The sequence below is a fragment of the Micropterus salmoides genome, unplaced genomic scaffold, assembly GCF_014851395.1.
Source record: "Micropterus salmoides isolate LMB-PRFRI ecotype aquatic unplaced genomic scaffold, ASM1485139v1 Ms_hic_scaffold_12, whole genome shotgun sequence".
Lineage (NCBI taxonomy): Eukaryota > Metazoa > Chordata > Actinopteri > Centrarchiformes > Centrarchidae > Micropterus > Micropterus salmoides.
In genome coordinates this window covers 16,475,564-16,619,742 of record NW_024040263.1, presented here as the reverse complement: position 1 = coordinate 16,619,742, position 144,179 = coordinate 16,475,564, and the positions used below count along the sequence as shown (strand labels likewise).

Genomic DNA, 144,179 nt, shown 5'->3' with positions numbered 1-144,179 from the left:
TGCTCCCTAGCCAAAGCATTCAGAATCGGTTTTCCTGTTTGGACTTATTGATTTAGCGAATTGAAAACCTGTTTCTGAACTTATTTCTAAAACAAGACAAAGGAAAGTAAACTGCCCTTTTGCCTTACCTGTTCTGCCTATTCATCCCACTTTTGCTTTCACACATTTATCAGATTTATTCAGCGCAAGCCTATCAGTTTCAAGACAAATGCAACATCAAACTTAGAATAAAACTTCAGTATTTAGTCAATTCTTTAGACTGGGCATCCTACACTGGAAAACACTGAAGTCATCTGCAGACACATTTTCAGTTATGTATCCTGTAGATGATCTAAATGATCTGAAAACCAAACTCAAAAAGTTGCATCTTCAAAACTAATTTATTTCAGGTTTAAAAGTAAAATATACCATTTCCAATACATAACCTCTCCTGCATTACAGTTAGGGAATGTTTGCTTCATGATAAAACAGAGAAAAGGATTCAAATCAAGTCTTAAAGAACGTTTTGATAGTGCCGTGTTGATGTTGTGCATAATTATCTCCACAGAACATCCACTGATACTGAAACACAAATTATGAAAATGGTGGGGCTAATTGCCTTTTTACACTGTCTCTCAATTTTTTTCCCCTTCTGTTTTCTCTTCAGTTTGAGCGGCTGGATCGCCGGCCGTCTCTTCTGGACAAAGCTTCTTGGTAGGATCCATCACAGCAGGTGGAGGCATGTTCAGACACTTCACCTGAGCACTGAACTCCTCCATCTCCTTCTGCTCCAACTGTCTCCTCCTGCTGAACAGGTACAAATGCAGCCACTTCCCTGATTCTACATCAGAACTCATCAGTATGCAATCATGACAGGATGTACGGATGAAGGTTGTGGTAATGTTGCCATCTTCAAAGGTGAAGCTGCTGCCTTCTAGGGAGATGTTGTGGGATGCATAGCGGCACTTGTTATCTAAACGCATGCTGAGACTGAAGGAGATGTTAGTGTCAGCAATGTGGCTGGAGAAGTTTACAGTAGCACTGTCTCTTTGTTTGAATCGCTCCAGGTATGACAGATTACTCATGCTGCCCACAATTAAAGCCCATCTGCCCTCCAAATGATGAGGATCAAGTTGATCCAAAGGCCGGACCAAGTCTTCACAGGCTAGAGGTGCTGAATGGCTCAGAGACATCAAGCAGATGAGAACAATAGCACATGCAGGAAACATATCTCTGTATGTTGAAATCATGATCTACTGGCTATTGTAATGTTTGCAGGCAGTGGGATCAGTTCTCAGTTGCACATGAAGTATCTATGTTATGTAGCTGGTTTTCTGGTTTTATAGTTCTTTCAGAAACCTGCAGTTTCACAATCCTGAAAATACCAGAGAGCACAGTCCTTTTTTTTTTACCTGTAGTTTCTGTGATTGTGAAATTAATGAATTTTGAATACTATTGATCGTTTACACGTGAAGTTTACTCACTGGCTCTCATACATGTTGTAATGTTGTGGGTTCACGGTGTTAATCAAACGCAACTAGACCACTGTTTTGGTGGATTTAATTCTTCTAGATTTAAGTTCTGAAAATAGTCAGTGTTTGAGCAGGAATGAAAGTGGTTTAATAAACTGCATATGAAAATGATAACTGCTGTTGATTGATTTGTGAAGATATTGAGGAACACCCTAGGAATATGCAACTTCAAACATGGAAACAAACAATGAGGTAGCTATGGGGACCCTCTTCTGGAGCCAGGCCTGGAAGAGGACCATGCTGGTGAGCATCGTCTGGCTGTGCCTAACATGCATGGAGCCTGTTGGGCTCAGTCTGCAGGTGTAAAATGGAACTGCCGGCCTTATGGCTAACCACCTGCAAGGTTGTAAAGGTTGGGTGCAGCGCCAGTTGAAGAGCAGGCAAACACAAGGACCTTGGAGTGCTGAACCCAGGCTGAGAAGACTGGCTCTCCAGATGTGGATACTCACCTCTCCGGTGGGGAAGGAGCTGGAGTTGATGTGGGAAGGGCACAACTATATATAGCTGGGTACCACTCCTGGTACTGTGGCTTTTCCTTAATTGCCCAGGGTGAAAGGTGCCGGTTGGGCGTGGGGACCAATTGTGTAACCTTGCAGGGATTATGGGAGTTCACCTATTCAATCAACATGTAAGTTGTGGACTTGGAGAAGGCTGACTGTGTCCCCCAGGGCATCTTATGGGGGTATTGTGGGATCATGACTAGCATGTTTTCTGTGGGCTTTGGCTCTGCCAGGGTTGTAGATTGCCAACTATTGTCATTGCGATTTTCATGGAGAGGAACTCCAGGCGATGTGGAAAGTGTCCGATATTGTGGCCTCAGGATTGCATCTCTGCTTACAACATGTGTCTGCTGTCTTCCTCAGAATGTGACCTCCAGTCCGCACTGGGATGATTTGTGGAGTGTGAAGCAGCAGTGATGAGGGTTAGAGTGCCACGTGGACTGTCAATCAACAGCTGCTTTCACACAGAGATTCCTCAATAAACACAGAAAACAATGTTCGCCAATATTCTGCACTCGCTCATTCAAACTGAACAAAATATTGTGGCATAATCCGGCTTCCCGGGTTAGACCGTGAAAAAAAATTGACTGTGACTTGTAACACAACAGTGTTGAAACGCCACACCTCTTCCGGCATGCCGGCTGTGCCTTTTCACACAGACAGCGTCCAGGCAATCTTACTACCAACATTCCCGGCTCAGAGGCAGATCAAATCGGAGCACCCTTTCCGGCTCCGTCCCTTTTATACAGCGCAGTGAGCCGGCATATAGGCGTAATCATCACAGAAAATAAGGCTGTGTGAAAGCACCTAATTTTGCTCTCCATCATGCTCTTCTCTCCTTGTTCCTCTGCTACTTTTTGGTTTCCTGCCACCTCTTGATCTTCCCTGTCTCTGATTGGGCCGACTAGGGGAGAAATAACTGTTGTCTGAGTGCACACAGTCAATATTATGTAGCTGCAGTATCGGAGGCTGCAGCTTCAGGACCCCCACCATCCTGGGACTGCAGTTCTAGGACCGTAGTTCTTTTGTGACAGCATCATCTATTGGAGTGGTGGTGGTAATGTACAGCAACACGAAGGAGGTTAACTCTGTCTGCCAGCCCGTCGGCTGTGAGGCTGATGTGCGCAGCTGTAGGGTTAACCGGTCGACATGCATATAATCAATAACTTAAGTTTAGACACACACTCGGTGATGGTTAGGGTAAGGGTAATTGGCTTCGGGGGACTGTCAAGAGTAGCATAAATAGCTAGCCAGCCAACTAGCTGGCAGTATCAAAGTAAACAAGGGTCCTAGAAATGTAATTTATATAAATTATCTGATTCTGAAAAATTACAAAATATGTATCCTGTGCTTGCCAATTATTTTGATGTCTCTGCCCCTCCTCCCCACAATGAAATATCAAATTCAGCCCATTCACTATAACTAATAGAAATAGTATCACTGCAGTTTGTTATTGTGTAAATTACATACATTTTCTACATATTTATCAGTTGTGTCTAAAGATAGTCACACAATGGAGCAGACACACACAGACAGGAGAGAATCTCCTCCCTGCGGATCATCACACAAGGCGCTTTCATAGTTATAAAGCTAAGCTCTACGTGCGATTAGTAAAGAACAGGGGAGCCGAAATCACAGAGTAGCCTGGCTAAGGGGGAGGGGAGGAAGTGAAATGCTGCCTCTATTTGTTTGGAGCACATGTACAAGAATTACACATTGTACCTTTAAGGTTTCTCCAAAAATTCTGTTATTTCACAATCACAGTGGGATCGACGAGTGGAGAAGGGACATTGCCCTCTGGCATCGACAGTGTTGCAAAACTGGAGGATTCTAGTCCAAGTATTTGGGCACAAGAAAGTAAACAGATGATTCTAGTTCAGGGAAGTCCTTAATTCTCAGAGCGGTGTCTCACACAGCTCAATGTGAAGGAATACAATTTTTTTTCAAATCAGGAAAGCAAATTTGATCTGACAAGTTGAAAGTGAAAATTAATTCAAGCATTTGAAGCAGGGACATACTTACAAACAAATTAGTTGCAATATGCCTAAATAAACTTTTGTCCTAAGAATGAGATAAGTTCTCTAAAATACCATAAGCAAATGAGCGTGTGCAGATTGCATTCTCAGACAACCTACTGGTAATGGTGGTTTTATACAATCACAATCACTAATTTCACAAACTTATTATTAAATATTAAAATATTAAATCCCTCTCTGTCCAGCAGTTGTCCCCAGCTTTTCACACTATCACCCAGTCACCTGGTCATCAGCTGCCTGCACATCAGCTCCATCCATCCATCCATCCATCCATCTTCATCCGCTTATCTGGGATCGGGTCGCGGGCACGGTGCTCCCTAGCCAAAGTATTCAGAATCAGTTTTCCTTGTTGATTTAGCTAATTGAAAACCTGTTTCTGAAATTTTTTCTGAACCAAGACAAAGTAAAGTAAACTGCCTTTTTGCCTAACTGTTCTGCCTATTCATCCCACTTTTGCTTTCACACATTCTCAGATTTATTCAGCGCAAGCTTATCAGTTTCAAGACAAATGCAACATCAAACTTAGAATAAAACTTCAGTATTTAGTCAATTCTTTAGACTGGGCATCCTACACTGGAAAACACTGAAGTCATCTGCAGACACATTTTCAGTTATGTATCCTGTAGATGATCTAAATGATCTGAAAACCAAACTCAAAAAGTTGCATCTTCAAAACTAATTTATTTCAGGTTTAAAAGTAAATGATACCATTTCCAATACATAACCTCTCCTGCATTACATTTAGGGTATGTCTGCTTATTGACAAAACAGAGAAAAGGATTCAAATCAAGTCTTAAAGAACGTTTTGATAGTGCTGTGTTGATGTTGTGAATAATTATCTCCACAGAACATCCACTGATACTGAAATAAAAATTATGAAAATGATGGGGCTAATTGCCTTTTTACACTGTCTCTCAATTTTTTTGTCCCTCTGTTTTCTCTTCAGTTTGAGCTGCTGGATCGCCGGCTGTCTCTTCTGGACAAAGCTCCTTGGTAGGATCCATCACAGCAGGTGGAGGCATGTTCAGACACTTCACCTGAGCGCTGAACTCCTCCATCTCCTTCTGCTCCAACTGTCTCCTCCTGCTGAACAGGTACAAATGCAGCCGCTTCCCCGACTCCACGTTCATGCGCATCAGCATGCAGTCATGGCAAGATGTACGGACGAAGTCTGCGCTGATGTTGCTTTTAGGCGTCCCATCATAGGTGAAGCTGCTGCCTTCCAGGGAGATGTTGTAGGAACTGTACAGGCACTTGTTATCTAAACGGATGCTGCGAGTGTAGGAAATGTTGGTGTCACTGGTGTTGCTGGAGAAGTTTATAGTGGCACTGTCTCTTTGTTTGAAACGCTCCAGGTATGGTAGATGGCTCAGACTGCCTGCAACCAAAGCCCATCTTCCCTCCAAATGACCAAGATTCAGTTGATCCAAAGGCCGGACCAAGTGCTCACATGCCAGAGGAGCTGAGTGGCTCACAGACATCAGGCAGAGAATGGTTGCAAATAAGGTAAACATGTCTCTGGATGTCTATTGTCTTGCTGTTGGGATTTTGTCTCAGTTGCTCTGCCGTGTCTAAGTGAAAATGTGTCCAGTAAAGAGGCGTTGAAGGTTTTATAGTTGTTTCAGAAGCCTCCAGTTTCACAATATTGAAAATACCACAACAGATAGTCCCTTATCCACCTGTGGATTTTGTGATTGTGAAATGAAATAAAATTTTGAGTTTACTGTGGAGTTTTATTTGTTGGCTCTCTCTTACCTGTGGCAACGTTGTGGGTACACTGGGAGAAAACCATGAAATGCATTGCTTTGCCCTTTTACTTGTCCTGGATTAAATTTTGTGAAATTAGTACCTGTGTTTGAATACTAGTAGTTGAATAAACTGAATTAATATTAACTATAGGTGATGTGTGTATGCTAGCTGCACACTTTTTCTTATGGTATTTTAGTGAACTAATCGCAGTCTTAGGATTAAAAACAATATTTTGTTAGGCATATTGCAACTAATTTGTTGTATATAACTGCTTCAAACTGAATAAAATTTGAATTGATGACTTGTCAGCTCAAATTTACTTTCCTGATTTGAAATTATTTTTTCTTTCTTCACATTGAGCCGTCTGAGAAAGTGCTCTGAGAATGAAGGACTTCCTTGAATGAGAATCATCTATATAATAAAATAATACAAATGTTTATATTGTACATGCATAGAGGCAGTGGTAGCAATGTTTACTCTCTGTTGTACTGCATGCCCAAATACTTAGTTGGATCAGAAACCCATTTTGCAACACTGTTGATGCCAGAGGACAGAGTCCACCTGTCGATTATGTGATTGTGAAAGTTATAAAGTCCAATTTAATTATAGATAAAAGATGTACACATAATCTGAAACATATTTTTGTATATTTTTGTTGTGTGTGTGTGTTTGTGTTAACAAGCAAAACAAGAGATAAACACCATGAGACAGATGGAGGACAAGATAATTTGCTGTTGTCTCCCTAAACAATAAGGGCTAGGCTATGCAACTTAGTGTATATCCATATACAAATACACATGGACATACATGTTAGTATGAACACTGTACACTGTACATATATACCCACACCATTAAGAAAAGGTATATAATTAAAAAGTTTAAATACCCCCACCACTTCAGACTAAATTTCCAAAATCCAAAGTTTTCTTTGTTCTGAATTAATAATTTCCAACCATAAAAATAACCATTGTCTCTGAGACAACAAATGAAGGCTCTTCCTGCAAACAGCAAGCTGCTTTCTTTGCCCAGTCTCAGACTGGTAAGCAGTGGTGGAAGAAGTACTCAGATCATTCAGTAATTCCAGTACAACAGTGTCAACATTATCTGTTACAGGTAAAAGTTCTCCATTCAAAATCCTTTTACTGTTTTACCTGGTCAAGGTGGACCTAGTTTTAACTACTTTATATACAGTTTAGTCCAGTGAATAACAAGGTTAGGGTCAGGTCCCCAAGCAGTCACAAGATAAATTTGAGGAGTCATGATATGATTTATGGGGCAATGAGGAAAAACAACCATGTTGTTAAACGCCCAGGTGAAAAAGAAATATACTTAAGTTGTACTTTTTCTTGATGCACTTATCACAGTTTAATTGTACTATACTAAGTGTATATTAAATTTATTATTTTGGAACAACTTAAAGTATGTTAAGTATTCTTTTAGAAATACTTAAACTCAACTTTAAAAAAATTGCAATATATTTTAACATACTTAATTGTGTTAAAATGGAACAACTTGAACCTGGCAAGCTTTGTCTCCACACTGCCCTCCCCCATCTTCTTCATGCCCTCCTTGAACACTCTGATGGCTCGCTCAGCACAGCCATTGGAGGACGGGTGGTACGGTGCGGTTGTCACATGCTGTATGCCGTTCATATTAAGGAAGTCTTCAAACTCAGCACTGACCAGACTCGGCCCATTGTCACTGACAAGGATGGCAGGGATCCCGTGGGTGGCAAAAATACTCTTCAGCTTCTCCACAGTGGTTGCTGATGTTACAGACTGCATTGGGTGAGCCTCTATCCACTTAGAATAGGCATCAATAACTATGAGGAACATCTTCCCCTGCACAGGCCCGCAAAAATCCACATGTAGACGCATCCAGGGGCCACTCCCATGGATGTAGCGGTGCAGCTGCTGGGGTGGCTTGATGGGACTGACGTGCATGACATTTGCGCACTGCTGATTCCAAATCTGCATCCATGTTCAGCCACCAAATGTAGCTGCGAGCCAGTGCTTTCATCCTTGAGACCCCAGGATGTGCTTCATGCAGCTCCTTAATCATAGTCTTTCTGCCTGGTGGTGGTATTATCACCCTGCTCCCCCACAGGATACACCACTCCTTAACACTCAGCTTATGTTGTCGCCGCAGGTAAGGTTGCATGTCTGAGGCGGTGCACTCCAAGGGCCATGAGCCCTGCACCAGCCACTAGTGCACTCTAGACAGGTCCAGTCCCGGATCTGTTTCACTTGTAGTGGTGTGCCATTCATATACTTCATGAGCATCACCACTTCTCCCTCCCGTGATGCGGTGGTGGGCTGAGTTGGTAACGGGAGTTTGCTCAGTGCGTCTGCATTCCCATGTTTTGAGCCCTCATGGAAACCAATGTGTACTCATAAGCTGCCATGATCAATGCCCATCTTTGCATCTTTGCTGCAGCAAGGTGAGGGATGCCCTTGCCCAGGAGGCCCAATAGCGGTTTTTGATCTGTCTCAATGGTGCAGTGTTTACCAAACAATTACTGGTGGAATTTATTGATACTAAAAATGATGGCCAGTGACTCCTTCTCGAGCTGGGAATAGCCCCTTTCTGCTGGCAACAGTGACCTTGACATGTATCCAATTGGTCTGTCTGTGCCATCCGGATAACGATGGGACAACACCGCTCCAATGCCGTAAGATGATTCATCACATGAGAGAGAGAGTGCCTTTGTTTTGTCAAAATGGACCAACAGTTGTTCAGACTGCAGGCACTGTTTTGCTGCCCCATCTCCATGGAACTAGTTTTCTCAAGAGCTCGTGAAGCGGCTCCAGCACACTTGCAATAGCCTTGACTTTGTCAGCCACTGGATGAATCCCTTTGTGGTTGATTCTGTAACCCAGGTATACTACCTCGGACTCCATAAAGACGCATTTGTCTCTCCTCAGACACAGGCCTGTCGCTGAGAGCCTCTCTACCACCAAACCTAGGTTCTGCAAATGACTGGCATTATCGTTCCCGGTCACCAGGATGTCGTCTTATGACCATTTGGGGGAGTCCTTGCAGGAGGTTGTCCATGGTGCGCCGGAATATCCCTGGAGCTGATGACACACTGTAAGGTAGTCTAGTGTACTGAAAAAGGCCACGATGTGTGTTGATGGTGGTGAACTTTTTGGATCCTTCATCCAGTGGTAGCTGCTGATAGGCCTGTGACATGTCCAATTTTGTGAATTTCTGCCCACCCCCCAGCACAGCCAACAAATCCTCTGTTTTTGGAATGGGGTAATTATCCAGTTTAGACACTGGATAATAACATTCACATTACAACACACACATTAGCTAAAAAATAAAATGTCATGCAGCAAATTGCTGGTTCATGCATGATAGAGTGATTGCTGTGTGTGCAGACGCCTGCTGCACGCGCGAGTTTGTGTTCCAATTCCATTAATTGCTGTGATCTTAATGAATGTTAAATTATTTTTGTACCCCTGCACAATGAAATGTTGTTTGTCTTTATATGTTGTATGTATATGCTGACGTTCTCAATAAAGTCAATAAAAAATTTTTTTTTTTAAATTATTGCTGTGATCCGCCTGTGCACGCGCAACTTTCTGTTTAAATTCAAATTCTTTTGATGTGTGACGCTGTGCTTTGATGTGAATCAATACACATGATGTCCGTCCTGACTATATAAAGTGTGCTGGTAACTAAATTAAACATTCAGTTTTCACTCTTGACAAGGGACTTCCAGACCACAGTCAGAAACCATAGCAAGGTAGACATTACTGAAAACATTAAGCAAGATACAGTTTCCACGACAATTACTTACTCTACACTTTACGTTAAGTTTCAAACAAATGGAAGAAAAGCAGAGCTTTGTGAACAGAACATACCAAAATGGACCAAACTGGATTCCAGATGGACAACACTATCACACTTCTTCTGCCCATCGTAATAAAACATTTTCAAAGAATGTCTGTAGCACAGTGGAACATGTTAGCCGAAGGGACTTTGGACTCAGGCACACAAGCTACACTGGCTGATATGACACTCCCTATAGCCATCCTGAGAAATATGCCAGTGTTTCAGGAGCACGTGCACAGGTGTGCATGTCAGGCTGCTTTGAGTACAGTTTTGGAATACTTCAATGCTCCCTGGTAGCATTGCTAGTGCTTTTCAAGTCCCACAGGACAAATGTGAGAGTGCAGAAAAGTTGACAACTCTAATTGAGGGAAGAGTGAATTTTCACAGCCCTGTTGTATCTCAGGTCTTCAGCAGCAGTGTCCCGCCATTAGAGCCTGACCTTTTTGTCCCTAGCTTCATCTCCAACACATCATCATCATGGCAGACAAACAACACAGAGTATGCTCCACACAAAAGCTCTGAATCTCCAGAACAGATCCTGGAAATAGAGGAACCAGAGAGATGTGAACTGCCACAGACTGTAAAATCCGAGATCTCCATCCCCTCAGTGATTGAAGCTGTGACTGACATCCTTGCCAAAAGACACCAGACATTACAGACGAGGCTGAAAATACTGTCCTGTCTTCTAGCACCTCTCAGGAAGCTCCTAATGTAGCATCTGAAATTGTCAAAGCTATATTTGATGACCTGTATTCTCATGACTTGGGAGATGTAGCTAGCAGCGGTGAGAAAAGATGCTCACCAAGACCTCATTTTAATATGGGGTTAATATTTCATAAAGTGAGAGACTTTCTTGTCTCACAGGCTGCACCTTCAGAAGATACCGCCAATGCTGACCAAGCAGTTCGCAAATTTTTTCAAGTTTGCTAAAAAACAGTTTGACAAAATGATGAACGAGCTGAAGCCAACACACGCAGACTTCCTTGTGAGACCCAACACAGATTCTATGTCCTATCAGCCTAAACCCATGGAAGAGGATGACTTTGAAGAATCTATCGATGGCATTTTACCAAGAACTGTTCCTTATTCCCTTTGGCCCAGACGTGCATCTAGTGATCCAACCAGCAACTCGACATTGATCAGCATGAGAGAACAGCAGTTTTCTCAACTACATTTTGAGACCATCAAACATGAAGTTGACAGTTTAATAAATTCAACCTATCAGAGAAAGCTGCAGCAAAATCCAACAAAACACTGGAAGACATCAAATCCAGTGGGGTGATCAGGAAGTTTTCAAATAGCTGACTGATAAAAAATACGGTAATCTGATGGCTGGCCAGACATATAAGATTCCCACGGTCCCAGGGGTGAGAAGTGCCTCTGCCTCTGTCAGGACGAAGGCATATGCCATCACAGTAGACACAGAAGAAAAGTTCTTGCAGCAGCTGCTGCTCTGGATGGAGATGGAGCCATCAAACAAAGAAAGTCACAGCGAGGAAGTGGCAGGTGCATTAACTGACATCAAAGACCTAATAACAACAGTGCTGATCCCACCACCAGAAAATGCCATTATCAGGCTGGAGTGCCCTAAAGCCAGCAACAGACAGACTTCAAAAATATCATCAATTAATGATGCTGAAGTATCTGCATCTGTCTGCATGGATTTTGAAAAAAAAAAACCCCAACATCAGTATCTCAGAAAATTAGAATACTGTGAAAAGGTTCTATTTTGAAGACACCTGGTGCCACACTCTAATCAGCTAATTAACTCAAAACACCTGCAAAGGCCTTCAAATGGTCTCTCAGTCTAGTTCTGTAGGCTACACAATCATGGGGAAGACTGCTGACTTGACAGCTGTCCAAAAGACGACCATTGACACCTTGCACAAGGAGGGCAAGACACAAAAGGTCATTGCTAAAGAGGCTGGCTGTTCACAGAGCTCTGTGTCCAAACACATTAATAGAGAGGCGAAGGGAAGGAAAAGATGTGGTAGAAAAAAGTGTACAAGAAATAGGGATAACCGCACCCTGGAGAGGATTGTGAAACAAAACCCATTCAAAAATGTGGGGGAGATTCACAGAGAGTGGACTGCAGCTGGAGTCGGTGCTTCAAGAACCACCACGCACAGACATATGCAAGACATGGCTTTCAGCTGTTGCATTCCTTGTGTCAAGCCACTCTTGAACAAGACGCAGCGTCAGAAGCGTCTCACCTGGGCTAAAGACAAAAAGGACTGGACTGCTGCTGAGTGGTCCAAAGTTATGTTCTCTGATGAAAGTAAATTTTGCATTTCCTTTGGAAATCAAGGTCCCAGAGTCTGGAGGAAGAGAGGAGAGGAACAGAATCCACGTTGCTTAAAGTCCAGTGTAAAGTTTCCACAGTCAGTGATGGTTTGGGGTGCCATGTCATCTGCTGGTGTTGCTCCACTGTGTTCTCTGAGGTCCAAGGTCAACGCAGCCATCTACCAGAAGGTTTTAGAGCACCTCATGCTTCCTGCTGCTGACCAACTTTATGGAGATGCAGATTTCATTTTCCAACAGGACTTGGCACCTGCGCACAGTGCCAAAGCTACCAGTACCTGGTTTAAGGACCATGGTATCCCTGTTCTTAATTGGCCAGCAAACTCTCCTGACCTTAACCCTATAGAAAATCTATGGGGTATTGTGAAGAGGAAGATGCGATATGCCAGACCCAACAATGCAGAAGAGCTGAAGGCCACTATCAGATCAACCTGGGCTCTCCTAACACCTGAGCAGTGCCACAGACTGATAGACTCCATGCCACGCCGCATTGCTGCAGTAATTCGGGCAAAAGGAGCCCCAACTAAGTATTGAGTGCTGTACATGCTCATACTTTTCAGTTGGCCAACATTTCTAAAAATCCATTTTTTGTATTGGTCTTAACATTTTAATTTTTGGAGATACTGAATTTGGGATTTTTATTAGTTGTCAGTTTTAATCATCACAATTAAATTAAACATTTGAAATATCAGTCTGTGTGTAATGAATGAATATAATATCCAAGTTTCACTTTTTGAATGGAATTACTGAAATAAATCAACTTTTTGATGATATTCTAATTATATGACCAGCACCTGTACTCCAGTGCTTTACGATAATCAGGTGTCACACTCAGAAGGTGGGGATATGGCCGCAGTGTCAAATGATTACTCTTCTTCTACATCAGAGTATATGACCAGCAAACTCATCACTGACCTGCTCATGACGCTTGTCACAAAGGCTCCTTTGAAAACCAAAAGGTCCGTGCAGATGGCAGACATCAACGCCATCATCAAGCGTCTGTCAGACAAGGTAGTGGATGAGATCAATATCACTGGCCCTGTTGTTCGAAAAACCAAGAACTGCATGACAAAAATCAACAAAGCTATGATTAAAGACCTTGACCAGGAGTTTGGCTCTCCAAAAACAATACTGGAGGCTGCAATAACATCAAACAGTACATCTTTTGATGATGCTGTTGTGAAGTATCTGAAAATCCATATAAATGCCCTCCTCAATTCACCCCCAAAGAAGTCCGCAGTTGGCAGGTTCTTTTCAGCAGTGGGAAAAGCTGCAAGCACAACCTTCATGTGGTTGTCCAGTAGCTTAAACCTCACCTGTGTCACTCTGACCTGACCTGTCAACAGACCTTTCTCATAGCGGCCATTTTGACGTACAGCAGCAGTTCTGTTCTGTTTCTGATGGCAGATGGCACCTTAGCCTCTGCCTCAGTGTGTGAATGGGGTAAATGTGATGTAGTGTAAAAGTGCTTTTAGTGGTGGTTGTCCGCTGTGAGAAACGTTCAGTGCCGCATGTCAGCTCAGTGTTCAACACTGTGGCCTAGCAGCAAAAATCAGGGTTGGATTCCCAGCCTTGATCTTTGCGGTATGGAGTTTCTATACTCCCCGTGTTGGCATGGGTTTTCTGTGGTTGCTGCAGTTTCCTCCCACATTTCAAAAAAAAAAAAAAAAACATAAAATCAACAAAATAAATAATTTAAAAAAAATCTAAAATAATGTTTGATTTTGGTCGTGTTTTCTACTGCTATCAGATTGGTTGAATCTGAATTTTTTTGCATTGAGTGCATGTGTAATTTTCAGCTCAATACAACAAAATGAGCTTCACAATAGAACAGTTTTTCTCAAACGTTTTCATTTCAAAGACCCCTAAACTGCCACAAATTAGACCACGGATCCCCATTTTGATAAGATTTTCCCCCATCTGAAAGGATTTTTGATTTTAGATGTTTTATTACAGAAATTGTATAAGTCCCAAACAGTCAAACATTCTGTCATTGGGTTTTTTATGGATGGAATAATAGTGAAAATAAATATAACTTTAATTATCGTCCCCAGTCTCATCTATTGTTACGACTACAATTAGGCCCATGAAAGCGGCTTGACTGTCTCTTTAGATAAAACGTTTTTATTCTTCCTGTGCACCTAAATGCAATCAGAGTCCGAAGATGTTCTCACTTACACATGAAACACGCATTGATGTCGGCATACAGCATTACTATCCTAACGTTTTGAACATGCAGCATTATTTAACTAATCTCTTCTCCCTTACAGGACGTGGCGACGCAACTCAGACAGCTGCAGGACGAGCTGCTGAGGTTAAAGAATAGGATGAACTACCTGCTTCCAGCAGCAGACACTTTGCCCAACTTCGCTCTGGAGTCTCAAGACATCTAAATCATCTTTGCCATTTTCATTTGTCAGATTGTAATTCACACTTGCTTTTTAGTGTATGGATTGCTTTCTTATTTTCTTTGTGTGTGCTTTTGTGTGCAAGGGCCAGTGTTTTATTCCAGCTATCCTCTAACTAGCAGACACAAGAGGCAGGACAGATATTTTTTGGGGAAGCCTATCTGGCAACCACCTGTGAGCCCAAGGACTGTTATTCAGGTAGGAACTACAAACACAAAACAGATTGCCCTATGATCATAGCTGATATTGGTTTACTGTCTATTCTTTTTTATACATACAACATCCTAAACTCTCTGTTTCAATCTATCTTTCCTCAGGTACACTCCCCCCTGGTCCTGGAAGCTGCTGGGTCTTTGAAGGTGGGCATGGACATTTAGACATCGCCCTGTCCCACCCAGTCGCCAAAAAAACAAAGGTGTCTTCAACTTTGTGAAGCTGAAAGTCGACAGCAACTGGGGCCATCCTGACCACTAGTGTCTGTACTTCTTCAGGGTCCATGGGAAGCTTGCAGGCTGAAGACTGAAATAAAGGAGAAGACAGAAGACCACCATCTGGGTGCAGAGCAGTGAATAAGTATATAAAGAGAGGTGAGTATATGTGAAGGGGAATCAGACCCCACACGTCTAAAATATTAACAAATGTTTTTTGTTCATTTTTATGGGTGGGAAACCAGTAAGGTGTGATGCACTCCTACCGGTTGGGTGGGGCACCTGTGCAGAGGTGGTGAACCTTGGTAACAGTGAACTCTCTTCTCTGCCAGGTGAAAATAAGCTGAAGGAGGCTCCATGTGGATCAGAGGAGATACGTGGCTGTCTACACCGCAAATTTTCTGTCCAATTTCTGCAACACAAGCCGTAATCTCCTCTACATGTGCCCAGATGTTTTCAGTCTGATTCACTGTCACTGTGGACTGCACGAGATAGACTGGTGTTCAGTTCTGGCTCTGATTCTCTCTCTGTGTAGTTTGTGTATTCTCTCCGTGTATGTGTGGGTTTTCTCCGGGCTCCAGTTTCATCCCACACTACAAAGACATGCAGATTAGGTTAATTGGATGTATGCATTATTTAAACAATAAAGACTTTTTTATTTACTACATGTTTTTAATAATGTTTCTGCTTGTTTTGTTATTTATTTGAAATCCTTAATATATATAAAACATCATAATAACATCATTCCTCCATCTTACAAAAGCACACCAGGGTGGAAAAAGAAATATCTGTAATATAATATATCTGTATCTGTAATGTAATATATGTAAGAGACAGTAGTAGCCTAATGCGTTATTTAAGGTTAATGCGTCACAGCAAAAAGCAATACATGACTGTAATTGCGTTACATTTATAACGCATTACTCCCATCACTGGTTCTAAGGCAGAAGAAACTTTCTTTCTAGATTACCAAGCCATTAAGATTCTAGTTAACTAACATCAGCTAATAAATATCAGAAAATTACTATTAAAGTTATAAATCCATGTGTTAGCAAGCATTAGCTAATGCACACCGGCTATCCATCTAGGAAAAGTATTTTCAAATCCAAAGTGAGTTCAACGTTAGTTTGGCTACACAAATGTGTTGTCTCGCTAAAAATAATCAACTCACCACAAAGGAGGATGTTTTCCGGTGTTCTGACGATATATGCTGCCTTGTCGAAAAATGCTACCGCAGCGCAAATCGATAGCAGAGTCTATCGAGTCACTCTGCCCTATCAAAAAATACTACCTTATGTGTTTCCTTTTCTAATCCCATAAAGTTATAACTCTCACATTATTATGACATCTTCTGTTTTTGATTATATTATAACATCATTTCAGGGGTAGCGTATTCTGACTAATATCCCCTACAAATAATGCTCCCACTACAGAATCATTTTATATTGCACCACTACTCACTCCATGTGTACTGTAAGGAGAGGGGGAACATGTTGAAATACTGTCTTAATTATGGCATCTTTATTTAAGATATCAGGGGTAGCGTATTCTGATAGACCAATAATGATTATTTTCGATATTGCTGACGATCAGCCACTGTCTCGACGCATGCCCAACAAGCAAGGTTGCACAGATTTATGGCTGTGGAAACAGACCACTAAGTAGCACATCTCAATAGGTAACATAAATCGACAGAACACCGGCAGCATCTGCATCTGTCCTCTCCTGCTAAGTTAGCGCTTGGCAGGCACATCTCTCTTCACATTTAAGTTGTGCGTGGGAGCTGGCCAGATATTCTTCTCTTCTGTGCTTCTTTTTTTATTATGTATATGGTGTCCACCTTTGCTATGTACCAGTCGGGAAAGTAAAACAAAGTAAACCTGGGAAACAACATGATTTTCTGGCCAAAATTAGCTACCCTCTCAACACTACGTTACACAGTAACCTGACCGTGAGATACTTTCATGTAGCGGCATTTCACGCAGTATGATTAGGGCGCCTTTGAGAACCTTGATTCTGATTGGTCAAATTGAATGCACTGTGCTAGTGGGCTGGGCCAGAGGGCAGACTTCGCCCCTGTGTACACATGTGTTTACTGTTTACAAACAGTGTAACTACATTATGATTTAAAGTATGCTTATTACTTTACAGTTTGTTTGTTATGTTAAGGACGTGTACTGCTACCATCTTGGCCAGGTCACCCAGGGGTCTCTGATCTCAACTGGCAATTTACCTGGTTAAATACAATTTTAATAAAAAAAGAGAATAAAAGAAAAAAGTGTAAGCTATATAAGAGATACTATGCTTTTGAAAAATATACTAAAACGGTATAAAAATGTTTTAAAAATCAGGCACAAAATATTTGGCAATTACATAAATATTTTAAATATATTGTAGTACATTGTAGCATAATTGGCATGAATATATTTTTAACCCACTACAAGTTTAATTGTTTAACAATATACTTGCACAAAGTAAACCTAAATAGTATTTACTTAGAGTGGTCCAAATATATTTTTTATAAATAGACTTACATGTGAAAAATATGCTTATATTTAAGCATATTCATTAAAAGTTTAATTAAGCATTTATTTATTACCAATTTATTCAAAATATACTTTTGTATATGTATGTTAAAACTCAAGGGAATATATCTTTAATACACCTGTAGTAAGAAGTATGAATGTACTGTAAGCACACTATGTAAATTTCTTGTACATTTTCAATGCCTTTAAGAGCACTTCTTTTCGACCTGGGCGATTCTGATGAGTTCTGTTTCACAAATCATTTTCTGGATTTTTCCCTAATCTGAAATATTGGATAATTGGAGTTATTAAAATAAAACCATCTGAGACTTTGAGACCGGAAATCTCACTTTGGTGGAACTGCTAAGAACTCAGACATCTGAAATGTGATAAAGGGTCTGAACTACATGATGAACTACATTTGTTGTAAAGGGTCAAAAGTCAGAAAGATAAGGAACAACTTTAAAGCTTTACAAATGTGTTGTTTTTCATTAACTTATCACATTGACTGTAAATAAAGACATGATTTTGAAAAATGTTAATCTGAAACATGCATACATACTATAATTCTCACTGGGTCAACATACGGTATTAACTACTTGTGAACTCTCAGAAAGCATGGTATGGAAGTATAGATGAAGAGGTCAGGTGATTGAAGTGATTGATAGTTTTATCCTTGAAATTGTTTATTTGGTGACTAAAGTGTGTTTTTCTGAAAACCTGAAACATGATACTGTAAGCTAAATACAGTAGCAAGCTTACTTGTATTGTAGTTGATATAGTAAAATTATAGTTTAGTAAAATTATAGCCTTTCACTGTTGTGTAATCAGCACTCTAATATATTAGCACAGTGCTCCCTAGCCAAAGCATTCAGAATTGTTTTTCCTGTTTGGACTTGATTTAGCTAATTGATAACCTGTTTCTGAACTTATTTCTAAACCAAGACAAAGTAAAGTAAACTGCCTTTTTGCCTTACCTGTTCTGCCTATTCATCCCACTTTTGCTTTCACACATTTCTCAGATTTATTCAGCGCAAGCTTATCAGTTTCAAGAAAATGCAACATCAAACTTAGAATGGAATCAATCCTCAATCAATAAAACTTCAGTATTGAGTCAATATGTTAGATTGGGCAGGCCAAGTTCAAATCTTGGCCAACTTACACTGGAAAGCACTGAAGTCAACGGTAGACACATTTTCAGTTATGTGTCCTATAGAAAACCAAACTCAAAAAGTTGTATCTTCAAAACTAATTTATTTCAGGTTTAAAAGTAAATGACACCATTTCCAATACATAACCTCTCCTGCATTACATTTAGGGTATGTCTGCTTATTGACAAAACAGAGAAAAGGATTCAAATCAAGTCTTAAAGAACGTTTTGATAGTGCCGTGTTGATGTTGTGCATAATTATCTCCACAGAACATCCACTGATACTGAAATACAAATTATGAAAATGATGGGGCTAATTGCCTTTTTACACTGTCTCTCAATTTTTTTCCCCTTCTGTTTTCTCTTCAGTTTGAGCTGCTGGATCGCCGGCTGTCTCTTCTGGACAAAGCTCCTTGGTAGGATCCATCACAGCAGGTGGAGGCATATTCAGACACTTCACCTGAGCGCTGAACTCCTCCATCTCCTTCTGCTCCAACTGTCTCCTCCTGCTGAACAGGTACAAATGCAGCCGCTTCCCCGACTCCACGTTCATGCGCATCAGCATGCAGTCATGGCAAGATGTACGGACGAAGTCTGCGCTGATGTTGCTTTTAGGCGTCCCATCATAGGTGAAACTGCTGCCTTCCAGGGAGATGTTGTAGGAACTGTACAGGCACTTGTTATCTAAACGGATGCTGCGAGTGTAGGAAATGTTGGTGTCACTGGTGTTGCTGGAGAAGTTTATAGTGGCACTGTCTCTTTGTTTGAAACGCTCCAGATATGGTAGATGGCTCAGACTGCCTGCAACCAAAGCCCATCTTCCCTCCAAATGACCAAGATTCAGTTGATCCAAAGGCCGGACCAAGTGCTCACATGCCAGAGGAGCTGAGTGGCTCACAGACATCAGGCAGAGAATGGTTGCAAATAAGGTAAACATGTCTCTGGATGTCTATTGTCTTGCTGTTGGGATTTTGTCTCAGTTGCTCTGCCGTGTCTAAGTGAAAATGTGTCCAGTAAAGAGGCGTTGAAGGTTTTATAGTTGTTTCAGAAGCCTCCAGTTTCACAATATTGAAAATACCACAACAGATAGTCCCTCATCCACCTGTGGATTTTGTGATTGCGAAATTAAATAATATTATGAGTACTGTCTGTAACTATTGATTGTTTACTGCGGACTTTTACTTGTTGGCTCTCTCTTTTTTTTCTTCATGTTGAGCTGTCTGAGAAAGTGCTCTGAGAATGAAGGACTTCCCTGAATGAGTATATGAATATAGTAATGAATATATTAAAATAACAAAAACGTTTATATTGTTCATGCATAGAGGCAGTGGTATTGATTTTTACTCTTTGTTGTACCGCAGGACCAAATACTTAATATGATCAGCAACTTCCCATTTGCAACACTGTTGATTCCAGAGTCCACCTGTCGATTTTGTGATTGTGAAATGACAGAATGTTTTGAGAAACCACAACAAAATCTGTGAAGATTCTCAGTCATCCAGTTCATAGTACTCAGACCCTTCACCCACGTAATTCCAGTACAACAGTGTCAACAATATCTGTTACAGGTAAAGGTTCTCCATTCAAAATACTACTTTAACTTTAACTACTTTATATACAGTTTAGTCCAGTGAATAACAAGGTTAGGGTCAGGTCCCCAAACAGTCACAAGATAAATTTGAGGAGTCATGATATGATTTATGGGGCAATGAGGAAAAACAAGCTATGTAATATTATTATAATTATTATATTATTGTTATACAAAGTGATTCACAAATCATTTTCTGGATTTTTCCCTAATCTGAAATATTGGATAATTTGAATTATTAAAATAAAACCATCTGAGAAGTTGAGATGGGAAATCTCACTTTGGTGGAACTGCTAAGAACTCAGACATCTGAAATGTGACAAAGGGTCTGAACTACATGATGTTTTGTTTTAAAGGGTCAAAAGTCAACAATATTAGGAACAAATGTAAGACATTCACGACTACAACAAAAGCATGTCTTCCTTCCAGATGACCACGATCCAGTTGATCCAAAGGCTGGACCAAGTCCTCACATGCCAGGGAAGCTGAATGGCTCACAGACATCAGACAGAAAATGGTTGCAAATACAGTGAACACTTCTCTGTATGTCTATTGTCTTGTTGTTGGGACATTTATATCATGTCTCAGTTACACTGTGAAAAGGCTTTGCAGGTTTCACAGTTGTTTCAGGAACCTCCAGTTTCACAATATTGAAAATACCAGAGTGATAGTCCCATACCCACCTGTGGATTTTGTGATTTTAAACTAAAATTAAATTTTAAGTACTGGGCTACTTAGTGTTTACACTGGATTTTTACCGGTCTCTCTCACCTATGGTAATGTTGTAGGTTCACTGACAAGTCACATAGTCAGTGGAAGCATTCATCTTGGGAGCCGCTCTAGCTGCCAGGATGACAGCAGGTCCTCACATCTCTAAAAACATCTGTGCAAATGTTTTATATTGTTTTTTTAATCATCTACTTAGTATAGTAAGTATTGAAAAGAAGTGACTAATTATATTTTCATAAATAACTTTATTATTTCACATCAATTTAAAGGAAAACCCATAGCATCGACTTTGCAGAGAAGCAAATGGCTTTCTATTGTGTAATCCACCGTATAATTTATTTGAGGATAAACACGTTTTTAAACTAACACTACACTCGAGTGTTTACCAAAGTAAGTATAACTGAACAAGCAGTTGATAAACTTTTCAACTTTGAAACTAATTAAACACTGCCAACATATCCATCTACTTATGTCTACCTATATATTAAACTAATCTATCCTCGACTTTTCGTTCTTGTTTATTTTGTAATGTTTCATCTTGATCAACTGGAACAGCAAGAATTTATGAAATTGCACATTTAGGTGAGGAAAATTTACCATCTGCGTAAAAGAAATCACAGACACTGTATATGGCCACATTTGTTTTATTCAAACTTTGATCACATTTTTTGAACCAACGCGTGCTAAGTGGCGGGGGAGGACTGGACAAAGCCCTGCGGTAGGATCCATCACGAAATGCACAGGCATGTTCAGACACTCCACCTGAGTGATGAACTCCGTCAACTCCTTCTGGTCCACCTCCCTCCTTTTGCTGAAAAGCAACAACTCCTCTGTCTTAGAATTGGGAAAGTCCCGGGAAAAGCTGAACACCGCACAGTCTTCACAGGATGTTTGGTAGAAGGTTCCACTTAAGTTAAAGACCTGTCCAACCTTATAGGTACTGCCTTCTAGTGTAATGTTCTCGGTAAAATAGTAGCACACGTCACCAAAACGATTAGCTTGGGTGTAGGTTGAGTTGCGGAAATCAATACTTATGCTGGTGCTTGGTTCAGAAGCTTCACCTTCAATGATTTTCAGGCTTTCTGCAACCAAAGCCCATCTGCCCTCGAAATGAAGGGGATCCACTTGATCCAAAGGCTTGACCACATCTTTACAGTCCAGAGGACCTGAATGGCTCACAGATATCAAGCAGAGGAGGGCGATGGCGCGAATAGCAAACATGTCTTTGTATGTTGAAATCATCAGCCTGTACAACTACACTTAGTTCCACTGCGGTGTCTGTGTGAAAGTGGTGCTAGTGTAGCGGCTTTTATAGTTGCATCAGAAAGTCCAGTTTCACAATACTGAGAGAGCAGAGTCCACCGGGGTTCTCTGTGATGGTCCAATTCATTTCAAGAGGTCATATTATACTTTTTGGCTTTTCCCTCTCTTTTATAGCGTCATAAACCTCTTTTGTGCATGTAATAGGTTTTCAAAGTGAAAAAGGCCAAAGTCCGCTAGTCCGACATGCCCTCAAAAAAGACTTGGAAAAACACACTGAGCTGCAGTGCACAGTTACAAGACGTCCACCTGCTGCCTCTCCACTCCCTTCCAAACATTAGCTACCCTCCAGGCAATCAAATGGACATAACGTTATTACTGTGATGTAGAGACAGTGCACAGTTAAAACTTTATGGATGAAAGATAAATTTGTTACAGATTAATAACTCACCACTCTGAAACTCTTTCTCCAGTCTATTTTGCTAAGCTGATAAGGGGAACATTTACAGCTGAACCAAACCGTACTGCCTGCCAGTTCCGTTCTACACATACGCAAAAATGGGTCTGTCAGTCAAAGAAAGTTACCGCAAATCTGCCTATTCAAAATGATCCAACTAAATCGTTCAAATCAAGATGACAAAATGTGGCCCGGTTCGAACCCTGGAGCGGTTCGTTTGCAGTGAGAACACAGCCGGACCATGAACTGGAACAAATTATGTGTTGCCTATGGCAACCGACGCCAAAAGATTGCTTTTCAACAGCTTCGACAGCGTATTTTGCTAATTTGTCGCGATATGTTGTTGTGGTTGTATTATGTAGGCCTAGGCTTACTGCTGTCGGAGTTTTTTTTAACTTCGTGCAGCACTGCTCGACGGAGGATTCACAACCTCTCTTTCATTTTATCAGTGCCAAGTCCACCCGCGATTCATTTTGTGTTACTGTCGTCATGGAGATGTCCCCCAATGGAATGCGCGATCTGCACACATGAGGTAGTGACGTAATGGCGTAAGGAAAGCCCTGGAAGGGTGTGCGATTTTACAACAGTGCGGTGTGAACCAAGCGGCAACCTCCGGCTCTCACTTCCGATACCAGTGCGGAAGGATCTGAAACTGCAATTCATCGAGTGGCCACTTGAGGCTGGCTGCAGGGAATCGAGCCGAAGGGAGTCAATCTCTATTGACCCGAAGGAGAGTTTCAAGATGGCGGAGTGAGTGGCAACATTTTGGCAGGCTCCGATTAAAATTACTTAATTAGTCCTTGAAATGTGATTAACCAATGCAATAACCCTCGATTTCAAGGCTGCTCGAGGAAGTGTCAGTACTGCAGTGACAAAAGCAGGATACCAAAACATTTTGGGATCTTGTTGCTTGTTCTTTTTGCAACAATGTCGGACCACAACTACAACTTGGAGATGCTCCACGAGGCATGTGATGATATTGACATCGATGAAGAATTAGGGGCGGTCGGTCTCTCCGCCAAGGAAGCCAAAATTAACAAAGACCATACACCAATTAAAGAGCCAAATCCCAAAAAACAGAAATACAGAAGTGGAATTGAGGACAGGAACACAGGCGCTGCAATTCTTCAAGCAGTACAAGCTCTGACCCGAAAAATGGACGAACAGACTGAACTTTTGAAAAGCTTTGACAGACGTATTGAAGCAAACACAACTGCGACAAATAAAAACCGGGAAGACATCGGCACGCTCCAGGAAAGAATCGACGACCTTCAGAGAAATAATAACCTCCTTAAAGAAGCATGTGCTGAGCAAACCCGATACAAAAGAAGGTGGAACCTGAGGGTTATTGGTCTCCCAGAAAAGGACGGAGAGGACACGAGAGAAGTCATCCTCGGGATACTCACAAGAGTTGTCCCAATGTCTGTGGAGCGGCTGCGAGACACAGTTGACACTGTTCACCGGCTGGGAAGAAGAGGGGACGGCGTTACCTCAAATGTCACGCCGAGAGCGATCATAATTCAGTTTGGGATGAGAACAGTGCGGGATGAAGTTTGGAAGAAGTCGAAAGATGCAAAGGTGTGTAAGGACATGCACATACGTTTCAAGGAGGACTTCTCGAAGGAAGACCGGGAGACGCGTACGAAATTGTGGCCATTAGTTCAAGAAGCCAGAAAAAGAGGTAAAAGAGCATTCTTGAAAGAGGGATTCGCCCTGATTGATAACCGAAAAGTAGTCCCTGAATAAATAATTTCACTGTTCTGTTTCATGTGACTGAACGGACGTGTTGATCAGCTGACCACAACAGGGTTGATAGGGAGAAAATCCCTTGTTAATTGTTAGTTGTTGCTTATTTCTACAAGGTTTTATCACCTGTCACCTTTCTTGGTAGGCTACTATCAGTAGCTATTTTAGTTATTATAAATAAGGAAAATAGGGGGAAAAGTAAGGTAATGTTGTTGTTTTTTTAAATGGACCATTGCTATACCTTTTTCATCCAAACCAATCCTTTTACAGTGTTTAAGGGGTTATTTGCACTAATTATAAAGGTTAAGGACTAAGTTACTCATTCCTGCTCATCGTTACACTCTCTATTGGTGCATTGGTTAAAGGTTTTAGGTACTTTTCTATATAAATGTTGTCCTTTATATCTTTAAATACTAGGGGGTTGAAAGATAACGTAAAGCGTAAAGCTATTTTTCTTTTCTGTAAGGAACAAAGGGCTAACTGTGTTTTTTTGCAAGAAACTCATTCAGGTGAGGCAGACACAAAATTTTGGAAAGTGCAATGGGGAGACTATTTTTTTCAGTCATGGAACATCACATTCGGCGGGAGTTATGATTTTATTAAATAGATTCCCTGGGAGGATTACTGACCATAAAGGCGACCCTAATGGTTATTGGCTAATGGTCACCGTAGAAATTAATAGTATAAACTACATTTTAATATGTGTATATGGATACAACAGGAAACCTCAGAACAAAAATCTCTTCTCATCCTTAGGTAAAAGCCTAGAGGACTGGAAAATGCTCTATTCAACTGATAAAGTAATAATTAAATAATTGGGGGGGGATTTTAACCTGGCTCCTGATCTTTGGTTGGACCGGGAACCATCAAGGAGACTATTCCACACATTTGATGAAACAATAATTGAACTGACTACAAGGGCTAATCTAATTGACTATTGGAGAATGAAAAACCCAAATAAAAAGCAATTTACCTGGTTCAATGCATCCAACAATGGCCAGTGCTCAAGACTAGACTATTGGCTAATTTCAAACAATTTGGTTAATGAAGTAGATAGATGTGAAATCTCAGCATGCCCTTAACAGATCATTGTATAATATCATTGACCCTCTCTATGGGGGGAACAAGACTAATATAAACCCCATATGGAAATTCAATAATAGCCTATTGGAAGATACAGAGTTTTGTAAGGAGGTCAAACAGTTGATTAAGGAAGTAAACGAACTGGATATGTCTTTTGTGAGCAAATGGGAATGGCTCAAATTTAAAGTGAAGCAAAAAGCAATTAGGACAAGTAAGCAATCATCTAAACTCAAAAAGATAAGACAAAGAGACATCATTAGTAACATTAACAAACTGTGTTGTAAAGTTAATCTATCAGTGGAAAAACAAACCGAACTAAAACACCTTCAATCCCAACTTGACATTATATATGGAGAAAGCCAGGGGGGCATTTATTCGTTCAAGGGCCCGCTGGATGGAAGAAGGGGAAAAAAACTCCACCTATTTCTTCAGTTTGGAAAAACAAAGACAGACCAAAGAAAATTCAGAAACTTATTATCAATGACGTTATTATCGACAACCAAGACGAAGTAGATGAGAAAATCAAAGCCTTTTACAGTAATCTCTATAAACCCCATTTTTCTCCAGAAGATTGTTGGTTTTTACTAGAAGAAATCCGATGCTTCCAAAAGAAAATGGATGATAACTTTAAACAACTAATGGAAGAAGAACTAAGAATTGATGAATTAGATAAAGCTGTTCAACAGATGTCTAAAGGAAAGTCACCTGGAATAGATGGGATAACTGTAGAATTTTTGACTTTCTTCTGGAATGATATCAGGGAACTGCTGCACAATGCCTTCGTAAATTGCATATCAAATGGAAGTCTTTCTCCTACTATGAAACATGGTCTCATTACTCCCAATACCCAAGCCTAATAAAGATAACCTTTTACTGGACAATTGGAGACCAATTACCTTATTATATAATGATTATAAACTATTGGCACTTGTTTATGCTAATCGGCTGAATGAGGGATTGTCACATATAATTGATGAGTGTCAATCAGCCTTCATAAGGGGTCGAAACATACATAACCACACTAGGTTGTTACTTGACATGCTTGATTATCGAGACCATATTGACTCTGAAGCCTTTGTTTTATTTCTTGACTTTTACAAGGCATTCGACACTATCGAACATGCCTTTCTATTTGAAGTGCTACATTTTTTAGGTTTTGGAAACAACTTTTGTAATATTATTAAGTTGTTATATAATGGCATATATAGCTCTGTGTCTTTAAATCCTGGTATAACCCCTAGATTCGAGGTACTACGTGGCATCAGACAAGGATGCCCGATCTCTCCAAAATTATTTATTTTAGCCACCCAATTATTTATCATGCTCATAAATAACAATCCCGCTCTGCATGGTATTTCAGTCTTAGATAAGGAATTTAAAATTAGTCAATTTGCGGATGACACAGTAATCTTTTTAAGGAATAAATCTATGGTGCATATTGCTCTCAGTATGGTCTCGATATTCTCTAAAGCTTCAGGACTTTCTCTTAATATTCAAAAATGTGAGCTATTTCCCATTCATTCATCTGAAGATTCCAGCATTGCTTCAATAAAGGTTAAGACTGAAGTAAAATATTTAGGAATAGTCTTATCCAAAAATGCTATTAGGAGGGAAGATATAAATTTTTCTGACCGTTTAATCGATGAAAAAGGCGCTGGGTCGTTGGTTAACCAGAGACCTCACTATCTTTGGTAGAGTTATGCTATCTAAAACAATTGGCATTTCCAGTGTAATTTACCCTTGTCACTCCCTATATGTATCTTCTAATAATGTTAAAAAATCAATTCAATTATTTTCCAATTCCTTTGGAAAAATAAAACTCATTATATTAGGAAATCACAGCTTGTCAAAGAGTATGAAAAAGGTGGTATCAAAGCCTTGGACTTTGAAGCAACGTTTGGGACCCTTAAGATTAATTGGTTGAAAACATATTTATCACAACCAGACTCTATGTGGTTTCACATACCCAGATCTTTATTTAAAAAAATAGCTGGGCTTGATTTTTTCTTACAATGTGATTTTGAGGTGACCAAGATTCCTGTTAAACTTTCACAATTCCACAAACAACTTCTTCAGTACTGGAAAATGATATTTACTCACAATTCTTCTCCCCATGGTTCCACCCTATGGAATAACAGGGTCATTACAATTAATAGGAAATCATTATTTAAGACTGATTGGTATGAGAAGGGCATTGTGTTTGTTGATGACATATTAGACGATAATGGTAAGTTTTTAGAGCATACTGCTTTTCTGAACAAATATACTCTAAACTGCACTCAGAAAGAATATAAAAAGATATGTAAAGCAATACCACTACCATTACTACAGCTAATCCAAAACACATTACTGTATGCAAGAATAAGACCGCTACCAACCTTACCCAATCTTGTAATTAATGAATGTCACATACATGATAAAAAATGTAATAACAAACATATTTGTACTTTTTTTAAATCCAAGCTTTTTTCTGATTATGACAGAGGGCTGTGTGTACAGGTTCCAAATATGGATACCTTATCCATAGATAAACCACATTTCAAATTCATCAAATGGCCCATTTCCCCTAAAATCAAAGAAACTCATTTTAAAATAATTTACAAAATCTATCCGGTTGCAGACTTTCTTAAAAAAAGGTTCAAATTTGAAGTAGATCCCTGTATATTTTGTGAGGCTGCTGAGGAGACTCTGGAACACATGTTCTTTTCCTGTCCCTTGTCCAAAACCTTTTGGTCTGATTTACATAATTGGCTGTCACTTAAGATTGATAATATTCCATCTTTTAATTTGTCACACATCCTCTTTTATATGGACAATGTAGATCCGCCTTTGTCTGATCTGGTGAATATGATTGTTCTCATGGGTAAATATCATATCCATTGTAGTAAGTGGAAATCTTCTAAGCCTTCTTTTTTGTGGTTCATAAATAATTTTAAGTTGTTCTTTTCATCACTGAAGAATGTTAAATCTAGTATAATTGCAAGAAAGATGTATAGAGATATATCCAAGCAATTACTGTTCTAACAATCTCCCCATATTGCTGCACCGAAATGAGACCTTATTTTGTTTTCTATAGCCTTTTCATTAACTGGTACCCCCATTCTCCTTTCTGTTTATTTATTTTCATTTATTTCCTGTGATTTGTACCAAGTGATCTAATTTTTTTTGTTCCCCATACGAGAGTGTTGTATGTTAATGTGTTATAACAATAAAAACAATAAAAAAATAAAATAAAAAAAAATCTCTATTGACCCCCATGTTAAAAAGCCCAACTTTACTGCAGAATAAAACATGTTTACAGCCTGGTTCAAAAAATGGTTTTAGTGCATATCGCTAGGTTTGCCCTTCGTGACAACTGTGAGGGGAGTGAATTTTTTTATAACTCTCCTGTTTAAATTATATTAAGCCTTAAAGTGCATTATTAGGGGCGTGGCCGCTTTGATTGACAGGCGCCATTAGCCGCTGCCACTGCTAGCACTCGGTCCGCCGCCTGTTAGCCTCACTCAGCTACACGGAGCTCTGAGGCTCAGCCTGTTGGGAGTCTTTTGGACATTTCTACATGCAGACACCGGATGAATAATGGCAGGCTGTGCAGTTCATTGGAGAGAGAACCTCCAGGAAATCCATGTTCTACTTGGTGAGTGAAATTCCTGTATTTTATTTATGTGTTAACATTTAACAGGTATCGCTGTCGGCATATAGCTTGTTAGCTTAACGTTAGCTCGTTACGCTAATTAGCCATTAGTGTAAGCAACATTAAGTAAGTTAGTTGTTCTAACCGCAGCTTTTAATGAGTCAAAAACAAGTCAGCAAGAAGGGAGAAGCCAAAATGCATTAGATTAACCTTAGTGTTAGACATTAGGGTGATAATTATGGAACATCCAAAGTGACAGAACTGAATGAAAGAATAAATAAATGGCTAACGTTTTACAAGATATACAGCTTCCATCATGTAACTGAGGACTCTACCGCTAGCTTATTACGTTTATTACGTGTTACGGTGACGTCCAAATAAACGACTCGTAACCGCTCGTAACCAACGGTATGTAAATTGATTTGCTTGAAATTGTTTGTTTGAGCTGTAACGTTAAGTAAACTTAAGGTAATTAATAACTGATTCATAGTTAACATTAATAATAATAATAATTATTATTATTAATTAACTTTAGTGTTGCAAAATAACGTTAACATTACCACATTTATATATTAAAAAGCATTTAAAACCTTGTGAAGTATAATGTCAATAACAGATATGAGTTATTTTAATATTTTCCGGTGTCTTACCTTGACTGTAGCTGGTAATGTCGGTAAACTGGTAACAACCAGCCGCAGGTTCCAACCTCCACCGTACAGCACCGCAGAGTAGCATGTAGCATTAGCTCCTTAGCATGTGCTAACTCGGTCATGTCGAGCTAGGCGGGAGTGGTTTCAGCAACACGTCACCTCAGCTCCACCTACGACCCGCCTCTTTGCCCATTTTTGGTTATCCGGGAGTGATGTGCAGTGACGCGCTTCCAAGATGGCGCTGGCCAGCTCCGCCAATTTTGTGCTTCAAAACGGCTCTTCAGAAACCAATGGGTGACGTCACAGACGCTACGTCCATTTTTATATACAGTCTATGGTGTGAACACAAGTGACGTATTAAACTGATTCGGAACAAAACAAATCGATCCAGGTGTGACAACACCTTAACATTCACAGACTGGTGGAACAGCCACCACGGGCAATTTGGGGTTCAGTATCTTGCCCAAGGACACGTGGACATGCAGCCTAGAAGAGCCAGGGATTGAACCGACGACCTTCCGATTAATGGGCAACCTACGCTACCTCCTGAGCCACAGCTGTAACCTATAATAATAATGACAACAATCTAACAAAGTAGCAACACAAAGGAGCTCCTAGCAGATGGGGTTAGGCGGTCGACATGCTGACTTAAGTTTAGGCACACACCCCTGTGATGGTTAGGGTAAGGCTAAGGGGCTTTTGGGAAGCTGTCATAGCTACTAGCGCTTCGGTCTAGCCAGGGCATCTCGTACAGACGCGCTCGGGGGGTGTCTCATACAGACGCTGAAGGGTACTTTTTGCATCGAATAACGCTTTGCCAGCCTTTCTGAAAGCATCAGTATTTGACACCCTGAGATGAGAACAGACAACACCACACGGGTAATTATGAAGGCACATTTGTGGTACCCTTTGACAGACATGACCACTTTTGCGCATGTGCAGAAAGGGATCCGGCAGGCAGCATGGATTTGGTACCTGCAGTTTACTGGCTCCATAGCTAAAACGGAGCGTTCATGAAATTGTATAAAGAATTGAAAATAAATGCTTTGCCTTACACACATTTTACTTCACTGACCACTTCATAGACCTTTCATTTGGAAAAGTGTCATTGCGTTTAAAAGCCTGCTAATAAGAAAAAAAAAAAACACCAGTATCCGCCTCCTGTCTAGTTTAGAGAGGTCCTAGCTCCCCATGTGAAGCTTCTCTGAAATACCATTGTTGATGGGCCGGACCTCCTGGGAACAATTACAGGGCTCATTTCTGCAGCCCTTTCCCCAAGGACTCAGGCACTGATGTGGCAGTAGCCACTGAACTACCGCAAAAACTGTTTGTGTCAATGTTGGGGCCTTCAGGAAAGCTTTGACAAGCTCCATGTACTTGCATAAGTGGAGGACTTTTCAAGACTTGTTGCAAGGGACACCAAGTACATTATCTCATAAGCTCAGCCCCTGTGATCCTGCTCCTGTTAAGAGACGAAGGTATCCATGCAGCTTTACCACAACTAAAGCTGCATGGATAGAGAAATAGCAGCTGTCTGAGAGGGACTACATACTCTCACTCCAATTCTCTTAAGTGTGCTGGGATGGAATATGACAGACAGCTATCCTAAACTAGTCGTCTCTAAATCTAGGAATAAGAGAAAGAAATAACATTATGAAACAAATGGTTAAACATTACCCAATGTGTTTCTTTTGCATGAAGCAATGTTAATGTTTTGGGAAAATCCACTGTTTGAAGAACAGAAATACTGGATGAACATCAAGTCCATGAAGCAATGTATCACAAATGTCAGTTTAATCATTAAACCATCTATCAATCATTTCAAAGCTGACATCTCAGTTCCACATGTTTCTGTATACAGTATATACATCCTTGCACAAAGCTATGTCTGGAGGTCTGGAGCCTCTCATCAAAAGCACATCTGGTATTAAAAATACAAAATTCACACTTTCAAGTATTCCAAAAATAATTTCACTTTTAAAACTGACAACAGCCCACAAAATATTCAGTGGAACACGCTGTTGCTTATAAATTAGTCTGAGTATTGTCAAAACCTGCATTACAGAGTGAATAAAAATGTTCAGGCTCTATACTTGGATTAAAGATATCTCTAATTAAAGACCAAAATCAATAAAATAATTCAGCATTAAATGTATTAAATTAGAACAATATCCTCTCTGAATCTCTTAAGATCTTTGGACTTTTCCAAGTAATCTGATATTTAGATTATGAAAATTACCCAATGAATTATACATGTAGATGCAAGTGTAAAACAATCAATATTTAGTCTGTTTTTGCTTTACTGCATCTAATATGTTGTTTTTAATGATCCTATACAGAAGTTCATCTGCTAACCAGGAAAGAATTAAATCAAACTCAGTCTAAAAAAAAAAAAAAAAAAAAAAAAATTCTAAAATCATATTTTGGTCCACGTTGTGTGAAGAGAATTTAAAAATTGTAGTGCTGGGTAGAAAGCTCATCAAGGCACTTAAGTCCTGTCTATACCTCACAGGTTAGTAGAGGAAAAGGGGAGTAGCCTGTGGACATTCTGATTTGAAAAAGGATTGGTGCATAAAACAAAGACGGGGGAAGGAGTGCGTTATGAATTGAACAGCAGAGGGAGAGAGGAAAATTAATGTACGGAGAGGGATTTTACATGATAGAGCAGCACTGGCAGGTTTTGCGTTTGGGTGCCTCGGTTTCCTCTTCCTGGGTAGCCTTGGTCGGGCTGTATGTCTCTGTGCTTGCTGGGCTGTTAGCTGCTGGTGGCTCTGCATGGGTCTCAGGTGCTTTGGTCTGTGACAGAAGGGGTTCCTGCTCCCCCTGCCCTGCCTCTGTTCTCTGGTTCTCCTGGGGATCAGCCAGGGGCACGTCCTCAAACTGGTCAAGCAGAGTGGCAGGGTCCTGGGCTAATACTGCCTCAGTTCCCCTTGGTGTTGTTGTAGCTTCACCCTCAGCACCTAGCTTGGGGTTGAGAGTGGAGGGTTGCACCTCAGAATAGACTGGCAGAGCCACTGTAGAGCCTTCTAGGGCATTAGGTGGGGACCGCACCTGTCCAGAGGTTGGATCTTCTGATCGTCTGCCTTGTCCTTCAGCTTCTGTCTCTCCATCTCTGTTATCATTTGTCTTTATGCCACCCTGCATGTCTCCATCTCCAGTTTCTGGCTGTGCCTCTGCAGCGGACTCAGTTGCCTCACTATTCTCTGGTTGCATTAAAGTCTCTAATCCTGCTTCTGTTTTTACTACCTCTTCCACAGGCTCCACTTCCTCTTTGCCTGCTTCTGGATTCAGCGGAGGGGTTTCCTCTAACTGCATAGTCTCCTGCTGATCTTCCCGGGGTGTGAGATCCTCAGGTACATCATCCCCTTCATCTGTGATAATCACACATTGTGCTCTGATCACCAGAGTGCCTTCTTCTTCCTCCTCATTAATGTTGACATTTGGAACTTGCCCAGGCTGTGCTTCAGAAACACCCAGGTTCAACGCCGGTTCCAACTTTATGCTTACAACACCTTCAGAGGATACAACTGATCCATTGGGGGCGGACTGATTAATTTGCACTGAAGCATTATGATTGGTGTCTATCTCTATGTCTCCTCCACCATTGGTTAGGACAGCTGCAGATTTATCCAGTAGTGGGTTTTGGTTTATCTTCACTTTATCTTCAAGTGTTCCTGAAGGAATAACCACCAAATACATATCACTGTCAGTATCTGTGCAATTCCATCAATTCGAACAGTTAGTGCTATAATTGAAAGTTAATTTGCAATCAATATGCCACATTGTCATTAACAATTATATCAGCTTTTATTGTAGTTAGTCGACATGTTACTTGATTGCAATTAGACATTGCTTTTGCTACCTAAGTTATGTATTATAATGCACTTAAAAAGTTATGACATCTATGAATCTTGATGCATTGCACAGAAAGGTAATTCACCTCTGCTCTAATATAAAAGAAAGAGAGTGGCAGATAAACATACTAGATGCAGATTCAGATTATGTAGTCTGAAGTTATAGACCTTGGATGATTTAAATACAAACAGATGGGTCAATTTCATTTTCAGAACTCTCCTATCTACTTCAACAGCTTCAGTAGCATCCCCCGCTGACACATCTATGTACCCGCTGCCCTTTAAAAATGCAAGTTATGCACTTGAGTGTCTATTAGCATAAATATATATGCAAAACCTTATTCAGCATGCATAAATATTCATCACAGCATGTATGAACTTTTTGTGAAGTATAGGTATGCTTTTGCCACTCCTTCCTTTATAATGAAAATATATTAAGATCAGTATATACTGTACGTACAATGCATACAGACAAGTCATGATCTTTAAGGGGTTGGGGTAAGATGGTGATGAGATAAGAATTAACAAAAGGAAGAATGGACAGAAAATAAGATGTTTTCAGGTTCAAGGTGATGAGAGAGATGCCAATATCAATAAGGCTATAGGCATGATTTAATGTGTGCAGGATTTCTTTCTGTATATTTGAGGTCCTGCATGAGCTTTATGAGAATGTTATTGTGTATTTCTGTGTGCATTTTATGACACACGAGTCATCTCTATACCCACCCAATGCTGCTGCATTGTCTTCTCCGTTTTGCAGAACGGCTTGGATTATTTCTGTTGAAGAAAATATTTGTATTTACTGCAACAGTAGCAGGTAAGATTGTTTTGTTGACATGTAGTTTAGAAATCATGAATTACTATACAACAGAGTACTAATTTATCAGAAATTTACACCATTAAGTATACTCTACCTTTAAATTTAAATATTCAAACAAATATATGAGGTCCACACTGAAGACTTAAAATGTGGCTTGCTTGGATAACTTATCTTGTAATAAAAACTGATGCACCAGTACAACACTAGAAAACAAGAAAATCCTCACTAAAAACGTGCTTCTTCTCTATAGATAATATAGTTAAGTTCTTTTCATTGCACACAGACAGAAAAATGGAAAGGAGCCCAAAAATTAAACAAATAAAATCTAATCAATTTGCACTGTGCTGTAATTAATTAAGAGTAGCATTAAAGGCACAACATTGGCAGCAGCTAACAGGTGTTAACAGCAGAAAGAAAAGCAGTGTGTCTACACACATTTTAGGGCTGCATGATATTGGAAAAAACTCATTATATCTATGTTAATATATACTATAAACTGCAATATTTTTCTTTTCTGCAATTTACACTCACCTAAAGGATTATTAGGAACACCATACTAATACTGTGTTTGACCCCCTTTCGCCTTCAGAACTGCCTTAATTCTACGTGGCATTGATTCAACAAGGTGCTGAAAGCATTCTTTAGAAATGTTGGCCCATATTGATAGGATAGTATCTTGCAGTTGATGGAGATTTGTGGGATGCACACCAGGGCACGAAGCTCCCGTTCCACCACACCCCAAAGATGCTCTATTGGGTTGAAATCTGGTGACTGTGGGGGCCATTTTAGTACAGTGAACTCATTGTCATGTTCAAGAAACCAATTTGAAATGATTCGAGCTTTGTGACATGGTGCATTATCCTGCTGGAAGTAGCCATCAGAGGATGGGTACATGGTGGCCATAAAGGGATGGACATGGTCAGAAACAATGCTCAGGTAGGCCGTGGCATTTAAACGATGCCCAATTGGCACTAAAGGGCCTAAAGTGTGCCAAGAAAACATCCCCCACACCATTACACCACCACCACCAGCCTGCACAGTGCTAACAAGGCATGATGGATCCATGTTCTCATTCTGTTTACGCCAAATTCTGATTCTACCATCTGAATATCTCAACAGAAATCGAGACTCATCAGACCAGGCAACATTTTTCCAGTCTTCAACTGTACAATTTTGGTGAGCTCCTCAAGGTTGTGCGTGTTGTGGCTTCACAAATGCAAGGTTGATGAAATGAAAGGTTATTTCAGTCAAAGTTGCTCTTCTATCAGCTTGAATCAGTCGGCCCATTCTCCTCTGACCTCTAGCATCAACAAGGCATTTTCTGCCACAGGACTGCCGCATACTGGATGTTTTTCCCTTTTCACACCATTCTTTGTAAACCCTAGAAATGGTTGTGTGTGAAAATCCCAGTAACTGAGCAGATTGTGAAATACTCAGTGGGCCCGTCTGGCACCAACAACCATGCCACGCTCAAAATTGCTTAAATCACCTTTCTTTCCCATTCTGACATTCAGTTTGGAGTTCAGGAGATTGTCTTGACCAGGACCACACCCCTAAATGCATTGAAGCAACTGCCATGTGATTGGTTGATTAGATAATTGCATTATTGAGAAATGTTCCTAATAGGTGTTCCTAATAATCCTTTAGGTAGTGTATATTGCGATATGAAAAATACAGGAAATTTCACCAGATGACTTTAAGTGCTCTATTTGAAAATAATTAAGCATCCTATAATTATTGGGGTGATCTTTTAGGGAAATACATAGAAAATAAAAAAAATAAACTGAAAATTGTCTTTTTAGTCTGAAGACTCTTTTGAGTGCAAACCATCCTGTCTCAAAAAAAATAAATAAAAGAGCAGCTATACACCAGCCCCCTGATGACAAAAGTTGCTTTTCTTATTGCAACAACCCTTAAATTGGAGTAAATTAATCTCTTGTAGATTAGCCATATAATACGGGGAACCTTGCAAGTTTTCTGTTTTGTATGAAGTATGATAAAGAGTTGCAGGGTTGAAATGTATTGACAGAATACCGTGTTGGAAAAAGCAGGCAGATGGATGACAGCAATGCTTCTCTCTGCACTCTGTTACATACTGTGGATGGTTGAGCTTGTCAAATACTTTAAAATGCTCATGTTAACTCCTCTACAGTGTGACATTTGCATCGATGTATCACTTTCCCTAGTAAAAAGCTAATGGAAATGCAATTTTCTAAAATGTCCAATGTAATTTTAACATTTCTCTGTGCCAAAAGGTTTATCTGATCCCACTTACCTGCACTGGCCTCTGCCACTTTCACTGCCTCCTGCTGGGGAAGAGGGACGGGAGAGGAATTACATTTACTGTAAAAACTGGTAAAACACTTTATGTTGACTGAACCCCTTGTGTATTTGAGGGAATTTGAAAAAACAAATGAAATGCAAACTTTGGAACATCACAAGACCTTTGAGGAAACAGACACAAAATTTTCCTCATGTTGTATAAATACCGGTAAGATACTATCCTACGCTCTGAACAGCACAGAAATGCACAGCATGTGCTGAACTAGTTAATGTGTCCAGTATGGTCTCTCAGATGGAGGACTGATGATTTCAGCTGTTAAAGGGTCATGACATTCTGCCTGGTCACAAGGGGGAGTGATTGAGCTAAAAAGCCCTACCTAACCTTTGATAAGTTGACCACTCTCCACAGTTTGGTGTAATATGCACTTAACTACATCAGCCCTGCATAGATAAACAGTAATCATGTGTGTTCCTTACAATTAAAAGCCTGCTTTCAAGGATCTAAACATATCATCACATTCCTAGTCTCATCCGAAAGCATTAGGCTAACAAAGTGAGAAAATCTTCTTCATGTGCCTGTTTGCGTTGCCAGATATTAGCTGTCACTCATTCTCAGTCTGCCTATTAAACCCAAGCTTTGCTGGCAGAGCCTGTTCAAAGTGCTGTATTTTCACACAGAGGATAAGGTCATGCATTCAAAGTCCTCCATCACAGCCAGCATGAATAATTGGCTGTAATAGTGATTAAAAACGGAATCCTCTGTTTATGTCTCTAGCTAATTTTAGCTGAACTTCAAAATCCAAGGTTTAGATGAATGGGATAGAAAAACCTTACTAAAAAGACCTTGGCACAGACGGTAAAAAAGGCGGGACAGCTCTTTTGTTCTACTATAAAGACTTTCGGCGAGGTCAGGTAAACACACTTGTGCTTGACTTGAGGTGAAACAATAATCCCAGAGTGGGTCAAGTGCTGAATTGTTTATGTAACAGAGCTGCTTACATTCATAAAGTTCCTGCTTTTGAACAAGAGGTGCTACATCAAAGGTACATTAAGAGAAGAAATGCATTATTCATGGGAAAAAGCCACAGACAGTAGTTGAGGGGAATTTTCTACGTAATGGAAGATGATGGAGCGTGCTTGTTCAACACATATTGCAACCCCCTTTGTGTCCACAGAGTGCGTGGGCGAGTGTGTGCATGTTCCTCACCGTTTGGCCATCTTCCATCAGTTCCTTCAGCTTCTGTTCCTCCTCTGCTATCCGCTGACTCTCTGACTGCAATCTGAGACAGACAAAAAAACCAAACACATCAACTCTACACTAACAATGCACTCTTGGACTATGATGCCTTTAAATTTTCTAATCAAAAGTAAAACTAATATAGGCATATTTATTTTGCTAAATCAGTATGTTTCAATTCCCCCAGAGGCCATGTACAGTGTGTATAAGGAGTGTTCTTAGAAAGCGAGGTAAGCTGTGGATCTCTACAATAATAACATTGGGATCTTGAAGTGCAGTTTTCAGGGACTTGACAACATTGCCCACTGCAATAAAAAAGTCTAGTCCTCTCTGGCGACTGTGCAGGCTGGATCTAATTCTCACTCCCTGCCTGCGAGTTGAGTACTGGCAGAATTAAACTGAACTTTGCCAAAGCATACATAACGTATGACAACAGCAAAAAGTATAAGGAAACAAAAACAGAAAAGGGAATGCTGCAACATCAATTATACATGAAGTTTCAGCTACACAAACACAACAAAAACAACAGTTGTGTTATGCTGTCAGCTCTGCGCTACCTGTGTCAGGCAATCACAAACTGGCTCCTCATCTCCTAGCTCCTCTCACACACACACACACACACACACACACACACACACACACACACACCCCCTCCCCCCATACTTGTCAATGCGGTTTTCAATCTCCTGGGCCTGGGAGCCCCATAGAGGGGAACGGGGGCTTTGGGAGTCCAGAGAGGTTGGGGACAAAGGAGCTCCCTCCATCAACCACTGGTCCCTCAGAGACTTCCTCTGGAGCGAGAAAGAGGTGGTGTAGAAGAGGAAGGAGGACAGACAGGATAGCGAGTCAACTTTCAGTAGTATTGTGGTAATAGGATTATGTTGTGTTGCAAATTGTAATTAAAACAGTATACTGTGAGATGCTATAAATGTGTCAACTGTCACAGATGTTGCTATACAGTACAGTTTATACTATTACATAGTGAGAAAAATTTATCAAAAAAACTGGGAGCCGTTTATAAAACTAAATAGCTGAGAAACACAGCAAGTTCAATAACAGCGTGACCAGTATTTTTAAATATCAAGATTTTGGGAGGTAAAAAATCTAATAATAATCTTCAGGCTGATTTTTCTTTTTAAAAATAAACACACAACATCAACATTTTTGATAAGGATCCTTGAAATTTGGTTACTAAACTATTGTGACCAAGAGGCAGGACATTTTACAGTCTTAAAATAACTTGTCAGTGCTCTCTGGTGGACAAACTATATGTTCGAGTAATAAATTCCTGCAACACATCTTTAGCACTGGTAAAATTAACATTACTACAATTCACACTATTCAGGTTTTATTAACATTATACATCAATGATACAGATACAGATATAACTGTGATAAGCTATTATCAGCCAATAATATCACTCCTGACTTGCAAGTCAGGCGCTAGTAACACATACATTTTTTTAAAGGAATCAAATACAACACTTTACAATGAACAACACTGACTCAACTAACTAACCTAATGCTAGCTAGTAATGCTAACTGTAGTCATTAAAGTATAAAGCTAGCTAACAATTATCTCTAGAAAGTATTACCTATTAATCTTGAAAATATCCACAAGAAAAATAATATACAAACCGTTAAGAGCAACAGTAAGTGAACAGAATGTTCACATAACTAGGATGTTGAATTAGCAACAGACAGCTAACAGTAGTTAAACTGATATGGCTAGCCTGCTTAGCATTTAACGTTAGCTGATAAGAAAAACATCTGAAACTACAAAATAGTTTAAACAAATGTCACAAAATAGCTACTCAGCATTGAGTATCTTCAGATAATGCTCCAACAAGGGCGTTTTAAGAGTAACATTAGATAAAAAATGTAAGATAAGAAGCTGAAGATAATTTCAGTTAACTCCAACTGTGCCCGTTGTGGCTGCTACTAGCAACAGAATGTTCAACTGAAACCAACTGCTAAGAAAGAGAGAAAAAAACTGTGTCCATAATCACTCCTGATTTGTCCAAAAGTGTAAAATATATACACTAAAAGGCCTAGTGTCTCTAAAGATGCTCATGCTAATCAAACTGCAACTCTAAACGGTCACTGAACATTAAAATAAAGGTGTTTTCTTAGGTGGTGTTTTAGCTTTAATTTCTTTACCAGCTTTGAGCAGATCGTTTATTTACTTTTGCATTGTGGGAAAATCATACAGGGGTTTTTGTAGGCCTACACTGACTGTTTTCAGTATACTTGACAACTTTGATGTTCAGCATGAACATACTCATACCTGCTTATAATTGGTCTGGAATTGGGACACAGCTTATTTTTCTTTTACAAACAATCTTGCACAGAAGCAAAAATTATAATAAACTCACAGTTAATGATGTTGATTTACACATGTCAGAAGTACCATGGTCTACTCACTACAGAGGCACAGCAAGGAGAAGTAAGATGGAGCAGTGACATAGCCAGAGGGGAAAATTGAGATAGGGAAGGTAAAGCGAAATGTGGTTGTTTGAAGGGGGCGAAGGTGAGAAAAAAAGGTGAGAGACAGAAAGACAGAAACAACTGAGTCCATGTCACCATGTCTTCATCTCAGCTATCCGACAGAGAGAATGGTAGTATGAATTTATATTGTGCATGCACTTTATTCCTACACCACTCCAGTAAAGAGACATCGCCCAGTGAACGAAAGGTGCCTGAGGCAACCATTTCATCCAACCAGAACACCAAACCAAGAACTTTAAAGTTTTACACAAACAAGAGCACAATGTTCAGAAGTTTGTAGAACTGACTAGTCTGTCTAAGAGACACACAAAAACATAACATTCCTTCAAGTCTAATACTTTATTTCCACTGCTTTGCTGTTTTTTCTTTCGTTCCAGACCCCCACTGGACATCTAGCACTCGAATCTTTAAAAGCTCTGTGTGTGTGAACTATCTGTGAATATGAGTGACACATCCCACATGGGTGTACACATTTGTGTGAGTTTTCCACTGGAAACCTGACAGTCCATCCCAAATTACACAAGTGACTACCGATTTCATGGTGTTTTCAAATATAATGATTCCATTTCACCTGGAATAATTTGCGCTAGCCCGCATATATGTGACCTTTTAACTGACAAAAGGTGAAAAAATTACCTTTTCAAGAATGTAATTTATTTAGTTGGAGTTCTGAGCTGTACAAACACAGTATAGTATGTACAGTATATTTACACGGAATCTTCACCTTTTCAAAGCATTCACAGCTCTTTTTAGTTATTACTGTTCTTCAGTGTTAACAAAAGTTGGACATATTTTCATGCTACATCCACAAATAAAACAAAAACAAAGTGGTGATACTGCACAACCAGAAAGAGAACCCCGGTGATGAAAGTGACATGATGAAAATAATGTTATAATGATAGTGGTTACACCATTTGTCAGACTCATCAAACCAAGCCTGCCATAATTTACTTCACAAATGTATTTCCATTGTTATTTGCAGAATTTCTTCATAGACAAAATTCCACTTGAGAAATGATCTGCCAAAACTCGAACATTATACACATTATACAACCCTTTCAAGGGTTGTATAATGTACACTTTAAACACTACACTAAAGAGACTGGAAGCAGGAAACTGCCAAGAAGGAGAAACATTTTTGACTCTATTATACAATAAGTTACTAGTTGTGTTCCTGTGTATGTCAGGAAAAATAACAGTGGCTGCAGGGTGACTTAGTCAGTAAGACAACCATGTTACAACCGGTTGACCTTGGTTCAAGTGCTTGTTTCATCTGCGCCGCTAAAGTGCCCTTGAGCCAGACAGTAAACTCTTGCCAGCTCGAGGAACACTTTTCTGTAGCTGACAGTGACATGCGTAAGTGAACAGTCTGTCTGCAGGGAACCTTTTGTAGGCTAAATCTAATGTACCAAAATAACCAGGATTATCACATTATCATAGTTATGTGTCTATATACACTAAAATCCAGCACAAAGCTCTCAGAGCAACTGTAATTTTTCTTACTGGAGGTGAAAGCATCTGAAAATCCATACTCCCCTCCAGTATATGGCCCTATGTTTTCAAAATCTGGCAACCGTTAGCCAGTAGCTACCTACTTAGCTATAAGCGTCACAAAACCATCTGTGTTTTCCCATGCAGCGCAGAACAAGCCCTGCTCTGTTCACCTCCCTTTGCCTTTGGCTTGCTGGGCACAGCCCTCTCTAAACTTTCCTGCAGGTCAGGAGCTGTGTGTTGCTGCTCCCTCTTATCACAACCCTACATCTACCCCAGGGTTACACTCAATGTCAAAGCTAATGAATGTATGTAAAGCAATGATGATATCGCCTCCTGTGAGAGAGCAACTATTGAAATAATCATTTAAAAATGAATCTTTGAAGCCTCTCATCGATGCAATTTATGTTCGGTGCATTGTTCACAAACTCACATGCACACACAAACACGGTGAACATATGCAAAATAGTGTCTTCTATGACCACACCAGCACACACATGCATACCTGCTTGCACACAAACACACGCTGCACAGATTTCACACAATTTGAGGAATGTGCCCCTGGACAGCGTAACACAGCGGAGTAGGAAGTGGGAACGCCAATCTGGAAATTATGTGAAAACAATAGAGCCGCTCTGTGCCTTGCAGAGTGTGGAAACATGCTCATAAAAATTGATTTCAGCAAAGAAAGGCTTTCCTCTAACCTTGTGAGAAACAGGCAGAACCAGGAAGTGTTGAGGGCTGTACAGTTCATCTATGTGTGTGTTGGTGTGTGCGTGTGTAAGAAAAGGAAATAAATGTGTCTATCTGCATGGTAACAAGCTGGAATGGGTCTGCAGAGGATTTTAGCTGAGTGAAATTAAGGCTGCATGTGTGTGTGAGTTGCGTGGGTGAATGAATGAGACAGGTTAGATCATCCTGTGTATGTGTGTCACACCTTGAGCTGCTGTAGTCTGAGCTTCTCATCCTCCATCTCTCTCCTGGCTCTGTCCTGCTCCTCCTGCAGCCGGCGCTTCTCCTGACAGGGAGAAAGAAGGAGGGAAAGAGAGAAATTGCAAAAAATAGAGTATGAATGTGGACATATTGATCACAATGGGAGGGCAATTTTATTCTAATAAAGACAAGCATGGACTGGATAAACTCAGATCTGCAGCAAGATATATAAACAAGCAGATGCAAATAAATAAGCAGTAACAAAGACAGGGAAGAGACGGTGATGAATAAAACATCACTGGGAAAGAGTAAAACGGGGACACCTGGTCAACCATCTGTCACAAGGACACTGTCACCGTAGACATCAGGTAAACTCTATATCCCATAATACTTACAGCAGCTGTCCCCATGACAACCCGGTGTTGTTTTCGTGGGACCAGGGACACCCTGGCTCACCACACTGCACAATCAATAAATGATTTAGGAGTTACGAACAGCTCAGTGAGCTTAGTGTCTTTACCCTCTCTTTCTCTGTACAGACGAATCAGAAATAACGTCAGAAGAGGACAGTGACAACTACTACACTTGTAAACCTATTATTTCACTTTTCATGCAACTTTGTCAGAAAAAACTGTCCAGGTGATCCTGTAGAACTGATTATATGTTGGAAATAAATTAAATTAAAAAGGTTATAATCTACAAAACCTAAACATTTCAAAACAAATGTGTCCAGTTTTGGCAGACAGCTAGATGCCTTTCTGTGCTGTATTATCAGCTGCTCCAGTAGGTAGAAAGTGAACATAAACCCCACGTTACGGCCAATGGTCAACTGGTCAATTTGTTTCTAGGCTCAAATTCGAGTTTTACATTATCACATATTTACGATTTTTATTAAATGATGCATTTCTTTATAAAGATTTAAATCTGAATGTGGAGGTTGGACAGAAGCGGTACATTAATGTTTTTTTTGTTTGTTTTTTTTAACCTGTGTCATAACAATTTCTAGTACTTTGAGACCTCTACGGTCTCGTAGACTTCCTGCTGACCATGATTAACCCCAACATATCTTTTTCCGCAGTCACTGTAAATGTGTACAGTTTCTGCTTCCTTTCTGCTGCATACACATCAGCCGCTGGATTTGTCTATACACAGATGAATATGCGTGTGTCTTTGTATGTGCACATGGACTCACAGCAATGGCCTCCAGTCGCTGTTTGTACTTGTCCGCCTCATCCATCCTGGCACCTGTGACACAACAAGACAGGGTTGAAGGTTAGTGATCAGAGGTTAAGCAAATACTGGATCCATTTATTCCCCATATTACGGTGTTCACTGGTCTGAGAGAACGAACTCCGGCCACTATTTCAGTTGTATCTTCTGCACTTCACACACAAAACCCTTATGGTCTTTACGTATGGCAGATTTTATTGGACTTTAATATTTGTAACCCACAGAAAACAATTGTTTATGATGCGCAAATATTTCACTATCTACAAATATGTATTTTTACATTTGTGACTTCCAGTACACATTGGACAAAATTCCACAAATGCGTACATGACCCACAAACTGACTGGAAGAGATCTGAAAATGCGCAAAAACTGTTGTGTGTGTAGAAGTCACTCTGTTTTTTTTGTGGATATGATTTTACACATCACAAAAGTAAAAATACATATTTGTAGATAGTGAAATATTTGCGCATCATAGTACATATTTGTGGATTGTTTTCTGTGGGTTACAAATATTAAAGTCCAAGTGTGGGAAGAAGAGAATCAAACAGCATTTCTGCATTAGTCCCCAAACTCATTTAGTCCCACCCTGTACATCAGAGAATATGGAGGCAGCTAATGAGTGGCAACACAAGATCAGACAGCAGAATTCAGCCGTTGCTATTTATGAAACATGTAATTGGACAAGTATCTCAGTAGTACATTCCCATGTCTGCAGAGCTACCTTGACCCACAATCCTCCACATCAATCCCACCCTTACCAAAAATGTCTCCCCCATACCCCATTTAGCCTTTTGTGTCTATTATGACACAGCCCCAGGCATTTCGAAGAAAATGAGCATAGGCATTTGTTTTCCCCTACAGCTGACACTAAATGGGACAATATTTGAGCTCCCCAAAACTCAGAGGTACATGAGACAGCATAGACTTAGCACCCAGCTCACAGCAACTCAGTCATTAGTGAGTTCTTGCCATCACAAGCCATAACTCCGTTTTCATAGGAAAATCTTCCTTCTAAAAACTTCTCAGGAGAGTAACAACACTTATTTTTGTCCCACATGTAATTCTGCACTGGGTGCGTTCCATAACAAAAACACACTTTATACTTTAATTGTAGATGTTAACGCAATAATTTTCTGATCACTGACAATCCCATTTGGTGTATAAAAAGTTCTGTCCTTCACCAAAAAACACATTTAGCCATCACAGTAACTGAGATCTCACACTAGTGGTCATCTGAGCGATACAGTGCCCAATTTCTGTAACAAATGCCACACTGCCACAGCCATCACAGAGCGCAAAATGTGTCCTTACCAATGTACGTACACACACAGCACACTTTCCAGATGCACAACCTGCAAAACTTCAGAAACAAGCTAATGTGAACATGAGGAAGGTCAAACGTAAAGGGGGACCTCGTCTTTTACATCAAAATCCAACTGTACGTTGACAAAGAAAAAACATCACGTGTAAACATCCAAAAAAGCTTTGACAGATCAACCCTCTGCACCATTACTCATTTCTCCCCCACCCCCTCATCCAACATTCACATACTCTAAATATGAGGTTTCTTATTTCTGCCCACAAGGCAACTCACTGGAGTTGATGCTATTGTTGCTCCTCCAATATGTTAGCTCTTTTAGGTCCTTAAGGGGTGTTCGTGAACATTGTGTGAAACTTCTCCATACCAACACCTAAAGAATCCCTTCGGCACCCTCAAGGTGAGGGATGGGTGTTGGGGTCACAGGGGAGGCGGGCCCACATTAAACGATATAAAAATGTAGGTGTACTGTGTCTGGAGGGGAACACAGAAGGATGAAAGGAATTGGGAAAGGTAGAAAATGGCAATGGGGAAACAACCTCTAGCATGCCTTTCTTTTCTCTGGAGTTCTCTCAAGAACTGACGTGGCAAGATGGAAGGATCAGCCGAAAGACAGATGAGAATACACATACACAGAATATATATGGAGAGATTTAGAGACAAGGGGGACCCTTGAATAGCAACAGAGGTGGAAGAGACAAAATCTCATTTTGGCAGTGTTCTGAATGACTGGAGGTGCAGTGACAGCTTACAGTATAAGCCTCCGTAGGGAGTGATGGCTTGTGTCTCATCAGGGCTCCAGGAGAGCGCCTAGAATAGCAGCCACAGATAAACAAGCAAACACAAACAGTGGCTTTGATGAGGAGGTATTGAGGAGCTCCCCGTAGACGCACACCGACTTCGATAATTAGACATGATACAGGAGGGTAGGGTAGGCTGACAAAGTCAAAAAGTTAAGAGACAGAGAAAGTCAAGATGTTTGAAGAGAAGAGCGGCAGGGAAAGAGAAGATGAGAGAGGAATGAGGTGACAGGAAATGTATCAACTGGTTTGGGATTCAAATCCCCTAATGTCAAGGGTAACACAAACATATGAACAATTTTTGTGCAGGACAGACAAAAAAAACATGATTGTTCAAGAATCGGAAGAAGAGAGAAATTGTAGATTTAATCTACTCTGTTTCCTTTAAAACCTTGATCATTATCAAGCAAATTCAGGTCAGTTTTCTCCCAGGTAAACCAAAGAGTGATTTTGCAATCTTGGATAGTTTCATTTAAAGGCCTCTCAATGGCCCAAGAGGTCAAAGTATCCAGTGTTTTGCAAAAAAGCCAACCAAATATAGTTTTATTTATTTTTCCTTGAATTATTTTGTAACCCCTCAGACTTATCTTGTGACGCCTACTTAAAATCATTTAGGGTTTGCTAAAAATGATGTCTGTTATTTACTGGGCAGTGTCTACATTATAAAACCAAGCAGAAGTGTTATTAATGCGAAATCCTTACTTTAACTATGAATCTTTGCACCTTAACTGTGAATTTTCACACAACTCCCACAATCCTCTTGTGGTATTCTGGAAGCACAGCAACCCACAAATGTCCCAACATGGACCCAACAAAAACTGCACTTGTTCACTGCTACCTTGCCCCTGTTATTGCACACTATATCCAATAATCTCAGAACCAAACAGCAGCACTAAAAACACTAATATAGCACATGGCCCTGAACACGAACACAGCTTGGCTGCTACAGTATTCAATTACAGACATTGCTTCACCTGTAACAACTGTTACATGCCAACCCAGGTGGCTGAAATTGTACTGATGCCTCAGTTCCATTAAAACTGAGAGTTTTTTGGTTTTCAAGGAAATGTTTTGTTTCCTACACAAACACTTTCCTGTTCAGCAAGTGGTAGGCTGTCTGACCTCAGTGGTATGACCTCCCACACACAGGGTCTCTCCCAGTTTACATCTCCCATTCTCTATGTCTCCCTTGCCATACCCCACTCACAATTACTGCAGTTTTATATGACTGCAGTAATTAAATGCTTTTGGATTTGGGTCTGAAAACAAGTAACAAGGCACAAGTCACTTTGCCCTCTGGGAAATTGTGAGTGGCCTTTTTCAGTATTTTCAAAAATATTATAGACTAAACAGTTACTTGATTTAAAGCTGCTACCAATCATTATGAATGAAAAGATGCCATATTCAAATGGATTGTTTTGTAGGACCAACTGTTCAAAATCCAATGAGATTTAGTTTACGATCACTTGAGACACATTTTCACTTCATCGAGAACTGTACTTCATCGATATGGCAGTGCACTCCTATAATATCTCACAATAGACAGTTAAAAAAAGACTTAATCGTGTGTATGGGAGGGTCTAGCTGTGTCAGTCATTCAGTCTTACTGCAGACGGTCAGTATGGTTTCTTTGCAAACATTCCTCCTGCACTGCTGCAAAAGAATGTATATTTGCCTTCAGTGTATGTGTACATGTTTACATAACAATGTATATTTGCCTAGTGCGGTGCTACGAAGTCTAAATGCTGAGTGCTAGTGTAGTGACATTAGCTCTGTGGGAACAGATGGAAGAACAGTAGGGTGTCTGGAATGAAAAACTTTAAGAATCATTTAGTATCACAGCTCACTGCTCGTGGATTTCTCTGACACACTTACAGGCATTCTTATGACTGACTGCATGTAACAATCAAAATGTGAATCTTAAGCACTATTCCTACAAGGCAAGAGGCTGCGGTGTTTGTTTAATCAAAAGACCAAGAGACCATCCCTGCAAACAGTTTTGGAGCTCAGCTATATCCAAATCACAGTGTGTGTAAAGTAAAGTCTTCATTATTTTCAAACTGAGCAAAACACTACAAACACCAACGCATTCACATGATATTTTCCGAGGGGCTTAAAAAGAAAGACTGTGGGAATCAGAGAAATCAGTGTGATCGGATAGGTAGCACTTACTTACCACCAAAGCATCTTTTTGCTCTGTATCAACTTGCACGTATAGTGTCAGCGGTAGCTACACTTGATGACATGTAGATGAGTTGTCTTTGCAAAGCCCATGTTTCAGCAATTTAAATCCTACTTGACAATACCTGACACTATGGAATCAGGAACTAGCTTATTCAAATGCAATACTCTACTCAGCATGGATACGGGCGCACGTTATTAGAGAGGTAAGAGTACAGTGTTGCTGACTTTGACCTCACAGAGATAGACACAGGCTGAAGAGTCATTGAAGTTAAATATTCAAGTTTCTGCTCCATTTCTTGGAGGGGTGAGGGATGGGGGTGGGCTGTTGTGATGTGATTATAGTAAAGATAGAGGAGAGAGAGCAGCAAGCAGAAGTAGGGTTGGAGTATCAAATTGTGTGCCCTTAATTATATACAGTACTGTTAGCACACTTGAATACTAATAAAAAATATTTGTTTTATTAAATTCTAATACCTATAATAGTGGCGCTACGCTGGAATTATATTTGCTTTTAAGTGCACAGGCTCATTTACGGTGCTGCTTTCACGTCTCCCATTATCCTGCTTCTATTCAACAGTGCTGGATTTTAAACTCTTTGGGAACATAGTACAGCACTAGAGTGTACCATGTAAACTGTAGAACTGAAATAGTGGAACTGGACGGTAGAATAGGATACACAAGGTTTCACATTTTCAGGCCAGTGAAACACACAGCAAGTATTCCAAGGACACTGTAAGCTGGAAATATCCTTCCACCCATGGGTTTGGGTACAGGAAGACTACAAACATCGCTGTCCTCCAGACGATTAGAGACAGAACATGCAATCACAAGGACCCTGATCTCTGAACTTATGCATCCTCTGCTGTCGTCAATGACCATTGCTCAGGAAGGGGCCCGACTTAGACAGACAACTAACTGTACAACAAATTCCTAGATATAACTTCAATCAGAGACGGGGCAATCAAAGAGGCAATCCCTCTCTAGTTTGAGGGATGTACAAAGTGAGTTGTTGTATTGTGCTTTTTCATCAGCTATTGATTTTCAGTTGCTTTACAGACCCTGCAGCAGAAATTGCATTATTGGAAATGGATATCCTGCTTATCTAGATAGAAATAAATCTGTCATACAGTGTAAAGGAGTGGGTGTGTGTGTAGTGTATGTGTGTGTGTTTATGTGTGTGGGTGGAACTTGTGTAGCTTGGATACTGCTACTGCAACAGCACACAGCCACGTTCCTTTGATTGACAGGCCATATCGACGGGAATGAAAACACTGCATTCCACTCCTGTGTGTGCGCACATCAGTAATGGTTTGGGAGGTTAATGTGTGATGTGTGTGTGCCTCCTACATCAAAGTGCTAACAGTGTAGTAGACTGTTGGGGATTATCAAAGTCAACAACATACATCACAGATTTACTCCAAGTCATTTATCACCACTGTACTTCACAGGCATGCAATTCCTATTTCAGCCTAACCTCTGAAGAAACACATAGGCAAAAATAATATGTGCACTTCAAAGAATCAAAAGATGTCATCAACCTACCAATTCCATATTTACCAGGGCATTAACTTTGCAGATATGTACAGTTAGCTTACACAAATGGTCGCGCTTTGAGAGCATCAAAGGCATCACTGCGAGGGAATATCAAAAGAAAACTTCCAACAGGTCCTGGTGTTCAGCGGTTAGACTAAAGCAAGTTTAATGCACTGACAATTTGACTAAATCGTGTTGAGAGAGGAGACTATGATGAAACAATAGCACCTCAAAGGAGCAAATTCCTTAGCTCTCATTTTGTCTCTACGTTATACAGACATAAAAAAGGATTGAGAAAGCTCAATGGTGTACTGTCAGGTACCACACACACACACACACACACACACACACACACACACACACACACACACAGTCTCTGTTCAGCAGGAGGTAGGCTGGTCTTAGCCTTTGCCTGGCTCTGCCCAGTTTCCTAGTGCTGTAAGGGAACGCTTATATACACACACAACACACACCCACAGCACTCCATCTCAATTTGAGCTGATCTAGAAAGTAATGTGACATGAAGGTTAAGTTAAACTGTCATGGTTGCAGGGGCTCCAAGGTTGCTTTCACACCTGCAGTTTGGTCCATGTTCTCCTTTTAGTTCTGGTCCATTGTCTTTTCATGCTGACTAACAAACAAGGAGTGTAAAAAATCTGTTACGTGGACTGACAGGTAATTCATTCATTTGGCAGTTTTGATAATTATTAGTGCCACATGGCTCCACATGTTTAAATCACTGATGGACAGCAAGTCATGCTTGCACTTTAGACAGTGTTCAGACTGAAAACAGCCTTGTGTGGTTGTTCCAGGTACCAGTGAGACATAAATTATGATCCAGGAAGTTTGGTTTGAGTAACAGATCGCAGAGATTGAAGGCATATCAGAGCACAAAACACTGGCCTTACTACAGTATGCATTACAAAGTTTAATATTATTTGTTTAATTATTTTTTCTGGTGTAAAAAATAGTAGTCACTAATGGACTCCATATAGATCCCTACACCTTGCACTCACATGATCGCAAGAATACGTGTTACCTTGGTAACCAAACAATTTGCATAAATATATAGGCCTACATTACTTCTTCAGATTGCTTACTTAAAAGTTCCCATGATCAGCAGAATAATGTGAGAGTAGTTTTGAATTAATGCTAAAATTCCACGTCTTCTATGACAAATCTTCTGGGTGGTTTGCTTTGTTTTCAAATTACAGACAAAGCTCAACAATTACCAAGACAGGGACCAACCATTTCAAGCAGTCACAGTCTGGCTATTTGGTCAGGGCACCAGAGTTTGATTGACAAAAAGAACTAAACCATATGGACAAATGCACTGGAGTTAGTTTGAACTGAACAGGTTAGGTGTGAAAATACCTAGACCAAGAATTGGTATATTATCTACCAGGTTTGTCTTACTGTACCTACTGACATTTTCTCTGCTGTCAGGACACAGCTTGTGTAGCCATTATCTCATCAGCCAAACACACATATGGTTGACATAAAGCTAAATGTTGTATAAGGCTGCATACTGCTTGATATTACCCTCTGAGTGGTTCCCAATATGGGCAAGCTGCTGATCACTAGCCATGACAAAATCACCATCTGCTGCACACATTTAAAATATTAAGTCTGGAAGGATTTTTGGCGAGAAAATCAGTTCCACATCCATTAAGCTGAGCAGCAGATCAAAAATGACAGCATGGTGAAAGCCTTTGTAAAACGTTGTCATCCACTCATCAAATCAGCAGAGGAGCGACAGAGATTAACATGGTCATCTGAAACATACATATGCATGGTGAAGTTGAAGAATAATGTGCTATGCAGCGTGGATGAGTCATCTTGGCTCACTGAGTTATGATTAACATGCAGGATTATCTGATTAATCCGACTGTGAAGAAGTCACATTGTTGCATGGGTCTAACTGTATGCATTTCCTAGAATGGCTCCGTTTTGGAAGCATCAATCAGTTAGATCAATTAACCTTGCCCATTACGTCACTTTTAGGGGCAGGTGAGAGAATGTGGCTAAACTGAACTTTCAAACCCAAGACAGATAATTTTGAGCAGAAAAGGTATTTTCTTTTGTTTTTAAAAAACAAATTTAGTGTGGACATCCCCTTTAAAAAGGGAAATATCTGAAAACAAGTGTTCATTAAATTGAAATTGGGTTTGCATTATATTTATATCCAGATTGCACATATTGTCCACATTGAGGGTCTAAGGATTGACGATGTACCGGATGTTGTACAGATTGTAAAGACCTCTGAGGCAAATTTGTGATTTTGGGCTATTTCAATAAAATAAAAAGAGGTGGTATTATGCTCATTTTCAGGTTCAAAATCCTATTTAGGGGTTGTACCAGAACAGGTTTACATGGTTTAATTTTCAAAAAACAGCATATTTTTTGTCATACTGCACATTGCTGCAGCTCCTCTTTTCACCCTGTGTTTATGACTTTGTTTTAGCTATTGAGTGATACATCTCGTCTCTAAATGATGTTTGTTGGGAGTTGCACATGCGCAGTTCCTAGTTAAGGACTACTAGCCAATCAGAAGCAGAGAAGGGCAGGTCAGCGAAAGGCCGGCAAACAGCTTCGATTCAGCTGTAGGCTACATGTTGCCGACCAGGTTGACAATTTGTAACATACATATCTTTCATCCATAAAGTTTTAACTGAGCTCTGTCTCTACATCATGGTAACGACTTCATGTCCATTGACTGCTTGGAGGGTAGCTAGTGTTTGGAAGGGAGAGGAGAGGTGTGCTGCAACTCAGTGTTTTTCCACCAGTGTTTTGAGGGCGTGTCGGACCAGTTGTTCGGCGAGCATTATGACACATATTTTCATTGTGACGTAACAAGAAAGGGAAGTAAAGGCTGGACTACAAACTAGCTGTTTTCAGGCAGTTCAGAGCAGTGTTTTCTGTGGGAGATGGGAACTCCCTTTGGTGTGGACTTTGGGCTTTTTCACTTTGCAAACCTATTACATGCGCAAAAAAAGATATATAACTTTAGGTTACTTGCGTAACCCCGGTTCTCAGAGTAGCATGAGTGAGACGTCTCACTATGGGATGTGCCTCCCCGCGTATTCCTCAGAAGCATTTATCTCATTACACCAATCCTGATTGGCTGGTGATCGTGGTGTCTGCGTCTAGTGGACCCACCTACCCCTAAATAGCTTACGCTACAACACAGACACCATTCAAAATAAGCACCTCTTCTCGCTTCGTCCCAGCAAGAAGGGCTGTCTGGTGAGACATCTCACTCATGCTACTCTGAGAACCGGGGTTACGCAAGTAACCTAAAGTTCTCATTCATAGCATTCGTTTCGATGTCTCACTATGGGATATGGAGACTCCCGAATATCCAGACAAGCTTATCTCAACAACCACCGGCTCTCAGGAAGCAGCACTCTGTTCCAGCGAGGGCCCTGTGCTCAGCACTGCACGCGCCACACTCTGAGCCGAGACATCCAGTTTATAAAACCGGGCAAATGTGAGGGGCGAGGACCAGCTCGCCGCCGCACAAATGTCCTGGATAGGGACCCCCTTAAACAGGGCCCAGGATGCAGCAAGGCCACGAGTTCAGTGAGCCCGTACGCCTGGTGGAGCCTGCAGACTCCGACTAGTGTAGGCCAGAGCAATCGACCCCACACTCCAGTGGGAGAGCTGTCGCTTGGTAACGGGCTTGCCCATACAGGGGCTAGCCCAGGACACAAAGAGATGGTCACTTCTCCGAAAGTCCTGTTCATGTAAAAGCACAGGGCTCGGACCGGACACAGCACATGCAGCCGCTCCTCATCAGGGGAGGAGAAAGGCGGCGAAGAGAACGCCCTAAGGTCAATGAGCGAGCACGAGCCAACCACCTTGGGCACAAAGGCAGGGTTAGGCTTCATCGACATTCTGACATCCCCTGGAGCAAACTGAGTGCATGAAGGATGCACCGAGAGTGCATGAATGTCGCCGACCCGTTTTGCGGAAGCCAAAGCCAGCAATAACACTGTCTTCAGAGACCGATGTTTTAAGTAAACGTCCCCCAGAGGTTCAAAAGGGGGGCAGAGAGCTCATCCAGAACATGACAAGCAGCAATAGCAGCCAGGTACACTTTAATTTTGGAGAAAGCCTTTTGTTTGTCAACCAAGACCTGTAGGAATGACAAAATCACACCGACCGGGCACTGAAAAGGGACATAACCCTCCTTGAAACACCACTCCTCAAACTCCCTCCACTTACAGTCATAAAGGGACCTGGTGGAGGGAGCCCTGACGCTCTGAATAGTGTTAACCACATTCTGAGGAAGCCCCATCACACTTAAATTATACCACTCACGGGCCAGGCCCATAGTGCCAGGCGCTCTGGGTGTGGGTGAAAGATTGTCCACCCCCGCCTGGGACAGCATGTCCCTGCGCAGCGGGAGTTGCCATGGCTGTCTGCACAGGAGCAGATATATCTCCATTAGCCAATGCATCGGCGGCCAATGCGGAGCTATGAGGATCAGTCTGCAGCGGTGCTCCCTCACCCTGGACAGAGTGGGGGATGTCAGAGCCACTAGAGGGAATGCGTACACGAGGACCGGTGGCCACACGTGAGCGAGCACGTCCACGCCGAGAGGCGCATCTGGATTGTGTATTGAGAAAAACAGCGGACATTGCGCATTGACTCTCGATGCGAACAGGTCCACCTCGGCCTGGCCATAACGCGACCACAGTTGTTTCACAATGGCTGGGTGCAGAGCCCAGTTGCCGTATAGCGGTGACATGTGTCGCTCTCAGAGACAGGAGACGCTTGCTGCTCCATAGTATCAGTTTGCATGCCAGCGTGTGCAACTGATGGTTTATATACGCTACCGTAGTCGTATTGTCCGTCCTCACCAGAACATGATGCCCGCTGAGAAATGGAAGAAAAAGCTGGAGATTTTCGCTCCGGATGCCCCTCACAGACCGGCCCTCATGTGTTCCTCCCCAGCCCGACAAACTCGCGTCCGTGGTGACCACCTTCCTTGACAGGATGATGCCCAGGGGCACCCCCTGCACCAAGAAAGCTGGGTGTCGCCAGCGGCGCAGTGCCATCACGCATTCCACAGTGACTGTAACACTCCATGCGCCATGAGGGACAGGGTCGAGTCCGAGGAAAGCCACCCAGTGCTGGAAATCCCTCATGAACAGGCGGCCTAGTCTGACCAACAGGATGGCTGATGCCATCAGTCCCAGTAACCTCAGACACAATCTGAAGGGGACGGATGTGCACAGGCGAAAATGCTCGAGACAAGCCCTGAAAGCCTTTACTCTCTCTGCCGCCAGGCGAGCTGTAAAGGAAACCGAGTCCAGGTGTAACCAGAAATCTGTCCCCAGAACTCCGTGCTGGGGACAGCACGCTCTTCTCGGTATTATAAAACACAAATCTGTAAGATGTCTTATGAGTACGCGCATTTGTGTCACTGACACCTGCTCCGACTGTGCCCAAAGGAGCCACTCATCCAGATATGTAGCCAGACGGAAACCCTGCCGTCTCAACGGGGCCACAGCCGCTTCGGTACACCACACGAACACTCTCGGGCTCAGGGACAGACTGAAGGGAAGTACTCTGTACTCGTAACATACACCCCGAAAAGCGAACCTCAGATATTTCCTGTGCGGAGGATAAATTGCAATGTGGAAATACGCGTCCTTCAGGTCGACAGATGTGAACCAATCGCCCTGGCGCACCAGACAAAGCAGGGATGCATGAGTGAGCATCCTGAACTTGTATTTCCTGATGTACTTGTTCAGAGCTCGCAGATCCAGGATAGGGCGAAGACTGCTCCCCCCCGTTTGGGGACGAGAAAATACCTGGAGTATAAGCCGCTCTGACTCCGTTCGGGAGGCACTACACATATCGCTCTCTTTTCTAACAGCGAGACAATTTCCTCCTGTAGAATACGAGCTGACTCCCCCTGAGCCCGGGAGCATACAATGCCTGAGAAGCGAGGGTGAAATAACAGCGAATTGAAGCCTGTAACGCCTTGATATTGTTCTCAGCACCCAGGCCGAAGTCGTGAGCGCCGCCCACCTTTCCCTCATCAGCGAGAGAGGAGTGGCAGCCCCCAGTGTGTCTTTCCCACTGCACGCCATCAATAATGGCGTTATGGGGCCATCTAACAGCAGGACGGCCGTGACTCCTGGTCGACACTGTTCATGCGCGAGGTGTTAGTGCACCGACGGAGTCGGCAGCGTCCCACGTCCTGAAGGGAGCCGTAGCTCTCCTTATTGCTTTTCTGTTCATTGTTTTTAACTGCGCCCTTGACCTTAGGCCTGGATGCGGCAGCGGCTTTATTGTTAAGAGTGAGGGTGTGTGCTTGTACGACTTAAAGGGAGGGCAGAACCTGCTGCCTCCGCTGCAAAGTCTCTCTTCTTGCCGGTGCCTCTCTGGCACTGCATGCCACAGCGGGGAGTCGGGGGGGGGGGGGTGGGGGGGTGGGAAAGCCTCCGCATCACACTCCGGAAGAGAACAGGTGGGGCTGGCGAACGGCATCACCAGTGGGGAGAGGGAGGCTGTCAAACCGCCCTCTTCTTCTTCCTGGCCTGCTGACCGGCAGTCTGGACCTGCTGTCCCGGTGGAGCCGACATCAATGTTGGAGCCTTCCTGAGCCAGCCCGCTCTTGCCTCATGCCGTGGAGGGGCAGATGGGGTGGGCTGGGGCTTCAGCCGCTTAGGGATTTTAAACTGAGGGGGCCGCAAGACAGCCTGAGCGAAGGTCTGGCACGGGGCCGCTGGGGGGTGGGCCTCAGCTTTCTGGGGTAGGCAGAGCTAGAGAGCTTGTCCTCCTTCTTCTTAGCCTTACATCTCTGCTGCATGGAGGCCAGAGCGGTGCCAAAAACCCCGTCAGGGACAATCGGCATGTCCAAGATGTCCTCCTTCTCCCTGTCAGACAGGTTTGTCAGGTTGAGCAATCTTGCTCTTTCCTGTAAAACCATCACTTCCATAGATTTACCTGTGGCTTGGACTGAGCAGCGCTGCACGCGGAGGCAAATGTCCGTTATCATAGTAATCTCTTCCTACACTACGGGGTTAGACTTGGTGGCCATGTCCTCAATCAACTCTGCTTGATACGCGGTGAGCATGGAGGAGACATTCAGGGCTCTGACACTCAAAGCTGATGCTTTGTAAGCCCTCTCAGTCATAGCGGACTGGTAATGGTCCGTTTTTGATGGCAGTGTGGGGTTCCTGGAGGATACTGTGGTCTGTCGCAGGTGGAGGTGGGCTGTGACTAACGGCTCCATGGGGGCCATGCGGAGCATGCCAAGCTTTTCTATGCCCTCAAAATCCAGGGAGGATGCGCCCTGTATCAGGGTCATGCTGCTGAACGGGTGGTCCTTCCATGAAACGGAGACTTCATCCAGCAGCTCAGGAAAAACTGGGAGTAGCCGTTTTGCCATCCTCTTGGCCTGGGGCAATTTCTTCCCTTCATAACGGGATCTGGTGGTCTCCGTCACAACCGCAGGCCAGGGAATATTCAGTCTGGCTGCAGCGCGTTTGCACACGTCCTGCATATCCATACTGGGAGCAGGGGAAGCTGGCGTACTCCCGTCCTAGAGGAGAGATAAGAGGAACTCTGAGAAACTGAGCTCCTCATCATCCTCATAATCCAGCTCTAGCACATTTTCCATAAGCGGGGCCGCCGCGGCTAGGTCCAGCAGTGAGCCCCAGCTAGCGCTAGCACACGGTTCAGCGTCCGTATCGGTCCCCTCATTGCCAGCCGGCAAGTCGTTGGTGGACAGGCAAGGGTCCTTTCCCGACAAGCTAGCTTGGCGTGCTAGCTATCGTCGAAGACTCTTCAGGGTGTAGCAATTGCAGTGCCTGCATGAACCGGGGGCTTCAACGGCCAAGCGGGCATGTTCCAGCACGAGGCAGGAAGAGCAGACCTGGTGTGTGTCCCTCCTCAAAATTTTATTCCGCAGCGGGAGAGCCGAGCCCATGGATCACTGTCTACTCTGGTGTAAGAAGAACGTCGCATACGCTGGTGTGCTAACATGTACCTGACCGTAAAACGGCTAGGCGGGTAATGCTTCAGTCTGTGGTGAGACAAGCATGTCGAAGGCAGCTAGAGCTCGGCGACTGAGATGTCAGCTCTTAGCTAGCTAGCCTGTATGACAGATCGAGATATGCTCCGAGGCAAGAGGTGTTTGAATGGTGTCTGCGTTGTAGTGTAAGCTCTTTAAGGGTATGTGGGTCCACTAGACACAGACACCATGATCACCAGCCAATCAGGATTGACGTAATGAGATAAATGCTTCTGAGGAATACGCGAGGAGGCGCATCCCATAGTGAGACATCGAAACGAATGCTATGAATGAGAACTCAATAAAGGAGAGCGAAAAAGCCAAAAACCATAATACCACCTCTTTAAAATTATAATAAATAAGATTTTCATTAAATCAAACCATTTTGACACCTTTTATGGTGGCCATTTTTTAACATGTATTGTATTTACATTCTGCCATTACCTCTCTATGTAGTAGTTTTAAATCGGTACTGGCGAAGTCTGCCATTCATACATGGATTCAAATTGCCTTCACACACACAAGGGTTCCTTGGAGTCAAATGTTATAAAAAACCCATTACCAATATCGTGACAGGGATTTCGATCAGCCAGACCTAGGGGAAAGCCCTTAAAAGCACCTGGAGACCTTTTTACTGAATTAAACATACCAACATGACAGTATTAGTAAAACTTTTGGTTTACTGCCCAGCTCCTCATATGTATCGCACTCAGTTATGACCCTTGCACGACTTCAAAGCTGGAGACAATGGGTTAACTGTTGACTAAGACAGACTGACTTATGGTTTCAATGTTTTGGAATTCATGAACTCCTAGATCTAAAGCTTTATCTCCTTAAACAGCGTTGGCACGTATTAGCATTCACGATAAGAGGAGAAACACTGGTTTTTAACCCTGAGGTGGTATGCAGTGTGTGTGCATGTATTATGCTTTAAAGAGGAGTGAAGGCTGAGGCTTCATGGAAAACAGAGACAGTGTGACTGAGGTCAAAATTACCCTGAAGTACTAACTGAATGTCATTATAGCCTTTTTACAATACGAGTTTGGTAAAGCCAGTGTCATTTCAACAACATGTGCTGTATATATATATATATAAATAAATAATGACTCAAACAGTGAACATGTACCTGTAATTTTAGGGAATCTCAGAATGTTTGAAAAAGTCTGTTTGAAAGCATTATATGAGAATGACAAAGGAAAGAGAAACAAAAAGATAAACAGAAAAAGAAGTAGGCAACACTTTGGACTTTCTCTCTGTTCAAACAAAATCCAGTGAACATTGTGCAGTCGTGACCTGCCTCACAACTCACAAATAAAGAGCAGGGAGGAAGCTTCAGAAACGAAACAAAAAAAAAATTAAGGAGAGTGTAAAAGGAATGAACACTGGTAAGACACAGAGACACCATATAAATGGAAAACCCTGCAAGGAACCAGAGGGTAAAACGAATGACTAGACTAGAGGAAGTAATTTGAAGAGAGGGGATCAGAGTTTGAGACACCTGTTCTGACAAGTCCCGACAAGACACAAGGCTGACATAAACATTCTGCCTGCATCTCCACTGAAACCCAGCTCAAAGACACACATCGATTTCAGACCTTAGACACCTTACAATATGTGCCAGTCTCCATTTTGTCTTACATGCCGACACATGCACAGATGTTTCACAAGACTCCTGGTGTTACAATAACTTTAACCGCAAAGGTGCACCTACAGTTACAACCTTGACAATGTCAGTTTCTCCAAAAAGAAAAAAAAAGGGATTTCGCAACCAAGTAATGAATTATTGAATGAATGCTGTTAAATGTCTCTATCCAATATAGTGAATACTGATAGAATATAATCAGAAAAACCACTTGGCTTTACTGTACTGTATGGTGTTAATTACTCAACAGAAAATTGTCATAATTTCGTATAATTTAATCATCTACTGTCTGGCCATTTATCAAGCAACGGCATTGAATAAAGACACCTGTTTATATTTGGGACAAGCAATTTGATGTTGTCACCATGGGCTCTGGGAAAATGTGATGGGGATTTTTCACTACTTTCTGACATATTATATGCTACACAATTCATCGCTTAAGCATACAAATAACTGACACAGTAATGGATAATGAAAATATTTGTTGTGTATTGTATGTGTTCAATGAAGACAGGAGCAGCTCGTCCCTTTCATGAAAACAATATGGAACTTCCAGTAGCAGTTCAGAGGCATAGTGCACGTGCAAAAAGCCACTGAAATAAAAGGCAAAGTGACCTTTTTTTTAAACCCAAAGTGGCTCTGCCTCCTCTGCTCACTGACGCACACTGTCAGTGCGGATCTTCATTGAAACCTCTGGTTGCAGGTTATTCGTTCGTGCAGCACTGAGGTTTAATCACTCACCACACTGTGCATTAGGGGAGAGAAGTTCAACTGTGTTAATGCCAAGCGGTTTTTCACAGGTGGGGTTCCCTTGGATTGCAACAAATACTGTATTTCTCAGGAGATTTTCTATTCACAAGTTAGCACACAATAGTAGTGGAGCAGCACTGATAAACCACAGGGAAACTCATTCATTGTCATACTTGTCAATGATTTGGCCTCTTTTTGATGAAACTATTTTCTACTAATGAGGTTTCAGATTCCCCATATTCAGACACTTCCTGTTGGTAACTGCTCTTTGCACTTTGAGCAAGCATATGCAAGACATGTATTGGCTTGCTTTAGTTATTTGTCATTCTGTGCGTGCAGGATTTGTATCTGTTTGTGTGAAACAGGTTTGGAGAGGAATGCAGGACTGGCGTAATCCGGTCTCGGTTCATTTTCGCTATTGTCATAGAGTCAAAAGCCTGTAGGCCTGTGTGCCTCGGGGCCTCATAGCTCAGTCACTATTACACACATCATCTCACATAACACACTGCTGCCTAAATCAGAATTAAACCACATCAGGACAACATTACAAATACAATTACATCTATAAGTACATTCAAAATAACTCATTCACTACCAGCTTATAGGACATTGAAATGTCGAGCCATTGAGTTTGTGTAAAGCTATACTGCAAATGTGTCCAGTCTCTATGTCTTTCAGGCAAAGCAGTGTATAACGTATCCTCTTTCCTCATCATCATCGTGGACAAACAATTCCTGAATTCCAGCCCATCATTATAAGAAATTAGAGAGAGTACACTCGCCTTTCAACACGCATTAGTGAAGGAAATGTAGGGAGATGTTTATTGCAGCCCTGAGGGCACAGAGGAGAACTGATTTAAAGCTTCAGTGTGTAATATTTAGGAGGATCTATTGACAGAAATGCAATACAATATACATAACTATGTTTTCTGTGGTGTATAAACACCTTACATAATTAACTGTTATGTTTTTACTACCTTAGAATGAGCCTTTTCTGTCTAAATACAACGCGGGTCCTCTTACATTGACGTTGGCATGTTGCGCCGCCATGTTTATACAGTAGCCCACAACGGACAAACTGCTCTACAGAGCGCGTTTCGTCACTACGTTGAATACGTATGAAGAGGAACAAGAACAAGTAATGTTAGCAGCAGCAGTAGTAGTAATAATAGTAATCTGGTTTATTAGAAGTAAGATAAGAGAAATTTGGACAAATAGAGGACCACACGTATTTAGCACAACAAAGTGTTTGTATTATGGTTATAACAGTTAATTTGCTGTTCATGTAGAGTGAACTAGATGTCTGACATGTTGTTTATATGCTCTAATAATACTAATCCAACTCATTTCTGTAGTACTGTCCATGTTGATTCCACATTCAGACTTAAGAGCACATGAACATACACTTAGGTCGGAAGAACGACTTCACTCCTCGGGAAATTGAACCATCTGAGGAGAAGTCACTGGTTGTAATTCGCAACCCTCACCATTAGATGCCACTAAAACTTACACACAGAACCTTTAAGCGCCATGATCAAAATCCCATTCATAGCAGCACAATGTAAACTTTATCACTGCAACATTTTGACTTCACATTTGCGATAAGCTCAATGTCAGCGGAACAGAAATATTTCTTTCTTAGGCAGCAAACTCAGACTTTTGTTACCGTATACATGGGAATGCCTGATTTATATTTTATTTAAAGTGTCTTGCCTATGAAGCTCAAAGCTGTGGGAAAATCTTAACTGCTACTTCCTCTGATTAATATTACAAAAGTACTCGAAACTCAGTTAACGAGTATCTCTCTCTCTCTGGCAATTTCCAGTGGAGTTAAATTCAATTTCAACAGATCTGATGATCTCTATATTCAGTTTTTATTAAAATACTTAGTACACAATAGGATTAACCTTATCATTCTCAGGTTTTGCCCTCTCTTTAATATAACTTTTAAAAGGATGTGCCATTTTGTAACACTAACTTGTAACTTTCTGATTTTCTTTTGATTTAAAATCTCAATAGAACAAACTATTCTTCACAAAACTAAATTATTCTAATTCATTCCTAGTAGCCCAATGTTAGCACGCTCTGTAGTGTACAGAGTTGTTAAATCCCACTTTAACGAATAACTACATTATCAAAAGAGGTTCATTGAAAACCTTTTTAAAAATAATGTCTGACAGTAGGCGTAAAGGCCATTTAGAAATGATACACAAAGTACACAGCAACATGTGTTCATAATACATTCCCTACTTAGATAACAGTAACTAGTAACTTGGACAGATGGACAGCTTAAGTCATAAACATTCTTGTGGTGTCTGGGTTATTAAAATGAACTCATTCAATTTGAAATTATTTAACCAATACTAATTTTTCACCCATGTTTGGTTCCAAAGCTATTTGTACCAGGTCTTGGGTGGTTCCCAGCACTGTGGGGTTTCAATAACAACTCAGTCAACAGCACTTCACACCACCACCATGGCTGAACCTGGGTCAACAGGCTGGTGCAGAGGAATGCTTCCTCTCTCTACAATAACACAATGTGATCATTAGGTTTTAGTCAACACACTAAGGTCACATCTAGGGAAGTCAAGATACACTCCTGGGCAAGAAAATTATGTGTCAATAATATGTGTGCTCACTGTTTCCAGCATCACAACAGATGGCATTTTACTAATCAATAACACCAATGAAGCTGACTGCTGACTCATTTTATGATGTAGGGATGGCTATAAGTCTCCATCACAAGCTGTATGCCTTGTGTACAGTTAGAGCAGGCACACTAGGTTTGGATATAATACTGCGTAAACTACTCAAACAAAATAAGAGCGGGACTGCAAACAGTATTCAAAGCACACTTCAAGATAACAGTAGGCATGAGGCACAAGTTTCTTAAGCCTTCCCAAACAAAAGGCTAATTCCCTGTTTTTAAAATGTGTGATTGATAAATTCATTAATTAGGCTAGACAGTCACTCTTGAGGCAATGGCAACTAGTGCTGATAGAGTTAAGTAGTGCAACAAGAGAGATATTTTGTCAAACTGACACCAGCAAAAAGCATGCTGCCTGTAATCAGCAAAACCAATTGTTAAGAAATTCCAAGCCTCCATGACTATGAAAAAGGTTGTTTACACTGTATACACAGTGTGCCAGAACAAAACCACAGCTAGAAAAACCACAAACAAAAAACGGCTTGGTAAATTAGTTCATTTCAGTGTGGGATGTAAATCTATCGTTGGCATTTTGAGCAATTCAGCAACAGGTGACTTTCTTTCAAATTAGTTCTCAATTGGCAGTGATGAGACTTTTTTTTTTTTACCATTTAATTGACTAGACAACATCACACATTAGCTGCATCTTTGGAAGAAACGTTAGACATCTTGCTGGAATTGCTTAATTGTGACAACACCTCCTTCTCTTCCTCTACTCCCACCACACACACAAACACTCACACCAAAAAACGAGGGCCTAGTTCTGCCATTCATTAATTAGTTTGTTGAGTTCAATCAATTTGGTGCATATAACCTAAAGCATATCTCATTTCTAACGTGCACTAATGATTTGCAAGCAATTAAAAATACACAGCCACACATTATTCAGGTAACCAGACATCACACAGCTATGTATACAGCCATGTGTATTTGTTTTTGTGCGACGTCTTAGGGTTGCGTTAATTTATGGTCTCCTGGGACCACGTAGCATGTGGATGTCCATCAGAATAGCCAGACTAAACTATATGCTGGTTTTCTAACATTTGTTTTAAATAGTATATTATATGTAGGTACACCTAGCTTAAACGATTGCAGTCTAATACAACCGTCCTGCAATAAATCCAACCTTTGTGAAGTTGTTATAATGTTCCTATTCAGAGAGGTGTTGATTCAACAGTAAAATAATGTCGGAGGCTGTAGTTTGTGGTGCTTTTGAATCGTGTTGTACCAACAGGTGTTTCTATGATTTTGTCTACCCAATTTACACCAATGAGCATAGGGTAAATAACAGAAGCACCTGTGTGTACAATGCAATACAGTTTAACAGCACCACAAACTACAGTTTCAACAAAAACTGAATATTACAAATTTCAAGAATATAAATTTATTTCAGGATTAGATTGCATTAGTTTTAGCTAGGTGCACCTAATAATAAACTGGCACTGAGAAATATAGAAATAAAAATGATGGCTTTTTGTAAGTTTCTGACAGATTTTGAATTTTGTTCATATTCACAAGTCAAGTGCATACATGTAACAGAGACTGCAGTCTTGGACTAGAATTTAAATTAGAGAAATTCATGAGAAAGGCGAAGATAAATGTTAGGAAGGTAAAAAGCTAAAATATTATCTTGTCAGAGCAGCACAGGTCTTTCTTGAAGTTATCTCCTCAGACCATTACCTTCACAACCATAACACATTACTTAACTATCTAATCCTTGTCTGCTTGATTAATACACTGTTGCTGGTGTCAAAAGAAGGGCATGTGTACTGTGTAGAACAGACAAAGTAAACTAAAGATGATAAATGTTTTTTTATCCTCCTCCTCTCACCAACTGTCAGACAGAATTTCTGAGAGGCTTCAAGTCAACAGATTATTGCAAATGAAAGGAATACCACGCACAAGCACAAAAGCAGAATCACTTAAAAAGTGCAGTCTGAAAACCGCCTTCTCTGTCTAAACAGGACACAGATACACAAGGAAAAGAGGACAGACAAAAGGACGAGTCTGTGAAAGTCAGACTATAGTTCATACTTGAATGTTGGGCTGTGGCTGGTATCTTAGGTACGATAGGACTGAAATGACAGAGGTGAGGTAATGCAGAAACATGCTATAGGAAAGGAAGCAATTAAGCACAAGCCTCAATTTCAATTGATTTCTCAGTATTGAAAATTAACCCACATTACGCTAAACACACTTCAGTACTCTGCGATTAACCTGCTTACAAAGGCACTCCACTCTAATGATCATTCTATCATTGGAGAGATCTTTTTGATGTCTGAGGAAAATAATCCTAGTGATGTCAAAGTGATATCATCAGGGTAATATTGGCTTGGTCAAAGAGACTACAGATTTTTAATTGAAAACATGTTTTAAATCATCAATCAATAGAAGGTGACAGCCTGACATTCATTTAGTATTAATGGCAAAAAAAACACAATTAAGCAACTGAGACGTTAATTTTGTATTTCAGTATTTATGCTAATGCTATGACGACTCACTGTATTGTTATATGTACACACATGTGCAGAACAGATCGGGCAGAAGGGACGGGTACGGACAGTACCCCACAGCCAATCATAACAGACTCTACCGCGAGGGGGCGTGGGTTGAGGTGCTACAGGTTGCAGCCTTGAGGATCTAATTTAAGGGGCTATCAAGTTGCATTGTTGAAATGGGAAGTTTTGAATTTTTGAAGCTTGAACCATACTTCAGGTAGCGTTCCATAGTACTTTTTCTAGTTGGAGGTCGGAAATTTTCGAGTTCCAAGTTACCTGGATTGCAACATTAAAGTCAGCATATTTCAGTTATATTTCGGTATCTCTGGTGCATTTTGAGTTTTCAATAATTAATCTAGCTCTCTCTTCATATGTCGCCCAGTTTTATATAAATTGGTGGAATAGCCCTTTAAGATAGAAACTGCAGTATAAAAGGAAGTTCGAAAAACCCTAATGAGAACAAAGTGTTAGTTGTAATAAGCATAATGGAGTACCACATGCATTAACATAAAGCATGTTACATACTGGGTGACGTTTTTTTCATTTGAATGATGAGATCTCTCTACTAACAGAAAACAAAATCTGTGTGGCCAGTGTTTTAGTGATTTGTTGTTTCCACGTGACCTATCTTTGTGCATGCTCTGCTGAGTCTAATCTTCTGTATAGCCATAATAATAACAGCCTGAAGCATGTTAGTGCAATCTGCACACAGTCAGTCAGAGCAGTGGCAACACGACATAAAGAGATTAAAGCGTAAGGTAGAACTGTGAAACTCTGACATTGTGACGGAATGTTTACGGGGCATCATTAATCACGGTATGCTTCACAACCCATGTAAACTGCTTTGTTGAAATATGGAAACTAACAGTCACAGTGGAATTTGCCTCTGATAACAATGCTACACCAGGTAAGGGGGGAAGAGGTTTGAAAATCCGGCACCACTTAAACTGAGGATGGACAGACAGACAGAGAGATATGCCGACGGGCAAGGTGGCAGTGAGGAATTTCCCTTCTGCTGAAAACTCATCCATTACCCCCCTTGGCAAGAAAAGGAGTCATCACTCCCATCTACTCTTCTGTCTCCTTTCCTTTATCTCTCTTGTTTTGAATCTCCCTCCCTGTTGTAAAGAGTCTGACTCTCTCCTGCTCTCTTCAACATGATTTGAAAAGATAAACTTTTGCTTTTATCTGGTGTTTAAATGTACAATGTGTAAGATTTGGCAAAAGTATCTCCTGAGTTTAGCGTGCTAATCAGCTAGCCCCAGCCCGTCCTGTGTTGTAATACCACTTGTGCCTTGAGAGGCGATAGTGAGTCACTGTAGCGTCCAGTCTGCCCTCTGTTCAACATGAGAGGACAAAGACATAGAACTGGCTCGACTGACTTCTCGTTCCTACGCTACGTCAACTTTTTTGTCTCTTGCTATCACTTGATCTTCCCAAACAGAGTGACAGAGAGAAGTCCCTCCCGGAAGATCATAACACAAGGTGATAGTCCTTTTAACTTCATTGTTGCACAAGAAGCAACACCCCACTAATCCAGAAAGACATGAAAAGCTTAATTTATGAGGTTATTATACAGATCAGCTCTAACGTTAAACGTGATTAGAAAAGCGCAGATGAGCAGAATTGCGTAGAAAGTAGCCTGGCTGAGGGGGAGGAGGATGCGAAATGCTGCCTCCTATTTGTTTGGAGCATGTGGCCAGGAATTACACATTGTACCTTTAACAGCTATCTCGCCCACTCTACCCCTCCTCTCTCTTCCTCTTTGTGCATTGGGGTGGATTTTCGCAGATTCATATCAAAACCAAACTGCTTTGCAAGTGACTAGCACAGCGACCAGGGCTCTATGCTATATTTTGTTTGAACCAAAGAAAAAAAAACTTTCAGCTGAAAGAAGCAAACGGGCCAGCAGATCAGTCATGCACAAAGATACACAGGTTTTAGTGACAAATGGAATATCATATCTGATTGCTGCACTGGAGAGATATGACCTTTGCGAGCTCAGCAGGAAATTTTACTTGTCACTACTCTCTGGTGGAGAAACTATATAATGGTGAAGCTTTCAAAACATATGTTTGGTATTTCTCTACTTCAATTTCTTGTCATGTATCTGCTAACACCAATAATAATCTGCAGCCCATGTACTGATTTGAATGTCATTCAACTACAGCAGAGTGACAGAACCATTCAATGGCATAGGAACATCAAGCTGATGTATCAAAACCCTGTGCAACGTTGCTACAAAGCTGACAAGAGCATATAACGAATATAATTTACAGCATCTACTAGATCCCCATCATGGCTGTTTCTTAAAAAAAGTTTTATATATCTGTAAATTGAGTGTTTTCAGAACAGGAGGGTTTGTCTGAGGGTGACACCAGCTGAAATTTATTTCATAATTTTCCGAGGATGGTGAATGTCCCGTTTATTGTGTCATAAAGAGCAGTGCGGATCTGTAATTAGCTCGCTTCTTTGGCTGCTGTGACATTTATATTTTTGTGTCTCCTATGTGCAAATTCTCTTTGAAACCTCAAGCGTAAGGATGCTTTTTAACAAAGCAAAAAGAAAGTAACTCTTTGCTGAAATTCAAATTAAGCCAGAGATGAGTAACACCCCCTGGATAAGGCCTCAAGGCCCTCAGTTTCTAAGCTTGACAGAAGAATAGCCATGTCAGGAGCTCCTACTGGGATCTCTACTTGTAAATCAGTATGCTCAGCTGCACGTCAAGCAGCTTTTGTTTGGTTCGTTGCAGGACAGATATTGGCTTTTTTAAATGAAACTATAGCACAGATCCAGCATGTGTGGTTAAAAGTGATGAAACAGCAGTGTGTTTTGCCGTAAAGCTGGTGAGTCATACATATGAGAGTTAGACAACAAATGAATGTGTGGTTAATCTTTTTTTTTCCCTTACAAAACTTGAGATCTTGTGTTGTATGAGTGTAGGCTGTGTCTGTGTGTGTGTGTGTGTGTGTGTGTGTGTGTGTGTGTGTGTGTGTGTGTGCGCGCGCAGTTAGTGGTAAGATGCATCTGCAACAGCAGCAAGGAAAGTGTCAAATAATAGCCCCACTATCTTCATCACTGCATCCTAAAACTGTAAATTCCCTGCAGACTTGAGCTTTTGGCTACTCATAAACCTTGGTACTGAGAACAAACCCTACTCATAGACTTCATGCTGAAAGAAATATAATTCTGATAAGGTGGTTACTGCAAACTCACTCTTTTTCCAAATCTATAGATTTGGTAGGGATTTATGAAGCCAAAGAGTTTCAGAAAGCAATAGTGACGTTTGAACAGCCAAATTATATTTTAAAGAATTTTTAATCAATCCATGACTTTGGTTTGCAATGATTAGAGGTCAGACAAGTCAACAGCTGCTGGGGCTGGGCTCACTTCCACCTATTGGCCCATTTTCAAAAGGTGTCAACGGAGCACGTACACCGAAATTGTGTTAAAATTCATGCAGAAAATAAGCCAAAACAAACTTAATGTTACCTGTTCAAACTCGGTCACCTGATACTTTTGAGTCCAAAAAACTGAAGAAGGAAAACGAAACCAAACAGAGACGCACACGCGGCAAAACAAAAAAAGAGAGACAAATCCTCCTCCGAGCTCGATTAATTATGTGGCAAGAATAAAATAGGACACAAACTTCCCCGTGAACACCTGAGTAGCCTCTGCGCCGAGCTGGCTCCCGAACGCGACGCGTCACATGAACAGCCGACGACACGCTGTTACGTTTGAAAAACTTTTAAAGGTCTGTAAAGTTTGTTTCAGAGAGAAAGTCGCGGCATTGATGAAAAACGAAGTGAAACCCGGAAAGCCGCTTTCGCCGCCTCCCCTTGTGTCTAACGCCGTCCGTGAGGAGGAATAGTCTGTCTGTCCGGTGGTTACCTGACTCCAGTCGTTACCGTGAGGCCAGCCCTCCAGACAGCAGCAGCAGCCTCATGTTTCCTGTTGTTGTCGACCAGAATGACTGCAGAGCAGACAAACAGCTTTCCTCAAAAGCAAGGTTGAGATGCTTTCTACTTACCAATATGACATGCCATCTGGCGATTGAAAATAGTGTTGTGGAGAGAAACTTAAAAGTCACTATAATATTTACTTTTCTGTTTGGCTTGCTCAAGCTTAAAAGCTGTGGAACGAAGATCAAACTCAGCCTACTTTTAAATTTGTGATATCATTATTTTTTTATTGATAGACGTCTGATTCAGTGCATGTTTGGATGCAGCCAGTCAACCTTTAAATGTATCTCAAACACCAGTCTCCCCATGCATGGTCTGTTTTTGCAGGTGCTGCAAGGCCAAGCCATGTTACCAGAAGTGATTTTGATGAAATGAGGCATCTCTGCAAAAAGGTAATGTTTGCGTGGAACACACTGCACTATATCTGACGAATAGAACACAAACTAGAATACAGGTAAAAATATTACATGTAATTTAAAACGTTTGTCTGAATAAAAGGGGTGACTCAAAAGTGTAAATTATTTTTCAGCTCAAATTAAGGTTTTCATGTCTTGCCTTTTAACGTGAAAGGTGAAAATGGATGTACAATGGTTGCCTTAATTCTCTGCTTTTGGTTTATTTTGAATCTGCCATTCTACTGTTCTGAAAATGTCACCCATTTTAAAAACAGAACAGCAATAAACAAGCACTATTAGCTCACCATCCATTCAATTTTCAATCGACAATAAAGCTATGCATTGGATGGGCTATAGTGCTTGGCTTGTCCTCTGGTTGAATGTCAGATGTAAACAGCTATCTAAAAGCTGTTTATTTTGCCATTTTCTGGCACATTTGGATGAAAATATGAATAAATGGCTGGAAAATACGTTTATGAATTGACAGAAAAGAAGTAGTGGCTTATGCTGCAGATGCTTTTTTAAAAGCTTCTCTGGACTGCTTTTGATATTTATTTCCCCTCTGTGATACAGTGTCACTGTGGAAATCCATTGTAAATCCAGGTTGGCTGCTGCGGTTGTCCTCTGTGCGGGAGCAAGCTCAAAACCTTTCAGTGCCACCTCCCAAGCTATACTGGGGTTGATTTTTGTTGTATTTTTAACATAGTTTTTTGTGGAGTATTCTTTTGATTTGAAAGATCAGTAGAACAATATACACAATACGCAGCACACAACACATCCATCTGGGTATTCTAAGATGCAGGATTTCAGTTCCAAATGTGTTTTTTAGTATGGTATGTTGTGTTCGAGGCTTTGTTTCCTCACACATCCTACACACGTCGTTTGCAAAATTGGGACTGTATTTTGCATGTAACCATACCCAAATTTCCCTTTTATACTGTTCAGACCAAAAAACCCCAAAACATTTTCTTGAAGTGTCTGATATTACCTCGTGTCACTTACCTATATTGACCAAGGAGTGGAAAGGATAAAAAGTTTTATTCATGCGTGGCAGGAAGGACAGACCAAAGGCACCATTCAACTACTTCATAGCTGTAGCACCATGAAATAAAACTAGGCCAAGCTATTTTTATGTATATTTCATTATAGCTTACTCATATTTCATTTATACCACAATATACTTCAGGCTCATTTTCTGGCAATTAATTGCTTTTTTAATATGCCCAAATCTAGGGTATGAACCCCAGAAGTACTAGCGCGACAACGTCTTTAGAAATGGTCAGTATTTTAGCCATAAATTACAACTTTGCTGACCTGTGCTGTATCTTCTTTAAAATCCATTTTGCTTTAAATCTGATTAATTCTTTATGGCTGAAATTCCCTCACATGGCAATTTGAAGAGAGAATGTCCTTGGCTGTGATCCACAGTGATGGTGTATGAAATGAGCACATCCACTGACTCGGCCTACTTCTGATTCCCCAAGACAAGAGAGAGTCTTCACATGAACAGCCAGATAGTGGGAGCACACAGGCTCATATCACACGGCTTTCCCTTCACAATATGGCCAAACAGTCTCACTGTCTTTTGTGTGCGTGTTTGCGGGGGGGTATTTGTGAGTATAGCAACCTTTCCTTAACAATACGGCATGTGTGCGTGTGCTTTTGTATGTGTGTGTTCATGAATACGAGTACCAGCACCTTCTAAACACTGCCCTTTTGTTTGCCTGTATGTGCTTGTGTAGCATACTGTAGAAAGAGCCCCATTTGAGCCTGTACATTTGTGTTGCTGTGCACACAATAAAAAGGGGAAAAGATTGGTTACTGATGTGAGGTTCATTCATATTTTTTTGGGCAATTTCTTGTGAGCAAAAGAAGTCATGGAAACCATTAGCAGTGCAGATGCTTGTTGCCAAAAAAATCACAACCTTATGTTGTATCAGCTGAAGGACAGTTTGTCTAACCACTCAGCCAACCCAGTGCCCTATAAGTTAGTGTGAAAATATTTCACGTGAATGCTAACTTGTATGTGTATGGTTGTGTAAGGAGGCCTGCAACCCTGCAGCCAGCCAAGAATGTCTATATTAGATGTTGGACTAAAAGACCCCGATTATGTTCAATATGCCAAATGCCATCCTCCACACCTTCACTACATGTAGGTCACAGTATTTACTGGATTGGATGTAGATTGTTTGATGGAGAATTATCCAGTATAGACTTAATCCTCAGGGATACTGCACTGAAAGAGTGTGTCAAAAAGAAAGTCAAGAGAGGACAGGTTTACTGCATGTGTGTGTGTCTAGCTGTTAGTAGGCTACGCATGCTCACCTCTGTGTACTTGCTCTATTTACAGAGTCCTACAGTATCTTACCTTCCCTGTTTTGCCCTTGACTTTGACATCTCCTCTTACTCTTTATATTCCTAAAATGTATGATGCTAACTGAGTTATTTTACCTAAAAGGCATCAACTGTCATGGAAGAGATGCTACGGCTGGAGTAATAAGAGTTAAAGTGATAGGGCGGATAATATAGATGTCCTTTGGGAGGCTGTAAAAAGACAGATATTAATATAGTCACTGAAATATACTGCAGTTGTTTCTATGTCCTTGCAGCAAGCAGGTGCTGGTGTTACATAAAAACCTTTGTACCTGTGGAAAATGATCTCATGATGCTTTTAACGGTGATGCTTTTGCCTCTTTTGCCTTTATTAAAACTGTACAATGGGGTATGGCTTTAGTGGACTTTCAGGGGTTATTCAAGTGGCAGTAATTATCACTGATAATTATAAGAAGAGGAAGAAATGAAATTGTCTTAACTTGCTTGATATGGTACTCCCATTTTATCTAAGTTTTGAGCTTTTGATTGCAATGCCAGGGATTAAACATCATTAACTGAGTCATTCGTTTAAGAGTTTTGCTTATTTTCTTTTATGTCTTCTTTGTCAACTTCTGTGCAATGAATTTCTGTTTGCCTCAGACAGCATTGAGTCAGACTAGTTAAATTAGGTGTGCTTTTGTGAGAGGGGTGTCACTCAGGTATTTGAATTCAATGGTTTGTGAGCAAGGCCATTTTTAAGTGGCACTTGTTTCATCTACATTGTATGCGCACTATTAAATGTGCAGGTGTGGGTGTATTTCAGCATATGCGCATTTCCTTGTTTGTCATTCTACTCTATGAATGCAGCAAGTTGCCATGGGAACTATGACATTTGTGATACCATGTGATTTTATCCATCATTCTCAGGAAAAAAATACACTTTACTGTGAGTGGTCCGTGGTCCCTTTCCGGCAACAAGAGGGTCAGCTTTGCAGTTTCCTGACATGTTTTGGCTTCTTTGTAAAAGATGTATTTGGAAATTTGTATTGGCAAAGGGGGTGCTGTACCTTTTGCTTGTCCACCTATTCTCCTGAGATTTTATTTCTGGTAATGGCATACTCTGACTGTACGCTGTACCATAATTGTCCCACTCAAACTAGATTTCAAAGGGATGAAGATGTCATGATCCTGGATAATTTGTTATCCATACCACTTTCATGTCTGTAGTGTAAATATGACGCTATCTCCTGCAGCAGCTTAGCTTAGCAATAAGGCTGGAAACAGGGGGAAATGGCTAGCCTGCTGTCTGTGTTGTCCAGCTGAGACTAGGAAATACTGCAACTGGTCAAGAAATATAGTGTGAATTTAACAAACAATATAACATGCTAGAGTTGCTGGTAGGCAGACTTTGTTAACTATTCACAGAATCAGGCTAGCTGTCCCCCCCCCCCCCCCCCCCCCCCCCTTTCCAGTCTTTGTTCTAAGCGAAGCTAACTGGCTTCTGGCGGTAGCTTCATATTTAATAACATGATAGTGATATTGATCTTCTGATCTAACTCTCGACAAGAAAGTGAATAAGCACATTACCCATCAAGCTGTTTCTTTAAATCTGAATAAATTTCACACACACAGCAATATTGAAGGCAAAAAAACCTTCTGTATTCTAACCTTGAATGCCTAAAATATGTACAGTAAGTCAGATGCTTACAAGCATTTTGTGGACAACGTGGACATTCAGACCTGTGTGGCAATGCCTGAGGGACAGTTCTTTGTGTCCAGCATTCCACTGGTGCCATTGTCGCATGTCAAAACATGTACCAACACACGTCAACACATACATGTACACAGAAACACACACCGTCTTTGTGTTAGCCCTGAGGGAGGCAGAGAATGTGTTAAAGGCAAACCCATTCCATTATGTAAGTAGGTATACACCAATGCACACACAGAAAAACAGCCAAAAGCTGCTGGTGAGCTCGCAACTGGGGGCCTCTGACCCACATAGGGCCGTTTGCAGGATGCGTCCCACTTTTCCACTTGACCATGTATCATTAACTCACTCTCTGCTCTCCTAGGGGCTGAGCTCGATTGTGGTCCCTGTTCACCTGAGCTCACATTGTCATTATTGTCAGTCATGTTGAGTATACATGACACGCTGCTCACAAACACAAAACACCAACACTATACTGTCTGGTTACTTTTTATCTCCTGCTTTGAGTTGCCATGATCCCATAAAACACACACACACACACACACACACTCCCGTGCGCACACACACCTGTGCTGTCACAGTCTCACAAAGCCCATGGTGTCTGCCAGTATCAAAGTGGTGTCCTGGGGTACTAAAGTGCAGTGTCTACCATTTTAGCCACTGTGTTGCCTCAGCCTCTGACATACATAGAGTTCCTCATTCTCTCTCTCCCGATCTCTCTCTGCATCTCTCTCACACACACATTCTGCTCTCAGTCTCCACTCCAGCTGTCTCATTCTCCTATTCCCTCTTCCCACTCTGTTTTTTCCTCCTCCTCCTCCTTCCCTCTCCTTCTCTTTCTCTCTCTTACACACATGCATACAGATGCACATACACATCCTCTCTCTCCCTTCCTCTCCTTATATTCACCATATCCACCGGCAACTTCGCTGAGGAGCCTCCCTCACCAGCCTGTGGATCCCTACATTTGACTAATTAGCCTTGAAGTGCTGTTGAAGATCATCATATTTAGCTTAGCGACCTAGCGGTAGAGTGCAGACAGATATAGACTAGGCTGGCTGGAGGCTGGGTGCCTGGCAGTGTGGCAAGCTCTCTCTCTCTCTCTCTCTCTCTCTCTTTCTCCCCCCCCAGTGCCGAGGGCTTCTCACTGGTGGAGCGGTGGAAGTGAAGGGTGGTTTTGCTTTGAAAGAGACGAGAAGGGGGAAAAGAGAAAGAAGCGAAGCTGAAACCACAACGCAACCACAGAATGGGAGTCCGCTGCAGGAGCAAATCCTCCTAGAGACGCGGATTCTGAGGAGGCAGCGGTCACTGTGCAGCAGCACTGATTCCAACATACAGAGATTTAAGGTGAGAGTTTTTCAAACTGCCCTGCTTTTTCTTCTGCTTCTTGTGGGAAATGGGTTGTTCCTGAAAGTGGTGTGTGTGTGTGTGTGTGTGTGTGTGTGTAAGTGAGATTGTGCATCTCTATGACCCACATTGTTGAACCTCAGGTGCAGCACAGCAGGAATTCTGTGCAGGATGCGCTCTCTCTCTGTCTCTCTCTTGATCTCTCTCTCTCGCTCGCATACGCAAACGCGCACACACACAGGCATCAACTGTGCAGCACCACTTGTTGGACTGACATCCAAGTTGACATGAAATGAACGCTGGGATGATGGTCACTTGTATGTGTGCTTATGCGTGTGTGCCAGCGAGATAGTGAGTGGGTCTTTTGTTTTTACGTGGTGCCAGTGCAAAGCTTAAGGATGCACGTCATAGTGAACGACATGGACAGCAACACAAGAGACAATCAGTCATGCCAACCTTATGCCTGATTGCTTCTCACTACCTAGGGAGATGGGTACATAAAGGAAGACCCAAATCTCTTGTGTTTGTGTCCATGTATGTATATTTACAATCCTTTTTGTCTTCTGCAATAACTTGTGTAACCTTTTCTGTCTTTACTTAGCATCACTGAATGCTGTTTCACCAATCAAAGCACTTCGTCCCGAGGCTTGACTGCAGTAGAATTACTTGTACTTATATTGGAATAGTGGGATAATTGTGGGATAGTGTTTCCCATGAGGCAGACAGACGATAGTGGAGAAAGAGGAGTGAAATGAGTATATGAACCACAGCATGAATAATTAACACACTTAAACACAGTGAGTGGAGACTGTTCTGCTGTGCGTGTGTGTACCTGTCAATCAGCCAAACATTGAACAATAGACAGAAATACAAAACTATATGTGTGGCTTGTACAAATAGACATTGTAGAGAGTTTTTTTTGAAGGCAATGTTTTGAGGTTTCAAACATTTGCGGCAATAAACAAGTCTTATGTGAAGCTATTAATAAAAGGCCATGATGATAAATCTATGAGGTGGAACAGAAACTGCCAAGAGGGACCTCATTGCCAGATAATTGAAGTTCAAGTTTGTGGAAAGCAACCTGAGGTGATTTAGCAGAAATATTTTTTTCTAATCCTTCATGTTTAAATTGAAGGGAGCATTATTCAGTAACTGTGTTATACAGACCGGTGCATTCCTAATATGTAGGTTTCTTTACTCTCTCTTTAAAGCTCAGCTTGTTGCCGGGTTGTTCAGAAGTCTGGTAATCTTCGATAACAATATTCTGTTAAATTAAACTGGTCCAGATGAGTGAATTAAGGTTTTAGGGAGTATTACAACTTTTAATGCTTTAGTTAATAATGCATTATACTGTAGTGCTCTTTAAAACACATTTGAGCAATATTCAAAAGGAATCTTTTCTTGTTCTCCTGACATGCAAACATACACTCTGTATTTTCATTGTGAATGACAAGATGATTTTGTCTTTGTAAACAGGAATTCATCATTGAGCTTTCCTTACTATTTTATGTTTTACTTTGAAAAAGAAAGGATTAGATTGATTTCAGGATTAAAATGTTGGTTCTTGTTTCAAATTTGCTATGTCATTGATAGGTGTCTAGTACACTATGAAGACATGGATGCATTCCAACCTTGTGGCTTCCTCCCCTCTCACTAAAAATGACCATTGATTTGGGAGAGGGCTGACACGGCAGCAGAGATTCGCCCTCAGCCATAAAGTCAGCGAAATAATTGTTGTCAAGGAGATGAGCGAACCGGCTTGATATCTGAGACGAGAACCAATTGGTGTTTGAATGAAAAAATATATATTCAAGACTGTGGTGAGAGCATTTGCTTTATCATTGATAAAATCATGAATTCAAAGTTCCAAGTTCCAAATTGCGTTTGCTGTTTAAGATTCAAGGAGGATATATTTAAATGCCTTTTGAGGCGTCCCAAACTTAAAAGAGCAGAAGTTGACATTATTTAGCATGAGTGCAGTCATTTGCATGTCAGAATACCCTGAGAATCTCATACACTGGCCTTCCTACTTTAACTTTCTTCACCATCTCTTCCCCATTTTGGGGACTGAAGCTGTTTTCTTCAACTTCTACGTGTTATCCCCCCAATCGCTATTATTTCCCATTGCTGAGTCTGCTGGCTTTCACCCCCAACATCTTCACTTCTGAAGAGTCTCCAAATGTCTGCATCATGACTTTGTCTCTCTCTTATCTCTTTCTGTCAGGCTTTTGTTTTTGATCATCGCTCCTCTGTTTCCACTCTACTTCTCCTCCTTTCAACCTCATTTCCCCCCACCATCTCTTTTGATTGCCTAACTGTACTGTGTGTGTGTGTGTGTGTGCGCGCGCATTTTTTATCATGCAGAATGTATATTCGTGGGCATCTCTACATATGGATGAGTGAGTTTGTGTGTATGTGTAGGCGTGCACATAAAAATAGTTGTTTTTGATGATAAAAGGATTCCCTTTTTGTGCTCAGGCATGATTATCGGTAAAATTGACAACATGAAGCACATGGGCTACCAGCAGTGTGGAAGGTCCCTGATTTATTAATGGATGGACCGCACATCGTGGTCCCCAGGTGTAAAGAGTACTCATTATGACTGAAGCTCTTTAGTAGTAGTAGTAGACACATAGAGCTTCCATTGTCTACTGTGAAGGTTTGATTCCACCCTTTGTGGAACCACACAACCTTAGAAAAAACATCTTAATTGCAGTGGTGGAAGAGGTGTTCAGATATAGTATTTTACAAGTAAAATCCTGCATTCAAAATTTAACTTAAGTATTAGTATCAAATATACCTAAAGTATAAGTACAAACAATAAAAGTACTCATTATACAGAATCTCCCATTTCAGAATCAAATGTATTATTTCACTGAATTATAATTGACTGATGAAACTGATGCATCTCTGTGTAATGTTGCAGCCTCTAAAGGTGGGGCTAAATGTTATGTACTGCAGGCTAGTGTAATCTCTGATAATACTATACATCATAATTCATTATTACTTAATTGTATTTTGTATTAATTATCCGAATCTGCACACTAGTAGGTACTTACTACTTAAATCCAGTACTTGAGGAGTTACATTTCATCATAGTGTACTTTTAAAATTAATTGTTGGTCTGAGATGGGAATTCTAGTCTTGCGTTAAATTGGAAACGCTGCTCACCTTGAAGGTTGGCATTGGAAGTAATCGCAGTCGCCTCATCCAATATGAATGTAATCCCTACAAACAGCTGTGTTTCCCTGTATCACCTGAGAGATAGGAGCAACACCAATGTAATACACATGGAGTTTAAAACGTCTTTTTGTGTTAGGAGGGCCTTACCGAGGTTGTTTTTTTTTTTTTTTTTTTTTTTAGCTAGGAACATATTTTGAGACGTACTCAACGTTTGGGGGGGAAAAGTAATTGTTGAACAAATTGTTATTTGCCTCTTTGCTGTGACTCAACAGGCTAGGAAATCATCACCCTAAGATGTACTTGAAGTCAGGCACTGAATATAAATAGACTACCATTTACACTCTTGTTTGTCTGGAAGTCAGACTACTGTTTAGTGACTCTATGTAGTCACAATGTTAAACACTAACAAAGTGACTAAATCGAGGTGCCAGTCAGGTCTCTTTCCACACTGATAAGTCAAGCCAAGTATTATCCACAGCCAAACTTATATTACAGGCTGACTTGGCATGGGTTTGAAGTTGTCTTAATACAAGTGGTATACTGTTTTATCTAGATATGAATGAGGGTGCAACGTTCATTTGCAAATGTTAAAAATGATCAAAAATTGTCAAAATGGTCCACAACTGATTAAACCTTGATCCACATCTTTATGAACTTTACATGTTTTTTGTGCTTGTTTGTGGTGATAGTTTTTTTTATGAACATTTTCAATTTTAGCTTTTGCAAAACATAAAGTTGTTTATCTTCCTATTGCAAAGTAGCACTACACCTAGCATATCCTTCTGAAACAAACAGAACAAAGTGAACTAAAGCCTTGCAATGACCTTTGACTCCACAGATGATTGACAGTCAGCTGTTAGCACAGAGGAGGACGATGAGGAACCTTCCTGATGAAAGAGGCCAGCAGAAGACCAGCACCTACATCGTGCCCTGCTTCCTCTTTGTGGAGGTGAGTGTTTGGACATATTTTGTTCAGAAGGAGACAATAAACAGCACATGGTCCCTTGTTGTTCTCACCAGACTTGACTCATATCTGAAGATTTGAGCCTGATCTGACCTGAACACATTGAAAGCGATTTGTTCCTTGCTTTTCATAAACCTGCAGCTGAAGGCAATATTTGTCATATTGGGGCAAACTTAACCTGAATCTGGAGTCTAAAATCTCAAGCTTTCATGTGCTAATAATACAGTTAGGCAAAGTAGTGTGCAAATGCTGCATGGTTGTATATAAAAGTGGGTAGAAGTGAAGCCTTAGCTGTCGTTTCTGCAGATGTTGGAGGTTTTAGAAACCTCGCACAGAGCTAACTGATGGACACATGAAAGCACATCTTACAGTCTTCTGCCTGTGAATGTTCTCTTCCTCTTCTCTTCCATTTCTCCCACATCTTTTTCCCCCATCATTTCTCATGTTTCTCACGGCAGATTCGCAACAATGAGTGTCAGATGGGAAATTGCATGAATTAGCAGGCTCTGTTTTTCAATTCAGTGACTCCCAAAAGAAGTGATTGATTTGATTAAATTGTCACAAATGGGTAATTACCCTCAGTCCATGAATCACTTAGTGATAGCATTCAGCGGGAGGTATTCTCGCAACAAAGACCCTCTCGAGTGACCTTTTTGCTCATAAGCTCCTTGATTCCTTTCCTCCACTCCTCTACTCTTCCCACGACTCGTCTTCTATCCCCGTAATCCCTAAATGACCCGGTGGAGCGCTCATGGCCTCAGCAGCATTTCCTAATTAATTGGCCTAGTTAAGAACGGAAACCCAATTAGCCCGTGCCACCGCTAACACGCTCCCAGCCTACAGGTCCTCTGAGCTACGGCAACGATAGCTGAATGAGCTGAATAAGCTGGGGGTTTTTAGCATTAAAACACAGTCTTTTGTTTTTGAACCCACCCTAAAAATGTGATGTTGCTTCATTATATGGGTTAAAATATTCAAGTTTGAGTTTGGTGAAAATTGTTGAGTCAAACGGTGCCATAGAGAGTTAAGGGAGATAAGTCAGAAGTTCAGGTTTTGCAATAGTAGATATAACCTACAGGCAAACGAGAGAGCTCAGGATACATACAGACTTTTTTCTGTCCCACTGGCTAAGGCAAATTTAAGTAAACACAGATGTTAAAAAGTTGGTCTCATTCAGGGTTTGTATTTTTATTTTTATTTTTTTATCTTTATCTCAAATTGCATCTTTCTTTGCTGCACCCGCAGTAGCACCTCTTCACTTCGACTGAATCTCCTGAAAGATTTTCTCCTTCTCTAATTCTTTTTTTCACTCATTCACAACATCCTCTTGAGATCACTGTAGATTTTTTTTAGTCTGCCCCTGTCTCATCCAACACATGAATGCTATGCTCTTTCTGTACAACAGTACTCTTTAATACACCTCTATTGCCGCTGCATCTTTTTATAGCACAGATATCTCTGCCATTCTTAAGCTTACTTTTATTTTCTTTCATTGTGCTTTGGTGTTTGCTCATTCTCAGTATCCTCTCAAGGACTTGTTATAATGATTTTCCAGCTTTCTAATTTTTTCATGGTGTGCCTATAATATCTCTAGGCTTCTATCTGTCAGTGGTGCTCCTCCCCTCCTTCAGTATTCTCTTTGACGGTCTCTTGAGCACTGCCCAGTCACTTTTCTTATACAGATCCTCCACATCACTCCTCTCCAGCACTTATTCCCCTGAGTAATTACATCTTTTGCACCATGGAGCTCTCCATTATTCCCCTTTACTTGTAAAGCTTCATCTCCTCCTCCCACTCAAAAGCCCGTCTGCCAAAGACCTCCCTTCTCCTCATTTTTCCTCTCTCCAGTTCTCATGGGCCTCCATTGTTTCTTCTTTGTTCTTTTTATTTCTCCTCTTTGTTTGCGTTCACCCCTCAGTAGACCTTGGCCTCATGCTCACCTTGTGTCGCTGACTGGAGGGTGACATGAACATCTACAGTGCTGGGGAGGAGGTGTTATGTGCAGATAGTACTGTTTCTTCCCATTTTGTGACCTTAATCGCCCCTCACTCGAGGGGTGTTTTCATTTTATTTAAACACGGCCAGAGGTGAGGTGATGTAAATCTAGTTTGACTTTCATCACTGTATATGCACCTGAATGAATCTGTGTACATTGCAGCAGTTTAATAAAGGGCATTTTTGAATTCAGTTCCCCCCTCTGCTGTGTTCATACTGAATCAGCTTGCTGTAACATAGCTCCCTCCGGAGGGCACTCACTCCTTTGTTGTTACATTAGCATCTCATTTCGCATTATTTTTCAAAACTCAAACGCCCAGTCTTATTCCTCTTCCTCTCTTGTGATCTTGTTGCTGATTCCCTCTCTCGTTCCTTTTTCTCACAATCCAGCTCTCAGTCTCTCACTGTCTGGTCCTTTCTCCTTTTCCTCTTCCTTTTATCACTGTATCTGTATGACAATGGCCTTTTTCCTCTTCCTCGGTCAGTCCCCACTGTAAGTTCATCTTGCCTTTAATCTCAAGGCTTGTCTGCTATCTCTAACTTTGATGACTGTATCTCTGTTCCCGCTTTCCACATTTGTTCCTCCTACTGTCCTCCCGCAGTCTCTCATATCAGTTTCATCTCCTACTAGATTCAAATGTGAGAACTGACCTCATCAGTTTCCTATACACACTGAAGATTTCACACTATTTCACTTTTAGCTGCATGGGATAAAAACAACATAATGGAAACTGGATAAGTGGTCCCCCCTCTCTCTCTCTCTGTATCTTTCACTCTACTCTTTTGTTCTCTTGTTGTTGTCATGCTGCAAAGAGACTGGTCTGGGGCCGTTACAGAGGCACCGCTTCAAGGGAGCCTCTTTAAAAAGTAATTTTGATACAACTGATTCCTGACTTGCTTTAGACACTGGTGGGTGGGAGGACGGTTGTGAGTTGGTGTGATCTAGGCCTGGCAGGCCTACTGTGAAAATCTGTTCAGAAGCCGAGTTACAAAGTAGTGACTACAAATGGACTCTTTGAGTGGATCTCACAGAGCGTACAACTTGCAGCTAGTGAGAAGTTGTGTAGTATCAGCTGTAACAATAGTAAGATGTGCTCATTATTACTGTTAACTGTTAGTTGATGTACTGTAGCAACTAATTCATGGCACCCAGCCTTTGCAGTGTTCTGGCTTTCCAGCTTTGCTGCGCAGCCTCGACTGCCAGCTCAGAGTAGCAGAGCTTCCTCCTCTCCGCTCCCTGCTTATGCCTTGTTGGCTGCATCTTTCTGTGGCACAGCGAGGTTCTGTAAAGTAAACAGACTGCTGAGCATCAGACTACATAAAGTTTCATGTCTACGGCCTGTGCTGACTCCGATGATACTACTCTAAGGTGTTGGTTCGTGCCTGCTTGTATCTCTAATTTCCTAGTTTCCCTGTAGATGCCCTAATTTGTGCCTGCTCAGTGATTTCTGTCAGTAATATTTCTCTCATGGCTTATTTTTGCTTCATGTAAAAATGTGATGCATAGGTTTCTGTCTCAGTTTATATACTTGTATTAGTATATGCAGCAGCAAATACGTTTTGGAGGAAATGTGATTCTGCCCCAGCTACATTTTCTATCAACACACTGAGGAGACGTTGTTAAACGAATCTGGCAAGTTTCAAGATGTTGATTATGACTGTATCTGCAAAACATTCTCTGACACATTTGTTTTTTCCTACAATATCCATTCTTTGCAATAATAATAATAATAATAATCCTTATTTGTAGAGCACTTTTCAAAAACAAGTTACAAAGTGCTTTAACAAGTGTAAAGAATAATACAAAAAAACAAGGTAAGAGCATGAAAACATTGAAAAGACTAAAATACAGATTAATATAAAATTAGTAAAATACAATAAATAAAAGGGATAAAATAAAGTCAAATAAGATCGGGAAAGGCTCTCCTATAAAAGTATGTTTTAAGAAGGGACTTAAAAGAGTTCACTGACTCAGCCGACCTGATTTCCTCGGGCAGGCTGTTCCAGAGCCTCGGGGCCCTGACAGCAAACGCGCTTGTCCCCTTTAGTTTTCAGTCGAGACTCTGGAACAGACAACAGACCTCTGCCCGAGGATCTCAAGGTACGTGCTGGTGCGTATGGGACTAAAAGGTCAGAAATATAACAAGGCGAGAGGCCTTACTGGGAGCCAGTGTAATGAAGCTAAAATAGGAGTAATTTGGTCATATTTCTTTGTTCTGGTTAAAAGCCTGGCAGCTGAGTTCTGGGCAGTCTGGAGTCGATCAACAGATTTTTGGGTTAAACAGGTGAAAAGGCTGTTGCAATAATCCAGGCGTGATGAGATGAAGGCGTGTAAAATGGTCTCGGTGTCCTTAAAAGTTAACATAGATCGAATTTTTGCTATATTTCTAAGTTGATAAAAACATGATTGAACAAGCTTTGTGGTGTGCTGCTCGAAATATTAATTACTATCAAACCAAACACCAAGGTTCTTTGCCACAGGCTTAATGTGATTTACTAGGGAACCAGCAGATGGCAGTATTTGATTTGCCATCTGCTGAGACCCGATGACCAGGATTTCTGTTTTGTCTGAGTTCAGCTGGAGGAAATTATTTGACATCCATTTTTTATCTTCACAAAGGCAGTTGTTAAGTGAACTCAGCATTCCAGGGTCTGTGGATCTGACGGGCAAGTATATTTGTGTGTCAACAGCATAAATATGAAAAGAAATGCCATGTTTATGGATAATATGTCCAAGGGGAAGCAGATACAAGGAAAACAAAATGGGTCCTAAGACCAACCCTTGAGGCATACCATATTTAACTGGACAGAATGAGGAGACATAGTTGTTTACAGACACGCAAAACTTCCTATTTGACAGGTAGGATGAAAACCATTCTAGGGCAGTACCAGAGATCCCCACCCAGTGCCTCAGTCTGTCTAACATGATGTTGTGATCAATGGTGTCAAAAGCAGCGCTAAGGTCCAGGAGTACCAGGACTGAGCACATGCCTTCATCAGCAGACATTAAAAGGTCATTGGTGACTTTAAGCAGGGCAGTCTCAGTAGATAGGGAGCTGTTGAAAACAGAGATCAAATGGGGCCCAACAGAATCTTTTACTTTCAGTAAAAATTTTGTAGGTATTACATCAAGTGGGCTGGAGGACACTCTCATTTGTGATACTGTTTTTAAAAGCTCAGACAAGTCGATGGGATAAAACTGGTTAAAACTCTCTTGTTGCTGGTGAGGAACCTCTGAGTAAGAGGCCACGGGGGTAATAGAGGCTCTGATTGACACTTGATATATTGATATTGGTAAAATAAGATAAAAACAATTCACAGTCATCATTACTTCCAGCTGAGGCACAAGGAGGGATTGGATTTACCAGCTGATCCACAGTCTTAAACAGAAACCTGGGATTGTGTTTATGTGTAGTAATGAGTTCAGAAAAATAGTGTGTTCTTGCATCCTTAACCATGTTATTGTAGTTAATTAATAAATCCTTCAGACTGAGGTAATGGACTTGGAGACTGGATTTTTTCCATCTGCGCTCTGCTTTCCTGCATTCCCTTTTTAGGCTGCGATTGCTGTCATTTATCCAGGGTTGCTTACTAGCTTTAGACGTAGGCCTAACCTTTTAGAGGAGCAGTAATATTTATTGACGACAAGCAGATATGATTGAAGTGATCGACCAGATTGTTGGTGTTGGAATCAGACAGGTGTTGGCTTTGGCTCTGAAAGAATGTGCAAAACTTTGAAACACTTTGTTCATTTAAAGATGCAAGAACACACGGAGCTTGGTGAGGCGGCATGAGTAACAGGCGAATCGCAGCTAAAAACAATACATCTGTGGTCAGATATGGTCATGTCCACTAATTCCACAGAGGAGACGCTGACACCCAGGGTAAAAACCAAGTCCAGTGTATGACCACGGTTATGTGTTTGCCCTTTGACATGTTGTTTGAAGTTAAAAGAAGTGGCCATATTTAAAAAGTTAGTTGCATTAACATTGTTGGGGTCATCAACATGAATATTAAAATCGCCACAAAGAACAATTCTGTCATAATTTAAAACCAGAGTAGATAAAAATTCAGGAAGTTCTGATAAAAATCCTCCAGGCGGTTTTGGGGGGCGATAAATTATAACAAATATGATAGGTTGCAGCCCTCCAACTTTAAGAGTGAGAACTTCAAAGGAGTTAAATTCATCACAGCGTACTTGATGACATTTTAAATATTTCCTATACACGCTCACTAGCCCACCACCACGACCACTGACCCTCGGTTGACTAAAACAATCATATTGAGGCGGACACAGTTCAGCTAGCTGGCTATAGTCATTCATTTGCAACCAGGATTCAGTTAAAAACATAAAATCTAGATTTGCAGACAAGATAAAATCATTTAAGATAAAAGTCTTACTTGAAAGTGATCTCACATTAAAGAGAGCCATTTTAAATGAGTTTGTTCTGGGTGCTGGAGTTGGTGCAGTTGTCCTAATCCTTAAGAGATTACTATGATTTCTGTGTGGGATGTGCACATTTCGGTTTACTGGTCTATGCGTGATGATGACAGGAATAGAAGTCTTTGGAACAAGGCTGGTAGGAGACGGCTTTACATGCCAGCAGGTGGAGACAGTTATTTGTGGCAGTGAGGCAGAGATCTGTTCAGTGAGCGGTGGCGTGTCCAGGTGTGCTGCATGAATGATTAGTCAATACAATATCAGTTTGTGGTAACTTAAGCAAAATTAAACATATATTTGAAAAATATGTGAAAGATTTTGTGGGTCCAGTGATGTGACTTTAGTCATGGGGCTACATAATCTGGTTGTTCAGAGTTTGTGTAGAACTTTATTAACATGTAATTGAAATGATTTCCCTCAACTTTAACCCAAGTGATAAACGTGGGAAACTACAGTGTCAAAATCTGGCGCTTCTTATGTTGTGAGTCGATATGTGAGCTACCTTTTCTATCAACATACTGAGCAGACATTATTAAACATATCTGTTGATATAGAATGTGTGTGAACCCGACCAACTCTCTACAACATGTGTGCACTACACAAACATAGCTTCTCCTTCATTTGATAAAGCATTGCAACTGACCATAATCCAACAAGGCAATTACATTCGCTACATGCACATCATTTCTAGGAGACAGGATTGTTCTGAATGGTTAGAGTTGTTACTGAGGCTTTTCACTGATTCATTTTGCTGCCAAGTGCATCAGCTTCAGGTATCCATTACCTTGCCTGTTGACAGCACGTGTTTCTTTGTCAGAGCACGGATGGCCTCGGGCATCTTTCGCCTTTTTCTATTTAAATTTGAAAGCAGCAGAAAATAGGTTGCTCCAATAATAAATATCATCCTAAATGCGTCAAGCTTGCGTTTCCCTGCAACAAAGCGTCTTCCTCTCTGCATGTGTTTACTTTATCCATAATCCCTGCTGGGTCTGACACTGCCTCAGAACATCTTCTACCTCCAAGCAACACTTTTGTTACATGTGTTTACTCTTTTCTAAAGATGCTTTTTCCCCCAAATAGCTTTACTTGTGCCAAAACCAAGACCCCCCCAACTAGAGTACTCCATTGGTGCTCCTTTTTATGCTAACTCCAGCTTCACGTTACAAATCAGCTCAACTTCTCATGTTGCAGCTCTTTAAGCCATTTCCTCCTATACAACTAATCTTTCACTTCTCTTTAACCTCTTTATGGGCAATTTATATACCATCAACATCTCTTATTACCACACGAAAGAGGCAGCACATAAGATATGTGAGAAAGAATTCAGTTGTCATCACGTCCCCGGAAACATGATGCTAGAATATCTTATTGATTAATTCTCTGGTGTTATTTTTCCATTTAATTTCCTTTTTAGACAAATGCTCACACAACTTCTTTCTTTCTTCAACACACACACGCACGCACGCACGCACGCATGCACGCATGCGAGCGCGCAGCACCATCATCACAAAGACTCATTATTTTCTCCCTAGTTCCTCCCTCATTATCTCCCATACTCCATGAATAGCACCTGCCCGCCTGTCTGCTGTGCTGGGATTTCTCAGCACTCTGGGTGGATGTTTGAAACACTTGTTAGCTGGCTGTTTCCCACCTGTTATCACTTTAGGGAGGAAGGGAGGGATGAGAGACCCTGTAAATCACAATATAGGCTCATATCATCAGTGAATACTGAAGTGCATAGCCTCCTATCTCGGCTGCTGCGCCAAGGCAAAATTATCTTAGAAATATATAAGATTGTTGCTGGAGTTAGTCTCTAAAATAAAATTGCTTATGTAAGATATAATCGTGTTCCTCGCTCTTAGACTGACTCTCACTACTGCCCATGCTCCATTTTACTCTGAATGAGGGAGGCTTAAAATCAAGATATTCACATCATATGAAATTGGCGTCCTTTCTTGCTCAAAGATGGATTACATCAAAGTCAGTCCTGTGTGTGGCTAAATATATATATATATATATATAAAGCTGCAATCCTCTTTATTTAAAAATAAGACAATAGTTTATTAAAAAAAAAAAGCATGTTAATTATTGTTTATATATGTAAGTAGAGAGCTTTGGAATAAAAACCTTTAATTGCACTGTAGGGTTTTATTCAGGGAATATTTTTTGTATGTGTGAGCCTGCATCTGCTTTTCTTCTTCCTTTTGTAAGATGCGGGGGCATGTTTGCTTGAGGACTGGGGATTTTGTAGAATTATGTGATTGTTGTTGCTGCAAAGAGAAGGAGACTTGAGGGGAAGGACGAATTGGTGAAGGGAGTTATGGAGTGAAGCAGATAATGTAGATACAGACAGACAAAGTGTGCTCGTAAGAGAGCTGATATAGAGAGTCTTGATAGCGTGGATGATTGAGAGACATGGAAGGAAATGTAGCAAGAAGGGTGCACCTAGTAATCAGGCAAACAAAAGAGCTTGAGGAAAAGAAAGGGAGAAGGGGGAGGGTGTGTGACTGCCCTAAAGATGAATGCCTTCTTTGATCTTCTTCTTTTTTTTTTCCCTTGTTCCCTCTTGGTATTTTACCTTTCTCTCCACTTCACCCTCTTTAAGTCTCTCATATATCCTAATTTACACTCTTTCACCTCCTCTCCCCTGTTGTTTCTCTTCTTTCTGCCGCCTTCCTCAGTTTTATTTCCCAGCGGCACGCTCAGCTTTGCCCTGGTGCATTCTGTGATATACTAATGTCTCATTAACTGTTTTATCCGTCTGTTTATCGTCTTCCTCCGATTGCTTCTTCCAGTCCACTCTTTAGGGCTCTATCCCTCTGGCTTGTCCACTGTTTTATCCAGCTCATCTATCTTGCGCTTGTCTTGCTCAGTGTGCTGCAATACAACTTGGTGACACCAGGCGGCAGTCAAGCCCATTCATTTGCTTGTTAGCGTGTTGATTCTATGATATGCCCTTTCCCTTTTTTGGCTTTTTGCTCAGTCAAGTGATTTCTGTGGATGAGTATGTGTGAGAGGAGGGTGGGGTGTGGGTGTGGGTGTGGGTGTGTGTGTGTGTGGCTTTGTTCTTTTCTGTAAAATGGTCATTCCAACTGTGTGGATGTGTGTGGTCTAAAATCAGACCTTGGCTTTTTAATCATCTGCTGAAAATCCGAGAGATGAAACCCCAAGTGCTGTGAAATATTCACTGGCCTGAATCACATGACTGAGTGATTATGTGAGCTCATCAGGAAACCAAATCACAAGAAAAGGAGGAGAGGTGTTGCAGCCTCATCTTGTGCTAATTTCGGGAGCTTTTTGTGCTGAACAGTACACTGTGAGGGTTGTAACTCTTTGAAGCCCTCTGAAACCAACCTGACACTAATGGGGGGGGGAAAAGTGTTGCTCTTGAAGCTGCCAGGTTTTTAGTCAGATGTGTTCATTTCCACATACTGTGAGAATGTGTTTTATAATTTGTCAATTAATTTGAGGCTGATTAATGAGCTTACTTTAAAAACAGATAGGGAGAATGCAGAGAACTTTATATATTTATCAAACATCCAGAAAAATATAACAGAAAAGCAATTTAAAAAGCACCAGTTAAAACACATGCTCTTCTATTTACTTTCAAATAACATTTTTATGCAAATATTTACAAATAAATAAAATACTGAATAGCAAAAGAAATGCTACAAGGCTAAAGATCCTGATTAAGGTCTTTTTTGTCTGACCTTCTGGGTTTCCTCCAAGTAACTAAACTAAAATGTTTCATATGCATGTATGAATCTCTCTCTCTCTCTCTCTCTCTCTCTCTCTCTCTCTCTCTCTCTCTCTCTCTCTCTCTCTCTCTCTCTCTCTCTCTCTCTCTCTCTCTCTCTCTCTCTCTCTCTCTCTCTCTCTCTCTCTATATATATATATATATATAAAATTAGCTTTATTATTATATAGCTTTATTGGCATGAATGTGTAACAAAAATATTGCCAAAGCATCATACATACAACATAAGAACAATCAACCCCATGCATTTCATTAAATAAGTAATTAACGCGTAAAGTAATCAAAGCGTATGCGTGTTTGTGTAAAAAAAAAATGAAGAAATATTAAAAATGAAAATAAATAAATAAAACAGTAAGTGTGTGTGTGTGTGTGTGTGTGTTAAAAAAATAAATAAATAAATGAAACAGTAACGTGTGTGTATGTATATTAATAGACAAAATAAATAAATCAGTGTAAAAACAAAACAATTACTAAAATATCAAATGATGAAAATAGTAATAATTTGAAAATCTGTACAATTATTTATCAGTCTGAGGTTCGACTGGTTGTCCTCACTTCATGGCATGAGGAGACATATTTTGCAGCAATTATTTAACATTTGGGCATTTCTCCCAGTAAATAGGGGAGTTTCTGTGTGTCTGATATGAATTCGAATTCGGGGTATATTTGGGAAATGTTTGCAAAGTGTTTTTGTCTTTGGGGACATGAGGTTAGAAAGTACAGCTCTGTCTCTACCTGTCCCCTGTCACACTGGGAGCAGAGTCTCTCCTCTTGTGGTAGCCAGCTCTGTCTGTGGCGACCATTTTCTATGGCCAGTCTGTGTTCACTCAGTCTGTATGTTGTCAACATTTTTCTTAGTTTGGGACCTTTTATTGTACTCAGGTAATTTGCCAGTGGGAATTCTCTTTTTAGGGTCAGATAACATTGTAATTTACTTTGTGTTTTGATCGTTTCTATATTTTTTCTTTCTGCTTGCTGATAATTTGGTTTGGTCTGCTTCAGTTGGTGTTGCTGTCCTGAGGCTGTTGGGGTCCTGCAGAGAGCCTCAGGACCAGCTGGCTGAGGGGACTCTTCTCTGGTTTAAGCTCCTGGTATGTTAGGGCTTTGTGCTGATATGTCTGGGGGTTAACTGATTTTAAGTGATTGTAAAATTTAAGCGATCTTTTCTGTATTTTTAGTAGGAGGGGGTATTGGCTGAGCTCTGCTCTGCACAGGTTATTTGGTGTCTTTCTCTGCACCTGCAGGATGCTTTTACAGAACTCATTATGGAAAGATTCTATGATTGTTTTGTCCCATTTGTCAAATTCATTATTAGGTTTTGGCCCCAGATTTCGCTACCATATAGAATTATTGGTTCTAGTACAAATTGGAAACATTTAAGCCAGATTTCAATTGGAATATATATTTTAATGTTTCTTTTTATTGCATAGAAAACTCTTCTTGCTTTGTCCCTCAGATCTTTCACAGCCATGTTGAAGTTCCCTGTGTATGTAATGTTGAGGACAAGGTAAGTTTTGTTTTTTTTGTTTTTTTTTTGTTTTTTTTGTGTGTGTGTTGTAATTTAGTGGTGTCTAAATAGAAATTGTTTGTAACCTGATTTCTGTATTGTTTCTGAAAGATCATTATCTTAGTATTTGCTGTGTTTACTGTCAGGGCCCATGTCTGACAGAATCTCTGAAGGAGGTTAAGGTGCTGCTGCAAACCTTCTTTAGTAAGTGAGAGCAACACTAAGTCATCTGCATACAGCAGACCTCTGATCTCTGTGTCGTTCAGGAGGAGGCCAGGTGCTGTGGAACTGACTAATTGGTTTGCTAATTCATTGATATATAGATTGAAGAGAACTGGACTGAGATTGCATCCCTGTCTCACTCCCCGGCCCTGGGAGAAGAATGCTGTTTTTTTGTTTCCAATCTTTATGGCACATTCACTTTTTGTATACATGTTCTTAATCAAATCATGTGTTTTTCCTCCAATGCCACTTTCAAGTAGCCTGTAGAAAAGGCCCTCGTGCCAGATGGAATCAAAGGCTTTTTGGAAATCAACAAAACAGGCATATACCTTTCTTTTCTTAATGTTTAATTATTGATCAATTAGAGTCTGGAGGCTAAATATATGGTCTGTTGTGCGGCAATTTGGCAAAAAAACAATTTGGCATTTATGCAGAACATTGTGGTCATCGAGAAAGTTGACAAGTCGTTTATTAATGATGTTGCAGAATATTTTTCCCAGGTTACTGGATACACATATTGCTCTGTAGTTATTTGGGTCATATTTATCTCCAGATTTATGAATTGGGGTTATTAAACCTTTGTTCCAGATGTCTGGAAAAGTTCCAGTTGCTAGAATAGTATTGAATAGTTTTAGTATAGCCAATCTGAGTATTTGATCATTTCGTTGAGGATTCCATCAATACCACAAGCCTTTTTTCCTTTCAGGGACTGGATGACTTCTGTTAATTCTTGTTCTGTTACAGGGTAATCTAGAGGGTTTTGGTTGTTTTTTTGTATCACCGCCTCCAGAGTTTTCCATTTTGTGAATATCTTGTACTATCATCATTTTTTGTAATATTACTGTATAATTTACTAAAGTGATTAATCCAAGTATTTCCATCTTGGATTGCCAATTCATCCTGCTGGGTTTTGTTTAGGTTGTTCTGTTTCTCCCAGAACTGGTTGGACTCTAATGATTCCTCAATTTCACAGAGCTGGTTCTTACTGTGTTGTCTGTCTTAGTTTTTAGGGTGTACTTGTATTGTTTCAGAGTGGCCTCATATTGACAGCGTATGTTGTGGTTATCTGGGTCCCTATGCTTTTCATTTGATAATTTCCTTAAAGTTTTCCTTAGGTTTTTGCATTCAGTGTCAAACCATTTGTTATTGTTCATTTGTTGAGGTTTTGGTTTGGAGGCTTTCAAATTAGACAATGAAGCCAAATGATGAAATATTGAATTGATTGTCCACAGCAGAATATACACCAGAATTGTTCTGGGGAAATGTTTCAGTTAGAAATAAATTAGTTAAATCATGTATGTTTTGATTTTCCAGTGCCTTTTGGTATGCCCCCATGCTGTCTGGGGTCCATCTGTATGGGTATGTGCTATTAAACAGTTCCCAGGCACTAGGGGCCCCAGACTTAGACTGAGCCCTTTTCAGATAGATAGTGATTTTGCTGTGGTCTGAGAGGGGTGTGAGGGGGGCTGACTGTGAAAGCTCTAAGGAGACATTGGATCTAGATCTGTAATGAAATAATCTACTGTACTACTGCCAAGAGCTGAGCTGTAAGTGTAGCGACCCAGAGAGTCCCCTCCTATCCTGCCGTTGACTATGTACAGACCCAGCGTACGGCAGAACTGTAAAAGCTGCATACTGCTTGTATTAGTAAGCTTGTCAAAGCTCTTTCTAGCAGGACATTCAGGGAGGGGGAAGCAGGTGCTTCCAGGTAAGTATTTGTGTCCCTGGGTGTTCATAGTGTCAGATCTTTTCCCTGTTCGAGCGTTCAAGTCTCCACAGAGTAATACATTTCCCATGGTTTTATAATGGTTAACTTCCTCCTCAAGAATAGAGAAAATATCTGGGTTGTAGTAGGGGGATTCTGATGGAGGTATATAGATGGCACACATGTAGACATGTTACTCAGCACAAATCATCTGTTTGTTAATTTTCAACCATATATAAGATTCTTCTTTTTTAATAACTGTGATGGACTGTGTCAGTTCTGATTTACACCATATAATCATGCCTCCTGAATCTCTGCCTTGGGTTATTGTGGGATTTTTTGTTGATGGTATAATAATCTCAGTGTAGCCGTGAGGATGACCAGTGGAAACATCTTCTCTGCACCATGTCTCCTGTAAAACTATGTCAGAATCTTTTAAATCTCTATTAAAATCTGGATTTCTGCTCTTTAAACCAAAAGCTGATGATCTCAGACCTTGAATGTTCCAACATGTTATTGTAAACGATTTCATCTCCAAGTGTAATCTGTTCAAAAATTAGACAAACACCTTAAAAAACAAATAATAATAATAGTAAACTAGATATTAAAAAATAATACTAGTAACAAACAAAAATGGGGGGGGGGGGGGGGGGGTTAAAAAGAGGAAAATAGTGTGTAGGTAAATGAATAAAATATTAAACTTTGAGTGGCATTTTAGAGTGTATCATGTGTGAAATACTGTTAAGAATTGTCATTATATTACTATTCTTTTAAAATGATATCCAACATGCTAAATTATGAATAATTGTGATGTCTCTAAGAGGTCTCTGCTCTTCCACCATGTAGCTATATGAGGCAGGAGCAGAGCAGGTTTAGCATGACTTTGAGGGGGGCGGGGCTGTGGCTCTTCTCACCACTGCAGCATAGTTCAGTCAAATAGGCTGCTGCTCCTGTAGTCTTGGATCTGCCGTTGGGATGGGGGGGGGGGGGGGGGTATAGGACCTCCAGGCTGGGCCAGTGTTGTTGGCTGTGGGTTGTGATGTTGGTGATGCGGTGGGTTTGGTGGCCTGGGTGGATGTATAGTGGAAGTCTGGATGGTCCTGGAGGTCTGCATGGGGTCTGCGTTGTGTGGTTACCCCTTGGAATGGTAGTAGGGCTCCTTCCAAGAGCAACATCCTTCAGGGCCCTAGCAAGGGTGGGGACTGCATTTCTGTGTAGGTGTATGATATCATACAGGCAGTCCAGGTGCAGGGTCGGGTGGTGGGCCAAGAACACGTTGGGTTTGAGGGCACAGTCCCTGGAGAGTCTGATATTCACTCTGTGAATAGTGTGGGGTTGGAAGTCTCTCCTGTGCAGCAGCATGGATATTGCTGGTAGGGAAATTGGTGGAGGCTTGCTCAATGACTCTCCTCAGAGAGTCTGCCAGTCTGTCCTGCTGGGACCTTAAGTCGTTTGTGCCTGTATGGATGATGATGTGGCTAGGCGAGCCTAGCTCAGGCACGGTTAACAGCTCCAGCGCTCTGGTGCGACTCAGCTGTCGGGTCTAGATGTGGAGCTGTGGTGGTGGTTTCGGGTCTGGAGCTCCTAGCTGGAGGCTGGCTAGAGGCCTTGGACAGGTGCAGGGGTGTGACTGGCGTCTTGGCTTGGGATGTTTGTATGGAGTCAGCTGGTTGGTACAGGGGGGGGGATTAGAGTCTGCACCAGGCTGCGTGAGGGGGGGGGGGTCCTCGAGGAAAGGGCTGTGTTGTCTTTCAGCAGGTGTAGTGGGAGTTTGGCTGGATGTGGTCTGGATCTGCGAGGCAGGCACCAGGGGGGTTGTGTGTAGTTCAGTCTGGCTTGTAGACTGAGCCTGTCCCTGTCTTGTAGCTCTTCTCGCAGAGTAGCCAACTCAGTTTTGCAGTTGTCCCTGTCCTGCCTAAGTTCCTTCACCTTCTCACTGAGATGATCCAGCTGTCTTCTCTGACAAGTTAGTTCTTGTTGAAACTCGGCTGTGAGTTGACACTGTCCTGTTCTTTCTTGGCCTGGAAGTCACTGACAGTAGGAGAGGAAGGCTGCTGTTGGTCCAGCTGCTCTCTGATCTGTACCAGTTCTATTTCCATCAGGGAGAAGTGCTTTCTCATGATGTCCAGGGCCTCAGAGTGCTGTAGCAGGAGAGGATCAGTGTCAGCATCAGCAGGCTGTCTGTCTGGAGCAGGGACAGAACAGGACGGTTTGACTCCCAGGGTTGGAGCGATGCTTGCGAGGACCTCCTTCTCAGCTCTCAGTCTCATAGCAGGAAAGTCGAGCTCAAACGGTCTCAGGTCGCCTTGTATCATGGCAGTTCCATTTTTGAACAGGTTTACTGTTATTCTGCTGGTGTCAGAGTCATTTTCTTCCAGTACACTTATTTTCCATCCATTACAAATGCCTGCTCTCTTTATTGCTGGGTAATGAGAGCTGAACACATTCAGCCAGGCATATGGTTCATCCGTCCAGAAGATTAAATTGCAGGATCTTTGTAGTGGTCCAGGAACAGGATTCCTGGTCTTTCTCTGAGTATTGTTTGTTTATATTTTCCCCTTGCAGTTTTGCTTTTGATAGCTGGGGGGTAGTCAATGGTTTCAGAGTGTGTAGACATCATGAAACAGTTGTTGATCTTCAAGCTTCTGTGTTTAAAACAGCACTACTGCTGTTTGATGCCGTTGCTGGATAACCACAGTCCAGTGTTAGCTTGTTAGCTATTAGCTTGAGTGTTGCAGTTGGGACATGTTTTTTATAGTAATAAATGCAAAAACTTACTGATTTCAGTGTCCAGTAGTTTGCTGTAACTTGCTTGAGTCCCTCTACTGTATCCTCTTCTTGTTTGTTTTTGTTCTCTCTTTTGTTTCTCTTCAGCTTGATGCTCTGTTTCTGAGCTCCTTCTTCAAACTGTATCTCTTTTCATTCTTTCTCTTTCTTTCTCCTTCTTTTTCCTCTTTTTCTCTCCTCTGGTGTATTGTGGTCACTTCTTTTGCATTTTTCCTCATAAAAAGTCGGTGTTTATCCAATTTTTGGACCGAAAACAAGCGTTTTGTTTAGCAGCAACCCTTGCGGGGTGGTATGTGTCATCCTCAAGCTCGGGTCCTCTACCAGAGGCCTCAAGTTTGAGGGTTCTGCGCAGTATCTTATCTGTTCCTAGGACTGCATTCTTCTGGACAGACACCTCTGGAGCCGGTTGCACCAACAGGGCTTTACTAAACCTGGTCCTAACTGCTAAGTAGTCTAGTCTAAGTAGTCTTTAGAGTTGACCTAACTTCGGTTGCACCAACCAAACTTAAGCCTAGGCTTAACTACGCCTGGTCTTAGCGATGCGCGTTCATGTGAATGGCCACAGAACTATAGCGGTTGCCTAGCAGCGTGCGTTGCTGGGTTACGCTGTAAACTATCTTCCACTGTTTTGTTAACTTGTAGCTGTCTCAATGGAGGATCAAAGAAAAAGGAAAGGAAATTTCACCGACATTGAGATACGAAAGTTAATTGAGCTGTACAGTCAGCACAGACACACACTGACTGCCAAGCAATCAAACTCAATAACGAACAAGAAGAAACAAACAACATGGAAACAGATAACGGAGGCGATTAACGATTGCTCTGACTTCGGCTGCCTTCGGACAGAGAGCGATGTGAGGAAAAAGTGGAAAGACCTCCTGAGCAAAGCAAAAAAAGATTTGTCTTCAAAAAAACACCACCCGACCGGCGGGGGTCCTCCCCCAAAAACTTCTGTGTACAGTACCATAATTGTGGATATCTTTGGAGAGCATTCCCCGGCTTTTATTGGTTTGGTCGGTGCGGAAAGTGGCGGTACCGATCTGGAAGAAACTGCTGTCTCTCCAGAGATGGATGTCGACCACTCAAGCGAGAGTGTGAATTGTGAAGGTGTGTAGCCTATATATTGGAGTAGCTTACAATAACAGTTTTAGTAGTTGTCAGAACAGTAGGCCTATGACAGATTCTCTGTATTTTCAGACTCGATGGAGGCCCAAGTCACTCCACAAAATTCTCATGAAGGCAGCAGCGGTGCACCGCTGGTGAAACGGAGGAGGAGGCTGGATGATCTGCAGCATACACTTCTTGAGAAAGAAATTGTTAGAGTGGAGGCTGAAACAAAGAAATTACAGGCCGAGCAGGAAAAGCTGGAACTTCAAAAACAAAAAATATTGTTAGAAATACAGTTGCTCCAACAACAGATAAGCAGGTCATCTTCGCCTATTTCTGAAGAGGATGGGCGGTCTTTTGTAATTCTGTAAATAAGCCTAATGGCAAATTGTGTGCAATGAATCAGTGACATTATATGTAAATTAAAAAGAGTTTATTATAAACCTACTGGACTTTCTTTGTGGCTTATTTTTTATGGTTTACAACCTGGAGATAATTAGTAGAATTATTTTAAGTGAAGCAATAGTTTATAACATTTATAAAGCATTAATAATGCGTGTACGGACTAGTCGTCCACCGACATCTTCATGCCCTGCATGGTCCACAGGGTCAGCACCTTCCTCCGGCACCGGCTGATGGTGTTGCCTAGGGAGAGGGATCCTCTTGGTGACACAGGACAGTGCACGCTGCTATTACGGTGCAGACTCGCTCAGGGTGCATCCGCATCTCTCCATGAAGACAATGAAACCTAGAAAAAAGAATTAATGATTAGGCTACTGTAAAACCTAAATGTGTCACTTTTGGCGAGTTTTATATAGCCTAGGCCTAGTCTATTTATATAGTTTTCAGTGATCTAGTGACCACACTATATCAGCACCATGGATAGCGGCACAGACACTGCGGAAAGAATTTTACCTGCGCTTGAGGACTCCGATGCACCGCTCAACGAGGGACCTAGTGGTGGTGTGGATGGTGTTATACCGTCGTTCTTGCTCAGTCCTCAAAGCAATTATTGGAGTCATCAGCCAGTGTTTCAGTGGGTATCCACTGTCGCCGAGAAGCAGCCCATTTACTCTTCCAGCCTCGAAATACTGGTATAACGCACTTTCTCGGAGGATGCGTGCATCATGGGTAGATCCAGGCCATCTTGCCACCAAATTAAAGATGTTGTAATTGGTGTCACAAGCAATCTGCACATTGAGTGAATGGTATCCCTTGCGGTTGACATACAGATACTCATGCTCAGATGGTGCCTGGATCCGGAGTCCCATCGATGCAGCCCACAATACCAGGAATGCCAGAGGCCCGGAGGAATCGGTGTTTCATCACCGCAGACTCTGCCTCAGTGGGGAGGTGAGCAGATCGTTGAAGGCGACGGCTCAGTCCCAGTGACGCTCTGCGGATGGCCCGACATGCGGTGGATTTGTGGACATTAATCATGTCTCCAACAGTGTTTTGAAACACACCATTTGCATAAAAAACGTAGCGCTATTAACAGCTGTAATGCGGGTGTCAATGCTGCGTTGTGATCCGACACAAACTGTAAGTCGGGTGACAGCTCCTCAACAAGTTCATATATATCTCTCTCCGACAGAATCGAAACCTCTGAATCAGCTCCTCATCATTGTAAATGTCCAATGGATTGCTTCTGAAAGCCCGCTCATTGTAAAGTCTGTGTATAAGGCGCGCCATGTCTTTACTGCTGAGTTATCAAGTGGTTACTAGAGAAACTTGCCTAGATTTTGACTTTACGCCTGCTACTGACTAGGTGTAAGATTTATGCCCGGTCTTGGCGAGAAGAGGACTTATGCAACTGTCATAACTATTAGGTCGGACTTAGAATGCTGAGTTAAGACCTACTTACCTTAAGACCAGGCGTAAGCCCTGTTGGTGCAACCGGCTCCTGATGTTTTACCTGGAATCTGCTGTAGCCACTCTCCAGTTTGGGGGTCACAGCCCCCAGTGCTCAGATTACCACTAGCACCATTGTTGCTCTTACTTTCCACATCTTTTGTAGCTCCTCTTTCAGCCCTTGGTATTTCTCAAGCTTCTTGTGTTCCTTCTTCTTGATGTTGCTGTCACTTGGGATTGCCACATCTATCACTGCAGCCTTCTTCTGCTGCTTGTCGATCAACAGGATGTCTGGTTGGTTAGCTATTACCTGTTTAGGATAAATGCGGGATCAAAAAAGGCATTTTCAATGGGGCATTTTTTGTCCTTAGGGAGGAATGTGTCTTGCGTAGCTTAGCCATTTTAAGCTAATTTAAGGAACTGACAGGACAATTTGAAAATTTCTTTTAAAAGAATATTTTCTGGCAAATTTGAGCTATACATATTTAACACAGCCAAAATGGCTTGAAAATAAAAAACGGAATGGCACGAAATGTCGCCAGGAACTCTTAAGGGCTGGGGGGTGGGGGTGGATGGGTGAAATAGGATGAATCCTCTCCCCATTAAGAAAGACGATGTGCGCATTTACGCACAAGGTACAGCAGCATAACGTCATTGATTATTTGAATCTCCCGACACTCCCACAGGATCGGACAGGATGAACTGACAGCAGCCTCTTTGATCATGAAAGTAATTCGTTAAAGCACAAACACACAGCCTATAGAAATCTATTTACGCATGATCCATCAGGGGAGCTCAAGCTAAACCCGTAGTTTGGCACCCTGTCTACACTCTAGACCGTTCCTCTTTTACTCATAGATTTGTTTTTCTGGTGCTGAAATGTTTCTCGGTGTTGGTGAATTGTTAAAAAACACCACTTAATTTCGGGTTAAAATGCATTGCAACGCGCCTTACTGAGATTGTAACGGATATTTGCCGATTATTTGCATTATAGGCCTAATACTGCGTTACAGCAAAAAGCTCCCAACGCTGCGAGTGCCGTGAGATTAATTAATGAAGTGGACCCTTCTCGCGCTGTGTATCGCATTGAGTTTGTGCCCAAGCAGTAACGTGACTGTCAGCTGCACTTTATCCAGCTGCTGAAGTTAACGTGCGGATTTGTGGAGAGATCTCTGCCTGGTTGCAACTGTTTACCGTTCTATCCCACACTTATCCTGTTTAAATACATGGAAAAAGTGTTAAAACAGAGGAGCTAGCCTATTAAAGCCCAGGAGTTAAAGCTGAATTAAAATTAATTAATTTATCATTTGGTTGAAAAGGTGCCACATTCACATTTAAAGAGGCTACTCCCCCAAAATAACAGACACAAAAAGGAGGGAAGACTAAATCATGTGTTTTGACTCAGCATTGCCTCAGACTCAGAAACATTGCCTTGTTGACAGGATTCTTGTAGTGATGATTGATTACTCTCACCTGTGTTAGGGGTTGGGGAAGATCAGATGGGGATAAAGGGGTGTGTTGGAGGGGCTGAAGGCGGCCCTGAGAGAGAAATTGAACTGTTTGGTCCATGGCTGTGGGTTTTGGCACGTGGCGAGAGGGTGCTGTTTGCAACTTCTAGTGTTGCCAGCAGTGAAAACAGCAGGCAGGGGGTCTGTTCCTGTGTAGGAGGGGAGGCACGCGTCTCCTTTAGGTAGAGAGGGATCGGGATCGGGAAGTGCCTGTACCAGTGCTTCATGGACGGAAGCTGCATGAGGCCGCACACCCTTCTACGCCGATACACCGATCCAATCTGTGTCCACAGCCGGGGCCTGAGGCTGAATGGAGTGTGTCTGTGCCGCTTCCTGATCTACGGGAGATTCCATGTCTGCTCCCTATATGGTGTCTCAGTAGTTTGCTGTGTACAGGTTGTGGTGCATTTTGGAGTGATTTTCTCAGAGTGTGTGCAAGGTTCCCTTGCAGTGCTGTGTCATAGGGTGGTAGGGCGGCTCTGGGGACCATTAGGGGTTGACCTTTGTGAGGGCTCTCTGTGTGCGGTGTCTATTTTTTATTATTATTTTTTTTTAAGATGAATTTGTATTTCCAATAAAGATTGTATTTTGTAATCCATTCCTGTCTCTGGTTCTGTTCTCTGCCTCTGGTGCCGGACCAGAACGGGTAAACAAAGGTGGTGGCAGTGTTGTGCTGCCTTAAAACCTTAGCCTTAATTAAAAATAAATTACACTGGTGGCAGTGGTGGGATCAAATTAAAATGTCAACAAGGCAATGGAGAGACTCCTCACATTTATTATTACATTACATTTATCAATACCTGAGAGCCTTATAGCCTATATTTATCAGAATACAATGCTGAATTTTGATTTCCCTTTATATAAATAAACACATTTTCCATCATAAATTGGAGCAGTTTCTGAGGAACATTTATTAATTATAAAATATAATTACCATTGACATGGCTTTGCTGTTCCCTGGGAAAGCCAGAGGGAGAGAAAGAGGGAGGGAGGGATCTTTATCTCTTGTTATTCCATGTGGGACTGACACAGAAATATAAACTAACTGCAACTAACTATCAAAATGTATGTGTTGCTTTCTTTAATGTGTCTGTACTTGTCATGGGAAGGCTGAGTGCAACGGCAGAGAAACTGAGGTGTGAACCCAAATGCAGTTTAAATGATTTATTAAAACAAACAAATAAACTGAGGCAAGAGTCCAAACAAAGGTAAATCTAAATGAAAAGATAATCCAAGGAAAGCAGGGTAATCCAAAAAACAAGGAAGAATGTACAGGGAAGAGAGCAAGGCAGAACACCAGAACACTCAACATCAGACAAGGATGCAACAAGGACTGAACAGAACTGAGGGCTTAAATACTGATAGAGCACAACATACACCAGGCAGGCAGGGTAACGAGGCACAGCTGAGACACATGACGGTAATCAATTCAGAGACAGACAAACAGGATGAGGGAGCATAGACAGAACCAAACCAGAAACAGGACTGACACTAAACATGGAACAGATGCTACAACAAAACCCAAACCAGGACAAGATCAAATAAACGCAGAACCCAAAACCAAACCCCCATGAAAACAGATTAAAACAAAAAAAAACATGAGTACAACCCCAAATCCTAACACTACTGCCGTGAGCCGTGACACAATTGTCACCCAAGCTTAAAAAAGGGGCTCATCATTTCTAAACAAGTAGATTTAGTAGTATAATATCTCAGCCTCCTCCAATCTCAGAAGGACTCATTAAGACTGTAGTTTGTACTCAATAAAATCATATCAGATATTTTGAGAGCAAAATGAAGCGTGTCTCCATTGCATCCTGAGCTGTGTGACATTCGTTTTCTCAACAACACCAGCCTCCATCCACACATTCTCACTTTCTGTAAACATTATCAGTTGACTTTTCTGCCATCTGGCCGCTCCACACAGGCCAAGGTTAGACATGCACCACTTATGTGCATGCTCACAGTTTTGTCCGCTAAGGAGACATAAGTGATACCCAAATCTATTTTCTCCGCCCTTTTCCCTACATAACACATTATTATTGTCACATTTTGTTTTCTACATTTCTGGTTAAAGGGCTTTTAAGAGCAGGTGATTTCAAATCCGTGTCATTTTAGTCTCTTTGATTTTCTTGCTTTTACTCAGAGGTTTGAGCATTAAGCCTTAATTTCACTAACTCCTTTTAGTTTACTGGGTCAGACAGAAGCTGGTCATCGTCTTAAATATGCCTTATTTTGTAAACTCTTGTTTCATCCTGTGGCTAAATTTATGCTGACAGATTTTAGGAGGTAAATCAAATCAGGTTTCGTTGCACAAGAGAATAATCCCCCTTTTGTCATTAATGTCGGAGAAACATCCCCATATTTTTTTTATTTTTGACTTGGCAATACCAAATCTGCATGAATCATAAAAAATGACCTGTTCCTACTTTTGCCGTGATCTGGTTTTACAAAAGCGCACAAAAGCGCAGTAACGTAAGAAAACCTCAAACATGTACATATTGGATTCAGCTGAATGTTTACAAGGCTGTTTTGAGTGGGAGTTTGTGATCCATGAGCCTTTGAACCTTATGCTTTCTTTTCTTCATTCTTGAAAAGTATACTTCTTAAGATTCTTCTTTAAACACATGTGTGGACAGAAGCCAGTGTCTATATTGCTGAACCTCTGATTTCAAACGCATTAAAGTGATTTGTTAAAAGAAGAGGAGACAGACAGGGTTAGTGTCTGATTCATATGTGAGGTCTTAATCTGCCAAATCTATTTCAGAGGAACTGATTAACCAGATGTATTGCTAACACCACTGAACTATTCCATTTGATAATTTTCACATCCCATTGGAGTCTACTTTTTGTCTCTTGATGAAAAGTATTCAGACTCTTTGATCATCTGGGTCTTTAGCTTTCTACATAATATAATAGTCAGGCATTTGTTTACCTCATCTCTCTGGCCAGAGTAAACATGAGGAAGGAAGAGGGAGTGAGGTGACGTTATTATAAAGCGACAAAGTCTGCATAGGAATGAAGATCGGGTGGGTGGCTAACCAAAACAAGTCCTTTTTGTGGCGAAACCTAACAAAACATTAACCATAACATTGTCATATGTATTTGCAATGGTTTTGAAAGGCACTGACCAGTAATGTATTCATGCCAAAAGGGTTATCAGATGTGTCGTTCTAGAGGGCATGGACAAATGCTGTATTTGCATTGTATGGACGTTACTCTGACGCTGGTTCTATCAACTGGCAATTCTATTAGATGTGGTGATTTGTTACCATGGGTGCTTTGTCATGAACCCTGTCTGCAGGCCTGATTTCCCAAATGATCACTAAAGATTTAGACTGAGCTGAGAGATTAGTGAGAGTAAATCTGGAACTGACAAGTACCAGAAGGCCAGAACAAGTTAAGTTAATTAAAACTTTGGAAGGAGCATTGCCATGATATGTTTCTCCTACAGATACATTATCAAACTAAAAAGCTATTCAGTTATTTGTTTTGCTTACACATTTTGTATGGGGATGTAGCTGATATGATGTCTGAACTCTAAACAATAATAAGGAAAGAGATTGAAACAGTGCAAGAACAAGGTGAACAGTCCTCTAAGTGGAGGCGACAGGTGACAGACTGAGGCTGATTGCTTATCACACAAGAACATGGAAATCCAGTTCTATTTTATCACCCTGAAATCACCTATGGCTGGAATTTACATGTAATTGGAATGAAATCAAAATGTGCAAGGCGCTTTTGGGGACAATAAAGCAGAAATTAATTTGCACAGGCTATGGGAAAAAGTTTTAGTGTGACGTTCAGAAGGTCTATACTTTTTCTGACATACCAGCACTTTAAAATTACTGCTGCGTGACGACCCTGGGTAAACATAGAGAAGCACATAGAGGACTTCTTTGATAGAGTAATGTCAGCCTGTCTTGACCCTCCTGCAGCTCACGTTTGTCATTAGTTTCACACTGTACATGTGCACGATGCTTCAGAAATAAATTTTTTTATGCAAATGAATTTTCCAAGGTGACTTGTGCAGCATGTGTCTCTATGCTAATTAGAAACCATCAACTTGAAGTTGCTTTGACCTTTATTAATATTCTGACAAACTAGCTGTGGCTGCAGAGTGTACAGGAACTTGGATATTTGTTCATGTGGGAGGAAAAGGAGATGAAATGTCACATAAGAGCTCTAAGCCTGTATTCAGTAGGGAGGCTGTATTTCCCTGTTTGTGTTAATGGGACTTTAGATGATTTCATTTACTGAAACTTTTGCATCTTAGAAAATATTTAAAATTGTTACTGCAGAAATCTTGTCCCAGAATGAATATATAGTGTTTTCAGCTATAACTCATGTCTTCTCATGTATTATTCCAGACACACAATTGTTAGATCTCTCAGTATAGTCTATAAGCACAGCCCATTTCAATGCTTATGTAATGCATAAGTAGATGCAAAATGCATAATCTCCTAGGGAGGTTTTCTCCTCTTGTTTGTTTAAACTTTGATGGAATAATAATAATAATAATCTTTATTTGTAGAGCACTTTTCCAAAACAAGTTACAAAGTGCTTTAACAAGTGTAAAGACAATAATACCCAAAAACACAATACAAAAACAATACAAGATAAAGAAAAGAAAAGACTAAAATACACGTTTAAGATAAATATAAAATTAGTAAAATAAAATAAAAGGGATAAAATAAAGTCAATAAGATCGGGAAAGGCTCTCCTATAAAAGTATGTTTTAAGAAGGGACTTAAAAGAGTTCACTGACTCAGCTGACCTGATTTCCTTGGTCAGGCTGTTCCAGAGCCTCGGGGCCCTGACAGCAAACGCTCTGTCCCCTTTAGTTGTCAGTCGAGACTCTGGAACAGACAACAGACCTCTGCCCGAGGATCTCAAGGTACGTGCTGGTGCGTATGGGACTAAAAGGTCAGAAATATAACAAGGCGAGAGGCCATGAAGAGCTTTAAAAGTGATCAATAGAATTTTAAAGTCAATTCTAAAACATACTGGGAGCCAGTGTAATGAAGCTAAAATAGGAGTAATTTGGTCATGTTTCTTTGTTCTGGTTAAAAGCCTGGCAGCTGAGTTCTGGACAGTTTGGAGTTGATCAATAGATTTTTGGATTAAACAGGTGAAAAGGCTGTTGCAATAATCCAGGCGTGATGAGATGAAGGCGTGTAAAATGGTCTCGGTGTCCTTAAAAGTTAACATAGATCGAATTTTTGCTATATTTCCAAGTTGATGAAAACATGATTGAACAAGCTTTGTGGTGTGCTGCTCGAAATTTAAATTACTATCAAACCAAACACCAAGGTTCTTTGCCACAGGCTTAATGTGATTTACTAGGGAACCAAATACTGCCATCTGCTGAGACCCGATGACCAGGATTTCTGTTTTGTTTGAGTTCAGCTGGAGGAAATTATTTGACATCCATTTTTTAACTTCACAAAGGCAGTCGCTAAGTGAACTCAGCATTCCAGGGTCTGTGGATCTGACGGGCAAGTACATTTGTGTGTCATCAGCATAAATATGAAAAGAAATGCCATGTTTATGGATAATATGTCCAAGGGGAAGCAACAAGACAAGGAAAACAAAATGGGTCCTAAGACCGACCCCTGAGGCACACCATATTTAACTGGATAGAACGAAGAGACATAGTTGTTTACAGACACACAAAACTTCCTATTTGACAGTTAGGATGAAAACCATTCTAGGGCAGTACCAGAGATCCCCACCCAGTGCCTCAGTCTGTCTAACATGATGTTGTGATCAATGGTGTCAAAAGCAGCGCTAAGGTCCAGGAGTACCAGGACTGAGCACATGCCTTCATCAGCAGACATTAAAAAGTCATTGGTGACTTTAAGCAGAGCAGAAATGTTCAACACAGCGTGCCTGTGTCAGAGTTCCTTCTCAGACATAGGAATGCATCCACATGCCTGCAGACATATTCAAACACACTCCGCACATGGAACACACACTAACACACCCACTCACTCTAACACAAAAAGCTCATGTGGATGGAAAAGTAGAGCTGCTTGATATTTTATATATAAACTACAGGCTGGAGGTGTTTGTATAGTTTGCCAGCATGTGTGGATATGTGTGTGCATGTATGTGTGTGTTTCTGTGTCTCCTATGATTTTGCTTTTAAGAGCCTCGGGGCATGTGTGTTGTCACTGACTATGTCCCTCCACTGTGATGTTCTCCTCAGTGGGGACCCCCAATGCAAAGACTACAATGTCTCCCACAAACAGATTGAAGTAGATTGCAGTTAATTTGCACATTGCCATGGGAACGTGCAGATCAATTATTTGATTTTGCAATTCATGTAGGGAATTATCCACAGATTCTGAGACTGAGAAACAGGAAAGGGAAACATGCAGAGTAACAGATCGGAGTTTGAATTAGGTCACCCTCTCTCCTCCATCTTCATTGTCACTATGGTTGGGTTGAGATCTCGTGGCACGAGATCTCATTATATTAAAATGTGACTATTTCTTGGTGAGGTGAAAAGCTGTCTCACGATATCAGCATAACGGAGTGTGAGGGTGAAAGCATACCGCTTTTAAATCATTTGTGTGGCAGCATTTGGGGTACCCGGTGGAAACAATAAAAGGCAACAGTGTCAAGAACAATATGTAAGCAACATTTCAAAATGCACCTGCATAGTTTTGCATTTTGTGACTTTCACTTGAATAAAAGACTTTTTTCAGTAATATATTTCGTCAATTAAAATTTCTTAAAAATAGTGTTAAATATCATCTAGTCTCATTCTCTTGAACCCAGTGTTGTGCATTGTCTCGTCTTGTGTGTGTAGTGTATTGTCACAACCCGAATTGTCACTCTTCAACTTGTAATAAAGCTGAAACCTGTTAAGTGTTAACAAGTCTCCCCTTCCCCTACCTATAGAGTTAGTCCAAGTGGGTACTTTGCTGAGGAGGATAAACATGTTGGAAGAGGTTCTCTCTGTGGTTTGTCACTTGTTCAGCCATCTGCCACTGTAGCCTATAGTGCTGGAAAAGAGGATTCTCTTTTGGAAGGAAGAAAGCTTTAAATATAAATTAAATTAAAAACAATATCAGCACAAACAGAGATAACATTTTGTTAAACTAAATGGTTAACACTACATTACATGTATGTAATATTTTATATATATATACTATGACAACCCACCAAACTGTACATAGGCTACCATTTTTTACATTTTGTGTGGAAAAAGTTTAGGCAACTTTGGTTTTAGATGTTGTTGTAGTCACATTAATAGCTGCAAATTAAAGGAATAGTTTGACTTTTAGGGAAATATGCTGGTCCGCTTTCCAGTCAAGCTTTCCAACTAAGCTAATTGACTCATTGCATCATAGTTAATACACAGACATCAGAGTGTAATTGATCTTAACATTTAACTTCTGATAAGAAAGCAAATTATATAAAGTGTGTTTTACACAATGTCAAGATTAGACTATTAACCATTACTCACAAAAGACATCACTTGGTGTGATTAGGAAATTGAGCAAATGGCTGGCTGAATTTGAAGGCAGATGTCCACAATCCACCATCCCAAACACACCTTCTTGATTCCTGCTGCACAACTGTATTTCAACACTACTCTCAGGTGTTGTGTAATAATTTATCGCCAGACTTCTGCATCCCTAAAGCTCATTTGTTTTGTTAAGGATGATTGTTGATGAATATATTATTGCTGATTTTGTAAATGCCCATGGAAGTGTACAATTGAGAAACTACACTCCTCAAAAAAACTTTTACAATTTTACTGTACATTGTATAATTTGTTGAGAACAAAATGACTTAACAATGGTCAGTAGAAACCAAAATCACAAACCAATTGGATTCTAAATCACACCAAAAATCAAAGTACAAAACTTTCATGACGCAACTCATGTTGTATGGCCCCCATGTGCCTTTGTGCACTCCTGACAACATCTGGGCATCCTCCTGATGAGACTGGGGATGGTGTCCTGGGGGACCTTCTCCACATTCAGGTCTGGCAAACATTGGTGCCAGTCAGTGGCATAAACGCCTTCATCATCCAGGAACTACCTACACACTCTGGCCACATGAGGCCTGGCATTGTCCTGCACCAGGAGGAACTCTGGGCTCACTGCACCAGCATAAGCTCTGACAATGGCTCTGAGGATTTCATCCCAGGTCTGTGAGACCCTCAAAAAATATGCCTCCCCAGACCATCACTGACCCACTGTCATCATGCTAGACAATGTTGCAGTCAGCATAACGCTCACTACAGCGTCTCCAGACTCTTTCACTTTCATCACAAGTCTGAACCTGCCATCATCTGTTAAGAGAACAGGGTGCCAATGTTCAGACCTGCCAATTCTAGTGTTCTCTGGCAAATGCCAATCGAGCTGCACAGTGCTGGGCTGTGAACACAGATCCCACTAGAAGATGTCAAACCCTCATGCCACCCTCATGGAGTCTGTTTCGGACAGTTTGGTCAGGAACATGCATACCAGTAGCCTGCTGGAGGTCATTTTGCTCTTCCTCTTCCTCCTCCTCCTTGTTGTTACCTCTCCAGTGCACCTGCTATCACTTGTATTTGTACCAAAAAAAGTGACATTGATTGGACAGAGTGATATCCCTGAGGTTTAATTGACATTAGGCCTGTCACAACAATTGATGATTTTCACCACACGATTGTCATGGCCAAAAGAATTCACGATAACGATATTATCAAGCTGACTTGAATCCCTGGCTCTCACTCACTACTTTAACGCTGACTAAATAAGCAGGAGAGAGAAAATACTGTCAAGTCATGATAACTTAGCTTTAACAACTTAACAACACCACTTAACAAGACCTTACTGTAAGCTAAATGTCAGGGCTAGCACACTAACTGCAACTTTCTCTACCGTAGCGAAATCTGCCCTTTTGTAGTTACTGTTGATGACTCTTCATGCAGACTAGTCTTTTTTATGGAATCAGAAAAACTCCCACACTGGCGAGCTAACTTTTTTCGGGTGCAGGTTGAGTGTCTCACTGTCGTCTGCCATGTCCTCCAGGTCCGACATGATGGAATTTGTGGGTCAGTAGCTGCCACTATGTGGTAATAGTTTGCCAGCTATTTACTGTTTCTTCTTCTTTTTTCCACTTTATGGCGAGTGGCAACCAGCATTAAGGTGCATTAGCGCCACCTACTATGTTGAATGGAAAGAAACATAAATGATTTAAGAGGTGCTAGATTATTAACACAATACCAATATTTTATTTTGTAAATAACACGGTATTCGTCAATACCATTGTATTACGACACCCATAAATGACAAGATTTTATACAGTGATGATTAAGTGTTCCCTTATTTTGTTTTAGCAGTGTAGTAACAGTAATTAGCATCTATTGTGCAAATAAGAAGAAAGTCAATCTTTACCCAAGTTGGATTTTTTTTATGCACATAATGCTTTCCCTAGGCAAGATGGCCTTCTTGATATTTCATATTTGACTGATGTTGTTTGATGATTAGCATCACCTGTTTCTTTTCCTACACTTGCAATATTGGTGTTGACGTTTTTTTTGTTTTTTTTTTTGCTTTCTGAAGACATTTTGCTTACCTGCATCTTGACAGCTGAGATGTCATGAGAGCCCTCTTGTTCCTTCGTCGTTCCCAAATGAATCAGAGTCACAGACCTTTTTCACAGCAGCATTTTGACCTGTCGAAGCATGAAAAGTAGAGGTGGAACTAATAACAGAAATTATGTCTCCTTTCCAGCAATTATTGCAATAGAAGGCACCGATTAATAATGACATTAGTTACACCTGTGTTAGACAACTCAAAATGTCTGCTATGAAAAAGGTTTTTTCACCTTTGCTTCATGTGTGTCACACTGCAATGGCTTTTCGGGCCCGTGTCCAGTTTGGGAACCACTGTGTCTGAACAGATTTCTAACGCAAATAACTGACCAAATTATGTGCTTGACTTTTCATTCACCTCCTTGATTGAGGCCTGGCTTTAAGATATTAGCTAGCACCCAATCTGTGTTTTGTCTCCCACCACTGCTTGTTTGTTTAGTTAATGGCTATTATTCATATAGTAATTTACAATAGTTATGTTTTCTTAACTTTCAAATCCTACACATATTGTAACCCCTTTAAGGCAAAAGAACAGATTGTTACAAACAGCCACCAAACTGCTGTTTCTTTCCTGCCTCGTGTCCCTAAAGCTATAGACCAGCTCAGCCTGCCAGTAGAGGCTCCTTATGTTTTGCTGCTGATAAATTTGCCCTTCACATACAGTGGCAATTAATGAAGCAAACATTCAGGCTGCAGATTATGATGAGCCTAATCAGCAGCTCGCTGTATTTAAACTCACCTTCCTTTTTTAAGTTGTAGTTTTTGTTTCAGGGCTTTCCCGCAGGGCAAACAAGTATTGCACAAATCTCCAGTTTTCAGTTACAGATTTAGAGATGCTTACTATGTAGCTGAAAATAGTTTTTTTTCCTGCAGAGAACTGGTCAAAGAAGTTAGAGTGCTGGAGTATAAATGAGTAATTAGTACTTGTGCATCTGTCTCATCTGTGCAGAAGGCATGCTTTTCAAATGTTTTCTAAATGTTTCCTCCACTCTTACAACCTATCTCTCTCTCACACATACATCTGTTTTGAATTGCCAATATATTTTTATCATAAAATTCTTTAAGTACTTAATATGATATGCGTCATGGCTTGTGCTTTGCATGCAGCAGGTATTTTATATGGCAGAATAGCTGTGTGGTACAATAACAACTGAAGTTATGCAGACAGTCACACACACACACGTAATTCTTCCTGTCCTACCCTCTGCTCTGCCCAGGGTTTTTTTTCTTGCCGTCTCTTGATTTCTCTACCGCTCTGTTCTTTTTCACCCCATTTGTTTCTCACAAACCTCCCCATCGTTGTTCAGTTATTCTTCTCTTCCCCATACATCGTTATTTTCTTTGATCTGTCTCCATTTGTTTCTGTACCTTCCCACTCTGCATACTGACACGGCTGAAGGGATCTCTCTCTCGCTCTGTATCTCTGTCATTGCTCTTTCTTTCCCCCTCTCTATCTGTCTTTCTTCTTATTTGTCTCCCTCTGTCTCCATCTCTCCCTCCCTCCCTCCCTCCCTCACTATCTCTCCACGCACACTTGATTCATTTTACACATTACGGAAGCATCCATCATTTTGCTGTGAGAAGGAGAAATCTCTCCTTTTTTTAATCCGTTTTTTTTTTTATCCGTGACACTATTTTCCACTTCTCTTTTTTCTGGCTGTCTTTTCTTTCCCAAACCCTACACTCTTCTGTGGATCCAACCCTAAAGCTGGAACCAATATGTTTTATTTCCAGCTGGTCATCATGGCAGGGACGGTTCTGTTGGCGTACTACTTTGAGTACACGGACACGTTCCCCGTGCACATCCAGGGCTTCTTCTGTTTTGACAAAGCCTACTCCAAGCCGTACCCAGGACCAGAGGACAACAGCAAGGCGCCGCCAGTCCTCGTCTACTCCCTCGTCACTGCCATCCCCACTGTGACGGTGAGTCTGTGTTGTGAAAAAAAACAACAACGTACTTCTACAGGTGCTCATCATGCGCACGCACATCTTAAAGGATCAGACATGACAATCATCATATACACATGTAACATACGAGACGCACACACACACGCACATACAGATAGTTCCTCCTCATCTACACGTGGTATTTTCGGATTGAAAGAGGAGAGGTGTGTAGGTGTGTATCCTCGTGGTCTTGCTGCTCTGCTTGTGTGGATGCATTCTCTGTCATAACCATGGCAACGTGCACTATATTTGTCCTCCATAGAGCAGTCAGAGATAGCTACAGTGTACAGAGAGTCTGTCCTTATTTCAAGACTGCACGCTACTAAAACAGAATAAAACATCAGCTCTAAATGGCTTCCCATATTTGTGCACAAGAGGAGGCACAGATTCGTTATTTTCACCAGACCTTCTTCATCCAACACTTAAAAATGCACATTGAAGCACCTTTAATAATTAAACATCCTTACAGGATTACAATTTGTAGGTCATGAATTCTTGGCAGTGTGCACATTCATGCAGTGAATCAAAAACAAACTGCTTTATTTTTGCCATTCATTGTAGTAACTCATGGCACTGGCACTAAATCCATTTAAAATGAATATTGTAAGCCACAGTTATTGTTGTTATTAGTCTAGAATATACTGAAATCCATTATAGCGGCCATACTTTCTTGTCAGTACAGTGGGATATTATTAATAATGAAACGTAGCTTCACATCTTCATCAAAGCTCTGTCTCCATGACCGTCTGTCTTGTCCTCTGGGCCTTGTCTCTTTGATGTCCTACAGTTAAGTGGCATTATGACATGGCTGCCTCTGAGCTACATATTAAGGCAGCACACACACACACACACACACACACACACACACACACACACACACACACACAAAGTACATACATACATAAACACAAGCAGAGGTAAATAATCACACTCATAGATGTGTTTGAGGGTATTATTCTGAGGCTTGTCTATTAATTTAGCAAATAGCTAACTGTGTGTGTTTGTTTGGAGCCTAATGTGCACTGGAATGGATGGAAGCTGCAGACACCAGAGTATGTGAGCCGTGCAGAGTGGGAGCGGAGTGGCGTGATTTTGCCTGGAGTGTGAAGCGGCTTTTTTGAAAGTCAGAGCATCTGTGTTCTCTCTCGCTCTAAGATACCGCTCCATCCCACGAGTCTCTGTTCAGATACAAGGGAAAAAAGAAGATATTCATCTCACTTTTTTTCAAAATTTTGACTCAGACTTTTAGCCACAAACGGAAAATGAACAAGTTCCTCCACTGACAGTACAGACGCTTGCTGTAACAACATATACCGACTCTGTGTGTATGGATTGTGTCTGTGTGTGACAGCTCCAACTGACTGTTAAACTTAACCAGAAACTCCACAGGTTTTCTCTTACTTTTACTCCAGACCCTCTCTCTTTTTGCTGCTGTCACTTTGTATAATGATGGGGAGCCATACAACTCAAGTTCAAGTCAACTCAACAAGTTTCTTGCTCAAGTTTAACATTTAACAGTACAGTACTCCAGATATTTAGTGTTGGTACTTCCATATAATGGGGAACAGGTTATTAAAACAATCATGTTACCTCATGTTGCTGCCCCTGCTTATAAGTTTACCACATATACAGTAGAGCGCACTGTAGAGTTAGAGCTTTAATTCCAAGCCATTGAAGTCTGCTCAAATGAGGGTCGTTGACCACAAAGTGACAAGTTAACTTCTTAACGTACCGCCCGCGGGCTGTAAGGCTGTGGTGGCAGCCTTTGGTATGTGCACACAACTGCTATGTTTAAGTTCATACTCACATTACCTTTACTCATTTAGCAGACGCTTTTATCCAAAATGACTTACATTTGAGGAACAACATACAATCATCAACAGAGTATCAAATACAGCACGAGATTTATAGGATTTTTACATATTAATAAAAGCAGCAATAAATACTAGTAAGCACTAATGGCACATATCGCATTAATGTGGTAAATACCTAGGGAAAGAAGAGTTAACTAAGTGAAATCAATACATGATAATTGTAGGGGATAGAAGAAGAGGACAGGAAGTGCATGTTAGATGTTAGGAGTTAGAGGTGTTATAAGAGGAAGTGATCTCGGAAGAGATGAGTTTTCAAGAGCTTCTTGAAGTTAGAGAGGGACGCTTCTGCTCTGATGGCGTGTGGTAGCTCGTTACACCATTGTGGTGTCACAGATGCAAACAGCCGGGACTGGGATTGCTTTGTGTGAAGGGATGGCAGAGCCAGGTGGCGTTTGTTGGAGGAGCATAGTGGCCGAGAAGGAACGTAAACTTGTATTATAGAGTTAAGGTAGATGGGTGCAGACCCAGTAGTCACTCTGTATGCAAGCATTAGTGACTTGAATCTGATTCCCGAGGCCATGGGTAGCCAGTGGAGGTCACACAGCAATGGAGTGACATGAGTCCTTTTGGGCTGATCAAAAACCAGACGCACTGCTGCGTTCTGAACCATTTGTAAGGGTTTCACCACACAAGCTGTAAGACCCGCTAGGAGGACATTGCAATAGTCGAGGCGAGAGACAACCATGGCCCATACCAGACTGATATGGATCTAGGAGGTCATTCCGTGAGAGGAATTGTGAGACCTGTTTGAAGCCTGTTCGATAGTTTTGGATAAAAATGGTAGAAGAGAAACACATGATACACCGTTGGAAACCTAAAATCCTTGGTGGAAATGCAATGCAAACCATTTCAATATACAATCACAGCAGCAGGTACAATCAGTGCCTCTGTCAGACCACCGAATGCAATCAAAATTGACGTGATTTATTTAAGAAGCCTCATAGTAACCCACCGATCGATTATATTCCGACAAGAATGGTTTTGTTACATTGTCAAAGGTCCAGACAATTCAATACAGTAAAAGCAAAACAACCAAGCGGCGGTGCTTACCCTTAGAAAAACCTGTGTAAAATATTCATTTTCTGTGGCATTGCTATAAAATAAGCTAATAAGTCAATGCAAAAACAATGCAGGATATAAAATACTTATTAAAAAATTGGTGTTTTATGAGGAAGGAAAATTATTCTACACATTTGTTAAAGGATACACTCAGCGTATGTTGGTGAGCAACAATGACTATAAACACAACTGTTTGTTTACAAGAAAACTCCACAGGGCAACTTTAAGTATCATTTGGGATTCAGTATTTTATTTTTATTTTTATGCATTTATTGTGTGAGTGTTGTTCTCGACCTTGGGAACACATACAGTATCTACGTTATATTTTCTACATTATATTTTTATGACCACCTGTTAACACATGACTGAAGTCCGGTACTGAGATAATTAGAATTACACCTGGGCAAGTTTTTTTTTTTCTGAAGATGGCCACAGGATACAGTCTAAAACTCCATGAATAGCAAAGTAAGTGGGCGTTTAGAATATTTAAAACAAACATTTTTTGTAGTTTCATGCTTTGGCACATCAAGTCCTTCATACATGGAGAGTGGAACAGCTACCCCAGTATGACCCCACCCCTTTGAACTCATGCTACGCTACTTCCATCCGGAGGCATATACGAATCTGTGATCTGTAAAACAACAGCTTCATGCCCTCTGCCATCACTGCCTTTAACAAACTAGTAAATAACACTCAAGTTGACCTATGTGCTTGTGACTGTACTCTGTTCCCTTTGTCTATGTTGTGTCATTGTTGTTTGTGTTAGTTCACTATTCCTGAATTGTTCTTATGTGTGGACAAACTGTGGAAACAAATTTTCCTCTAATGGAGGACAATACATTTTATTTAGGTTTTCATATAACGGTGCTCTTTAAAAGCTGCTGTGCAGGTTAAAACCAAATCCATCGTGTTTCTTGAGCCTGATCAAAGGTCTGACTTGAAAGTGACTGCTGAAAAGCAGCAGTGGTCTCTCAGGGCTGTCATATCAAACTGAACCTGTAAGATTTGAACAACACACACACCAGACCACATTTGAATACTGATGTGGTTACTCTACTAGAATTAGAAAAGAATACTGTGTGTGTGAGGCAGAGAGAGAGGAAGTGAGGATGAGTGAAATAGAGGCACTTTTGTGGTACTTTGCAAATATGCTGTGAGTTTCAGTGCATCAGTGAAGGTAAGTGTGTGGGTGGATGACGGCGCACATATTCTCTCTGCCACTGAAAATGTTTTTTGCATGTGCAGGTAGGAGTTATACAGTGTGTGCGTGTTATCTGACTAGTACTGGGATCTGAGAACTAGTAAGAGTGGCTATAGGCGATGTCTATGTCTCTCCACAACTGCATCTAATTTTACTAAATTCACACACATACATACACATGCAAATGCATACAGTGCATAGCCTAAAAACAATACAGTAACAGCACAGGTGACATTTCAGCACTCATGCCTATTATCCCGCCAAGCTAGCTGAAAGAGTGGGGTAAACTGCTGTTTGAACCATTGACTGATTATTTGTGTGTGTGTATGTGAGGATGTCTTTTGTGTAAGGGAGACCGTATGTTGATTGCACAATACAACCCACCCATCAGTTGATACAGTTAAGCTGTGACCAATCATAGGATCAAATAGTAATTGAATGCTTAAGATGCTTGGTGCACAGTGTGAGCCTTCACAGCACGTGGAGAGACTATAACACACGCTTGTAAGCTCAGGCAAAAGGCCATGAATGAATTAAGCTTTGAATGTAGAAGTTTTTCTCCACCTTTTTTTATGTGGGTCAGAAGCATAATGCTAAATACTTTTGCCCTGGAGAGCTCCTCTCTAATGCTGCTAAATATAAGCCTCTCAAACAGGACGGGAAGGCAAAGTGAGGGCGCTCTTTGAGAGGAGAGACAGCGAGAGTTCAATATGCCGTAAACACTACACAATGGGAGGAGGAAGAGAGAGAGTGAGGAATACAAGAAACAAAGAAAGAAAACAAAAAAAGAAAACAAAAGAAAGCAAAATTAAAAAAGAAGACATGGAGACACTAAATGATGACGAGTGAAGTAGAGGAAAGAGGGACGAAGAGAGTTCGCCTGATGCCATTCAGTGGTGGCTCACTGTTCTGAGTTTGTTTGCTGCTGTGTGTTAAACCTTGGGAAGAGCCTTCATGCATAATGTAGCTCCATGTGACAGAAAGATGGGGATTAGGACGAACCATGTAGGCAGTCCATATCATCCAGTCATGCCAGAGTTTATTAAGTGGGAGCTCTTGAAATGCAAAAAAATGCATTGTGCTGTTGTTGCCGTCATATCTTCAAAAACAGATGCTGGATGTAGTCAGTGCCTTTTTGCGTTTGGACGTTTTGTTAGTCTGATTGCGGTCCAACCTCAGTGCGACAATAGTCAGAGTGGAAGAGAGAGACTGGTAAAAGTAAAGCAGATGCAGATTTAAATAAATGCAGGATGCTAAAAGAAGCCGATTCTCTTTGCCTTCCAGAGGTCAATATGAGCTACCCAAAAACATGCCTGGATCTGTGGTTCATCTTTTGCCTGTAGATTACGGGTCACAGATGTTATGGAGTCTTTTTGCAGTATTGCTAGAGCTGCCACAATGGAGTTAGCCTGCAGAAAAAAGAGATCTAAGACATTAACTAAAAACCTCAGGATTTTCATGGGAAGAGTGACGTTGCTTGGGACCAAATTTCATGCTGTCATGTTGGTGGAAATCCCTGAAGAAGAGACCGAGATACCAGCTTCTCCACTAACAATAGCTTTGATTAGCCAGAAAGCAAAAAGTTACAAAAACATGTTGAAGGACTGAATGTGTTGCTCTTTCAGTACCATCACTGTTTCTTTTGCTCTTTCTACTTTCCTGCGCGCACACACACACACACACACACACACACACACACACACACACACACACACACACACACACACACACACACACACACACACACACACACACCTCGTTCTGGGGGTTGCTGCATTTTGGGCGGAAAAAACGGTTACACCAAAAAGTAACTTAACTCAAAATCACAAATGATGGACAGTTGCAGTCTAAATACCAGGTCACACTAAATGTATTCATCTAATTTAATTTGAGCATCCTCATGAAATAGATGGTGCCGAAGCTTGGTGACGTAGTGACTAGTTGCAGGTGGTGCAGTGACAATCATTGGTTGTAGTTAGTTTCATTTGTTGCAAAATGGATACAAAGAACACCCTTTTGCTTCCCATTCGGCAGAGCAGGGTTATGTAAAATGTTATTGTGTGACACACCTGATATGATAGCTACCTCCGTTATGGACACTCTCTGTTTCCCCAAAGATCAACACGAATTCTATAGGTCACAGGTGGTGTGAATTCAGATGTCAAGTTCACCAAACTCCCCCTTTATATCAATTCAAATTTGGCTGTTTATTTGAGCTGTAACTGTGTTGTCACCGAGCCCTAAGACTAACCAAAGGTACGACAAGGCTACCCTTCCAGCAGACTGATTTCTTGCAACATGCAGCAATATCACAAAATCCAATCTTCTTGATTAGATCACAGAAATAAGATGGAAATGTCAAATCTAACTGTAGCCAGCAACACTTTTTTTTCTCTCTTTCTCTCTCGTTCTGTAATAAACACTTGGATGTGGAAATTGGTTTCCTTTTCTACTCCTTGAATATGTGTCTACCTCCAACACATATTCAAATGGTGGGAGGCTGGAGGTGAGGCCTGCTTACAGCAAAGTTCCCCTCTATTAAGATGGCTCCCTGACTGCTTCGTTGTTATGTTAATGTTTATCAAATTATGTTGTTCAGAAAATCTGGTCTTTTCCTGTTCTCATTTTTTGCTTTTCTCTATTCTATATTTATTCTATTGTCATTGTAATCAGTTGTCATCTTTGACAAGCATCCCAAAAGAACACAGAGAGAGACACAGAGAGAGAGAGACACACACACACACACACACACACACACACACACATACACACACACACACACACACACACACACACACAAACTTGCACACATGTGCTGTAAAGTAAAGCTGAAGCAGGCATCTTCATAGATCGTAAATCAGGAGAATTCATGCAGTTCATTTTTTGCAATCATCCTTTTAGTCTGACATTTTCAAGTTGATTGCAGTTGTCATCGGTCTTGTATTTCATTACACATGCTGGGGAAGTGTGTGTGTGTATATATAAGCACACACAGACCAATGCCCATATTCAAATTGGCCAGAAGTTTGCATACTGTTAAGCTTGAGGACAATCGTTCATGAATAATGGAATCTCATATGACAGACAGAAGAGGATTGGGAAGAGCCATCAAGCGGGAGAAAAGATTTAGGTGTAGCTCTGTCCAACACAATGGATTGAGAGGCGATCAGTTCCCTTCATGAGGACGAAGCCACATATTTGGCTGAACTGATTTTGGTGCTGATATGAAATGTGTGTGTTTCAGTCTGTGTCGATTTACCAGTAGTGACAGTGCAGTTCGGTACATTACTGTGTAGCAGTGTTCACATGTGTATGTATGATGAATAAAAAAAACAGACAATATCTTGCAACACATGACATCATGCTTGTCCACCTGTCACAGTTTATGGCTATTTTTGCTTTATTTGTGAACATGAGCATAGCAGAAAGTGAGCAAAAATAATGAAACTATCAGGTGTTAAGTTTTTTGTTTTTAGTAACTGATTCTCAAAGTACAATTCTGCTGTTTTGTGATTGCTGCAATTAGTGTATTATCATTATAAGCCCATTTAATACCCATCCTAACAAAAGTCCCGTATTTGATTGCATATTCTGTTTTGCCATTGACCATCACCATCGGTCTGTCCATCCATGTCTATCTTCTTTTGTCTGCGTGTTTGTATGTCCAAAAGAGAGAAGTCATAGACAGAAAGAAAGACAGATGGATCAGTACGTCAGCAGTTGTGCTTATGTGACAGAGCAGTGACAAAAGGCCAGGGATAATAAGGGATAATCATGGCTTTATCCTGTCTCTGCCAGTCATACTGGGTAGGGGATTGAGAGATGAAGACAGCACGCCATGTAGCCCCATGTGGATACGCCTGACCAGCTATCCGCTCCCACTGCGATAGCCTGTAAGACATGCTCAAACCCATAGATGAGAACCCTAATCCAGCAATACACTCACACTCTATCTCTGGTAGATTAGCTGCAAGGTCTCTTCCCACACAGATCCATGAACCCTCTGTTTCTTCTAGAGGGGAGGCAGATGAGGAGGTAGGGAGAGAGAGAGAGATGAAGAGTAAGCAGGATAAGGGCAGAGCGGGAGAGACTCGAGGAAAAAGAGCAAAATGCACAGACAAGAAAAAGCAGGAAAGTGGGGAGAAGACAAGACAAACAGGGTCATACCATTACCATTAAAACCTTCCTGAGTACAAACAGGGTTTGAACTGTGTGAGAGAGAGGGAGAGAGCGAGCAAGACGGAGCCAAAAAATATTTGAATCAGGCAAGAACAAAAGACAAATAAACAGAGAGGGGAAGAAAAGGGGAGATGTTTCGGGTATCCTAATTTCTCCTCCACACAGACCTGGGAAAGCTGCCCGGCCATGAACAAAACACAGAATAAAAGCAGGGTAAGACAGAGCGAAGGAGATGGATGGAGAGAGTGTGGGTGATGATGAAGCTGAAGCAGCTAAATTGTCATGGTTACCATCGCTGGTGTGTGAAAAGGCTGTGTGTGTGTGTGTGTTTAAAGTAGAGCACTGTGCTTTCAATGTCAACAAATGTCATGTGATATTTGCAGAAGCTTTATGTAGACTTGGTGTAATCCTCATGAAGGTTTTTGCTTTTCTTTTCACAATAACTACCGAAGAGCTCCTCTCAGTCAGCATTACATCATTTTTTGAAGGTGCGTAAGCGTAGAGGATTTCCACTGGAACGCACGTTACATATCCATTAACACACAGATTAGGAATTTAACACTGCAGCAGCTATGATTCACTATGTAGTAATTCATGGTGTAAATGCGTAGCTAAATTTAACGTTTTCTTCTGGATCGCTCACAATATGCCGAAGGTGTTAATGATAAATGTAAAATCCCAAACACATCTGTAACAAATGCACTGATAGACCAGCGTACATTTCCACGCTCCCCCTTAAGCTTAAGTCGCTTTTTATATGTTGTGACGTCAAACCGGCCTTCAATGCTGCATCACTTCTTCCTGTTCTGATTGCTTTTAGTATTACTCATAGTACACGGGGTGTGTGTGTGTGTGTGTGTGTGTGTGTGTGTGTGTGTGTGTGTGTGTGTGTGTGTATACTGTTGTAAGACAGAGTGGATCTCTGCGTTTTAAATACATGTTACTAAGACACATACTTTCTCAACAAAGGAGGCCATGTGATCTCTGCTCTCTGAGACAAGAGAAGACGGTTAGTGTCAGTCATTCTCAATCTCCCTCTTCATCAGCTTTTTTCTTGTTCTATTTTTTCTCAATTCCATCAACTCCTCCATTTTGTCTTACTCTCTCCCCCCCTATTTTCTGTTCTCCATCGCCTATCTATCTTCTCATTTGCTGTACCCATCCCTTTCGCTTTCTTCAGGTGTTTACACACAAACGTCTGCCCGTGTTTTAATCCCTCCTCTGACTTGAGATCTCTCTTTATCTCTCTAACTAACCAAGGATGAAATAAATGTGGCCTCAAAGAACATAGCAATTGCCTCCAGAACACAGTCAACATCTGCTCAAAACTAATTGGCTGCCAAGTGATTTTTACCTTTTTCTAGTAGGTATGTCCAGTAGAGTAGAAAACTTTACCTTCCACAAAGAGAAATTACAGTTTGAAAGTTAGCGTTGAATCCATCGGCAGGTCACACATACCTGCCTTGTGCCCTTAGATGTTAAGAAAACACATTCCTCTGGCTACCTCTGTACTATTACAGAGGCTTGTCTTGCATGTCATCAAACTGAACCATCTTGAAACTGGATACTCTTTATAAATTAATAAAAAAAAGCCTTACTAAGAGTGAAGTGTCCTCATGCCAGCCAGGATCTTTCAGCATTGACTGTTCAGGGTATAGTTTGTGTTTTTATTAAGGAATTCAAACAGACCTGAAACATTTAGAGTTTGTAACTATTTTCTAAAAAGCTCTGAGAGACTTGCTGCTGCCACTATTGTTAGTTGTTTGCTGCTTTAATTCCCGTTTCCAGCATTAAAACTGACACAGTATTTCAATAAAATGAGTTTAGATGAGGGGAGAGAAGCACTGGAGGGATACAAAATAATCTCCCACACTGTCAGCCATGTTGTCAATGACTCCACACTGGTATTAAGGAAGTATATAGACAGAACTAAACCATGCATTACATTTATTCAGTCATTAACATGTGGCTGCTATGGTGTCTTTTTGGTTGAATATTTCATAACCCGTGAATGCATGTGTTGCCTCAAAAATACCCTTTTAGATTGACTCTGATGAAAAGCAGCCCTGAAAGACGTGGTTTGATGATATACTGAGGGATGGCAGCAGACATCTCAGCTTCAGTAGGAGGGGGTATTTTGCTGTGGGCTCAATGCTGGCACACTGACAGTCCCCATCTGTACTACTCTGAACCCCAAAAAATCCACTGAACCTCAAAAATACACTCCAATTACCCCACCGTCCTCCCCTCCATTAGAGGCAGACTTAATGCAGTGGAAAATCTGTGGTTTGTATTTCAGGCTTGCTGAATGTTGGCCCATCTCATCTTCTTCCTCGCAATTGTGGCCAGTCTCCCAGTCAATCCTCTTAACTCTTAATAATTTTCCTTCCTTTCCCCAAACATATACACAAACTTATATCCACACACAAACACATTATTTATTTACCGTCTTCTTACCTTTTTTCATAAATTTTCTGTCACACACAGTGCATGTGAGCCTTTGTATGTCAGAACCTTATTTTCTTTGTGGTTCAAGTGTCAAATTCTTAAGTGGTATTGAATTAGTGTAATTTCTTCTTTCTGCTTTTTGTTTTGAGGTGTATGTGTGTCCTTGTGATTGTATATTTGTTATTGCTTAAAAACAATGACATCTATGGATTGCAGATTCACTATGATCAATCAGTGTCTCAGTGTCATACATTTTCATAGATTACATTAGGGTGCCCTACAGTTCTTTCTCTTAATTACGCAGAATAAAAGAGGGGATAGTATTGACACTATTTTTTTCAAACAAAATAAGTTGCTAGGGGGTAGGTTTAGGAGATTTTTCCACATTTTAATACATTGAATTTCCTTTAAAGGCTGAGCCAGTGGTATTAATACTTACAGTGTACTGTTCTCCTAAGCTATGGACAGGTTATCAGAACTTGCCGTCTCACAGCCAGAGCTTTGCTGTTGCTGAAATCCAAACTGAGCAGGAAGAGTGAACCAAACACGAACCAAAAACAGTAACCAATAACCAAATTAATTCAAGTCATTAATTTTGCAAAAAAAAAGAATGTGTGAACTTCCAGTCCAGCCTTCCTTCTTTCTGTTGACTGTTACTTTGATATCAAATTAGCCACAGAGCAGATGTTTTTGACATGTATGTGTATGTGACAAATAAAGTACCTTTAGACCTTTAAATATCTGCAAGAACTGAGCGAGCATTTAGTAAAAGACCGACAAATTGTAGTTTTTGTGTATTTTTTACATTAATATTGATGACTGTACTGAGCCTTGTGAATCAGAAGCTGGTGGATAAAACCAAGGTTTCAAAGTCTTGTTCTATCAATGCATTTAATATTTCTTTCTATTACAAGTCTTTTATTCTGATTAAAGTGGATGCTCAGTGAAGCACCAGGTAGGAACCTTTCAGTGAGATCAGCATGAAAAGGTATTATTGACACTAAGATAGTTTTGAAAATATGGCTGCGGGAGAAATGTAGCACATAACAACTCAGTGGGAGCCTGTCACCAGTGAATGTCGAATAGTAGAAAAAAGTAACCGGGCGAATTATAAAGGAGTGGACATGACAACTGCTTCCCTAATGGGGATGTAGACTTCATTCTCCATCACAGTGAGGGAACATACCAGAGAAAATAACAAGACTGTTCAGTGTCCAATGTGATTATCTGTAGCTGTTGGTCTATAGGTTACAATACAATCTCTAAAGCAATGACCATCACGGTTCTCACAACAGAAATGAATAATTCATGAATACGTAAACCCTCAAACGCATTTTTCAACAAGCTTCAAGCTTCTATATTATGAACCAACATGCAGACATCACTAACATCTCTCCCCCTCTGTTCTTATATACCCTTCAGTCTCTCTGAATTTGATTCCTTTGGTTTGATGTTGCCTTTAAGGAATCATCAAGAAACTGGGGCTCCATGCTGTTGAATCCAAATATGGTGTGAAAAGTATGAAAGTCAGCCCATTCTTGAAATATTTCTTTTTGTCAACCTGACAATATAGTAAAAAACAACATGTAGAGATGGGGCAAGAACTCACTTTTCCAAAGAGTTAATTTCTGATCCCTGGTCTGAGTACTATTATTTACCTCTGTATGGTGTTTAAAGAAAACACCATAGACATTAATTGGCGAGTGGGTTATTTAAAGATATTTCAGATTTTACCAGTAAAATATAAAATAATAAGCTCCTTTCAACATTCACATCTAATTTATTGTAAGAAATAACTAGAATGAATCAGGTATTGCCAGATTTTACAAACTTTTGTTGGTATTTCATAGAAATCAAGATAAAACTGTTTAGTTGCTAAACTCAAAAAAGTGGCTCTAGTCTAAAGACAAACTTAACAATTGATTGCTATTAATTCCCTTTCTTTTATTTTTCAACATCGCTACTTTTATATTTGTCCATTGTGTATGTATGTACATGTGCTTCAGCCATTTAGTACTTGTGTGTGCTTAGTAGGTCTGTGGCTTCAGAAAGCCGTGTTGTCTACACATCCAGCTGCCCTGCAGAAATGTCTTCCTTTTTGAGGTTATGCTTGTCGCTAAAATACTTTTATTGCATTGACAGCTGTTGAAGCCAGTTTGGCAAGTTAAGAATCAGCCTTTGATAGTTTTAATTATGTTGCAATCAACCTCTTTTCTTTAATCCTTAATCTCAGTTTCATGGTGATTAATTGCCAACAACACCATTTAGAAGTCTCTTATGCCTTCTGCCCCTTTGGCTGACTATAATCAGTGGCTGCTGTCTCCTCCGCTCTACTTCTTCCTCCTCTTCTCCCCCCAAACACACTTCGTAAGAGCATTTCCCAAAAACACAGCAACAGTTTATTCCGAATACTGTTGCCGGAGTGTTAACATGAGTCTACATAGTATTATGTTAAAATAAACAACACAGCAATGTTACTTTTGTCATGGTTTTTGTGGTCTTGTTCCCCGAGTGCATAATCACCTCACTGCATATGTTCTGGCACAACTGACAGATGTTCAGATTCACGCACCTAAATCTAGTTCAAAGAAATGAGGGAAGACTGCTTTTGTTTCATGCAGCCCAAAGCTCTGAAACAGCCTCTCTGAAAATCCAAGGGATATGGAAACCGAGTGTTTCAAGACCACATATACTTACTGGGACAATTATGACTATTCTTTCACAGTATCTTCTGTACAGTATAAATTAGGCCATCACATACTAAGTAAGCATCTCTGTTTCCATAGCATAACAGGGTCAGGTACTGATAGGTGTTACCTCACTCTCTATAGGAGGCGTTACAAAAGAGGATGAATGCAGGACTAGGCTGTGCCTTTCAGGTTCCAAACAATAAACTGGATCATCTATGTACTATTATATTATTGTGCATTTTGGGGGCTATAGAACAACTGTCAAATTAAACAGATTTTTTGTTTAGCATCAGTGCCAACATACAGATCCAGACCCAAACATTAAAAAAAATTAACACTGCTTTTACCATGTTATAATGAAATACATTCAAACCTGATACCTATTCATGTAGTTATTTTTAAGGCTTTCAGTAGCACCACTGGTGGGAGTATGGAGTCATTTTCATCATGGGCAGTGGGTGATGTGATTTTGGAGCAGCCTGGAGGTAAAAATGTGCTTCATATCCACCTGTCTAAACTTTGGCGCCCACCAGCTCTGCCAAAGTGCCTGCAGCAAGGTACCGAACCTCTACCAGCTCCAGGGATGATGATATATGGCTGTCCTTACACACAAACCTCCCTGTAGAAATTAATAAAGTGTAGTCAAACATGTGTGTGTGCCTGGTGAGGAGAATATTCTAGCTGGCCCTTACATGATATTTTCTGAAGAACTTAAGGCAAACGTATGATCATGTTCATGTACAGTAACACTTTTGTATAAATCTCTATAGTTTGTTTTTCTTTGGAGCGTTTGTTGAGTTTTAGAAGTGTTATCCTGTTTCATTTTAATTCAATTACACACAATCTCACCTTGAAGCTGTGGTAGTAGAATAATAAGAATAGTAGTAATTGCTGAGCTTATAGGATATGTTGTTTAAACAGGTTCACAAGTTGTCTGTTTTTCTTTATTTGTGAAGCCCACTGCCATCCCCTTCAAATGGTCAACAATGTCATGTGATTGGCTGCTGACATTAACCTTAGCAGGTGAGGTTTTACTGTGAATGCATGAAAGAACTAAAAAATCAGTGTGCAAGATTGTTTGGTTCTTTCACAGTCCAGTAAGTGTTACTGTGAATTTATGAAAATGTTTTGAAGGTGAGCAGGGCTCTGGAAAAAGAACCACTCAGCCATCATATCTCGAAATGACGTCTTGAGGAACCCAGAACCCCCCTTTCCCCAACACACATGACCTCAGGGCTGCAAAGCTTTGCAGCACTCTCCAAAGACATCATTTATGTTGACACACAAGCCCCACAACTATATAACATCAGTGCTAAAGTGGAAACCTCAGCCTTCATCTGTCACACCAAGCACAGTGAGCTTTGGTGCATTAGCATCGTCCCACGCTCTTGGTTCTGGGTCATGCATATTGTATGAGCTTGTAACCTACATCTATCCATGCTTCTGTCAGCTGGGGTCCCATGATCATACAGGTTCAGTACGCAGGGCATAATAGTCCAATCAATCTTTTCCCCTGTCAAAAGAGATCAATGTTCTGATGATTTGACATGTTTCAAACTGCTTAAACTGCCTCTTACATGGCTGCAGATGCTTGAGATGTGTTTTTTTTTTATTGGGCGTTTAAAATGTGTTAACAGTAAAAATATAATGGAGGTTTTATTACGGAGTGATCAGAGTGGGGTAAAACATTAGCTAATGCATTTCACTATTTCATAAATATAGTATAAGATGTGTTATCTTATTTGGCAAATCCAGTCCTCATTTTTGAGGTTATTAGCCTGACATTATCAACCAAAGTATAGTCATGGTTTTATGGAGCTGCAGTAAATCAGTACAGAAAAAAAAGATAACGGGAGAAATAGAAGTTCTATGAGACATTGAGGTTGACAAACTCCCACTGATGAGAGTGAATGGGAGGTGTTAATGTTGAGATTTACTAAAGCAGCATAAAATCAGCCAAATTGTGAGGGGAAATATAAAGCAGGCTGGCCAAGGAAAAATGTAAGCGCTGCAAGGCTGAGGGAGGAACACTCATGAATAGTTTTGCTGTGCACCATATTTAACTGACAAAATATTCAGTGAAGCTGATCAGTCCTTAACCAAAAAGTTTTTGCTTTCTGTTTTTGTTCTGTTTGTGGTTTCTCTTTCTGTCCCAGATTCTGATCGGGGAAGTGACCAGTTTCTTTGTGAAGACAGAGGGAGCTCAGGAGAAGACCATAGTGACCGCTGACTGCTGCTATTTCAACCCTCTCCTCCGTAGGATCGTACGTTTTCTGGGTCAGTTATAGTCCTAAAGATTAGGGGTAGCTTTGACTAAAAAGAGCCTCTGTACTCTGGGACCAAGGCTCATTAAGACCACTACTCCTGTCATAAGAACAGAAAGAGCCCTTATTCTTAGTTTAGGTCTCCTGTGGAGTCCTTTCGCTTGCCTGTCTCTTCGTGTCCTCTTCTGTTGATGTTCTGTGATCTTTTCCATCACCTATATATCACCTATAAAGACCATCACCTGTAGCCTGTATTTATGTAAGTCTAAAGATAAGTCTTTATCTAAATCTTTTAAAGTGATTGTCCATAGATATAAAGCATAAAAGCTATGGCTAAAGCCATAAAGGCTATGCCTGTTTGGCCTTTCCCTCCCACACAGATAATAGTCAGCTTGACTGTTTGATTCCCATTTAAGTGGTTGTTTCTGACTCTTACCAGTCTTATTGATTCAGTTATTTTTAATTTACATATGCATCCCTCTCTCTCACTTTGCCCCCTCTTTTTCACACAGGTGTCTACTCCTTTGGCCTCTTCACAACCACCATCTTTGCCAACGCAGGTCAAGTGGTGACAGGAAACCAGACGCCTCATTTCCTGTCTGCCTGCAAGCCAAACTACACAGCTCTGGGCTGCCAGTCTCCGCTGCAGTACATCACAGAGCGCAGAGCCTGCACAGGAAACCCTTACCTGGTGGTGTCTGCCCGCAAATCCTTCCCCTCCAAAGACGCAGCACTCAGCTTTTATTCAGCCATTTACACAGTGGTAGGGAACTTTTTGGGGGCAATGAGTGAAGGGAGACACATCAGGGTAATTGTGGGATATGATTATTGTGTGTAATGATGATGCAAAAGACATACTTTTGCTTTGATAAAGGTTTACTAGAGCAGAAGGAAAATAAGTCAGAATAAAAGTTTTAGCAATACTTTATAATAAGGAACCTTTTGTAATTGTTTTTTAAAAATCAAAGCACAACACCATGACAGCCTTAAGTTTTTCTTAATGATGCTGTATAATTAATCTATAAAACATCATTATATAAATGATTAATTTACCATTAATAAGCTATAAGTTACAAGTTAACAAATTATTGGCCCTTTGTAAAGGTGACCTTATTAGGTAGTGTGTGTGTGGAGAGAGAGAGAGAGAGAGAGAGAATACAGTACAGAATTCAGACAAATGTAAATGAAAATTACTGATGTATGGTACTAAAGAAGACATTAAAAAAACAGGAATTTGTTGATAAATTATTTTTTCAATAACTTCAGTTTACACTTCCAATTTCTACAATAATGATGTATGACATGAGTAGAAACATCTAGCTATGATTTAAGTTCTGCTGAAAAACAAAACCTTTGTTCTTTTTAATTACAGTGCTATGTTCCTGTCATTTTTTAGAAGCATTAAAACAGTGTTTTCATGGTGCTTTCTTTTTGTACTTCATCAAAACCCTTCAGCTGCTCTAAAATCATTGCACTGTGCGGCCTCTTGTGGCTTGTTCAAGCTATTCAACCCATTAAGCTATTCAAGATGTAGCACTCTTTGAATTATCTCAGCTGGCTGGCTGACTGAAGGAGAAGGAGATTGAGGAGATTCAACACCTGGTTCACTACTAACTAACATGACATTTTTTACAGATGTATGTGACTCTGGTGTTCCGGACCAAAGGGACCCGTCTGACAAAGCCCACCCTGTGCCTAGTGCTGCTGTCTCTGGCCGTGCTGGTTGGGGTGATGAGGGTGACTGAACACAGAAACCACTGGAACGATGTCCTGGCTGGGTTTATCACAGGAGGGGCCATCGCTGCCTTCCTGGTGAGAAGAAGAGGAGGGAAAGAGGGAGATATGAGGAGGGAAGAAGGTGGAAGAAGAGATGGATGGAATTTCAGGGTTCAAAAAAGGAGGGAGGCCATAGTGGTAAATAGATGGTAAGGGGTAGAAAGACATGAGAAAAAGACTGGAGGAAAAGATACTGTCATACAAAGGCAGAGATCAGCAAAAGCAGAGAAGAAGTTGATAAAAATGATTCAAAGCGTTTCTGACTGGCTTAAAAACAGTGTAACTGATAGCAAGATTATAATGTCTTCATTGTATGCCATTTCAGGCTGATTATTTTACCCCTAGTAAATGCCAAAGAATAAGCTACATAATGCCTAAAATAGTGCACTTTGCCTTTTTATCATCCTCACGGAAAGGGGGGGGGGGGGGGACACAACAAACAAAATGTGTTCTTTCACCTTTCATGTCCATTTAACAAGTTTGTTTAAGATATTAACTTTATTTAGATTATTTAGATTCATTGGGATTTCACTAGAGTCAAAAGCTGAGATTTCATTTGGAGCTTCTCTGTAAGATAGTTACCTTTAGCAGGAGCTTAGCTAGCTGTGTTTTCTCTGCATTATGATTGCATTTAGCAACTGCCTCATGTAATAATGTGGAATAACTAACCATTGATGTTGGTTGATCAAAATTGATATTTTTTCACTTACATATAGGGGAAATAGTGGCTATTTCACATGCTAGCTTTAATTTGATATAGCTGTCTTTGCTTTAGCTCTGCGACAGAGAGTGCAGAAAATACAATAGCAGCTTCCAGAGCTCAGAGATTACAAAACCAAAGTGCAGATACTGCAATTTGGTTTTTAGCTCCGGTTTCTAGTTACTGCAAATTTTACCTGCTGTTTTCATTGATAAATAATTTTCTTTGACCAGCTCTTTACAAGTGTATTGCTGTAGAGCGGGAGGATAGTATGAAGGGAGAAGGGATTGTATCAAGGAAAAGTGCTATAAAGAGAGCATTGTTGGTGTGATGTGCGTGCAGGAAAGATGGTGGGAGGAAGGACTGATGATTAAAGCGAGCTTGAGACGAAAGAGCCTTACTGCCTGTGTGATAGACACACACCTGTGAATGTGAATAGACTGATCTGAATCTTTACCGTAGCATATTCATATTGTGTCATTTAATGTTGGACCTCTTGGCCTAAATCATCTGTGTCTCTCCCTCTCAAACTGTAGCCTAAATGTCCTCCTTCATTATCTGTTCCCATGAACACTTGGAGCATACAGAAAACCAGAATATCATCCATCTGTGTCTCTCTCTCTTTTACCACTTTTCTCTGCTCTCCATCAGGTGTCATGTGTGATCAACAATTTCCAGCAAACCCAGATAGCACTGCCGACTCCTCCACCTCCACAGCGACCAGAGCCCCCCATGGGGCTGCCTCTCCTCAGCCTGCCCCGTGTTGAGAGTCCACTCGAAAAGTTAAGTGGTTTCCAGGTAAGGGATGGGGGAAATCAGTCTGGAAGAACATAAATAAAACACTTGAGATGATCAGTAGAATGCACAAAATGTCCATGATGTATTTGTTTTTGAAAAGTGTTGGACCAAAATGAAATATCTGACTAAGGATGAATCTTAATCACTTTGGTGATCCATTGACTTTACCTCTGGTGCCACCATGAGATTGACATTTACGTTTATGAGTGGAATATCTTAAAATAATTGGTACTATTGGGTGGATTGCCATAACATTTGGTACAGACACGCATGTCCCCGGGATGAATTGTAGTCACTTTGGTGATCCTAAAATTTGTAACTTTTAATATAGTGCCATCAGATAAATTTTCAATGCACCCAATACTTTGATTTATCATCAAATACCTGTAAAAAATAATATAAGTCCCATCAGCCTCTGCTTTACTTTGTGTTTAGTGATAATTAGAAAATACATGCTAACATGCTGAACTAAGATGGTAAACATGGTAAACAGTATACCTGTAACATCAGCACATTTGCATTTTCTTTGTGAGCATGCTAGCATACAGATTTTAGCATGAAGCTCAACGCACCACAGTGCCTAAGTACAGCCTAACAGAGCAACTAGTATTGCTGCTTTTACTCTTTTTTTTGTCCTCATTTATAACCTTGGTTGTTTCATTGTGTCAGAATGTTTCCTAGATGCTGATATCTGATGTCTCTGTTGGATACACATTATCTCTTGTCTTGACAACTTCATTTTGCATTCCTTTCTCTTGCTGTCTCAGTTAAGTTTATCTGCTGTATTCCCTCAGGTTTGAACTTACCTAATGTTTTGAAATGATTTATACTATTTATTTCCCTCCCTCTCTACCTCTCCTAATCATTTCTCTGTCCTTTTCCCTCCTATTAGACTCCAGGGCTACCGTATTCTGAGATCACATGACCATCAGCCAACCCCGTCCCCCGCCCCTCCCGATGTGCTCCTCCCCTCACGGCGTTGCCTCACCAGCGCAGTCTAGACCTGCCCACTGAATGCCCCCCGCCCTGCCCTGCCCACCCTGAAGGACGACATCCTCTCCGACGAGTCAAATCCACACAGGTCTGAAGGTCCATTAATCACAGGAGGCAGAACAGCAACACATGCACATGGAGGCTGAAACCTGTCATCCGCTAAGGACCAATAGGAGATGGATAAATTTCCTTCTGTCATGTACTGTCCTGTTTGACCTCCAAGATGGCCTCATTTTTCTTTCAGGTGTAAAAGACCGAATGAAAGATTTGCCAAAGCCAGAGCTGTTGAAGCAATACTGTGTCCTATTTCCTTGTCCTGTTTTCCACAAAGACCCAACAGTGACTCTAAAGACTGTTGGCTGGTGATGACTTGATGAAACACTTGATTAAATCAAAAAAACTCAGCGGAGCTGAGGGTTTTCTTAATGATCTAAGAAAATCCCAATCACTGGTGGATCGTCCTCAAAAGACCATTTTGTAACACTCAGGACAATACAATGGAAAAAAGACTAGATCAAAAATGAAGACCTTGATGTAATCAAAATGCAGGTACTGTCAAGTATTATGGTACAGATTTTTTTCTGTCCTCAAAACTAACTAAAGAGATGCTGTCAAAGAAGAAAGCACTTTTGTAAATTATACCACAGATGAACAAATTTAGTGTTCAGTAAACTGTGTCGTGTTATCTTGTTTGTTTTAGGGGATATGGGATTGATCTTTATACACACTAGAGCTGTGCTTGTGAAACCACACTTGTTTTGGGGCATCCAAATCCTAAATCATCCCTGAAGTGAACTGAACTAGATTTCCATTATCCACAATATCTTTTATCTAGTTACGATTCAGGTGTGTGTGTGTTTATAAATGTCCGTAGGTTCTACGTCCATGCTGTGAAATATTTGGAAAGCTTTATCATCTGACTTACTTGCCTATTCTCATGTGGAGTTCTTTGTTCGTGTTAGTTTGCATAAAAGTCTCACTTTCTCTTTCCCTTACCCCATTCATGCCCCAGCTTTTGTGTCTCAAAATTACATTTATCTAAATGTCAATGTGTTTGTTCCCTTTGCTTTCCAAAATTAATGTTTTTGAAGAGTTGTATGGCATCAGTTGTTGTTGCTACTATTTGTGTCCTGTTCAATTATTTCCAGATTTCCCTGCTTCAGTCCACCTTCAATTCCTCAAACTAACTTTAGAAAACCAACAGCACAGACCAGTGTGTAACACAGAGGTGAGACCTCTGAGTTTTGTATAGTTTTGTACAGTATATAGGTTTCTCTACACAGTATATACTAAATTATCATTATGTTTAACTTGTGTGAACAATGTGAAGCTACCTAAAGCTGTCTTGTAGGAACATGAGTAGTAGCCTGATCTAAAGCAAGAATGTAGCGCAGTGGAGAAGTGTGTGACATCAGCAAAACTGCATACAGCCGGTGTGTTTGGCTCACAACTTGCTTTGGTTCTTCTGCTCAGTTCAAAAAGACACTGCAGGCAGGCTATACTAGTAGGAGAGTACGCAGTGGGTTATATAAAGAAGACATTGCTATGGTTTTATTAAGCGTGTGTGTGTGTGTGTGTGTGTGTGTGTGTGCTTATTGGATTTGTGTGTATGTTTATAATGAGCACATTGTACGGCAGCATAACTGTTAATTTGGCAATCTGCTTTCTTAAGTTAAACTGTCAAAAGTAGCTGCTATAATTACACACTTGTGCTTGTGTGTAACTGCAGGCCTTCAAAGGACCCCTGCCAAGGCGTCCTACAATGCCTGTTATAGCAGAAGGTGTTCATTATAGCTCTGAGATTACCTAAAGTAAAACCTTTCAGTCAGAAGTTTTTATAAACAACTGAAGAGGTAGAGAACACCATAACTGTCAAAATAATGTTATTTTCATGTTAAAATGTCTCTGTTTTGTATTTATTTACCAAAATAAATTGCAATTACCACACATTGCTGCCTGAATTACATTTTTCACTTGATTCGTTGTAATTGCTTGCACACTTCAGTTGGACAAATCTTTGCTGTTATACCAGCTCCATTTGTTTTATGCTGTTATTCAAATCTCCAATGTACATTAGCCACAAACACTGTGTGTAAATGTAAAGAGACATTTTGTGGGATATTCACCTGGTTTAAATTTATTCGTGACTAGTCAGGCAAAGAGCAATAGGCCTTTTTTCACAGCAGACATTTTGTCATACAGTCCCCTCCAAAAGTATTGGAACTGTAAGGCAAAGTCCTTTGTTTTTGTTGTTCACTGAAGACATGTGGCTTTAAGATCAAAAGATGAGTATGAGACAAGAGTTCAGAATTTCAGCTCTCATTTCGTGGTTTTCAAATCTACAGGTGAAACTCGAAAAATTAGCATATCGTGCAAAAGTTCATTTATTTCAGTAATTCAACTTAAAAGGTGAAACTAATATATAGACTCATTACATGCAAAGTGAGATATTTCAAGCCTGTATTTGATATAATTTCGATGATTATGGCTTACAGCTTATGAAAACCCCAAATTCAAAATCTCAGAAAATTAGAATATTTCCCTCCACAAGGAGGGAAAGCCTCAAAAGGTAATTGCAAAAGAAGTTGGATGTTCTCAAAGTGCTGTATCAAGGCACATTAATAGAAAGTTAAGTGGAAGAGAAAAGTCTGGAAGAAAAAGGTGCACAAGCAGCAGGGATGACCGTAGCCTGGAGAGGATTGTCAGGTAAAGGTCATTCAAATGTGTGGGGGAGCTTCACAAGGAGTGAACTGAGGCTGGAGTTACTGCATCAAGAGCCACCACACACAGACGGGTCCTGGACATGGGTTTCAAATGTCGTATTCCTCTTGTCAAGCCACTCCTGAACAACAAACAACGTCAGAAGCGTCTTACCTGGGCTAAAGAAAAAAAGAACTGGTCTGTTTCTCAGTGGTCCAAAGTCCTCTTTTCTGATGAGAGCAAATTTTGCATCTCATTTGGAAACCAAGGTCCCAGAGTCTGGAGGAAGAATGGAGAGGCACACAATCCAAGATGCTTGAAGTCCAGTGTGAAGTTTCCACAGTCTGTGTTGGTTTGGGGAGCCATGTCATCTGCTGGTGTTGGTCCACTGTGCTTTATTAAGTCCAGAGTCAGCGCAGCCGTCTACCGGGACATTTTAGAGCACTTTATGCTTCCTTCAGCGGGCGAGCTTTATGGAGATGCTGACTTCATTTTCCAGCAGGACTTGGCACCTGCCCATACTGCCAAAAGTACCAAAACCTGGTTCAGTGACCATGGGATAACTGTGCTTGATTGGCCAGCAAACTCGCCTGACCTGAACCCCATAGAGAATCTATGGGGCATTGCCAAGAGAAAGATGAAAGACATGAGACCGAACAATTCAGAATTGCTGAAGGCCGCTATTGAAGCATACTGGTCTTCCATAACACCTCAGCAGTGCCACAGGCTGATAGCATCAATGCCACGCCGCCTTGAGGCAGTAATTCATGCAAAACGGGCCCAAACCAAGTACTGAGTACATATGCATGATTATACTTTTCAGAAGGCTGACATTTCTGTATTTAAAATCTTTTTTTTATTTTATTTATTTCATGTAATATTCAAATTTTCTGAGATTTTGAATTTGGGGTTTTCATAAACTGTATGCAATAATCATCGAAATTATATCAAATTGCTTGAAATACTTTTGCACAATATGCTAATTTTTCGAGTTTCACCTGTAGATGTGTTAAACAACTCAGGACATAACCACCCTTTGTTTGAACCCACCCATTTTTCAAGTGAGCAAAACTATTGGAGCATGTGACTGACACATGTTTCTTGTTGCCCAGGTGTTGCCTTTTAGGTTGATTGTCCAAACATTAAATAGCTCTGCATGACTAGTCAAAGTCATCCTTGGTTCAAACCTATAAAAACTGCATTTCTTGTTAAAGAGGATAAACCAACATGAAGACCAGAGAGCTGTCTGTGGGACAAAAGCAAGCCACTGTCAAGCTAAGAAAAGAAGGAAAATCGAACAGAGCTATTCGACAATCACTGGGCATAGCAAGCACAACAATTTGGAATGTCCTGAAAAAGAAAGAAACTACTGGTGTACTGAGCAACAGACGTTGGACAGGTCAGCCAAGGAAAACAACAGTAGATGACAGAAATATCGTGACAGCTGTGAAGAAAACCCCCAAAACATCAGTGACATCACCAATGACCTCCACAGTGCAGGGGTGAAGGTATCATAATCCAGTGTTCGAAGAAGACTCAGAGAACAGAAATATAGAGGCCACACTACAAAATGCAAACCAGTACAGAGATGAGCCGCAAAAGTTCTGGAACAAAATCTTATGGACTGATGAGACCAAGATTAATCTCTACCACAGTGATGGAAAGGCCAAAGTGTGGAGAAAGAAAGGAACTGATAATGATCCGAAGGATACAAGCTCATCTGTGAAGCATGGTGGAGGTAATGTCATGGCTGCTTCTGGAACAGGCTCATTAATATTTATTGATGATGTAACTGATGATGGTAGCTGCAGAATGAATTCAGAAGTGTACAGAAACATTTTGTCTGCTAATTTACAGAGAAATACATTGAAACTCATCGGGAGGAAGTTTATCATGCAGCAGGACAATGACCCAAAACACACTGCCAACAAAACAAAGGACTTCATCAGGGGAAAAGTGGAAGGTTTTAGACTGGCCAAGTCAATCACCTGACCTTAACCCAATAGAGCATGCATTTCACCTCCTTAATGTTATTTACTTTAAGATTATTTGTTCCATTACTTTTGCTCACCTAAGAATGCTGTGGTCTAATACAAACTGTTATGGCAGAAAATTGTGTCCTCTTACATTTAATCTTTTATGTATGATCTTTTAATATTAACATTATTACTATTATTGTTATGTATTGTGTTTTTATCCTTAACCTTTCCTCTCCTATACTCATGTTGGTCTATCCACATTTACTTGGGTTTAGGTCAGAGCTGTGAGATTGTTTTGGTGTTTTCCACTCTTGTTGTTCCTCTCCTCTCATGGAATGTTCATTCAAGGCTGAGAGAGGATCTCTGTTCCCCAAAACATAGAAACCTAGATAGTGTACAGGTGCTGGTCATATAATTAGAATATCATCAAAAAGTTGATTTTATTTCAGTAATTCCATTCAAAAAGTGAAACTTGGATATTATATTCATTCATTACACACAGACTGATATTTCAAATGTTTATTTAATTTAATTGTGATGATTAAAACTGACAACTAATAAAAATCCCAAATTCAGTATCTCCAAAAATTAAAATGTTAAGACCAATACAAAAAATGGATTTTTAGAAATGTTGGCCAACTGAAAAGTATGAGCATGTACAGCACTCAATACTTAGTTGGGGCTCCTTTTGCCCGAATTACTGTAGCAATGCAACGTGGCATGGAGTCTATCAGTCTGTGGCACTGCTCAGGTGTTACGAGAGCCCAGGTTGCTCTGATAGTGGCCTTCAGCTCTTCTGCATTGTTGGGTCTGGCGTATCGCATCTTCCTCTTCACAATACCCCATAGATTTTCTATAGGGTTAAGGTCAGGCGAGTTTGCTAGCCAATTAGAACAGGGATACCATGGTCCTTAAACCAGGTACTGGTAGCTTTGGCACTGTGTGCAGGTGCTAAGTCCTGTTGGAAAATGAAATCTGCATCTCCATAAAGTTGGTCAGCAGCAGGAAGCATAAAGTGCTCTAAAACTTCCTGGTAGACGGCTGCGTTGACCTTGGACCTCAGAAAACACAATGGACCAACACCAGCAGATGACATGGCACCCCAAACCATCACTGACTGTGGAAACTTTACACTGGACTTCAAGCAATGTGGATTCTGTGCCTCTCCTCTCTTCCTCCAGACTCTGGGACCTTGATTTCCAAAGGAAATGCAAAATTTACTTTCATCAGAGAACATAACTTTGGACCACTCAGCAGCAGTCCAGTCCTTTTTGTCTTTAGCCCAGGCGAGACGCTTCTGACGCTGCGTCTTGTTCAAGAGTGGCTTGACACAAGGAATGTGACAGCTGAAACCCATGTCTTGCATATGTCTGTGCGTGGTGGTTCTTGAAGCACTGACTCCAGCTGCAGTCCACTCTTTGTGAATCTCCCCCACATTTTTGAATGGGTTTTGTTTCACAATCCTCTCCAGGGTGCGGTTATCCCTATTGCTTGTACACTTTTTTTCTACCACATCTTTTCCTTCCCTTCACCTCTCTATTAATGTGCTTGGACACAGAGCTCTGTGAACAGCCAGCCTCTTTAGCAATGACCTTTTGTGTCTTGCCCTCCTTGTGCAAGGTGTCAATGGTCGTCTTTTGGACAGCTGTCAAGTCAGCAGTCTTCCCCATGATTGTGTAGCCTACAGAACTAGACTGAGAGACCATTTAAAGGCCTTTGCAGGTGTTTTGAGTTAATTAGCTGATTAGAGTGTGGCACCAGGTGTCTTCAATATTGAACCTTTTCACAATATTCTAATTTTCTGAGATACTGATTTTGGGGTTTTCATTAGTTGTCAGTTATAATCATCAAAATTAAAAGGAATGAACACTTAATATATCAGTCTTTGTGGAATGAGTGTATACATTGTATATACAGAATGGAATTACTGAAATAAATCAACTTTTTGATGATATTCTAATTATATGACCAGCACCTGTAAATGTGGATGCATCCCTTTGCTCAGGGCCAGATGCCCTGTGCCGCCCTAGGCGGCAGGTCTCTGGACCAGCTGTACAGTATATGTGTTTTAGTACTTCTCTGTTTATTCTCTTTTGTTAAATAATTTCTTCAAAGACAATGGTTGGTTGTAACTCAATTCTTTGCTCAACCCCTCACCAGGAATATAATTTCCACGACACAAACTGTAGTATGTCCTAAGTTGTTTAACACATTTAGATGTGAATACCAGGAAATAAAAGCTGAAATTCTGAACTCTAGTCTCATACTCATCTTTTAATCTTAAACCCAAATGTCTTCAGTGAACAACAAAAACAAAGAAATTTGCCTTACCATTCCAATACTTTTGGAGGGGACTGTAGTAGATAAAGCACACGTGTTACTGATAACTAATAACATTTAAGTGTCATAGTAAGCCATGACAGCATGCACAATGCCAGGACCCTGAAACTGAAGCAGCAAAATGGAATTCAGCCATCAATCATTTTTTATTATTTGCACCTGTGCTTTTCTTGCTGTAAGTCAAAGTTTTCCATGAAAAAGACCTACCTGTGCTGAAAGTCCCATAAACTGTAGACTGAAGATCTGTGTGATGTTGAAGAGCTAATACATTGGCGCTGTGTCCCAATGTACTAATTTTGTCAATTTTCCATGAAGACTCACTAGAATCAGGAATTGAGACCCACTAATGGGAGAGTACTGCCCCTTGGTGGCCATTACCAAGCTAGAGATGAAATATGAATGTAAAACGCAGTATGTATGTAATGAGTTTCTATAATTTGTTCTGACTCAACTTATCTTTCAACTTTCAGTGTGGCAGGAGACTGTGGATTTATTCCATGAAAACCTGCATAGATGTGGGACCAGCTTGGTTTAAAAAGCTGTAGTCGGGTGTTGTGGACACAGGGTGGCAGTGTTTACCTAGCAAACCTGAAGACCAGGGAAACCAAGAGAGATGCTTTTAGAATTCACCACTTTTAATGTTTATGAAATCAAATGGCACATTAGGAATGTAAAAATATGCTAAAACAGAAAGAGCATTTTGAAATGTTTTTCGCTTGAGACCTCAGCTGGCCCACATTAGGCATTAGTCATCAAGGTAATAAATGTAATGTAATGGCACAATTACTTCGAAATGTAGACGCAGGCAATCTCTCTCTCTCTCTCTCAATTCATTTCATCGCTCTCTTTCTCTTTCAATTGCCCCAGTCTCACCCCGCCCCTTCTTTGTGTTCCTTTGAGTTTGTGTTTGTCAGTCTTGTTAAGGACGAGGCACACACACACACACACACACACACACACACACACACACACACACACACACACACACACACAAACAGAGAACTCTCTGCACTCTCTCTCGACAACATTATCTTTTCCGGAAATTGCTTCTCAAGCACAGCCAGAGCCCCATTAGAAAAGAAGAGCTCTACGCTGTAACCTTTTTAAAAAGCCATTAGTGATGCACCTGCTTCTCTCCCTTTCTCTCTCTATTCCTATTTGTGTGTCCTATTTGTCTTTCTTGTTAATACTGGCACACACACACAGTTTCTCCATCCTCCTGATTGCCAGCTTCCCCGTTCCCAATCCTACAAACTGACTACTGAGCAGCACAAGCATCCTTCCACTCCAATTAGAGTATGAATCACTGACATTTTAAAGTTTTGCCTCAGAGTGCAAAAGCTCTCAATTTAATAATTTACGTGTGTTATTCTAATGGTTTGTGACTGTTGAATCAGTGTTTTAGACATGAGTAATTCTCAAAGCTAAACACTGTGAAAACAAGATATTTTAGAAAATGTCATCTCACTGCAGTGATCGGGCAATGACTGAGAAACTCTTTTTGGTGATTCATGCAATGTTTGCCTACATTTAAGCATAGAATGAGCTTTTAATTATAAATGCTGCTCCCACTTACATTGATTTAATGTTTTTGTCATAGTTATTTGATACTTAAAACAGTCAAAGCCATTACTCTGAGACAGAAGTGATTTGTATTTGCTTTGTTTGCCACCACATTAATATCAATTACGTGCCAAACTTAACTGAATGGGAGTGACATCACACAGTGTAATGTGCTTGGCATCAACATGTAGCCTAAGAGTATTGCTTTTATGTTTTATGTAAAGCACTTTGAATTGCCTTGTTGTTGAAATGTGCTATACAAATAAACTTGCCTTGCCTATGCCAGCACATGGTAGATACTTGTCTTTTCATAAAAAATAGAACACATTAAAGGAGAAGTCAAATAATAAAAAGAAAAGTCTATTTACAAATGTTGCAGAGTACTACTGCATATGTGTTATATAAAGCCTTGCATGGCTCCAGAAGGAGCTGCTTCAAATCTGATAAATAAATAAAAGTGATGTCACTTGAGTCAGCGTCAGCTGGGGTTAAAGACTACAAGTTTGTGTGGAGTTAAAAAGAAATGAGCTTACAAGACCTCTATCGCCTGCTCCTCATCTCTATTTAAGGTTAGCAGTGTGTAGCTACATTAGCCCCTACAAGCATAAAACACCAGACTCTCCAACTGACGGGAGTCGTGTTGCATTATTGGTAATGTAGGGTCCAGGTTTTGACAAAGATGAAAAATACATGGAAGAAAAAGAAAGCTGTATCGATTTTGATCCTTTTTAAAATTGTTATACGAGTGCGATGCTAACTTGGTCGACTATTCTTTACGTTTAGCATTACATTTTCTGAACAAAAAACAAACCTTCATGATCTCACCCCTAACCAAACTGAGTAATTGTGGGTATGTGTGCGGGTTTGCTTGAGTGTGTGTGTGTACCTGTGATTTCCTGTGATGAGTTAAACTCTGCACCCTGACTCAGTGTCCGTCTGTTTGGCATAATGCTCCTGACCCTAAGGTTACACACTGTCTGAGGCTGCACCGCTCTGTGTGTGTGTGTGTGTGTGTGTGTGTGAGAGAGTGAGTGAGTGAGCGAGAAATATAGAGAGACTGAGAGGGAGAGAGAAAAAAAGCAACAAAGAAAGAGCGTGTGTAAATGAGTATGTGAACTGAGAGAGATAAAAAGTATGTGGATGAGTGTGGTTTATCACACCCCAAAACAAACCAGCAGCCCCTGGGTAATAAAAATGTACTATCTGTCATAGTAAATTACAAATATTGGTCTTCGCCTTGCTGCAGTCTCCTGATTATGCTCAACGGTCTGCCTCTGACAATTATGAATCCATTAACACTGTTTGTGTGTGTATGTGTGTGAGAGAGCCAGAGAAAGACTCTATAGCTGCTTGTTGAGAAAATATGCTATCGTTTTTTTATGGCCTTGAAGGTTCCAGTGCCTTACAGCATCAGCCTTGTGGGCTCTCAAACATCACATTTACATGTTTGCTGTTTGTCTCTGACCAATATAAAGAGAGCATAGAGAGGAAGAAGCAAAGAAATGGAGGAGTATTAAAGATAAGTTATAGCAAAGACAAAAGCCAATTTAGCTCTTGTGTGGATCTTTACAAAGTATTCAGTGCTCACTTATTCACTCACTCACTCACTCACTTACTCACTCACTCACATTTTTGGTTTCGAGGGGCAGCTCCTTTACAGGCCACCAGATGAGGAGAGGATTAGGAAGGGCCTTACCACCAATCCCATCCAGCATGTCTGCTAAGGAAGACCATCAACCGGATACAGAGGTCCCAGGAGACTGGATTAGGAGTAGGAACACACACACATACACTCACCATCAGCCATGGCATAGAAAACCTCTGTTAAGACCCTGGAGGGATCATCATTCAGGACACGCATGTCAGTCCATTATGATTTGAGCACTAATGACTGATAGAATGGTGGCTTTGTCTAACATGGTGTTGTTTTATTTCTGCATCTGATGTGCCTACATGTCTTATTATTTATTTTATATGTATATTAATACAAAAATATTACACAGCCACAATCAATAAAAGGGTGACAGAATATGATTAACTGTAAAATAGTAATAATAATAATAATTCATAAAGAAAGACAATAAATAGATGTAGTGCTGCACGTATTGCAATGCAGCAGCACAACAATAAATCTTTACAGTGGTGTGTCATTGTTTTAGGCAGAATTATATTAAAACCCCTACAGTGTATTCTTACTGTTGTGTCCACCTCTTGGATAAATAGAAAAAATGTTGCCACTATATACTGTACTATATGTAGTGTCATATTATATAGCTTAACATTGTGGTTTTTGCTATTTTGTCCAAAAACATATCTTCATCAATACCTTTTTTAAATGTCACATACACAATCATACAGCAACATATGTGGAATTTGTTTATGGATTGGGTTAAACATTATAAGTTTAAAAAGGTAGCAGGCTTGGGTTATGTATTGCGTGGCTATTGCACAGGATTGCATTGCATTTTCCAGGTCTGTCCACCCCACTTATTATTAATATTATAGAGAGACAGTGTGGGTCAAAAAACACAATGGGGGCGCTACAAATGCAACATAAAGCACCATATTTTAACATTTTATATTATGTTGTCACCCTGGGGACATTAAAAAGTGTCATAGAACAGGTCCAATAACCTCTTAGGAACACAAACACACTATAATTCAGAAAACACCTAAAACAGACAGATCAAGCAAAGGGCAGGTCCTAAAGATTAAAGTCGCCCACGTTTTTCCTATAAGCTACAGTAGTTCATAGTAAAAATAAATAAATAATAATAAAAAAGGCGCAATATTTTATATATATATAATATAATATATTGCATTCATTGTGCTAATATGGCAAAATCTTTTTATTCTTTCAAATTTTTCTAGAGCCTACAGGGGCTCCACCACGGACCCGCTGAGGTCCACGGACCCCAGCTTGGGAATCGTTGCACTGTAGGGCATGCTCTTCGGCGTCAGGGCTTGATGGAGGCATGGACAAGAGAGAAAGCGAGAGGAGGAGGAGAGGAGGATAGGTGAGAGGTTGCAGCCCAGTTGCATGGGATGCTGCTGCATAGGCTCCATCGCGCCATCCCTCCCTCGGAGAGAATGGAAAAAACAAGGAGTGGTTATGTGATTCCCCACAAGCAGGAGGGGAAGCGCACAGGAGAGAAAGGAATAGTAGGGAGGGGAGGGGGGGCGTTTCCCTGCACAGTATAGCCTATTCTCACACTTCAGCATGGATACAATGTACGGCATATGGAGCTGCTTCTTCAGGGGAGCTGACATTAAGGTTGGACATAGCGGTAAGTTGGATATTTTTCGCTGTTATTTACCATGAAAAGCGTTTTGGACACAGTTCACAGCGCGGCGTTGCTCGGGGTCCCATCACTTTACACTGTCCTGATATTTTGACATATTTGTTGATAATCCCTAAAGTGAAGCAAACAAGACTTGTAGATTTTAAAGCTTTAGGTGCCTGTTTGTAGCACAGCATGGCATTGGATTGACGCCCGATCAATTGCTCGCAGGCACGCTTTATGATTTGATAAATACACACAGGTTGGCCCCATAAGCATCACTCCCAAGTTCCTAACAAATGACTTGATGAGCATTGCACCTGCACGCAGTTTAATGATTAACCAACAGCATGTCAGCGCGTCTCCCTCCTTTGTAGCCTGATACAAGATGATAAAAATGTCTTTCACACTCCCTGCAAAGGGTTAAAGATTCAATCCACGCTTGCCACTCTGGACTGGGTTCTCCTTGTCAGTGGAAGCGGATGTATTTACAAACAAAGAAAGCTTAATATCCAAGCCTGTCACGTAGAAGACAGGTGCTGGCTATCTGCAATTGTATGTTGGTGTGTGGTTGTCTGGTTATCTGGGCTAGTAGGCCAACTGGAGCCTATGCATT

The 144,179-nt window shown here is 40.9% G+C and overlaps 3 protein-coding genes, 1 long non-coding RNA gene and 1 pseudogene across 17 annotated transcripts; 2 read left to right on the top strand and 3 right to left on the bottom strand.

The window, feature by feature from the left end:
• Nucleotides 1-12,968: 12,968 nt before the first annotated feature.
• Nucleotides 12,969-15,454, top strand: LOC119899227. Its single transcript, XR_005443753.1, has 3 exons — nt 12,969-14,543; nt 14,663-14,932; nt 15,106-15,454. It is a non-coding gene; the product is annotated as an uncharacterized LOC119899227 (long non-coding RNA).
• Nucleotides 15,455-31,367: 15,913 nt separating this feature from the next.
• On the bottom strand, nt 31,368-69,418 carry LOC119899223 (paralemmin-3-like). 7 transcript variants are annotated; one of them, XM_038713713.1, is made up of 8 exons: nt 69,307-69,418; nt 43,913-43,965; nt 42,725-42,805; nt 38,453-38,580; nt 37,760-37,832; nt 36,545-36,578; nt 34,176-34,226; nt 31,368-33,269 (listed from the first exon to the last, which is right to left on the bottom strand). In XM_038713713.1, the coding sequence occupies exons 2-8, from the start codon at nt 43,955-43,957 to the stop codon at nt 32,248-32,250; spliced, it is 1,434 nt and encodes a 477-aa protein (XP_038569641.1). In that variant the 5' UTR covers nt 43,958-43,965; nt 69,307-69,418; the 3' UTR covers nt 31,368-32,247. The 7 variants fall into 7 exon arrangements, with proteins under 7 accessions (XP_038569641.1, XP_038569640.1, XP_038569642.1 ...); XM_038713712.1 differs by lacking the exon at nt 69,307-69,418 and adding an exon at nt 68,908-69,041; XM_038713714.1 differs by lacking the exon at nt 69,307-69,418 and adding an exon at nt 68,908-69,041 and having other exon boundaries at nt 36,545-36,575.
• LOC119899221 lies at nt 54,092-55,924 on the bottom strand (annotated as a pseudogene).
• LOC119899224 (phospholipid phosphatase-related protein type 5-like) lies at nt 69,290-133,647 on the top strand. 8 transcript variants are annotated; one of them, XM_038713719.1, is made up of 10 exons: nt 69,290-69,424; nt 69,705-69,769; nt 74,928-75,143; nt 79,165-79,275; nt 111,506-111,694; nt 127,326-127,446; nt 127,946-128,196; nt 129,069-129,245; nt 130,561-130,691; nt 131,600-133,647. In XM_038713719.1, exons 1-10 carry the CDS (start codon nt 69,385-69,387, stop codon nt 131,706-131,708), a joined length of 1,410 nt encoding a protein of 469 aa, XP_038569647.1. In that variant the 5' UTR covers nt 69,290-69,384; the 3' UTR covers nt 131,709-133,647. The 8 variants fall into 8 exon arrangements, with proteins under 8 accessions (XP_038569647.1, XP_038569648.1, XP_038569649.1 ...); XM_038713720.1 differs by having other exon boundaries at nt 130,561-130,707; XM_038713725.1 differs by lacking the exon at nt 69,290-69,424 and adding an exon at nt 71,006-71,050 and having other exon boundaries at nt 71,201-75,143.
• Nucleotides 97,242-98,607, bottom strand: LOC119899226 (putative nuclease HARBI1). The gene is made up of 2 exons (XM_038713727.1): nt 97,727-98,607; nt 97,242-97,559 (listed from the first exon to the last, which is right to left on the bottom strand). The coding sequence occupies exons 1-2, from the start codon at nt 98,080-98,082 to the stop codon at nt 97,457-97,459; spliced, it is 459 nt and encodes a 152-aa protein (XP_038569655.1). The 5' UTR covers nt 98,083-98,607; the 3' UTR covers nt 97,242-97,456.
• Nucleotides 133,648-144,179: the final 10,532 nt, after the last annotated feature.

Bases quoted from the DNA above. Each gene is read 5' to 3' on its own strand.
- LOC119899223 (XM_038713713.1), bottom strand. From the start codon at position 43,957: ATGGATGAGGCGGACAAGTACAAACAGCGACTGGAGGCCATTGCT. The intron at 42,806-43,912 runs GTGAGTCCATGT...TCTCCCTGTCAG, and splicing joins AGCGACTGGAGGCCATTGCT to GAGAAGCGCCGGCTGCAGGA. The intron at 33,270-34,175 runs GTGGGTATAGAG...TTATTCCTTCAG, and splicing joins AGACAATGCAGCAGCATTGG to GAACACTTGAAGATAAAGTG.
- LOC119899226 (XM_038713727.1), bottom strand. From the start codon at position 98,082: ATGGGACTCCGGATCCAGGCACCATCTGAGCATGAGTATCTGTATGTC. The intron at 97,560-97,726 runs GTAAAATTCTTT...TCTTTTTTCTAG, and splicing joins ATCGGAGTCCTCAAGCGCAG to GTTTCATTGTCTTCATGGAG.
- LOC119899224 (XM_038713719.1), top strand. From the start codon at position 69,385: ATGACTGCAGAGCAGACAAACAGCTTTCCTCAAAAGCAAG. The intron at 79,276-111,505 runs GTGAGTGTTTGG...TTTTATTTCCAG, and splicing joins CCTGCTTCCTCTTTGTGGAG to CTGGTCATCATGGCAGGGAC. The intron at 128,197-129,068 runs GTAGGGAACTTT...CATTTTTTACAG, and splicing joins ATTCAGCCATTTACACAGTG to ATGTATGTGACTCTGGTGTT.